Source organism: Kogia breviceps, chromosome 15, assembly GCF_026419965.1.
Source record: "Kogia breviceps isolate mKogBre1 chromosome 15, mKogBre1 haplotype 1, whole genome shotgun sequence".
Lineage (NCBI taxonomy): Eukaryota > Metazoa > Chordata > Mammalia > Artiodactyla > Physeteridae > Kogia > Kogia breviceps.
The window spans coordinates 21,523,655-21,667,833 of record NC_081324.1 but is presented as its reverse complement, the minus strand read 5'-3'; the positions used below and the strand labels follow the sequence as shown (position 1 = coordinate 21,667,833).

Here is a 144,179-nt window from a genome sequence, read left to right as displayed (position 1 = left end):
CCTTCTATGGGGAATTCAAAAGGAATTCATAACTTTTGGCTAGGTCTTTTCTCTCTTTTACACAGATATAATTAGACACTGAAATTTAAAGAATTTTTCTATTTAGTGGCTCTTATTTTTTTAAATCACCACTTCTATCAACACCACAACCATAATCAGCATCATCATTATCATCATCATCTTCTTCTTTATGATCACCATTTTCTGCTGTGTGAGTAATGCTGTTCTGTGTTCTTTGAAGGAAGTTGCAAAGATAATTGAAGCCCATGCTTGCCCAGAGAGTGTTTATAACAAACGGGGAAAGTGTATTATCATTCTGATAAAACTGTCAGTACATGCAAATGACACACATCCTAAAATAGGTCATCTATGACATTGACACACTAAAGGAGTGCTAGTGAAAGACAGGGCTACAGATTTATTAGACTCAACAGATTGTCTGTTCCATGAATGCAGAGGCCATGTCTGCTTTGTCTACCGCTGTATACCCACCACCAAATACAATGTCTAGCACTTGGCTGGGGCTCTGTAACTCTTCATTGAAATGAATGTTGGGGCACACTTAAATGGAGGGCTAGCTCCAGTCATTGAGGCTGATCTACTTGTTTCTAGACATTACTGTGCATTGAAATCACCTAGGAACTTTAAAAAATACTTATGTCTGGCTCCCACTCTCAGACTTTCAGATTTAATTGGTGTTGGGTGCAACCTTCTCAGCCTAATTTTTTAAAGTTCCTAGGTGATTTAAATGTTCAATAACTTTTGGAAATCACTGTTACTATAATTAAAAGTCTGACATTGCACACAAGGCAGTCCCAGCTTATGATCTTATTAAGCAATAAGTCAACTCTGCAAACATTTACTTAGCACCTGTTAGGTATGAGGCATTCTACATGGCTGTAGGGAATATGGAAGACATACAGCATGACTTTTGGAGTTTCCCATTGATCCCATTGAGACAAAAGAAACATGAAAAAAAAGATGCATGTGAAGTAATATAAGGTGATGATGTAAAACATATTGCAGAATATGGTAATTGGTATATGATTTACAAGTGAACCAACAAATAATTAAGAAGCTCATAGGAATAAGAGAGCTTTCCTTTTGAAGTTGTCAGGGAAGGCTCCACAGAGGAAGGGACTTTTCAGCTGGATCTTGAAATAAGTGTATGGGAATAAAACACTTTCTGGAATAGAGAACAACTCAATGTAAGGGCACCCAAAGTATCCAAGAAGTAGTAGTCTCCGGAGTGATAGTTTCAGAACACTGCTAGGTAGATGATTCAAGGGTCTCATTCTTTGTAAGTTGCTATGGTCATTGAAAGGCTTCCAGAGCAATGCCCGTGTTGTCAACCAATATGGTGGGTGTCTCATAGAATTAAAGTACTTAATTGAGACCTATCACTCAGATCCAGGCTGGAAAGTTTTAGCTGAGTATTAATAAGGCAGTGAAGAAAGGAAACCTTCAACAGAGTGAAAGAAATGGGCCATTTTTAGCAGCGGTAAAGGTGTGAACAAGGAGAGAATATCTAGGATGAGGTCAGGGGTCATGGAAACAGATTTTCTTGGTGGGAAAGAAATGGGGATAGGGAGGCTCCAACTGAGGTATCTTAATAACTTAGACTTTGTCTTGTACCCTGTGCCTTTCCAGATGGCTATTAGCTGTCAGGCAGAATTTAACCCAACGGTCAATAGGGCTTAATTATAGCCTTTGTTAATAACAAGCCCCTTATCACCAGGCTGTCTTTCAGCCCCTGACTCCCCACAAGCTCATCTCTGGACACACCCACAAGTTAGCATTCACTCCAGCCAGATCAAAACACTTGGAGTTTCCTGAACCAACAGACTATTTCCTGCTGTAGCTCCTCTGTACCCAATGATCTTTGCCTCAAGTGTCCTTTCTCCATGACTCCAGTTCCTATCAGACCTTCAAGACTCAGCCCAAGAAAGAATACCTCCCTGGTTTCAGGCCCTCTCTATGCTCCTGAAACACCCACTTACAACCTGTACTGTAATATTTGGTATATTTGTGTTTCCCTCCATTACCTGCTAAGATAGGTTCTATGTTCTCCTTAAGAGCAGAAGAGGCACACTCAGATTTCGTTAGGGTTTTGAGAATAACAGAAGACAAAGAAAATACTCCGTGGTTGTGGATGCAGTCCTACTGGAGGCCTCGAACGTTGTTTATCATTTAGGTTACAATAACTTTGGATGTTCGGTAGCAGCTCTTGTGAATTAATAATACTTTCCTAGACCATTGTTTTTTGTGACTCAGCAGCAGCCCCATCTTTGCTTCTCTTTCTCACCTGCCTCTTTTTCTTGTCTCTGCTAGAAACTCGAAGTCATGGCTTCTGCTTAGTCAAGGCTTCTGTTAGATTGTGACTTCTAATGTCTTGTGGCTTCTGATTACTATCTTCTCTTGACGTGTCTCCCCAATTTCATTTCTATTTTTTGCATACATACCTGTGTTTCTAACATTAAAATCCCCTTTTATTGAGTTTGCACATTACTCTCCAATACTGAATATCCTTGGCTCTTACCAGACAGTCTCAAAGATCTCTGTTTCCATCAGCTGTAGGCAGGGTGGTGGGTGAGGTCCTATGGTATTAACCACAATCATTTGTACATAAGAGATCCTTCATCAGGAGGCTGTGGGCATAACAAAGACCCTGAGACACATCAGAAGGGGATGTTTTGAGCTAAGTAAGAGTAGCGTGTCCCAGCTGATGAGAAATATGCCTGGTACATGATGTATGTTAAATAGCAGATGAATGAGTGAATTAATGCTGAAGAATAATAGGACTTGGGTGAAGGGGAGGAAGAGGAGAAGGCATTGCTAACTGGTGGGGAGAAGGGAGCAAACATAAGCCAAACTACTCGTCTAAGGCCATTATTCAGAAGGATTTCAAAGTTACTGATTTTACTAGCCCTGTGCTAGTAGGCATCTTTGAAATGATTTTGATTAGTTGATAGAGCATTTTGATAGCTTCTGGACAGAAGACTGTATAATTTTTGTCCTCTCTGATGCCATTAATTTAGAAAACTTTTCTCAATACCTATGTGGCTTACAATGTATATATGCTTTGTTTTAGATAGGCTCTATATCTGCGGATTATAGTGTTAGCAATAATAATGTTAATCTAACCATTTCACTGTCGTTACCCAGGTCTTCCAGTTCTTGGCTGAGCAGCCTGAACCCGTTGGTCGTTCAATACAGGGTGTTAATCTGAGGAGAGAAAAGGGCAGCTGATTCACAGCAATGGGGGCTGGGGGCTGGGGGCTGCAGATGTGAAAAGGCTGTATGACCCAGTCATTGCTAATGGGCGGCCTATTGGGGGTTGCTGCGGACTTTGTCTTTTAAAAGAGATTGCTATAATTGGACAATGGAGGCAAGTATCTAAAGCTTGAGGTTAAAAGTAACTTACCAGCCTCAAATTTCTAGACATTTCACATTAAAGCAATATCTGGGGGGTGTGACTGGATACAGCTAATTGATAAGCAAAGGTTGTTGCCTACATGATGATGGATTAACTGGGTTCTGATTGGAAACCTGAGCCACTGTTGTTTTTCTCAGGTATGTAAGCCACAATTCTTATCTATATCATCCAGGCACCTGGAACCTATGGGTGCGTGGTTAGGGGCTCCTTTCATTTCCCTGCAACCCTGGCCTCTTTGAGGTATCTTGTGGGAGGGTGATGTTGATGGAAGGTCTCCGCAGAAACATCACAGCCTGAATTCTCCCTGAGAGGGCTCTGAGGACTGCAAGGAGAGCAGAGGGGACCCTGGTGTTCTTCCATGAGCAAGTGCTCCCAGCATCTTCTAGAAAGAAACTATGTGTGGTGGGGAAAAAGCAGGGTATTAGGAATTGGGAGAGTCCTATTTATCCCTGTTTATCGGTGTGATCTTGAGAAAGTCACCTAATCAATCTGGGCTTTCCCTTGTCCATAAAAGAAGAGGTCAGGCTTAGATAGTCTGGCAGGGAGACTTCATCTTCAAAGGCTGATATCTAGACTTAAGTCAACATAACACTACATTCCTGGATGATACAGACAATATCCCTCTCTCCAGCCACACCTCCACCAAAATCCATTTTTCTACATTCACTTTTATGGGAATTTCACTTTATAGTAGAGTGAGAGTCGTGTTTCGATGGAAAAAGGGAAGAGAAAGGCGTAAGGACTTTGCCCCTCAGACCAGGTCCCTCAAATGGGCTTTGGACTCCTATGGAATGAAGCATTAAAGAAGGAAGCTGATACTATTTGTTGTAGGCTGAATTGTGTCCCCAGCCCCTGTCCCCCAATTCATATGTTAATGTTCTAATCCCTAGTATCTCAGAATGTAACTGTATGTGGAGATAAGGCCTTTAAAGGAATAATTAGGTTAAAATGAGGCCATTAGTGTGAGGCCCTAATCCAGTATGACTGGTGTGCTTATTAGAAGAGGAAGAGATAGCAGAAGTATATGAACATGGAGAAAAGACCTATGAGCACCAGCTGCAAGCCAAGTAGAGAAGCCTCAGAAGAAAACAAATCTGTCGACACCTTGATCTTGGACTTGTAGCCTCCAGAACTGCTAGAGAACAACAACAAAAAAAATGTCTGTTGTTTAAGCCCCCCAGTCTCTGGCATCTTGTTAAGGCAGCTGGAGCAAACTAATAAATTAGCTCTTGTTCAAGAGCTGCTATGCTCAGCAGATGCTCTTGGCTCAGCAAAGTAGGTACAGAGTGCGGCACAGAGTAGATAAAGGAGAAAGCCCTTATTCCTGATGTCCACAGCACTTGGAGCCTCAAAGTCTGGGATTTAGGGGCTTCCAGATGCAACAGTAATTATCTGGACAATGGATTCTTTTTATTAATGCCAGTGACCGTTGCTCGTCATCTAAAAGGAGCTTTGCAGGAAGCAGTCGAGATGGACAAGTGGAAGCTACAGATGGAGTGGGAAAATGGGACAAAAGACTAGTAATGAGGTCCACACCTTGGGGGGACGCTGGAAATATCTGGCAGCCCTTTATGTCGAGTGATGTTCTACTCTTAATAAGTTCTTAAAATAATGGACATTTTGGGTCACACAAATATTACAAAGAATCCATGTTGCATCATTTCTTTCATATACTTGAACCTGCAACCCACTTTTGGAAACACGTGCATAATCCCTTAGAATGTGTCACCTGTTCTTTGATTACTAAAGTTTCCCCAAGTTCAAATTAAAAAAAATTCCAAATGATTTGCAAGCTATCATGTCATATAGCATAATTGTTCTGCACTTAAACCAAATCTCATATGCTTTAATGATTAGATATTTTCACCCCCTTTAATTTATAAGCAAAATTGATTCTTTGGATCAATATTCCCGGGGGGAACAAGAATCTGGGCTGCTGGTGGAGTCTGAGTGGGCCTTTCTGTATGTTAACTGTGGCTTCTGATGGCTCCTGGAGTAGAGATGTCACTCTCATTTTCAGAGCCAAACTCTGGCTACATGTCAAAATCTATAGCAAAACACAGGAGTCATTTTTCTCCAGATTCCCCAAATTAAGAGATTAATCCTATCTGTCTCCCTCACTACCTTTTCAAAAAAGCTGTTTGTTGATAACATTTGAAGGCCATAGAGCCTGGTAAATGACCAAGGAAAGGTTTGAAGAGGCTTGTGAGAATGCCGTGCTTAGGACTGTCTCTACTCAGGACCAGTTCTCCCTATTCAGACCTTCATCAGAAAAGCAAACTGGGAAACTGAGGCAAATAAGCCAGAACAGTGGTCCTCAAAATGTGGTTTCCAGACAAGTTGCAGCCACAGCACCTGAGAACTTGTTAGAAACTTGAGTCTGTGGGATCCATTTCAGATCTACTGACTTGGAATCTTGGAGAAGGGCCAGGTGATCTGAGCTTTAATGAGCCACCTAGGTGATTATGATTTAGTTTGAGAACCACTGCTCTGGACAACTCAGCTGTGAAAATTATTTTCTTAATTCCTGAGGAAAAAGTTTCCATGGTTCTTTCTTTTTCTAAACCTGACACACACATAAAAGATTCAGATGACCACAGGACAGCTGCTGCTTATAGGATCTCTCCAAGAAATGGATTCTCACCCATGGATTTGTAACACATGTATATATCACTCCAGTTCTTCCATCTACCTCCTTGCCTTCTAATGTTCAAAACAAAACAAAACAAAAAACCCTCAGAATACACACCACATAATGTAAGTTCAGCAATTGTCTCTGTTTCCAGGTGTGTGTGTAATACTTATCTCTATTTTTATTTGAACAATGCTTAACAATAGGGTTGAACATACAACATAAAGACTTTTCATGGAAATGATAATAGTTCTATTAAAGTGCTTGAATTGCTAAGACGATGTCAAAGAGCTTACTGCTTATGTTTCCTTCCAGCAGTTTTATGGTTTCAAGTCTTACATTCAAGTCTTTAATCCATTTTGGGTTGATTTTTATGTATGGCATAAGATAGAGGTCTCATTCCACTTTTTTACATGTGGCTGCCCAGTTTTCCCAGTACCATTTATTGAAGAGACTATCCTTTCTCTATTGTATTGAATATGTTTATTGCTCCTTTGTCATAAATTTCTTGTCTACAGATGTGTGGGTTTATTTCTGGGCTCTCACTTATGGATATGTCTCCTCAGACAAGGGAAACAAAAGCAGAAATAAACAAATGGGACTACATCAAACTAAAAAGCTTCTGGACCTAAAAGAAAATAATCAAAACAAAACGACAACCTACTAAATGGGAGGAGATATTTGCAAATCATATATTCAATAAAGGGCTAATACCCAAAACATATAAAGAACTCATACAACTCAACTACGAAAAAAACCAACAACCTGATTGAAAAATGAGCAGAGGATCTGACATTTTTCCAAAGATGGCATGCAGATGGCCAACAGGCACATGAAAATATGTTTAACATCACTAATTATTAGGGGAATGCAAACCAAGCCCACAATTAGATCACCTCACACTTGTTAGAACTGCTATTATCAAAAAGGCAGGAAAGAACAAGTCTTGTCAAGGATGTGGAGAAAAGGAAATTCCTCATGCACTGTTGGTGGGAATGTGAATTGGTGCAGCCACTATGGAGAACAGGACAGAGATTAGAAATTGAGAATAGAATTATCAGATAATCCAGCTATTCTACTCTGGTATTTAGCCAAAGAAAACAAAAACATTAATTCAAAAAGATACATGCACCTCTATGTTCATTGCAGCATTATTTATAATAGCCAAGGTATGGAAACAACCTAAGTGCCCATCAGTGGATGAATGGATAAAGATGTGGTGCATACACACACACACACACACACACACACACACACACACACACTCACTCACTCACTCACTCACTCACTCACACACACACACAAGAATACTACTCAGCCATAAAAAAGATGGACTCTTGTCGTTTGCTGCAACATGCTTGGAGCTTGAGGGTGTTACACTAAGTGAAATAAGTCAGACAGAGAAAGACAAATACCATGTGATTTCACTCAAATGTAGAATTTAAAAAACAAACCAAAAATTCTCAAAATAAATGAATAAGCCAAACAAAGACAGAGATACAGAAAACAGCTTAGTGGTTAGCAGAGGGGAAGGAATTGGGGGAACAAAAATGAGTAAAGGGGGTCAACTGAATGGTGACAGATGGAAACTAAATTTTTGTTGGTAAGCACACTGTAGTTTATACAGAAGTAGAAATATAATGTTGTATACGTGAAACATGTAATATTATAAACCAATGTTACCTCAGTAATAAAGTGCTTGCATATGCCAGATAGTAGGCTAACCAGTTTATGAACTATGTTCTATTGGAGCCAAAAACAACCTATTTTATGATGAGGAAGATGAGGAAAAAAGTCACAAAGGAGTTAAATAACTTTTAAGATTTGTAGTCTTCACGTAGACCCTATCCAGTACCACTACTTGGAATAACGAGTTGATAATCGTTAATGGAGTTATCCAGGAACTGTTCAGCTTGGATGACATGTGTGTTAGCCTCACACCTCTACTATGTAACTCATAATGGAAACATGTCATCTTTGGCATGCAATAGTTACACTTTCCACCTACTTTGTTTCTCTGGGAGAGATACTGTATTGGCAACAAGAGATCCATAGTCTCTTTCCTGATATATTTGGTAAAGAGGGCACATAGATAACCAAGTTTGAAATTTTAGTCTCTTGCAGGAAAACTTACAGGCCTTGAATCTGTGACCTGTATTCATCATGTAAACCAGCTAACTCAATGTCAACTGGGTCTGTTTCTTTATGAAGGGATGACAGAGTAACTTTACATGTACTTAAAAAATTTTTTATTTTCTATTGGTGTATTGTTGATTTGCAATGTTATGTTAGTTTTAGGTGTACAGCGAAGGGATTCAGTGATACATATACATATCTCTATTCTTTTTCTGATTCTTTTCCCATATAGGAATTTTACATATTTTGACTTGAGCACTTCATTACTCATGTAGAAATAGTAGACAATTGTTGGATGTGTGAAAAGTATCGACTCTGAGTTAAAGAACTAATTGGCTTTGGGATTGGGGCCGGCCTGAGCATTTGAGCAAAAGTAAAGGTTAACTGGTAGGTGTGTAAACTTTGGTAGGGACATGACTTGCACATGTCAATGGGCAGAGCTCCTGGAGACCCTGTGATCCACTGTGTCTGGTGCAAGAATTCTCAATAAGATGACACAGTTCTCTCTTAAGAAGAAAATGCCTCCATCTATGAGGGCAACGTCTTTGCATTCCCTTGATTTCCACTTCTTTCCTTCATGCTGGTCCCACCCTGAAAGAACTCTCCCAAATCCTGGGTGGCAGGGACCTCATAGAATGATAGGGGACAGGGCTGAGTGTTGGAGGAAACCCTGGAGAAGGGAGTAGCTTCTAGGTCCATTTCTGCTCTGTTAAGTTCTGTCGCTAGGAAATATTACTTAAAACCTCCTTGGACCTTAGTTTCCTCAACTGTCAAATGAGAAGACTGGACCAGATACTGTCTAGGACTAGGTTATGTGTTACAAGGGATAGACCCCATTCTTGAAATTGTCACGATGGATCTTGATAGTGACAGAGTCTTCGATTTTCTTTTTCTTTTTTTTTTTAAACTCAAACTCGTTTTCTTGTTTAGAAATAAATTTATAAATAGACAAACAAATAAATAAAAGGATGCAATTGCTTGCTTTCTAACAAACTAGTTTTTGTGTGCTCTGGCAGGTGCTAGCAGAGATTTCATACCCCTTAAGAATAAACCAGATCTGAAAGCAAGGAAAATCGGTATACTTAATTTTGAGAGAGGGAGCAAGTGAGAACCTAACAAAAGACTAAAAAATCTTATGAAAGAGTCAAAGATGTGGGATATTCTTTTTTCTGTCTGAATTAATAATATTGAACATACGTTCAGCTAGATAAAAAGGACCTTCCCTTTGCCTGTACTTGGTTAAAATATAAGAAAAATGTTACATTCTCTGTAAGACTTTCAGATTCAGTGTAACAATCATTTGAAATTCCAATCAGGCTGCTTAGATTCTGTTACTAAAGAAGAAAAAAAGATTAAATCAGGAACTAAGATAAAGTGTCTAATAATTGCTTTGGGAAAAATATATTTGCTTCTATAGAGGACTGTGTCAGATACAGCTTAGCAAAATTTCGTAGTCGGGGCAGCCCTGGCCAGTTAATGGGATCAAATGCTTGGCTGACTGATTGATTATTTATGTAGAAATCATCATTATGATAAGAAAAAAGAAGTGGATTCAAGGGTTTCAAGTAAAAGGGCATCTGGAGGTGGCTAAGGGGGTAGATCGGGACAAGAGTGAGGCGAGGAGGGGGCCATACATCCCAGGTTAGAATAAACCGGGAAGACGAGTCGGTTTCTACAAGGAGGAGCTGGTTTGGGAGCCTGATGTTCCCCAACAGTGTTCAGGTTCTATGTTGCCTGTAATCTCAGGTGGATTACAAATCACTCTCTTCATCTGCAAAACAAAATAGCCATTTCACCCAGATACTGCAACTCAGCTTCAGACAAACCCCAAAATTCTTAAAAATGCCAGTGCTCTTATATGAACATTGAAAAAATCTTAGATAGAAGATTAAGCAGTTGCTGAGATGTGAGAAACACAAGTCAAGGAACGTTCCCTATATGTTCTTACATTTGTTTGTTTTTTAAACATCTTTATTGGAGTATAATTCCTTTACAATGGTGTGTTAGTTTCTGCTTAACAAAGTGAATCATGTGAATGATTCACAACAAAGTGAATAACAAAGTGAATCATGATTTGATTTTTCTAATGTCAAAGTGGATTTTTGTCTGATCTAAGGTAAATTTCCTCATTTACTAAGTAGAGCCATTCTCTCTGTTTTTGTGATTACTGTGTCACCTTACTGGGGAAAGGTAGCAGGACTAATAGTAGAAGTTTATTTTTTTTCACTTTGCCATTTAACCTTAGATTTCATGTTACTTTTATTCACATAAAATTAAACTTATAAATTTATTCATCATACTGTGTTTTTCAAATTGTTACATTTATTTTTAAACTTTGTTCCTTTGATTTTCTCCCTCCAGTCTGCACATCAATTTCATTATCTCCTTCCTTTTCTAGTAACTCACAACACAATCTGCTGTGTCCTCTCATGTTTTCCTTCTACTCATCTAAGGAGCCTATACTCACATATGTACATACTGGATTTTTCCTTGAGTCTTTGTTTGGAATTAAATGATATAAGGAATGTTTTTCTACAGCTTTTTGTACTCTATTTCATCAACATCTCTCATCTGGTGGCTTTAATTTTTTTAAATGACTACCTAATATTCACTAGTGTGACAGTGCGAAACATTGTTCAGCCTCGTTCAGCCTCTTCTCTAGTGGTAGGCAAAAAATTTATTTCCAGTTTCTGTCCATTCCTAACAATTCTGCAGAAGGTTTCCAGGAAGAATCGAAAGTGTTGGAGTAAAGACTTTATTACAATTTAACAGCTATTATTGGATTGTTTTCCAAAAGAGCCACATCATTTTAAGTCCTACTGCTAATTTAAGAACCCCCTTTCCCCATAACCCTACCAACATTAGGTACTATAGTCCCTTTTAGTATGTATCAGTTTGATGTCAATAAAATGGCCATCTATTATTTATTTTGCACTTACCTCAATTTTCATCAATATGAGAATCTTTTTACATATTTGTCCAATTTAGTTTTTTGTTCATAAATTTTCATTTATGTCATTTATCCATAATTTTCTTCCTCCTGAATTGCCTTTTTTGGTAACTTATAAGCGTTCTGGATATACTAGGGAAAATTTTCTTCTTACATCTGTTAATTCTACCTCCACATAGATGATATTGAGTTTATTTGTGGTATCGTTCTACGTGCACCCTTCTTTAACTTTTAATTTTCCAAAAATGTTTTAAATTCTTAGCTTCTGAATTTTTAGTCCAAAGTTTCTCTGAACCCCATATTGTACAATAGTAGACTTCCTGATTTAGTTCCTTCATGGTGTTTATTAAATACTTAGTTTTAAAATGTAAGCCTTAAATCCATATAAAATTTTTAATTTAAAATGGGGGCTCATTTTTGTTCTCTGGATAACCAGCTGTGCCAGCTTATTTATGAAATAGTTGATCCTTTTCTCACTAACTTTTGAAGAGCTTTCATACTGTTTTCCATAGTGGCTGCACCAGTTTACATTCCCATCAACAGGACACAATGGTCCTTTTTTTCTCTACATCTTTGCCAGCATTTGTTATTTCTTGTCATTTTGATAATAGCTATGCTAACAGGTGTGAGGCGATATCTCGTTGTAGTCTTGATTTGCATTTCCCTGATGATTAGTGAGGCAGAGCCTCTTTTCATATACCTGTTCGTCACCTGGTTGCCATCTTTGGAAAAATGTCAACTCAGATCTTCCACCCATTTCTTAATTGGATAGTTCCGTTTTGCTTGTTCGCTATTGAGTTGTTGGAATTTTTTTTATATTTGGGTTATTAACCCCTTATCTTATATGATTTTCAAATATTTTCTCCCACTCAGTAGGTTACTCTTTCATTTTGTTGATGGTTTCCTTTGCTGTGCAGAACATTTTAATTTGATATAGTCCCACTTGTCCGCTTGTTTGGTTTTGTTGCCTTTACTTTTGGTTGCAAATTCTCCCCGCTCCACCCCCTGCCAAAAAAATATCATCATTAAGACTCGTGTCAAGGAGCTTAACTCTTATGTTTTCTTCCAGGAGTCTTCTGGTTTCAGGCCTCTCATTCAAGTCTTTAATCCATTTTGAGTTAACTTTTGTGTATGGTGTAAGACAGCGGTCCAGTTTGATTATTTTGCCTGTGGCTGTCCAGTTTTCTTAGCAGTTTTTGAAGAAAATTTTTTTCCCTGTTGTATATTCTTGTCTCTTTTGTCATAAATTTATTGACCAGATATGTGTGAGTTTATTTCTGGGTGCTCGATTCTGTTCCATTGCTCTATTTTCTGTTTATATGTTTGTCCTACATCTCTTCATCTTACAGAACTCTCCTTAGTATGGTAAGGTTTTAATTTTTTTTTTTTTACTAGCATCTCATGAATTTCTCTCTATAAAATTATACAGATTTTCTTTTAATATTTATGTTATTTAATTTTCTCACTTTATTGAATTTACTGAAACTGCCAAGTCAATTTTAAATAGTAGTAGTGATCATGGATTTCTGCTCGTCTTGATTTTTATTTTTGTCTTTATTTTTATTTTTATGTATTTATTTTTATTTTTGTGGTACGCGGGCCTCTCACTGTTGCGGCCTCTCCCGATGCGGAGCACAGGCTCCGGATACGTAGGCACAGCGGCCATGGCTCACGGGACCAGCTGCTCCGCGGCATGTGGGATCTTCCCAGACCGGGGCACGAACCCGTGTCCCCTGCATTGGCAGGCGGACTCTCAACCACTGCGCCACCAGGGAAGCCCTGTCTTGATTTTTAATTGAAATATTTTTGTTACATATGCTTCTTGTGGTTTTTGATAAACAAACTTAAGAATATTACTCAGCCATAAAAAGAAACGAAATTTAGTTATTTGTAGTGAGGTGGATGGACCTAGAGTCTGTCATACAGAGTGAAGTAAGTTAGAAAGAGAAAAAAAAATACCATATGCTAACATATATATGGAATCTAAGGGGAAAAAAAAGGTCATGAAGAACCTAGGGATAAGATGAGAATAAAGACAGACCTACTAGAGAATGGACTTGAGGATATGGAGGGGGGAAGGGTAAAATGTGACAAAGTGAGAGAGTGGCATGGACATATATACACTACCAAACGTAAACTAGATAGCTAGGGGGAAGCAGCTGCATAGCACAGGGAGATCAGCTCTGTGCTTTGTGACCACCTAGTGGGGTGGGTGGGAGGGAGGGAGATGCAAGAGGGAAGAGATATGGGAACATATGTATATGTATAACTGATTCACTTTGTTATAAAGCAGAAACTAACACATCATTGTAAAGCAATTATACTCCAATAAAGATGTTTTTAAAAAGTCATTTATTTATAATCTTTTGTTCGGCAGATCTGATGAATTTTGTGAAATGCTTTTTCAGAACCCGAAGGTATAATAATTTCTCTATTTTTATGTTTTTGATTATGCTAATATGTTTTCTGGTATTAAAACATTATTGCTTCCCTGAAGTAAATTCAGCTTCTTCATAGTGTACTGCGTTTCATGTATTGTCAGACTCTGTTTCATAAATTTGTACTTAGAATTTTCACTATATTCATGAATGAAATTGGTCCATAGTTTTCTTTTTTATCCTATCTTTTTGACTTTTGGTAATAAAGTCATGCTGATTTCAAAACTGAATTAGAGACTCCCATTTTTTGCTTAGAACAGTTTTTTTTCTTAATTTTCTAAAGGTTAGACAGATATCTAATGACTTTCCTAATTCTTTCTATAATTATTGATATAATCTCACTTTTGATGGTTCTTAATAAATGTTAGTAGTTTATGTTTGACCAAGAAGCAATCCATTTTCTCCAGGACCCCCAAATTTGCTGCCCCACAGTTGCAAATAGAATTCCTCTCCTATCTCCGCTTTTAAATTTTTAAAAATATTTATTTATTTATTTGGCTGCGTCGGGTCTTAGTTGCAGCACTAGGGATCTTTGCTGCTGAGTGCGGGATCTTTTTAGTTGTGGCATGTGAACTCTTAGTTGCGGCATGCGTGATCTAGTTCCCTGACCAGGAATCAAACCCAGGCCCCCTGCATTGGGAGTCTTAGGGACTCCCCTGGTGGTCCAGTGGCTATCTCTGCTTTTAACTGCAGTCTCAGGTCCAGGCATTTTTATTTTTGCTCTTTTTACACAATCAGGATTACAAATGGCTTTTTATAATGTATTAATCCTTCAAAGATCTAGGTTTGGATATCTCTATTTTTTCTATTACTTTTTTATTTCACATTTCAGAAATTTCAGCTTTTACTTTATTCCCCTCTTTTTGGAATCAATTAATGTTCCCCTTTCTCCCCAAATTTCTTAAAATAAATTCTTAGTTCTAGTTTTGTTTTCCTTCATTAATTATGAAGTTTTTTTAAGGCTATCCATTTTCTCCTAAATAACTCTTTTCCTTGTGTACTGTAAGTTTTGGTATAATGTATTTTCTTTTTAATTAATTGCTTTATAGATAAATTATAATTTCCATTTTCATTTTAGCCAGAACTATGTGAGTAGTTTTAAAAACATTTTTTGAAGCAACTAACATATTTTTGTCACAATTTTTTTCTCTAATTTTATTGCCTTATCAGAGAATACGGCCTACAAATGTCTGCTGTAGTTTTAAGGTTTTCTTTGTGTTCAAATATTTAATTTTTTTATATATTATAAGAATATATAAAAAAGTATGTTCTCTGAAAGACTTAAGGTTCTTTTGTAGCACTTAATTCCACTGTATTTTCACTTTCATTTATATTTTTTAGCTTTGATCTAGCAGAATTGAGTAATCTGGAGAGAGTTTTGTTTTCCAGTAGAATTTTACAGTTATCCAATTATTCCTGCTTTTTTAATACTTTTTGGTTTACATATTTAACTAATACATTATTTGGTTTACACAGCTTAAGTTTAGGACCATTTGTGTCTTTTATAAAAAGGTTGTTTGTTTACTATTTAAATTGATGGTTTTTACCTTGTTCATTGTTTTTAATCTTTAGAAACAAGTTGTTTGCTATTAATTTTGCCTCCTTTGCTTTCATATTGTTTGCACTGGACTGGTATCCCTTTGTTCGTCTCTTCATATCACACTTCTTTATCAGTTTATTGTATAGCTCTTTCCTCCAAATAGCCTAGAGTCAGGATCTGCTTTTAATCCAGTCTGACAGTTTGTCTTTCAATAGGGCAATTGAGTATATTTTCGTTTAATGTTAGAACTTTTATGCTTGATTTTGCTTTTTATATCAAAGTTTTTCAACTTGGGCACTACTGATATTTGGGGCCAGATAATTCTTTGTTGTGAAGACTGTCCTATGCATTGTAGACTGTTTACCAATATCACATGGCTTCTGCCCACTAGATGGCTTTCACATCCCCCTCCAATTGTGACACACAAATAACTCCAGATGTTGCCAAATGTCCTGTGGTGGGGAAAAATCCCCACGCTTCCCCAACCCCAGTTAGCGTCTGCTGTATACATTTTCAAAACCACACTTGTCTTCTTCCAGGCCTAGAAGCTCCACGCATAGGTTATTTGTGAGGGCAACTTCATCTGGGTTACATGTACCTTGGGTGAGCAGCCATCCCCTTTGCCTAGACTGAGCACATTCCTCAGACATGGTACTTTCAGTGATAAAATCAGGAAAGTCTTGGGAAAACCAGACTGAGTTGGTCACCTTGGATGTACCCTCTTCAGTTCTGGTCTTATACAGTATAAACTTGACCAAAGAGAACAGCAGAGTAAGGTCCATTCAGCCACTAACCCAGTTCTCATTTTTCACTGTTTCCAGAATTGACGCATCCTGGTCTAAGTACCTTCTGAGCTCAGAGTTGTGAAATTGTATTAAAAATCCTTAGACATTTGTCTCTGAGAGTCATACTAACATGCTTCTACACAGATACAAGGCCTATCCTGTACCCTTTTAGATATAATCATATCTGTATATTATATTATTTATTCTTTACTGTAGTTTACTCTAAGTTTTCCTCATTTTGAAAGCCCTTCTGGATCATTTGTTGTTTCATTAATATTCCTCCCACCATCCCCCAAGAATTTTCCTCAGGATACTTGGGTAAAATACTTTCTGAGTTCTTGTTTATCCTTGAATAATTTAATTTTACTCTGATAGGTGAATGGTAACTCTGCTAGGTATAGAATTCTTGAGTTCTTGTTCTTTTCTCTCTTGAGTTCTTTTTTTTCACATGGTTTTCAGGCTTCTAGGATTGCCTATGAACAGAATGATGCCAGTTTGATTCCTTTAGAGGGCTTTTCTTCCCTCTTTTTCTGACTGTACCACGCAGCTTGCGGGATCTTAGTTCCCTGACCAGGGATTGAACCCGGGGCCACGGCGTGAAAGCGCTGAGTCCTAACCACTGGACTGCCAGGGAATTCCCTAAATTTGTGCTTATATGATTTTTCTCTTGTCCTTGGTTTATTTTTTAAAGGTAATAAGCACACATTACTCCTTTGTGTCTATCTCCTCACTGCTACTAACAGTTTGGATCTTGTGATGGTGGGGAGAGAGTGTCAGGGGAGGAAAAGAACTGCCTTTCACCTTTATTTATTTTTAAATTAATTAATTAATTTTTGGCTGCGTTGGGTCTTTGTTGCTGCGTGCAGGCTTTCGCTAGTTGTGGTGAGCGGGGGCTGCTCTTCGTTGCGGTGCATGGACTTCTCATCGCAATGCCCTCTTTTGTTGCGGAGCATAGGCTCTAGGCGCCCGGGCTTCAGTAGTTGCGACGCTCAGTCTCAGTAGTTGTGGCTCGCAGGCTCTAGAGTGCAGGCTCTGTAGTTGTGGCACACGGGCTTAGTTGTTCCACGGCATGTGGGATCTTCCCGGACCAGGGCTCAAACCCATGTTCCCTGCATTGGCAGGTGGATTCTTAACCACTGTGCCACCAGGGATGTCCCTCACCTTCTTTAACTTAAGGGCAAGTATCTATTTTTCAATAAATATTTTGTTTGGTTTTAAGGAATTCTCTATTTGTTCATGAAAAAAAAATCCATTTGGCATTTATCTGGGAGCTCTCATCCTCTGCTCTGCATTTCTACTGCCCTAGAGGCCCTCCCAGTGGAAACAGGCACGAGTGGGATGTAGAAGAAGAGGAGGGCGTCTTCCTGTCGCCCAGATTCTGATGGTTATGAAGAGCGTGAGGAACTCTACTTGTGGTCTAGAACCACTTGTGGGTCAGAATGCTATCTGGATCATGTTTTCAAGAGAACATGACAACTCAAAGAATTATTCAGGAAATGCACATTCTGGGTCTGGTGTCTGAGACTTGATGTATACACACGAAATGCAGGAAAGATCCCTCCTTTCTGAGCTGAGCTCTCTTGCTTTCTATCAAAGCAGTTTTTCGAAAAGCACATTTTATAACAATCCGTCTTCTGAAGAAACCAGAGGGGAGTGGTAAGTAGATGAAACATCCATGACCTCACAGCTGGAAATGGAAGGGAAACAAGTCAATTACAATGCTCTCAAAATATTAGGAGCCACCAAAAATACACAGAGGGATTTTACTCCATGCTCTGGGAGCCCATATTTTTGGATCAATGACTGTGAAAGTGAACTCATCCTGTAAAGTTCCATTCCAATGCTACCTTCACTGTGAAGTTCTTAGCAGGAAATGGATTCTTGCTGCTCCAAATCCTGAGAACACTTTAGGTCACTCATGACACTCATGCTGTCTTAGGTCTTGAGCTATTTTTGTTAACATCTTCCTTTTCCTTCTCGGGGGTAGTTGTTACATGCAGGGGTTGTCTGATCCATGGCTGTATTCTCCTTAGTCTTTAGCCCAGTGTCTGAAGCATAGTAGGTGTTTAATACTGGCAGAGAGGTGGATGGATGGATGACTAAAAGAAAGAAACTTGAATCTTCCTATTTGAATTTTTTCCCCCTGGGATAAATTTCCTTCATCTATCTGGTTAATGTTAGTTTTAGGTCTATATTCCATTCTATTGCTATATGCCTTCCAGCCATCCATGGTTTTCCTTCTAATTTAGTTTGGTGTATATTTAAACCCAGATCAGAAAGATCTTGCATTAAATAAGCCTGCAGGGTGTCAGTAAACATCAGGTAGCTATAAGGTATCTTTTAACCATTAATTTGCTTTCCAAAAGTTTTCCAATATTTCTTTCTCTTCACTTCCTCTTATCCTTCCTATCCTTGCATTGTCTTTACGACCCTTGGCCATCCCCTCTTACCTACCCCCATATACAAATATACCATATACCAAAACATTCTGTATTTTGTTTATGGACTAATACTGATATTGTGCTCCATTTCTGTGGTGAATTTCTTTAGGTTTTTTGTTGTTGTTAAGATTAAAGATACTCTTCCCCAAGTAAGGAAAACATCTTAATAGGATACGGATTTTTAACTTGGGCACAGAGCCTAGGAGAGAATTGGGATTTTATAAGATTTCATTATATCACAGGGCTTTGAATATGCGTCTCTGAGTTACTACAGAAAACATTGACTGGAGTATTCATCTTTAATCCCTTCTTATTTTCAAACTACTTCTAAAAATCCTTTACTTTGATCTACATTTAAAAACAAATAAAAAGTATTTTGCAAGTTCTAATGATTTCCAAGAATATTCCCTTAGCTACAGGTCTTAGTTACTCAGTTAACATTATGACTGAATCTACATATTGACAGGGTTTTCTCCATCAGTCTTCAGAAAAGATGACCAAATGCATAAGACTTGAGGGGATTATGAGTCTGTGTACAACAGGACTTCAGTTACTAGAAATTCTATATTCTCTGTTGGTTAGTAAAACTCTTCTTGGTTGAAAGAAAGAACAATCAGCTCAAACTAGGATGCAGAAAGGAACCTGCTAGATTTTCTGTACCTAACCACAGTGTTAGAAGGACAACTGTATAGGCATGCTTCAGTGCAACTGAATATAAGGCGGGTACCAACAGCTCTTCTTTCTTCTCTGCTTCTTCTGTATGTTGGCTTCATTGATGCAAATTACATTCTGCCACAGGGCTGGAATCCTGGCCACCAGCAGCTCTGAAGCCCTGTATCTCTCACCTTGCTTCTACAGAGAGCCTGAAAGTCAATCTCTATCCAAATTTGAAAAGCATTGAGCAATACTGTAAATTGACTCATCTTGGATGAGGAATAAGACCCAGAGCTATCAGTGGTCACCCCAGGACACTGTCAGTAAGTCTACGGTGATACCCAAATATTCAAGCCCCACATTTAACATAGGAGTGGGACTGTTCCCAGAAAATTGGAGCTGCTATTCTGTGTAGACTAAATATTTGTCTTTTTTGTGTGTGTGGTACGTGGGCCTCTCACTGTTGTGGCCTCTCCCGTTGCGAAGCACAGGCTCCGGACGCGCAGGCTCAGCGGCCATGGCTCACGGGCCCAGCTGCCCCGCAGCATGTGCGATCTTCCCGGACCGGGGCACGAACCCGTGTCCCCTGCATCGGCAGGCGGATTCTCAACCACTGCGCCACCAGGGGAGCCCCCCTCCCCTTTTTTAAATGAATGATAAGGGGCAGAATTTTGAGAAAAGAAACTTTATGAGGAAGCATTTGTAAGGGATGAAAATTACTTCCTGCTTCTTGGTGAGGAGGTCTCCTGAGGGTGAAAATTCTAGGAATGAGTAGCAAGTAATCTCATTTTTTTCCTGAAGTTTGATTCAACTATCTTTCTTCTTTTCAACTCTCAAATTATAATCCCAGGTATAAAGTGTGTTCTCAGTAAACCCTTGTAAACTTGACTTAGAGCACTTAGCGTCTGAGCTCCACTGTCCCACGCATCATTACCCAAGGGGGGGCTTCAGTATTCACCAGGCATGATTGTGGTTTCTCATGTCTGTCAAGTCATTCTGTGTATAAGATTTGTGACAGGAGGAAATGGGAGGTAAGGATGAAGGGGATGTCCAGCTCAGAGTCTCCAAGACCTTAAATGTCCTGACTGAAAAGAGCCCATGACTTGGTTAGGATGGGCCCGATCCTCCCTGTGTATTTAACCAGGTGTTTCTCTAAAGGTCTATAAAATTTGGTATTTCCCAGTTTTAAACTTGCATTTCAAGGTCCAAGAAAGCAAATCAGCGTTTGCCAATACTCAATGATACTCGAGTATTTTGTGATACTCCATGTGTTTTGTTTTGGAACGAGGCCAAGAATGTGTCCATGTAAGATGTCCCAGTTTGTCACAGTCCCTGGAAATCGTGTCAAGGGAACTGGCATTGGAGAAAAGTGGACTGTTCCATGGAAAGAAGCCACTCCTTCATTACATGTTAGACTATCATGCCCCCAAAGCTTGCAGATGTCTATTCACACAGAATATCTTTATTGCCCTGAATTGAATTAATCCTCGCGGGGAAACTGAGAATCCTATCCTACTGTTCTTTCTCGTAGCCTCTTGGCATCAGAAAGACCTTTATGTTCATCCAGTTCAGTGTTTCTCAAACTCTGATGTGCATCAGAATAATTTGAGGAGTTCGCTGAAAATGTAGATTCCTGGCGCCATCCCAGACATTCTCATGCAAGAGATTGGTAACGGAGGGCAGCAAGGAATCTGTATGTTTTTTGACAATCAGTTCAAATAATCTGAGACAGACAGCCTGCAACCGCGCTGTGACAAATCTAAGTCTGGCTCCACCTTCCTCCCAAAGGGTTGCCTTTTCTGTCAGTGGACAAGTATCCTCATCAGCTGAGTAACCACCTGGCAGGGGATTTATGGAGAGGATTCCAGCATAAGAAGTAAAGGTGAACCACAATGAACATTTTTGAGTCCTAAAACCTACGTTTTGATCTTTTTTTATAACATCAGTGATTGATCGTTACCCACAGTCTCTTGTAATATTTCTGGTGAGATGATGCCCACTACATTACACAATTGTCTTATTTTATTACTAGATGAATCTAGTTAATCATACCTGATTAAATGAAAGTCATCGCCACACTGACCCCCGTTCTACTCTCTATGCTAACAGAGCACATCTCCTGCTTTGTCTGCCATGCAGCTTTTCAGGTATTTAAAGACATTCATCACACCCCACTAAGGGTTTTCTATTCCAAGATGAACTCTGCTAATTGTTTTCATCGTTCTATGACATGGTTTCCAGGTTTTGATCCCCCAGGTTAATCTTCCAGACTTGTTCTAATCATTCAAACATGCATGTAACTCAACACAGTGATCTAGATAGAGCTTACCTACTGGGGAAAACTAGGGTCTGGGTTTTGAGGAATGGAATGGTGGAGGAGGGAATGCGGACAGATTTTGGCCATTGCTACCTCACACTGGGAGACCATACTTCTTTTTTTTTTTAACATCTTTATTGGAGTATAATTGCTTTACAATGGTGTGTTAGTTTCTGCTGTATAACAAAGTGAATCAGCTATACGTACACATATATCCCCATATGCCCCCTCTTGCGTCTCCCTCCCACCCTCCCTATCCCACCCCTCTAGGTGGTCACAAAGCACCGAGCTGATCTCTCTGTGCTGTGTGGCTGCTTCCCACTAGCTATCTATTTTACGTTTGGTAGTGTACATATGTCAATGCCACTCTCTCACTTCGTCCCAGCTTCCCCTTCCCCCACCCATGTCCTCAAGTCCATTCTCTACGTCTGCGTGTTTATTCCTGTTGGAAGGCCATACTTCTGACTCTTTAAAAAATGGCATTTGCCTTAAGGAAAAAAGTCAAAAAAAAATTCTTTTTGGCCCACGTAGAGTCCCTGATAAACAAAACTCAGATTGTTTTTCTTTCTAGGAACTTCTGTCAAGCAGGTTTTCCTCCATCTGACTTGAGTACTTGTTTTTTCTGAACTTACATGAAGTCGTGTAAATGAAAGAATGGATTTATTTTGGTCAGTAAGGCATTCTTTAGACCATTCATTCCACCCCCAATCCCCATTCCATCCCCAACAATTTTCTTGGTGTGACCTAGACATAGAATAACTGTGAGTCCATATAATATTTTGAAAATTTCTACCATGTAATACAGGGCTCCTTTAAAGTTTATCTTTTGCCCCCCACCTCCACTAATGGTAACTATGTGAGATGATGGATGTATTAACTTGATTGTGATAATTATTTCACAACATTAGATATATGTGTGTATATATATATATATATATATATAATCACATTGTACACCTCAAATTTATAGAATTTATTTGTCAATTTCACCTCATTAAAGCTGGAAAAAAATCCAAAATTCTGAGGGCTGAGAGCTAGCTTGCTTTGAATGTGGTTTCAGATAAGCAGCCACACAGACCAGCTGAATCATGCCGGCTACATAAAGGTCTTTCTTCCCATGACAGAGTAAATCTGTTCAGAAGTGGGACTGGGAGTACCAGTGATTCTACAGAGACAGACATCACACAAGACAATTAAATCCACACCAGCATGCAGAGGGCCCGACTTTTGACTGCTAAGGTACAATACATCTCATAGGGACCTCATCGAAGAAAAAAAAAAAAAAAAGAATTATTTTTATTTTCAGAAAGATAAAATGGAATTGATCTTCTGGTATATGGAAATTCTTTTTCTTAATTTTCTAAATTTTTTGAATCCTGACAAGCTAGGGAACACCTTAGGTCCTTCTTCCTCCAATCCCCAACTTTCCTAAGACTGATCATCACAGAGCTTTTTATATTTTTATTTTATGGCAGCTCAAACAAAACTTGTGTTTTCCTCCTCATCCCTAAGTCCCAAGGGCCTTGCTGTGTATACAGTGTGGGGTGCAAATGCCATTTGATCCATATGATTATTCCACACAGTTGCAGATAAGTTGCAGTTAAATATGAGAATACAATTAATGTAAAAATTTATATGCATTTTCCTGTTTACCCTACTTAATATACTTGTTTCAAATTATGTCATGATTATTTTAATGTCTATGTAACATATCTGGAGGTTATGCCATGTTCCCCTATTTATATCTTATTGCATATCATATATGTAGCTTATATATGTAACATAAAGCTTATATGTGTATATCTCTTTTTGTCTCTCTATCCTTTTCTCCCTCTCTCTCTCTCATGTATAAGTATGTATGCATAAAAATTTGGCTTGTGTCAGTTATACCGGCTTTAGTTTAGTGAGATCCTTGTTGTTAATTTCGGCTGTGCTTAGAGCGAGGTAATTCAGGTGTAAATTCAACATCTAAAAGTTGTGTAACAGATGGAGGCTCCTCTAAAATATGAGACAGAGTGACCGAATGTCTTTTCCTCAAACTTGACACCCAGGTCCCTGAATATCTTTATCTAAGAGACTCACTCTCAAACCCCTATTTAGAATGCCATGTACCTCAAATATATATTTTTCCATTCTAAGAATACAACCATTAGGGTGTCAAGAATTCATTTTCATTTTGGGGTTAATATTCATTTAAGTCTTTGGGCAGGGACGGGGCATTTTGACAATACGAATGCCTTTCTTAATTCCTCACAGCACCATTCTGAACTTTTTCTAATCAAAAAAGGAGAAAATAATTTCTCTTTCCCATTAAATATTCAGTGGGCAAATACTAATCTGAAAGAAAATTGAAATTCTCTCCGTGGCACACTCAACAAATGACAGCTTAGATTATATTAGAAATACTGTAATTCTTTTCAGATCAGTTAACTGAGTAAAAAATGGAAATCTAAAATGAAGCTAAAACATCGTTTTAAGTATTACAATGTGTGCCTCCATCCCTCGGCAGCATGGGATGGTGGAAGGGCTGAAGGCTTAGGAGGCAGAACAGACACAAGGGAAAATCTGGCCTCTGACACACACAGCTGAGTGGCCTTAGATGACATTCTTTGTGAGTCAGTGTTTTACACCTGAATCCATCAGGTCTCTGGACCCTCTACCAAGTGAAGGCTCTGATGAGACGTTTGCAAGTCCAGATCTAAATCTAATGGGCCCTGGACCAGCATGATTTCCAGGGGTGGTAAACCTCCCCCACTGACGGAGAACCTCTGGATAGGATGCTTACTGGTGATGCTTGTGGCTCAGCCCCTCTGTGGTCCTTAATGGACTCCATTGCTCTGGACCTCGCTGGGGGCTGGAATACTTTCTCCAAAAAAGGCTGAAAATGATTCTCTGAGCAGCTGTCTGTTCTCAAATAATTCTTTTGTTTGTTTATCTATCCCAGTAAGACATCCTTTAGGGTTCTTTAGTATTTGAAAGAGGTATTTATTCTGCTTTTTTTCTTACCTGTTGTTTGCTTGTAAGTGCCTGTGTTAGAGTGAAGTGCTACCAGAGCACTGCTAATTGTTTTGCTTCAGGCTCATCTTTCTCCTGCTGCCCCGGTGGCCACATGATTGAGTCCTCTTATCCACAGTGACCCCTCCTTCCCATCACCTGGTGCTGCGTACTGTGCTTGGGTTAATGGTGGCTTCTCCCTTTTGACTTGTACCTGAATGGACCTGAAGCAGAACTGCAGCTTCACAGCTTCCTAGCTTCCTATTGTAGGTGTGAGCTCAAGGGTCACTGGAATTAAAGTCAGTGAGGGAAGAATTCTTTCTTTTAGACCCTCCCATCCTTCTCTACAACCTCCCTGAGGGACTCTGTTCTCATCCTTAGAAGCTTATTGGTGGTCCAAGGATCACTTCCCTTTTTAGGGTCCCATTTAAGTCTCTCCTATCTAAAAAAGGATTCAGGCCCTTCTGTATCTTCCTTAAGGCCCCTAAGTGTGAAGTTAATCTAGGGCTTGGCAAACTGTGGCCTGGCAGCCTAAAGCTTTATTGGAATACAGCTGAATCCATTCCTTTGCCCAATATCTATGGCTGTTTTTGTTCTGCAAAGGCAGATTGCAGTCGTTGCAACAGAGACTGTATATGTCCCATGGAGCCAAAAATATTTACTCTCTGGCCCTTTAAGAAAAAGTTTCCTGATCTCTGAGCTAAAGTAAAGGAAAAACATCTGAGAAAAAAATGGCAGTGGTGGTAATGACTAGTGGAACTGTTCACCACAGATAGCCCATTGTCACTTTAGTGGGACTCTTGCTGTTTAAACCCAAAGGAGTGATTCAACCAAAGAACACAAATAATAAGTGGGGAGGGGTCGTGCTCTCCGTGGCCTCTTGTAATTGCCGGTAGGGAATTGGCCACTTCTCTATGACATACGTCAGGGTTCTCAAATTGTGGTCTCCAGATCATCAGCGTCTCCTGGAATCCTGTTGGAAATGCAGAATCTCAGGCCCCACCTCAGACCAATAAATCAAACTCTGGGGGTGAGGCCAATAATGTGTGTTTTAATAAGTCCTCTAGGTGATTCTGAAGGATGCTAACATTTGAGAACCACAGATGTATGTAAAAGGGTTTTGCAAACTTTAAGGAGTTAGATAAGTAAAACATTGCACATTCTGTTACATGTTGAACCAGACTTGATGATATAGAAAGAAGAATTCTTTCTACCGAGGTAGAATTCTTGTTCTTTTCTGGTATTGAAGTAGCTAAATAGTGATGTCCAACATGCTTTAGCAATGAACACATAGAACAAGGTTCCTGGGGTCTAGATTGCATCTGGAGAGAGAAATAAAAAGGTGAAATTTATCACTGAGGAAATGGTTCAAGCAAAGAAGATTCCTCTGCATAAACTGTCCTTCATGATCTTTCAGGCTTTCTACTTGAGATTAATAGTAATCTGCAAATGTTCTTTGAGCAGTGGGTTCAGCTGTAGATATGATGATGATTCGCATTTTATAAAGAAATCATAAGATGGAAATGAAGCTTAGACATTAATTTATCCAAGCAAACCCAGCCAGTCAAATGACAGAACCAGGATATGCCCCCAGACTCTCTGTTGACAGAGGTAGTGCTCTTCTATAACACATGCTTTTCCAGGATGGGACAAATGGAAGGTTCTTCAAGACCTTAGCAATGACACCTGTTAAAACTGCTTCTGCTGAGCTGTCCTGCATTTGTCTAGCCGAGTCTGGACTTCGTGGATCTCTGACTGAATATGAAATGATCAGAAAGCCAAGTGTCTAGCAATAAGGATGTGGGTCCTCCGGAGTACAATGCGTTCTAATAACCTCAGGCAGGGTGGGAAATGGGTGGGGGGTGCCCTACTAGATTCTCTGTGCTGCAGTGACCCCAAAGCATGTGGTAACCTGGGGAAAATTACTTCATTGCATCATAGCTTGAATGAACTCACGTGGACCACAGATGCTCCCGGAACAAAGCCATTCCACCCAGGGAGACTTCTGGGGAGGGTGAAGCTTGGCAAAACACTTTCTAAAAAGTCAGTATTCCTATTGTTTTTCTAAAATAAATTGCTGAAATTATCCCTTGATATAATGTTCTTGAGGATATACAAATAGTCTACAATGATAGCACATAGCAAGTATGAATTTCAGAATAAAAATCGAAGAAGCATCTCAATGAATTGTGAACTCCTAGAGGATTCTCCATATCCCAGTGCATGCCACAGTGCCTGGAACACAGAAGGTGCTCAGAATATGTTCAGAGAATGGTAAATCTGTCAAGAGACATTAATTATTATAGTGATGCTAGAAAGAGATTCCTAAGCACAGGAGTCTATTTTCAAGACTATTTTTAACACACAAAAGGTCCTATACTATTATGATGGATGTTAATAAATGGGTATGCTACAGATGTTGACAGCATCTTAGTCTCTTGCCTATAAACCATCACCTTGTAAACAAGTCTTTTTTTCCCCTCTACTGCTTCACTGTGGCCAGGTCACAATAACCTTAGAAATGCAGGTTGCTTTTGCCATTTGATGGGTATCTTCCTTTTGACAGTACTGTCTTCTGCCCATGCCCTCCAGCCCAGATGCCCTCATAGTGCAGCAGGAGGAAGACAGTGTCAGGGGTAGGGGGAGAGTTACATTGCACCAGCCTCTAGCCTAGACCTGGCCGCCCCCACTCTAGGACCAAAGCCAAGACATAAGAACACACTATATTAGGCTTTTCTTGAGGCTGTGCTGCTGCTGTGGGTGAGAATGTGAAGGAGAATGATGAAGAGGCTTAAAGGGGAAAGCAAGATGCAATCTCAAGCTCTGCCAGACACAGAGAACTTTGGAAAGAGTCCAAGTCAGCTTGGTGTAGACTGGGTCACCACTGCTGCTAAAATAATTTCGGTGAAAATCCAGGTCTATAGAAAAGATATAAGTAAAAGTGAATCCAAATAAGGTATTGATCTTACTTCCCACTCACCTCTCTTCTGGTGATAAATCACTCTCATCTCAAATTGTAGCCCCCCTATGATGAGGAGAACTTTATTTCTTGACCACGAAGACTAACATAGTGGTCTCATCCCTTGTATGAAAGGGGCGGACATTTCAGTGATCGAAATGGAGGAGCTGAGGGCAGGGCAGTGACGTCTTGCAGAGCCCCATGTGGTGGCAGTGGTGGGGGCCTCTGTGAGAACAGCTGCACTTCCATGAGCAGTGATGGTCCCACAGTAGACGTGAGGACATGGGGCAGGGCTAAGGGGCTGGGGCAGGTGCTTCGGCCCCAAGGGGAAGACACTGTTGGTTGCCTACTAAACACTATCTGACCTGTCTCCCTTGTCTCAAAGTCTTGTCTGGACCAGATAACAATGCACTCAGCAAACAGTGACCCCCCACCCTGGGCTATAGCTGATGCACTACCATTGATTTAAGCTAGTTGTGGTCACCTTGTTTTCCTCTTCCTGTGATTGATTTAGCTGCAGGCACATGACATTATTCTGGCCCTAGAGACCTAAGGAGAAATTCACTGGAGGCTCCTGGGAAAGATTTTCCTACCTAGTTTTATCTTTTTAAGGAAGGAGATTATCAATGCAGGAGAAGAGGTTTTCTCTCTCATAATCTGTTGTATGAGAAGGTGATACCTGGGTCTGAGACTGTCATTTTGTGACTGTATTAGTTTCCTATAGCTGCTGTAACAAATTACCACAAACTTGGAGGCTTAAAGCAACAGAAATTGATTCTCTCACAATTAAGAAGACCAGAAGTCCAAAATCAGTATCATTGGAATCAAGTCAAGCCCCTGGAGGCTCCAGGGGAGAATTCTTGCCTCTTCCAGGTTCTGGTGGCCATCAGTATTCCCAAGTTAATGGCTGTATCTCGCCAGGTTCCACGGTCATTATCTGAAAATCTTTCTCTGCTCGTCTTCACATCTTCTTCTCTTCTATGTGTTGTCAAACCTCCCTTTGCCTCCCTCTTATAAGGACACACGTGAGTATCCGTAGAGTCAACCTGGATAGTCCAGAATAATCTCCCCATGTCAAGATAGTTAACTGAGTCATATCTATAAAGACCATCTTGTACTATATAGAGTAATAGTCCCAGGTTTCAAGGATTAGGATGTGAATTTGTGGGGGGAGGGGACATTTTTCAGTTTGCTGCAGTGACTATGAGGATAGAGCCAAAAAAAAAAAAAAAAAAAATCACTTAAAAGCCTCTCTAGAAACCTAATGCTGCTGAGTTTTTGAGTTAAGCAGCCTTGGATATAGCTACCACTGGACTTCAGGGGTCACACAGTTGAGGAACCGTCCAACATCAAAGATGACCCCAAGGGTCTTGGGGATATCCAGGTTATCTGTACAGGCCTGGGCGTCATCCAGGGGCAGATGCACACCTCAGTGAGCTCAGCCTCCTCTGCCAGGCACCCCACCCTATCCCCCCATGCTGCCATCCTGGGCGTGTGTCACCTCTGCGGAGAATGTATTCTGGCTGGAGCAGTCAGTCCCACGCCAGACTTGGATGCGGCTACCCGGTTGCTGATCAGATCAAAGGGGGCCAGGTGGTAGCCACGCTCCTCCCAAGCCTCCGTGATGGCCCTTTTTTCCAGCGAGAGCCCGGGCTGGTCCACGAGCCTCACAGCTTGGATGTCACCTGGGCCGGGCAATGCCGTCCACAGCTCCAGAGCCTGTCAGGGTCCTCACCTGCTTAACAGCTGGCCAGACCCGCTTTACCAATACCATGCTCCTCTGAGGAGAGTTGGACACGAGAGTGGTCATACTGTCATGTTTTGATGAGGTCCCATGGCCTCAAGGTGTCACTTGGGCCACAATGCAATGTGAGCGGCCACAGGTAGGGGCTGCACGGTATGGGGTGCAGCACGGCCTGGGGCGGACATGGGCAAGGTCTGCACTGGACTCCAGCCCCTCGCAGCCTTCTTTTTATATACGATAATTTACTCTCGTTTTTAAAACCATGGTTTATGAGATATCTTGCTACTTGAACTTGAAAATACTTGGCTTGGGGAAAAAAAAAAAAACATTTGAGATAACTTCTTGGCAATTTCTTAAAATATCCAGGGGAGAGCAAGGGGAAGGAGGAAGTTACATGTTTGAGGCTGGTTGATTTTTTTAGCATATAAACTGTTAGGAGTTGAGCAGAGTTTCTCAAAGCTGGCACTGTTGCTATTTTTAACCAGATGATTCTTTGTTGTGAGGGGCTGTCCCGTGTGTTGTAAGACGTTTAGCAGCATCCCCGGCCAGTAGCATCTCTTTCCCCAGTTGGGACAACCAAAAATGTCTCCAGACCTTCCCAAATGTCTTGTGGAAGGAGCAGAGAGGGGCAGGATTCTTCCTGGTTGAGAACCACCAGACTAATATGATAATATTGGAGATTCTTAACTGAAATATGTATATATTTTGTAATAAGAGATGCCTGACATCAAAACATGGAGATAACATTTGGAGAATACAACTTCTTGTTGAGGGACTAAAGTTGACTTGCGTGGAAAACATGCCTGAGGTATGAATGAATGCCACAAGATTACTTGTGGTAATATGGAGTATAAGTAGTTGATTGTGTTTAGGTATACACAACTAAAAGTAATTACATTTGGTTGTATAGAACATATGCATTCAGTGTGTTTTCACTCGAGCTATTGTTATGCCTCATGCATCCCTGGAAGATGGGAAAACTATCCGAGGACTATTGTGGTTTTTGTTTTTTAACATCTTGATTGGAGTATAATTGCTTTACAATGGTGTGTTAGTTTCTGCTGTATAACAACGTGAATCAGTTATACATATACATATATCCCCATATCTCTTCCCTCTTGCATCTCCCTCCCTCCCACCCTCCATATCCCACCTCTCTAGGTGGTCACAAAACACCGAGCTGCTCTGCCTGTGATATGCAGCTGCTTCCCACTAGCTAGCTATTTTACATTTGGTAGTGTATATATGTCCATGTCACTCTCTCACTTTGTCCCAGCTTACCCTTACCCCTCCACATATCCTGAAGTCCATTCTCTAATAGGTCTGCATATTTATTCACGTCTTGCCCCTAGGTTCTTCATATCCATTTTGATTTATTTATTTAGATTCCATATATATGGGTTAGCATACGGTATTAGTTTTTCTCTTTCTGACTTACTTCACTTTGTATGACAGACTCTAGGTCCATCCACCTCACTACAAATAACTCAATTTGGTTTCTTTTTATGGCTGAGTAATATTCCATTGTATATATGTGCAACGTCTTCTTTATCCATTCATCGGTCGATGGACACTTAGGTTGCTTTCATGTCCTGGCTATTGTAAATAGAACTGCAATGAACATTGTTCTACACTCTTTTTGAATTATGGTTTTCTCAGGGTATACGCCCAGTGGTGGGATTGCTGGGTCATATGGTAGTTCTACTTTTAGTTTCTTAAGGAATCTGCATACTGTTCTCCATAGTGGCTATATCAATTTACATTGCCACCAACAGTACAAGAGGGGTCCCTTTTCTCCACACCCTCTCCAGCATTTACTGTTTGTAGATTTTTTGTTGATGGCCATTCTGACAGGTGTGAGATGATATCTCATTGTAGTTTTGATTTGCATTTCTCTAATGATTAATGATGTTGAGCATTCTTTCATGTGTTTGATGGCAATATGTATATCTTCTTTGGAGAAATGTCTATTTAGGTCTTCTGCCCATTTTTCGATTGGGTTGTTTGTCTTTTTGATATTGAGCTGCATGAGCTGCTTGTAAATTTTGGAGATTAATCCTTTGTTAGTTGCTTCATTTGGAAATATTTTCTCCCATTCTGAGGGTTGTCTTTTGGTCTTGTTTATGGTTTCCTTGCTGTGCAAAAGCTTTTAAGTTTCATTAGGTCCCATTTGTTTATTTTTGTTTTTACTTCCATTTCTCTAGGAGGTGGGTCAAAAAGGATATTACTGTGATTTATATCATAGAGTGTTATGCCTGTGTTTCCCTCTAAGAGTTTGATAGTTTCTGGCCTTACATTTAGGTCTTTAATCCATTTTGAGTTTATTTTTGTGTATGATGTTAAGGAGTGTTCTAATTTCATTCTTTAACATGTAGCTGTCCAGTTTTCCCAGCACCACTTATTGAAGAGGCTGTCTTTTCTCCATTGTATATTCTTGCCTCCTTTATCAAACATAAGGTGGTCATATGTGCGTGGGTTTATCTCCGGGCTTTCTATCCTGTTCCACTGATATATAGTTCTGTTTTTGTGCCAGTACCTTGTTGTCTTGATTACTGTAGCTTTGTAGTATAGCCTGAAGTCAGGGAGCCTGATTCCTCCAGCTCCGTTGTTCTTTCTCAGGATTGCTTTTGTTATTGGGGTCTTTTGTATTTCCATACAAATTGTGATTTTTTTGTTTTAGTTCTGTGAAAAATGCCATTGGTTGTTTGATAGGGATTGCATTGAATCTGTAGATTGCTTTGGCTAGTATAGTCATTTTCACAATGTTGATCCTTCTAATCCAAGAACATGGTATATCTCTCCATCTATTGTATCAAATTTAATTTCTTACATCAGTGTCCTATAATTTTCTGCATACAGATCTTTTGTCTCCGTAGGTAGGATTTTTCCTAGATATTTTATTCTTTTTGTTGCAGTGGTAAATGGGGGTGTTTTCTTAATTTCACTTTCAGATTTTTCATCATTAGTGTATAGGAATACAAGAGATTTCTGTGCATTAATTCTGTATCCTGCTACTTTACCAAACTCATTAATTAGCTCTAGTACTTTTCTGGTAGTATCTTTAGGATTCTCTATATATAGTATCATGTCACCTGCAAACTGAAACAGCTTTACTTCTTATTTTCCAATTTGGATTCTTTTATTTCTTTTTCTTCTCTGATTGCTGTGGCTAAAACTTCCAAAATTATGTTGAATAATAGTGGTGAGAGTGGGCAACCTTGTCTTGCTCCTGATCTTAGTGGAAATGGTTTCAGTTTTTCACCATTGAGGACAATGTTGGCTGTGGGTTTGTCATATATGGCCTTTATTATATTGAGGAAAGTTCCCTCTATGCCTACTTTCTGGAGGGTTTTTATCATAAATGGAGTTGAATTGAATTTTCTTTAAAGCTTTCTCTGCATCTATTGAGATGATCGTATGCTTTTTCTCCTTCAGTTTGTTGATATGGTGTGTCACATTGATTGATTTGCATATATTGAAGAATCCTTGCATTCCTAGGATAAACCTCACTTGATCATGGTGTATGATCCTTTTAATGTGCTGTTGGATTCTGTTTGCTAGTATTTTGTTGAGGAGTTTTGCATCTATGTTCATCACTGATATTGGCTTATAGTTTTCTTTCTTTGTCACATCCTTGTCTTGTTTTGGTATCAGGGTGATGGTGGCCTCATAGAATGAGTTTGGGAGTGTTCCTCCCTCTGCTATCTTTTGGAAGAGTTTGAGAAGGATAGGTGTTAGCTCTTCTCTAAATGTTTGATAGAATTCACCTGTGAAGCCATCTGGTCCTGGGCTTTTGTTTGTTGGAAATGTTTAATAACAGTTTCAATTTCAGTGCTTGTGATTGGTCTGTTCATATTTTCTATTTCTTCCTGCTTCAGTCTGGGAAGGTTGTGCATTTCTAAGAATTTGTCCATTTCTTCCAAGTTGTCCATTTTATTGGCATATAGTTGCTTGTAGTAATCTCTCCTGATCCTTTGTATTTCTGCAGTGTCAGTTGTTACTTCTCCTTTTTCTTTTCTAATTCTGTTGATTTGAGTCTTCTCCCTTTTTTTCTTGATGAGTCTGGCTAATGGTTTATCAATTTTGTTTATCTTCTCAAAGAACCAGCTTTTAGATTTATTGATCTTTACTATCGTTTCCTTCATTTCTTTTTCATTTATTTCTGATCTGATCTTTATGATTTCTTTCCTTCTGCCTACTTTGGGGTTTTTTTGTTCTTCTTTCTCTAATTGCTTTAGGTGTAAGCTTAGGTTGTTTATTTGAGATGTTTCTTATTTCTCAAGGTAGGATTGTATTGCTATAAACTCCCCTCTTACAACTGCTTTTGCTGCATCCCATAGGTTTTGGGTCATGGTGATTTCATTGTCATTTGTTTCTAGGTATTTTTTGATTTCCTCAGTGATCTCTTGGTTATTTAGTACTGTACTATTTAGCCTCCATGTGTTTGTATTTTTTACAGATTTTTTCCTGTAATTGATATCTAGTTTCAGCGTGGTGGTCAGAAAAGATACTTGATATGATTTCAATTTTCATAAATTTACCAAGGCTTGATTTGTGACCCAAGATGTGATATATCCTGGAGAATATTCCATGAGCACTTGAGAAGAAAGTGTATTCTGTTGTTTTTGGATGGAATGCCCTATAGATATCAATTAAGTCCATCTTGTTTAATGTATCATTTAAAGCTTGTGTTTCCTTATTTATTTTCATTTTGGATGATCTGTCCATTGGTGAAAGTGGGCTGTTAAAGTCTCCTACTATGATTGTGTAACTGTTGATTTCCCGTTTTATGGCTGTTAGTATTTGTTTTATGTATTGAGGTGCTCCTATGTTGCTGCACAAATATTTACAATTGTTATATCTTCTTCTTGGGTTGATCCCTGGATCATCATGTTGTGTCCTTCTTTGTATCTTATAATAGTCTTTGTTTTAAAGTCTATTTTGTCTGATATGAGAATTGCTACTCCAGCTTTCTTTTTTGTTTTTTTTTTTTAAAGAAGATGCTGGGGGTAGGAATTTATTAATTAATTTATGTATTTTTGCTGTGTTGGGTCTTCATTGCTGTGTGAGGGCTTTCTTTAGTTGTGGCAAGCAAGGGCCACTCTTCATCGCGGTGCATGTGCCTCTCACTATTGCATCCTCTTTTGTTGCGGAGCACAGGCTCCAGACGCGCAGGCTCAGTAGTTGTGGCTCACAGGCCTAGTTGTTCTGCAGCATGTGGGAGCCTCCCAGACCAGGGCTCGAACCCGTGTCCACTGCATTAGCAGGTAGATTGTCAACCACTACGCCACCAGGGAAGCCCAACTCCAGCTTTCTTTTGATTTCCATTTGCGTAGAATATCTTTTTCCATCCCCTCACTTTCAGTCTGTATGTGTCCCTAGGTCTGAAGTGGGTCTCTTGTAGACAGCATGTATATGGGTCTTGTTTTTGTATCCATTCAGCCAGTCTATTTCTTTTAGTTGGAGCATTTAATCCATTTACATTTAAGGTAATTATTGATATGTATGTTCTTATTACCTTTTTCTTAATTGTTTTGAGTTTGTTATTGTAGGTCTTTTCCTTCTCTTGTGTTTCCTGCCTAGAGAAGTTCCTTTTGCATTTGTTGTAAAGCTGGTTTTTTGGTGCTAAATTCTCTTAGGTTTTTCTTGTCTGTAAAGGTTTTAATTTCTCCGTCAAATCTGAATGAGATCCTTGTGGGGTAGAGTAATCTTGGTTGTAGGTTTTTCCCCTTCATCACTTTAAATATGTCCTGCCACTCCCTTCTGCCTAGCAGAGTTTCTGCTGAAAGATCAGCTGTTAACCTTATGGGGATTCCCTTGTATGTTATTTGTTGTTTTTCCTTCACTGCTTTTAATATGTTTTCTTTGTATTTAATTTTTGATAGGTTGGTTAACATGTGTCTTGGCATGTTTCTCCTTGGATTTATCCTGTATGGGACTCTCTATGCTTCCTGGACTTGATTAACTATTTCCTTTCCCATATTAGGGATGTTTTCAATTTTAATCTCTTCAACTATTTTCTCAGTCCCTTTCTTTTTCTCTTCTTCTTCTTGGACCCCTATAATTGAAATATTGGTGCGTTTAATGTTGTCCCAGAGGTCTCTGAGACTGTCCTTAATTCTTTTCATTCTTTTTTCTTTATTCTGCTCTGCAGTAGTTATTTCCACTATTTTATCTTCCAGGTCACGTATCCGTTCTTCTGCTTAAGTTATTTTTCTATTGATCCCTTCCAGAGAATTTTTACTTTCATTTATTGTGTTTTTCATCACTGTTTGTTTGCTCTTTAGTTCTTCTAGGTCTTGTTAAACGTTTCCTGTATTTTCTCCATTCTATGTACAAGATTTTGGATCATCTTTACTTTCATTATTCTGAATTCTTTTTCAGGTAGACTGCCTATTTCCTCTTCATTTGTTAGGCCTGGTGGGTTTTTCCCTTGCTCCTTCATCTGCTGTGTGTTTCTCTGTCTTCTCATTTTGCTTAACTTACTTTGTTTGGGATCTCCTTTTCGGGGGCTGCAGGTTCGTATTTCCCATTGTTTTTGGTGTCTGCCCCCAGTGACTAAGGCTAGTGCATTGTGTAAGCTTACTGGTGGAGGGGACTAATGCTTGGGTTCTGGTGGATGAGGCTGGATTTTGTCTTTCTGGTGGGCCAGTCCATGTCTGGTGGTGTGTTTTGGGGTGTCTGTGACCTTATTATGATTTTAGACAGCCACTCTGCTAATAGGTGGGTTTGTGTTCCTGTCTTGTTAGTTGTTTGGCATAGCTTGTCCAGCCCTGTAGTTTGCTGGTTGTTCAGTGGAGCTGGGTCTTGGCGTTGAGATGGAGATCTCTGGGATATTTTTGCCATTTGATATTATGTGGAGCTGGGAGCTCTCTTGTGGACCAATGTCCTGAACTTGGCTCTCCCACATCAAAGGCACAGCCCTGACACCTGGCTGGAGCACCAAGAGCCTGTCATCTACACAGCTCAGAATAAAAGGGAGAAAAAAAAGAAAGAAAGAAAGAAGAAGATAAAATCAAATAAAAAGTTATTAAAATAAAAAATAATTATTTAAAAAATTGTTTAAGTAATTAAAAAAATGAAAGAAAGAAGAGAGCAACCAAACCAAAAAACAAATCCACAAATGATAACAAGCACTAAAACTATACTAAAAAAATAAACAAAAACGGACAGACAGAACCCTAAGACAAATGGTAAAAGCAAAGCTATACAGACAAAATTACTCTCAGAGCATACACATACACGCTCACGAAAAGAGAAAAAAGAGAAAAAGTGCCCCCAAATTCCACCTCCTCAATTTGGGATGATTCCTTGTCTATTTTCCACAGATGCAGGGTACATCAAGTTGATTGTGCAGATTTAATCTGCTGCTCCTGAGGCTTCTGGGAGAGATTTCCCTTTCTCTACTTTGTTCGCACAGCTCCGGGGGTTCAGCTTTGGATCTGGACCCACCTCTGCGTGTAGTTCGCCCGAGGGCATCTGTTCTTTACTCAAACAGGACGGGGTTAAAGGAGCAGCTTATTCAGGGGCTCTGGCTCACTCAGGCCAGTGGGACGGAGGGGTCCAGATTCAGGGTGAGCCTGTGGAGGCAGAGGCCGGCGTGACGTTGCACCAGCCTGAGGCACGCCATGCATTCTCCAAGGGAGGTTGTCCCTGGATCATGGGACCCTGGCAGTGGTGGGCTGCACAGGCTCCTGGGAGGGGGGAGATGTGGAGAGTGACCTCTACTTGCACACAGGCTTCTTGGTGGCTGCCGCAGCAGCCTTAACATCTCATGCCAGTCTCTGGGGTCCACTCTGTTAGCTACGGCTCACACCCATCTCTGGAGCTCCTGTAAGCAGCACTTTTACCCCCCTCTCCTCACGCACCAGGAAATAAAGAGGCAAGAAAAAGTCTCTTGCCTCTTCAGCAGTTCCAGACTTTTTCCTGGACTCCCTCTCAGCTAGCTGTGGCGCACTAGCCCCCTGCAGGTTGTGTTCATGCAGCCAACCCCAGTCCTCTCCCTGGGATCCGACCTCTGAAGACTGAGCCTCAGCTCCCAGCCCCCGCCCACCCCGGCAGGTGAGCAGACAAGCCTCTGGGGCTGGTGAGTGCTGGTCAGCACCCATCCTCTGTGCGGGACTCTCTCTGCTTTGCCCTCTGCACCCCTGTGGCTGCACTCTCCTCCGTGGTTCCAAAGCTTCCCCCCTCTGCCACCTGCAGTCTCTGCCCGCGAAGGGTTTCCAAGTGTGTGGAAACCTTTCCTCCTTCAGAGCTCCCTCCCACTGGTGCAGGTCCTTTTCCTATTCTTTTGTCTCTGTTGTTTTTCTTTTTTCTTTTGCCCTATCCAGGTACTTTGGGAGTTTCTTGCCTTTGGGGAGGTTTGAGGTCTTCTGCCAGCATTCAGTAGGTGTTCTGTAGGAGTTGTTCCACATGTAGATGTATTTCTGATGTATCTGTGGAGAGGAAGGTGATCTCCACGTCTTGCTCTTCCACCATCTTGAAGCTCCTCTATTGTATTTTTATGACACTTGTTTTTTAGACTTTATTCCATAGCCTTGCCAACTCTTCTGGGCAGGATGATAAAGATTCTTCTGTCTGTGGAATAATCTCCATGTCAACTTTTTACACTTCCATACTTGTTTTGCTTAGGATAACACATGTGCAAACTGGATTATCTGCATATATCTACCAAACTCCATTTGTAAATGTCTGTCCAGTGTCCCCGTCTCTGAACTTTGCTTGTTTCCTTTGAGCTGTCCTTCTGTGTAACTGAATTCTGTGCATCCTTCAGGAGCTGGCTATGCCCATGCTCACCGCAGAATGTCTCCTGATAACTCCAGTCAGTACTGTACTCACACTGTTTACTGCTTGGCATTTGTACAACTTCTTCACGTTTAACTGGAGATTTGAGATGGATATAAATCTTAGATTTTTCTTTATTTCCTGTGTCCAAGCCTTGTTTTCTCTGCCAAAGCATCAGCTCCTTGATGGAAGGACTCCCTGTCTTTACCATAATAATCTATAATCCTCACTCCTAAGCAGCTCTGATTTAAAAAGTGTGCTGGGCACATGGAAGTTACTCCCCAGGCAAGGTACTTGTTGAATGAAGACTATCTTAGTAGGGTAGCAGCCTGGATTTTTATTTCACTCAGAAAAGACTGCTTCCTATGGTGACTGTGTAGCATGGCTCTCAGCCAGGAGTCCTGTTGGAAGTAAGCTGAGATGGAAGGGTTTTATTCCAACCTGGGATAGGCTCAGGTGAAAAATTTTGACACATAAATATTATATGGCATATCAAAAAATAAGTCTCATACCTTCAAAAGGCTGAGTTTGCTGAGTCTTAAGTGCTACCAAAGCAGTTAACTAGAATCATCTATGGCAGGATTATTCCCGAGGCAGCATCAATATGAGCAGCTCAGGATTTCGAGGTGTGGTTTCCTTCCCTCTCAAAAGGAGTTTCCTTCAAAAGTATACTCCAAAAATTTTTTTAAAGACAAGGTTTTTAATCTCATAAAAGGGCTTTGTTACATTGAGAAAGGGTATCCTTCTATAAACAAAAGTGTGGTTGTCCTTAAACTCAGGGGCATTGCTTTCCTGTGAACTCTCAGCAATAGTAAATGAAATTTCCATATTTCATCAACTCCGAGACACATTTAAGAAATATTTTTACATGTACGAATTAGGGTACATCTTGCAATCATAATAGGCCAGTGATATTGGGCTATAGTTGTCATTTTGCGGCATGCATGGACATCAAAACTTGCAGAATGAATGAATGTTAGAGACCTGGCAGAATATCCTAGAGATAACAGTTCATCAATTTAAAGATGAATTTTGATGAACTGAGTCATGGCACAGAGTAGAAAGGAACACATATAATGGAGGAGGCATGAAGTGACTGTTAAGAGTCAGATGCAGAATGTGAAGTAGTGATAGAATTGGCTTATTTTTCCTCTTGCTGGATGCCTAGAGTGATGTATGGAAACTGGCTAAGTTTAAGTGAGCTTAAAAGAGCTCCTTCTATAAAATTCTGCTTTTAGATGATACAAAAGCATTGGACCATGATTTTTATTGGCAGAATTATTTCTTAGTGATACATCCTGTAATGGTACATCTAACATGCAGTGCTTTCTTAGATTCAGTGAAATCAGCATCAAGGGGGTTTTAATGACATGAAAAAATGAGTCAAAATTCTCATACAGTAAAAAAGACACAATGCCTTAAGATTTGGGCATAGAATTTAAGAACTGGGAAGGAATCCCAATTTCTAATATCCTTAGTTACTATTTAGCAAATATGTTCATCCTCTGAATGACTCTTTCTTTTCTCCTTGTTTAAGATTCTTGTATTTTAATTACTTCTGATAATTGGGATTCCATTGCTATCATAAATAAGAAGGGAACTAGTAATTTTGGTGGGTCTTCTATGTTTAAAATATGTAACCTTAGTACTGAAGTCTCAGCTGTCCTGCTTGTTGTGATTATATAACAAAGCTTCCCAACCATGTACCATGAATCGGTTCAGGTAGAAGAAAATATTCATCCCTTTAGCCATAGAGTCTGGGGTGTCCAGAACACATTGGCAGGCTGCTTCTGGCCACGTAGAGCCTATATTTTCACTGCAGTGCTGTACAAACATTAACCTTTTTTAGGTACATCCTAACATGGAAAAGGTTAAGAAGCACTGCTCAGATGGACAGGTTGCTAGTGACTGCTCTGAAAGAATATGGAATAGACAAAATGAAGAATCCCTTGGTCACCAAGGCCCTGCCACTGATGGCACAGGTTATGTACAAAAGTTTCCCAGTAAGAGCCCATACCATTACTACATTGGTCCAGGAGTATTTGTTTCCACGTTTGCAATCCCAAGGAAGTCAGATAAGAATTTATACTCCTTTTGCCACCAGAGTGGAAGGAGGAGCTTTGGTACTAAGCGTGAAAGTATTGAAACCAGCATCAGTTCTACAAAGGGGGTCCTCAGAATGGGGTCTTTGGACCAGCAGAATCGACATCACTGGAAATTTGTTAGAAAGGCAGAATCTTGGGCCCCAGTTCAGACCTCTGAATCAGCCACTCTGGGATGAGATCCCTTCTTTTATCCTTTAAGAAGTTATCCAGATGGTTTTGATATTTGCTTAGGTTTGAGAACCACTGACCTATAGTTTCCAAAACATAAAAGATAACGGAAAAAATAGAACTCTTGGTCTCTTGCCTGCAATACCCTGGAATATGGGCCCTAGAATAGGAGTCATATTTCTCCTGTCTTTTTGTGTGACTTTGGGCTCATTACTTAGCTTTATTGGGCCTCAATTTTTTTCCAGTGTAAAATGAAAGCATGCGATTAGATCTTTTTGTTCCTTGTCATTTTTTTAATCGCCCTGTATTTTAAAATTTCATCAAGTGCTCTGTAGCACCTTCTACAGAACCATGGAGGTGGGGGCATGAGTGGGAGTTGGCAGGTTTTCAGGACCCTTTCATGATGCTGATGAAGGGAGGAACCATCTTCTTTCCACATGGTCTGGCAGGAGTTCACCCAAACAGGACTTTTCCTGCTTGATGAGTAAGAAATGACTGTGAAAACGATGTGGACCCAAGACTTCATTACCAGCTTCTGGTTTCTAATCCTGGCCCTGATATTAACTCTCACTGTGATACCAGGCAAGTCTTAACTATTTGGATCTCAGTTCTTCTACCTGTAATACAAGAAATCAACTAAGGAAAGAGAGCTTTATGTATCTAGAACAATGATCAGAGAGCAGATATCCAATAGATCCTCCATTTTCTTTCCTTCTCAATTCAGAAATTCCATTCTTTGGAATTCTTTAGGGTTAAAGATTGCTCTGCAGAGACATTGAGTCTTTATTGCCACATTATTATTCAGGTTCCTAACCTTCCCCCCCACGCCCAAGGAAACACTTGTTGACAGTAGTTAGTGTTCTTGCTGGCTTGTGTAGTTAGTAGGCATATCCAATGAAGTCTGCCTATCCACCTTCAATCTGCTATTTATTGTGAGCTGTAGGCAATTTTGACATGGATGTGTGGATATCAGTAATATGTCTTACTTTAATTAAAATTGTTTTACCCATGAGAGATTAGAAGCAATTTCTTTTTGGTATTTACATATTATTTATTTATGATATTTTTTATAGACTCTCACAATTTTTAACATCAGTGATGTACCAGACACTTTCCAATAGGTTATTCTATTTAATCCTTACAACAGTTGGTGAAATACGTGTTATTGCCTCCATTTAAGATGAAGAAGCTAAGACTCAGTTTGAGTAACTTTGCAAAGGTCACTCAGTATGTGACAAAACCAGAATGTCAACCCAAGTGTTTTCCTTTCCAGAGTCAACGCTCTTTGTACAGAAGCAAAGTTTTCCTAAAAACTCATGTTTGCTGGGTAAATGGCTTTAGTGTTTACATAAGGGTTTCTCTAGTTGAGGAAGGTGCTGAGAAGGTGTTAAAATTCAAGTTTAATCAATCAGCCAATTACTATTTATTGAATGCCTGCTGGGTGCAAGGATTGCACTTGGCGCTATGGGGAGTAAACAACAGCAAAGAAGATCAAACTGATCACAATGTAGTGGAAGAAGAGAGACACACACACATAAAGTGATGCTCGACCTGTGAGGCCCCAGAGAGAGTTCCAAAGGAGTGGGAGAGGGGAAGAGTGGCGGGAGACCAGGGCTATGCAGCTCCCTTGCAACTGGGCTGGTCAGGAAATGTTTTTTCTGACTTGGCATATGTATCAGGTTTTACTATGCTTCTGGCATTATCTTAATTTCTACAGCAGCCCTGTCCCCATTTTAGAGTTGGGTAAACCAAGTACCAGAGAGATGAATTGAGCCTCACCCATACGTACAACTGGCAAGAAGTAGGAATAGGAATCACACCTGGGTCTTTCAGAGTCCAAGTCTGATCCTTCTGTGACACCATTTATTAGAACTAACTCTAGAAAAGAATTGTTAACATTTATGCTTTCCCCAAAGTAGACTTGTAATCATCTAAATGCCAAGAAATGGGGGTTTAAAGGCCAGAAGATTTTATTTACTCATTCAGAGTTTCAAATAGTTGCATAAGGAATGAGCAATGTTCTGTTGAAGGGGAGAGGTCTTTGGTTTTTGTGGTTTTTTTAAAGCGGTTATGCCAGTGTTTGTTCAGGTATGTGCTAAGGATTCAAACATTCAAAAGAGCAGTTTAGAATCTTGTACAGCTCTTTAGAGAAAGGCCTACTCCCCAAATATTTATCCATGCACGAAATTGCCTTCTTGTTTGGGAGGGGAGGTTGCAGCCTTGGTTGGTGGAGGCCGCTGAGAGCCCTAGGCAGCCTTGGACAGTGAGGCTGGGCTGACAAGGGGTTAAACCTGATTGGGGGTGGGGAGGAGGCCTCCTAGGGATAAGGGTCACCGCAAAGCTCAGAGCAATACCTTCTACTTGGGGAGTCACCAGTGAGGCCAGGCCGAGGAGCAATTTTCAAACATTTCAGAAAGTTCAGGCAGTTGCTAAGAAGCCTGTCCCTGGGGTGATGCCAGGAGCCTGGGCAGTGGCATCCGTCTAATTACTTAACTGCACTTATAACTTTCATGGGCATCAGCCTGCAGGGCTTTGATGGGAGGCAGCAAAACCAGACAGTTAGCAAGTGAGACTTGCCCACTGCATGGAAAGCAAATGTCAGCACAGCCCTAAAGAGTGAAGCCACCCCAAAAGGAAGCACAAGCACAAACTGTTGGCTCAAGGAGAAAGTATTCAAGGGGAAATTCGAAGTGCTTGTTTTTATTTTGTTTTTCTGATAAAGAACATTTTTAAACATGAAGTCCTTTTGGAAAGAATGCAGGTTTTTTCTATATTTTTATTACAGTCATCTAAAACTTATATAAGCTTATAGAAGAAAAAAGCAAACAGGAATAAATAGAAATTGAATGGCTGAGTTTAAAAAAAAAACTTAGTATTTTGGATAAGAATGTCTAACATATTATCAAAGAGTCATCTAAGTATAAGGAGATCCTTACTGCTCATGGTACTTCTTGATAATGGAACAGAATTTACCTTCCATGGTAGGCATGGGAATGGTCCCAATTTGAAAAGTCAAAATGTATTAAGATGTCCTTTCAAGATCAAACAAACTAAAAACTTGAAACCCTGTAATACCTACCACAAAGATATATGTGTATTTAACACTCAATAAATATTTATAGCTAAATCAATCTTTTTTTCAGAAGGCTTTTGTCAGAATCCTAATCTTCTGGATTCTCATAGTATCTCTGTGTTTAGTGTGGTGTTAATTTTATTCTAATCCACAGGGAACTGTTATACACAACTATTCAGTTACTAGAAATACTCCATCACAGTGTCCCATGCCTGCAACATGATTGTTAAGTGGACATGATATAATATGCATAGTTAACAAATAAGAATACTGGAAAATGGGCCAGCTAAGAACCAGTTTTTCCTAATGAATCACTGATAATGCAGAGTTCTCTTGGCTGTTCTCATTGTAAAATATGCATGGGTCACTACTTCCTACTTTTTGATTCCACACTGGCTTATTAGCTTAGATATCATGAAAGTTTCCCAAACGATACCCTTAAGCTATTTTGGCATATATATATATATATATATATAGAGAGAGAGAGAGAGAGAGAGAGAGAGAGAGACAGAGAGAGACAGAGAGAGACAGAGAGAGACAGAGACAGAGACGGAGAGAGAGACAGAGAGAGAGACAGAGAGACAGAGGCTGGGAATTTAGATCTCCTCTGTTTCAGTCATCTTAAGGATGGAGATATTAAAACCCATAAGAGGGCAAGCAACTACAAATAATTCAAGTAATTAAATTTTAGATCCAGAAAAATACTAGTTATTATCAAAACCAGCCAAGCCTCTTCCTAGTGGATGTGGAATCTGAGGCCAGAGAAGGTTAACGAGTTGTTCAAGCTCACCCAGCCAGTGGCAGACTTGTGGTGACCACCCAGGACTCCTCAAGGTTATCAGATCAGTGCTGTACCCACCACGCAACATTTCACAGCAGTTTTTCTGACCATTGACTTGTGTTGCACATGCCTTGGTAGTCGTGCTGTTTTCCCTTGGAGACAAAGGGATGAACTGGATGGTTGATCAAGTCCCCTTCTGGCACAGGGGGCTGAGGCCAGCTGGAAAATTTCTGCAAAGCCTGTCATTTTCCTCACCAGTAAATGAGCAGTGCCCTCACTTGCAAGCAAGTACCACAAGGTTATAAAAGAAAGAGAACCAACAGTAAACTTCAGTCAACTTAGAGATATTTAGATGACTTCCAGGTTTTAATTAACTTGAGTGTTACGTTAGCATTCTTACAGCCACCAGGCAAAGGTGTGACTCTGACCTGTTAGTGGAGGTCCTCTTGGCCTTGTGCTGTGGCCCTCTGACTATGGACCTTTGGTCTCTTCTTATTGGATCGTTCTTCTACCTTCTCCCAGTTGGAGTAATTTCTATCTCCACTTGGATATGAACAGCACTTTCTTATCATATGTTCTCCTCTTTTCCTCAGTGCTTCTGTGTTTTCTTGAATCAAAAAATCAAGAGGGAAGAAACATCTGCCAACATTCAGTGAAATGATGAAGAAGGCTTTTAGCAGAGCCCTTTTCCTTTGTTCACAATTACTTCCATTTCCATATTCTACATTCACTACCTAATATATTCAGTATAGCTTGCGGCCTTTATGATAGGTGGTCTTCCATAGTCTCCACTTGCCCTTGTACGTTAGCACCAAGCCTTTCTTTAACCCAGTCTTTTTACCTGGACTCCAGACCATATCCGCCTGCCTACCAGAAACTTTCATCGAATGCACCTCACACTCAGAGCCTCCAACATGAATTTCTCAATCCCTCATTCCCTTTTATTCCTCTAGAATCTATGAAGTTACTCAAGCCATACGCATAAGCTTTCATCATCTCTCTTTCACTATCGTCTCTTAACTCTACTTCCCAAGTAATGCTGCAAAAATCCCTTCCTTTCTCTTCCTATTGTAACAACCTTTGTTTATCTTTTCTTTTCTGGAGTCATGTAACTGCCCTCCTTGCTTCTAGTGTTGCCCCCTGAAGGCCAGCATCCATCCTGTTTGAAGTGTCATCTTTCCTAAAACACAAATCTTTTTCTGCCATCCCCATGTTTATATGCCTTTGACGGCCATCATTGTTTTTTCGGAGTAAGTCAAAATTCCTCTCTCTGATGTGTCTCAGTTTGTTTTGTAGCTGATAGAATAGGTAAATTCTCAACATTGCTTCCATATTCAGGGTGTTATTAACAGACATTTGATCAGAGGGCTGAGCTGAGTCCAGGAACATAATGCCTCCACCCCAGTTTTTTCCTGTCCCTCCTGGTAGAGAAATGTGCTAGGCAGGGTTAGGGTTTTTAACCCTGCATACAGGGATAGGATGCCATGCAGATGACTTGAGTTGAGGCTCTTTTGTGTCTGCCTCTGTCGTAACTTGTGTGATGAAGTTAATTTTGAATAAATAGTTTTGTTTCTTGGTAGTCTAATTGACTTTCATTTTTATAGTTGGGCTCATCAGAGCATCAACCCTTTCATTTTAGGCAACGTCATATTGTCCATATATAATGTGCTTTTAATAATGAAAGCATTTGAATCTTACCTAAAATAAGCAGTTCTCCTATTAGGAAACTTTTTAGAATAGTACTAATACATAGTTTATATTATTGGCCTTCCAGAAATTTCTCCCAGGGCATACTGCCCTGGGAACCACATCAAAGGGATGTTTTCTATCTGTTGCCAGCTTCTCTGTCACTCTGTCCCTTTATTTTTTTAAAGTCAGGTTTATTGTGGTATAATTTATATGCAGTAAAATTCACCCTTTAGTTGCATAGTTCCATGTGTTTTGAAGGATGTGTACATTTGTTTAACTACTCACCATAATCAAGGTAGAGAACATTCCCATTACTCAGCTAAGTTCCCCCATGCCTCTTTGTAGTCCATCCCCTCCCCACACCTCGAGCCCCTAGCAACCCCTGATCTTTTTGTCTGCTCTTATACTGCCTTTTCTATAACATCACATAAATGGGATAATTCAGCGGGTAGTCTTTTGACTTCGGCTACTGTCATTTGGTTGTGATGCATTTTAGAGCTGCCCACGTCATGCATGTTACTTTATTCCTTTTTCTTGCTGAGTAGTATATTTCACTATTTGCATTTCACACTTCATGAGTACATGTGTGCATATGTCACAGTGTGCTGATCCATTCTCGAGCTGATGAACGCATGGTGTGGTGGCTAGACTCTGAGGTGGTCCCCACGGTCCCTGCCTCCTGCGTTCATGCCTTTGATTAATCTCCTCCCCTTAAGTGCAGGTGGGACCCGTGACTTCTTTTAAACCAATAGAATATGGCAAAGGTAGTGCAATGTCACTGTACTGATTACGTTACCTATATAAGATTGTCTTAGAAAACTCACTTTAGAAAGTCTCTTTGCTGGCTTGAGAAAGTAAGCAGTCATACTAAGGAAGTCCACATGACAAAGAGCTGAGGGTGGCCTCTAGGAGCTACAGACAGCCTCCAGCTAACAGGCAGCAAAAAGCTGGGGTGCAAGAGTGTAAGTGAGCTTGGAAGCAAATTTTTCCCCAGTCAAGCCTTGAAGTGAGATTGCAGCCTTGCAAGAACCTAAGCAGCTAAGCCATACATGGACTCCAGACCCGCAGAAACTGAGATAACAGATGTGCATTTTTAAAAGCCATTAAAGGGCTTCCCTGGTGGCGCAGTGGTTGAGAGTCCGCCTGCCGATGCAGGGGACGCGGGTTCGTGCCCTGGTCCGGGAGGATCCCACGTGCCGCGGAGCAGCTAGGCCCGTGAGCCATGGCCGCTGGGCCTGCGTGTCCGGAGCCTGTGCTCCGCAACGGGAGAGGCCACAACAGGGAGAGGCCCGCATACCGCAAAAAAAAAAAAAATAAAAAAAAATAAAAGCCATTAAATTTGTGTCAACTTGTCATATTTGTCAACTTGTATTAGCTTTCTAGCAATAGAAAACTAATATGGGCTGGTTGTTTCCAGTTTTTGGTGATTACAAATAAAGTGTGGGTATTGACCTATATTTTTATTTCTTCTGGATAAATATCTAAGAGTGGGATTGCTGAGTCATACGGTTAGTTTAACTTTTTAAGTAACTGACAAACTGTGTTCCAAAGTGGCTGTGCTATTTTACATTCCCACCAGCAGTGTATGAAATTCTAGTTGCTCCATATCCACATCAGCAGTTGGAATTATCTGATATTTAAACTTGTAGCCATTCTAATAGGTAAATAATGGTATGTCATTATGGTTTTAATTTGCATTTCTCTAATGAGCAGTGATACTGAGCATTTTTATGTGGTTATTTTTCTATCCATCATCTCTTCTTTGAAGTATCTATTCAAATTGTTTACCCATTTTAAAAAATAATAAGTTTTGTCATTGAGTTGTGAGAGTTCTTTATGTATATTGGATATAATTTTTTAACAGATATGTGTTTTACAAATATTGTCTCCCAGTCTGTAGGTTGACTTTTCATTTTCCTAACAGCGTCTCTCAAATATCAGTAATTTTTAGCTTTGATGAAATCAAAGTTAATATTTTTGTTTTATGGATAATGCTTTTGATGTTATATCTAGGAAGTCTTTGCCCAATCCAAGGGTACAAATACTTTCTCCTATATTTTAGTCTAGCAGTTTTATAGTTTTAGGTTTTACTTTTAGATCTCTGATCCATTTTGAGTTAACATTTGTACAAGGTACAATGCATGTGTTAAGTTTTCCTTTTTGTCTACAAATTTCAATTATTTCAGCAAAATTCATTGAAGAGACTATGCCTTTGCAAAAATCAGTTTCACACACACACACAGAGTTCTATTTCTAGACTCTCTATCCTGTTCCATGCATTTGGGTATTTGTCCTTTCACCAATATTATACTCTCTAGATTATGGTAGTTTGAAAAAAGTCTTCATAATCAGGCAGTTGATGTTTTTCAACTTTTCTTTTTTTTTTTGGAAATAGTTTTGGCTATCCTAGTTCTTCTTCATATAAATTTTAGAATCTGTCAATTTCTACAACTCTGCCTGCTAGAATTTTGATTGGTATTGCTTTTAATGTAGAGACCAATTTGAGAAGAATTCTCATGTTAACAGTAGTAGGTATTCTAATCTATGAACATGGTATTTAGATCTTCTTTGATTTCTCTCAACAGTGTTTTGGAGTTTTCAGAATACAAACATTACACATATTTCTGTTACATTTATCCCTAAGAATTGTGTATTTTTTGTGCTTTAGTAAATGGTATTGTATTCTTAAATTTTCAATTTCTAATTAGTTATTGCCAACAGATAGAAATACAATTGAATTTTATATACTGAAATCCTGCAACTTTGAAAATTCAGTTTTATAGTTTTTAGAAGATTTCTTGTGATTTTTCCATATTGATAATTGTGTTGTCTATTAATAGTGATGGGTTTATTTCTTTTCTAATATGTATGTTTTTAATTTCTTTTTCTTACCTCTTATTGCACTGACTGCAGCCTCCAATGTGATGCTGAATAGGAGTGGAAGGAAGACATCCTTGCTTTGTTTCCCATTTCAGGGGAAAAGCATTCAGGCTTTCACTATTAATATGATGTTAGCTGTAGTTTTTTTGTATATTACTTGTATAAAGTTGATTGTTTGCTTTTATCCCTAGTTAGAGATTTTTTTTTAAATCGTGAATGTTTATTGAATTTTGTCAGAACATTTGTCTCCATCTACTGAAATGATCACATGGTTTTCTTCTTTAGTGTGATAATATGATGAATTACATTTACTGATTTTTTTTAAAAAAGAATTTTGAATCAGTCTTACATTACAAGGATAAAACCCACTTAGTCATGATGCATTATTCTTGATGTTCCCAGCTTTAATTTAGTAATACTTGGTTGAGGTCAACTCCTCTTTAATTTTGTCTTCCACTGTGCAACCCATCCTCTGGTCTTTCTGCAGTGCATTTAGTTTCCTAACCTGGAGTTACTGCCTCACATCTTGTCAGACAAATTTGGGGGTATTTTCTTAGCCCACCAAATGCCCAACTCATTAAGAATTGTATCCTCATTTCTCCCAAGACAGTTAAGGCCTTGACAGCCATGTTTGTACTATATGACCCTGACTATAGCTGATTGGACCAACAGCAGGCACCTGACCTAAGTTGGACCAGTCATTTCCTCTTCCCAGGAACTTGGACCTGAGATTCAAAGATACCAGCTGGTTTGAGCTGATTGCTAGGAGTGAGAACATGTCAAGTCAGGAGCAAACTACCATTTTGGGATAGCCAAGTTCAGCCAATGCAAGAATAATAGAGAAAATACTTTGGTTTGGACAGAGACAGGAGACTATTGAAGTTCTTCTTTTCTTTGGGTTTCATGATTCAATCCTATATTCTTCCTTCCCCATTTATTTCCTTTCTTTCTCAAGCTACTTTTGAATCAGGTTCTCTACTTGGAAACAGAACTGCCTCGGCCAAGTTATACTTCAGTGACTTTGCATGCTCTGTTCCTACAGCTTAGAATGCCATACTCTAACTGGTTTGCTCCTGATTCTTCTAGAGATCTAAGCATCTTATGCTTGGGTTAAACTTATCCTGACTCTCCTCTCAGGTAGAGGCAGTGTTTCATTATGATACCTATCATTTACCCCTTCTATCACACTTATTAAACATTATTATAATACTTGAGCTAGATTCTGAGCTCTAAGATTTGGTCTTTAAAAGTATTTTGTATCTCCTGGGACTAGTGTTTGGCCCATACTTATATCCTGGTAAATGCTTGGAATTAATAAATTTATCCAACGAGTTAATTCTGTTTTTGTAACCACTTCAAGGGCCTTTTATCCCTCACCTTCAGAAGCAAGGGTTAGAGAGGTAACACTTCCAACTTTTCTTTGTCTCTGTCTTCCATAGCAGTAGTTCTCAAAAGTGGTTGTATATTAGAATCATCCAGTGGAGCTTTTAGAAAATCTTGATACTTAGGCTGCCCTCTACACCGATTAAAGCAAAATCTCTAGGGAAAAGACCCAGAACTAGATTTTTAAAACCGTAATCACTTGGCAGATGAGGCTTATATAATATAAGCAATGCAATACTGATGCTAGGATCACACTCCCATAAATGCTGAAGTAATTGACCTTGGGTGTGACTGGAAGGCAGGCGTTTTAAAAGCTCCCCAGATAATTCTAATATGGAACCAACTTTGCGACCCACAGTCGTAGCAGTGTCCTTATTCTCTGGTTCATAGAACAGTTCTTTAGGAACTGAAAATGCATGGCAGTAATGGAAAGTTACACCTTCCATGTTGCATGGGAAGCAGGTGGGGAAATCTGCAATTTAGATCACATGGCCTCATTTTGCAGGCCGGGGAACTTGGTACTAATTTCATTTGTCTGATGCAAGAATATCACTTACACACCTGCCCCAAGTTTTTCCCTCTCACAAACTGTATCATAACCCTGGTTATAGTTCACAAGGTTCCATAGCTTGGTAAATACAAAGTAGGCCACAGATGCTGAAGGGTGGTAACTTGGAAGCTGCTGATGGAAGCAGCCCATATCCTTCTTCATTGAACTGTTGTCCTTGGTGCTGACTTTGGTAAGGAAAGCAGTGCCTCTACATCTTGTTGATTTCTCTGTTTTGAGTTTAGGAATTAATGGTGTTTCTTTGCTTAACTTATAGAAATTAATGATGCTTACACTGGTGAGGGAAAATTAATGCTATTGCATTGTTATGAAACACAAAGTAAGGATAAGAAATATTTAGGTTAGTAATCAAGAACATATCTTCTGATGAGTTTGAGTTGCCCCCTTTTAGCTAGTTTTATGCATGGCTGCTTCCTAAGACTGCCTAGTGGGTTACAGATGATAGAAAGGAACCAAAAATTATGATCACTTTACTGAGGCATGGCAAAGCTGCACACAGGTGGAATGGAACAGTGAAACAAACCCACGGTGGGATTTCTTTGTTCTCAGCATTCATTCTGGGGCTCCCTTTGTAATTTGCCTCTTGAGCATCTTAGAATCAGCTCTTTTTGTACCTAAATTTTTTCTTGTTACTCAGCTACTATGGTTTTACTATTTGACGTCTCCCTAATTGTCATCCTTTTTGGACTCAAGCCTGATCTCTCTCAGGTACTTGATTTTGCAAAACCCAAAGGCTTCAGGCTTCATTCTTGTTGCTGCTGGGCAAACACTTACAAAGCAATATCATAACATAATCCCTTAATAACACAGTACTCTGTTTCAGGTAATTAGAATATACATTTTTTGCCTAGTCCTTTATTCCTTCTAACCAGCCCACCAAAATGATAGTCTTTATCATAGTGGAGTTCTGTTAGTCACATCTCAGTGGTTTAACCAGCCAAATGTTTACTTCATACTCATGGACCATGTTGATTGTTGGTTGACTAGGTTCTGTTCTCCTTTGTCTACTCCCAAACTCAAGGCATTAGAGCAGCCACTTTCAACAATATTGTCAGTATCTGTGGCAGAGGGGAAAATAATGTAGAAAGTTATAGACTAGCTCTGTCAACACTGGTCACATTTCACTGGCTAAAGCATGTTGTAAGATCATGCCTATTTCAAGGAGACAGAGAGAGACCTTCAAGGTGGCAGAGGAGTAAGACATGGAGATCACCTTCCTCTCCACAAATACATCAGAAATACATCTACATGTGGAACAACTCCTACAGAACACCGACTGAATGATGGCAGAAGACCTCAGACTTCCCCAAAGGCAAGAAACTCCCCATGTACCGGGTAGAGCAAAAGGTAAAACAGAGACAAAAGAATAGGGATGGGACCTGCACCAGTGGGAGGGAGCTGTGAAGGAGGAAAGGTTTCCATACACTTGGAAGCCCTTCGTGGGCAGAGACTGTGGGTGGTGGAGCGGGGAAGCTTCAGAGCCACGGAGGAGAGCGCAGCAACAGGGCTGCGGAGGGCAAAGCAGAGAGATTCCCGCACAGAGGATCAGTGCTGACCAGCACTCACCAGCCCGAGGCTTGTCTGCTCAACCTCTGGGGCGGGCGGGGGCTGGGAGCTGAGGCTTGGGCTTCGGAGGTCAGATCCCAGGGAGAGGACTGGGGTTGGCTGCGTGAACACAGCCTGAAGGGGGCTAGTGCACCACAGCCAGCTGGGAAGGAGTCCAGGGAAAAGTCTGGAACTGCCTAAGAGGTAAGGGACCATTGTTTTGGGATGCATGAGGAGAAGGGATTCGGAGCACCACCTAAACGAGCTCCAGAGATGGGCGCGAGCCGTGGCTATCAGCGCGGACACCAGAGATGGGCATAAAATGCTAAGGCTGCTACTGCAGCCACCAAGAAGCCTGTGTGCAAGCACAGGTCACTATCCACACCTCCCCTCCTGGGAGCCTGTGCAGCCCGCCACTGCCAGGGTCCCGTGATCCAGGAACAACTTCCCTGGGAGAACACACGGCACACCTCAGGCTGGTGCAACGTCATGTTGGCCTCTGCCGCCACAGGCTCGTCCTGCATTCTCTACCCCTCCCTCTCCCTGGCTTGAGTGAGCCAGAGCCCCCTAATCAGCTGCTACTTTAACTCCGTCCTGTCTGGGCAAAGAACAGATGCTCTCAGGCAATCTACACGCAGAGGCGGGGCCAAATACAAAACTGAACACCAGGAGCTGGGAGCTGTGTGAACAGAGAAGAGAAAGGGAAATTTCTCCCAGCAGCCTCAGGAGCAGTGGATTAAATCTACACAATCAACTTGATGTAGTCTGCATCTGTGGAATACCTGAATAGACATCGAATAATCCCAATATTGAGGCAGTGCACTTTGGGAGCAACTGTAGACTTGGGGTTTGCTTTCTGCATCTAATTTGTTTCTGCTTTTATGTTTATTTTAGTTTAGTACTTAGACCTTATTATCATTGGTAGATTTGTTTATTGATTTAGTTGCTCTCTTCTTTTTTTCTTAATATATATATATTTTTTCCTTTTTCTCTTGTGTGAGTGTGTATGCATATGCTTCTTTGTGTGATTTTGTCTGTATAGCTTTGCTTTTACCATTTGACCTAGGGTTCTGTCTGTCCCTTTTTGTTTTTTTTTAGTATAGTTTTTAGTGCTTGTTACCATTGGTGGATTTGTTTTTTGATTTGGTTGCTCTCCTCTTTCTTTTCTTTTTATTACTTTATAGTTTTTTAAATTTTTATATTTTTTTATCTTTTAATAACTTTTTATTTTAGTTTCTTCCTTCCTTCCTTCTTTCCTTCCTTCCTTCCTTCCTTCCTTCCTTCCTTCTTTCCTTCCTTCCTTTCTTTCTATCCCTATTCTTCCAAGCTGAGTGGTTGACAGGGTCTTGGTGCTCCAACCGGGTGTCAGGCCTAAGCCTCTGAGGTGCGAAAGCTGAGTTCAGGATATTGGTCCACCGGAGACCTCCCGGCCCCATGTAATACCAAACAGCGAAAAGTCTCTCAGAGATCTCCATGTCCACGCTAAGACCCAGCTCCACTCAATGACCAGCAAGCTACAATACTGGACACCCTATGCCAAACAACTAGCAAGACAGGAACACAACCCTACCCATTAGCAGAGAGGCTGCCTAAAATCATAATAAGGCCATAGAAACCCCAAAACACACCACCGGACGCAGTCCTGCCAACCAGAAAGACAAGATCCAGCCTCATCCACCAGAACACAGGCACCAGTCATCTGCACCAGGAAGCCTGCACAACCCACTGAACCCACCTTACCCACTGGACGCAGACACCAAAAACAACGGGAACTACAAACCTGCAGCTGCGGACAGATCCCAAATACAGTAAGTTAAGCAAAATGAGAAGACAGAGAAATACACAGCAGATGAAGGAGCAAAGTTAAAAACCCAACAGACTATACAAATGAAGAGGAAATAGGCCGCCTATCTGAAAAAGAATTCAGAGTAATGATAGGAAAGATGATCCAAAATCTGGGAAATAGAATGGCGAAAATGAAAGAAACGTTTAACAAGGAACTAGAAAAACTAAAGAGCAAACAAACAGTGATGAACAACATAATAAATGAAACTTAAAATGCTCTAGAAGGGGGCTTCCCTGGTGGCGCAGTGGTTGAGAATCTGCCTGCCGATGCAGGGGACACGGGTTCGTGCCCCAGTCCGGGAAGATCCCACATGCCGCGGAGCGGCTGGGCCCGTGAGCCATGGCCGCTGAGCCTGTGCGTCCAGAGCCTGTGCTCCGCAATGGGAGAGGCCACAACAGTGAGAGGCCCGCATACCACAAAATAAATAAATAAATAAATAAATAAAATGCTCTAGAAGGAATCAATAGCAGAATAACTGAGGCAGAAGAACGGATAAGTGACCTGGAAGATAAAACAGTGGAAATAACTACCACAGAGCAGAATAAAGAAAAAAGAATGAAAAGAATTGAGGACAGTCTCAGAGACTTCTGGGACAACATTAAATACACCAACATTCAAATTAAGGGTGTCCCAGAAGAAGAAGAGAAAATAAAAAGGGACTGAGAAAATATTTGAAGAGATTATAGTTGCAAACTTCCCTAATATGGGAAAGGAAATAGTCAATCAAGTCCAGTAAGCACAGAGAGTCCCATACAGGATAAATCCAAGGAGAAACACGCCAAGACATATATTAATCAAACTATCAAAAATTAAATACAAAGAAAAAATATTAAAAGCAGCAAGAGAAAAGAAACAAATAACATACAAGGTAATCCCCATAATGTTAATGGCTGATCTTTCAGCAGAAACTCTGTAAGCCAGAAGGGAGTGGCAGGACACATTTAAAGTGATGAAAGGGAAAAACATACAACCAAGATTACTCTACACAGCAAGAAGCTCATTCACATTCGACAGAGGTATTAAAACCGTTCCAGACAAGCAAAAGCCAAGAGAATTCAGTACCACCAAACCAGCTTTACAACAAATGCTAAAGGAACTTCTCTAGGCAAAAAACACAAGAAAAGGAAAAGACCTACAATAACAAATCCAAAACAATTAAGAACATGGTAATAGGAACATACACATCAATAACTACCTTAAATGTAAATGAATTAAATGCTCCCAGCAAAAGACTTAGACTGGCTGCATGGATACAAAAACAAGACCCATATATATGCTGTCTACAAGGGACCCATTTCAGACCTAGGGACACATACAGACTGAAAGTGAGGGGGTGGAAAAAGATATTCCATGCAAATTGAAATTAAAAAAAGCTGGAGTAGCATTTCTCATATCAGACAAAATAGACTTTAAAATAAAGACTATTTCAAGAGCCATAGAAGGACACTGCATAATGATCAAGGGATCAATCCAAAAAGATATAATAATTGTAAATATTTATGCACCCAACATAGGAACACTTCAATAAATAATACAAATACTAACAACCATAAAAGGGGAAATCGACAGTAACACAACCATAGTAGGGGACTTTAACACCCCATTTCACCAATGGACAGATCATCCAAAATGAAAATAAATAAGGAAACACAAGCTTTAAATGATACATTAAACAAGATGGACTTAATTGATATTTATAGGGCATTCCATCCAACAACAACAGAATACACTTTCTTCACAAGTGCTCATGTAACATTCTCCAAGATAGACTATATCTTGGGTCACAAATCAAGCCTTGGTAAATTTATGAAAATTAAAATTGTATCAAGTATCTTTTCTGACCACAGTGCTATGACACTAGATATCAATTATAGGAAAAAATCTATAAAAAATACAAACACATGGAGGTTTAACAATACACTACTAAATAACCAAGAGATCACTGAAGAAATCAAAGAGGAAATCAAAAAGTTCCTAGAAACAAATGACAATGAAAACACGATGACCCAAAACCTGTGGGTTGCAGCAAAAGCAGTTGTAAGAGGGAAGTTTACAGCAATACAATCCTACCTTAAGAAACAAGAAACATCTCAACTAAACAACCTAATCTTACACCTAAAGCAATCAGAGAAAGATGAACAAGAAAACCCAAAGTTAGCAGAGGAAAGAAATCATAAAGATCAGATCAGAAATAAATGAAAAATAAATGAAGGAAATGATAGCAAAGATAAATAAAACTAAAAGCTGGTTCTTTGAGAAGATAAACAAAATTGATAAACCGTTAGCCAGGCTCATCAAGAAAAAAAGGAAGAAGACTCAAATCAATAGAATTCAAAATGAAAAAGGGGGAGTACAACTGACACTGCAGAAATAAAAAGGATCATGAGAGATTACTACAAGCAACTATATGCCAATCAAATGGACAACCTGGAAGAAATGGACAGATTCTTAGAAAAGCACAGCCTTCTGAGACTGAACTAGGAGGAAATAGAAAATATAAACAGAGCAATCACAAGGACTGAAATTTGAAAGCACTGAAATTGAAACTGTTATTAAAAATCTTCCAACAAACAAAAGTCCAGGACCAGATGGCCTCACAGGTGAATTCTATCAAACATTTAGAGAAGAGCTAACACCTATCCTCCTCAAACTTCCAAAATACAGCAGAGTGAGAAACACTCCCAGACTCATTCTATGAGGCCACCATCACCCTGATACCAGTGCAAGACAAAGATGTCACAAAAAAGGAAAACTACAGGCCAATATCACTGATGTACATAGATGCAAAAATCCTCAACAAAATACCAGCAAACAGAATTCAATAGCACATTAAAGGGATCATACACCATGATCAAGTGGGGTTTATCCCAGGAATGCAAGGATTCTTCAATATATTCAAATCAATCAATGTGATACATCATACTAGCAAACTGATGGATAGAAAACTATATGATCATCTCAGTAGATGCAGAAAAATCTTTTCATAAAATTCAACACCCATTTATGATAAAAACCATCCAGAAAGTAGGCCTAGAGGGAACTTACCTCAACATAATAAAGGCCATATATGAAAAACCCACAGCGAGCATCATTCTCAATGGTGAAAAACTGAAACCATTTCCACTAAGATCTGGAACAAGACAAGGCTGCCCACCCTCACCACTATTATTCAGCATAGTTTTGGAAGTTTTAGCCACAGCAATCAGAAAAGAAAAAGAAATAAAGGAATGCAAATCAGAAAAGAAGAATTAAAACTGTCACTCTTTGCAGATGACATGATACTTTACAGAGAAAATCCTAAAGTTGCTACCAGAAAACTACTAGAGCTAATCAATGAATTTGGTAGAGTAGCAGGATACAAAATTAATGCACAAAATCTCTTGAATTCCTATACATTAATGATGAAAAATCTGAAAGTGAAATTAAGAAAACACTACCATTTACAACTGCAACAAAAAGAATATCTAGGAAAAAACCTACCTAAGAAGACAAAAGACCTATATGCAGAAAATTATAAGAAACTGATGAAAGAAATTAAAGATGATACAAATAGATGGAGAGATATACCATGTTCTTGGATTGGAAGTATCAACATTGTGAAAATGACTATACTACCCAAAGCAATCTACAGATTCAATGCAATCCCTATCAAACTACGACTGGCATTTTTCACAGAACTAGAACAAAAAATTTCACAATTTGTATGGAAACACAAAAGACCCCTAATATCCAAAGCCATCTTGAGAAAGAAAAACAGAGCTGGAGGAATCAGGCTCCTGAACTTCAGACTATATTACAAACCTAGAGTAATAAACACAGTACGGTACTGGCACAAAAACAGAACTATAGATCAAGGAACAGGATAGAAAGCCCAGAGATAAACCCACACATGTATGGTCACCTTATCTTTGATAAAGGAGGCAAGAATATACAATGGAGAAAAGACAGTCTCTTTAATAAGTGGTGCTGGGAAAACTGGACAGGTACATGTAAAAGAATGAAATTAGAACACTCCCTAATACTGTATGCAAAAATAAACTCAAAATGGATTAAAGACCTAAATATAAGGCCTGACACTATCAAACTTTTAGAGGAAAACATAGGCAGAACACTCTATGACATAAATCACAGCAAGATCCTTTATGACCCATTTCCTAGAGAAATGGAAATAAGAACAAAAATAAACAAACGGGACCTGATGAAACTTAAAAGTTGTGCACAGCAAAGGAAACCATGAACAAGATGAAAGAGAACCCTCAGAATGGGAGAAAACATTTGCAAATGAAGCAATTGACAAAGGATTAATCTCCAAAACATACAAGCAGCTTATGCACCTCAATATCAAAAAAACAAGCAACCCAATCCAAAAATGGGCAGAAGACCTAAATACACATTTCTCCAAACAAGGTATACAGATTGCTAGCAAATGCATGAAAGGATGCTTAACGTCACTAATCATTAGAGAAATGCAAATCAAAACTACAATGAGATATTACCTCTCGACAGTCAAAATGGCCATCATCAAAATATGTACAAACAGTAAATGCTGGAGAGGGTGTGGAGAAAAGGGACCCCTCTTGCACTGTTGGTGGCAATGTAAATTCATACAGCCACTATGGAGAACAGTATGAGATCCTTAAAATTCTAAAAATAGAACTACCATACGACCCAACATTCCCACTACGGGACATCTATATTGAGAAAACCATAATTCAGAAAGAGTCATGTACCACAATATTCATTGCAACTCTATTTACAATAGCCAGGATATGGAAGCTACCCAAATGTCCAACAACAGATGAATGGATAAAGAAGATGTGGCACATATATACAATGGAATATTACTGAGCCATAAAAAGAAACGAAATTGAGTTATTTGTAGTGAGGTGGGTGGACCTAGAGTCTGTCATATAGAGTGAAGTAAGTCAGAAAGAGAAAAGTAAATACCGTATGCTAACACATATATATGGAATCTAAAAAAAAAAAAAAAATTGGTTATGATGAACCTAGGGGCAGGTCAGGAGTAAAGACGCAGATATAGAGAATGGACTTCAGGACACAGGGAGGGGGGAAATGTAAGCTGGGACAAAGTGAGAGTGGCATGGAGATATATACACTACCAAATGTAAAATAGTTAGCCAGTGGGAAGCAGCCGCATGGCACAGGGAGATCAGCTCGGTGCTTTGTGACCACCTAGAGGGGTGGGATAGGGAGGGTGGCAGGGAAACACAAGAGGGAAGAGATATGAGGATATATGTATATGTGTAGCTGATTCATTTTGTTATACAGCAGAAACTAACACACCATTGTAAAACAATTATACTCCAATAAAGGTGTTTAAAAAAAAAAAAAAAAAGGTGGCAGAGATATGTAATCTTAGCTCTGCCCAGAAAGAAAAATGGGGACATTTGGAGAAACATGGGAAATCGTGTTTTGGGTATTAGGATAACAGTTTACCCAGAAAAAACACTAAGAATTACACATTAAAATAGCTAAAAAGACACATTTCTGAAAGCAGCACTCTAAAATGAGAGAGCATATCAGGCATTCCTAAAGACGAAGTGAGGGTTAACAAGGTGAGTGTGGCTTTGACCTTGGGAAAGAGGCCTAAATATTTAGGGCCCACATTAGAAGTTTGTCTATGTAATTAACACTTAAATTGAGAGCCAAAGAATAAAACTGCTGGATGCAATAAAAAGACAAGTTTGAAACCTACACTAATAGATGAAGTAATTGGGGCCCAGAAAGGGGAAGTGTTTTTTCCCCCTAGTATCCCAAAATGAGTAAGAGGCAGAACTAAACATAGAACCCAGTTCTGATTCTGGGTCCAGTGGTCTTTATGTCATATAGTAGTATTTGTCTTAATTTACTGATTCTAAGGAAAGTTTGAAAAAGTAGGTTCTCATGTTTTCCAACTGTAACAGCTATGGACTCAGACAGACTATGTAAACTTGAAAAAGATTTTCTTCCAAGTGTTCTTTCTTACTCTGCTCTTTGGCTGAGGACACCATCCAATTTCTAATAGGACTTAGAATTCCTTGCTTATGGCTTTTAAGTATTAATTTGCAGTGTAGATTTTTTCCCTGAATTTTGTTTAATGGATGAATTAGGTTTGATCAACACTCTAGTAATGTCTTATAAAAATATAAGTTTAGAGTACATAATCTGGCAGCTTGCGAGAAAATCATTTTCAGGGGAAATAAATTCACCCAGTCAGAAGATAGGATTAGTCAGGATTGACCTGCCAAGTTGAATCAGACAGTTCTATAGCATCAGATGTTCCCGGCATTGACTTTTTAATGAGAAACAGGTCTGTAAGATCTGTTTTACTCCTCTGTAAAATATTTTATGAATTTGAACAAAGCTTTCCATCATTTAGATACTGTCAGAGCGGAAGATGGGTTAGGCTGAGAGCAAGTAAAAATTAGCGTTCGATGGCTTGGCCAGGGGGAACATGTCTAATTTGTTAACGTGCTGACCCTCTTTCTTCCCTAAGCCAAAAGGCTCAAAGACCACACACTAGTAAATACCTTTTATAAAGAGAAGAAAAAGACCAAAGCAACCCAGCAGAAGCTCTTTGGAAAAAATCTCATAAAGTATGCAGTCCCTCCTGCTGGCAGGGGAGGGTTGGGAACAAAGCATCTGGGCCTCTTGGCTTTCATGTCACATCCACAGCTCCAGTCCTTAAATGCAGCTTCAGGGCTTGACAACTAGAGTTGACTAGTTAAGTGGGTCGTTAAGTTCCATCTTTAAATCACCCAGCTGTTCTCTTTTCTCAAGAATAAAACCAACCCAGCTGGTAGGTGGGAGTTTCCCACTGTGACCCAGGAAGCCAAGGTCTGGAGACAGGTGTGTAGGGGGAAAGTGGCCGGGGGAGAGGGAGCAGCGAGGGGGAGGCAGGGGCCTAAACCTTCTCCTGGTCTACCAGAGCGCTGTGCTGGGGCTGCCCGCGGACAGGGGTGGAGGTGCCCCAAGTCGTTTATTTGGAAGGAAGCTTCTTTCTTGCTGTGCTCTGCAGTCGGGTAGGAATGGAGGGACGGGGCATAAGAGGATCACTGAATGTTAGAGCTGGAAGAGGTCCCATGAACTGAGTCTAATCATTTTGGAAATGATGAAGCGGAGGTCCACAGGGGACCTGCTTGGCCCATGGACACAATTGGAGCCTAGTTATTCTAACTCCACTGAGATCTCTTCTTTGTCTAATAACTCGCAAGGTAGTATGGGACAGATGCATACGATCCAGACCCTGGCATTAAAGACCCTGCAAGATCACTGGGGAGACAGTATAATAATATAAGCAACTTATAATAAATAATGTTGCTAGGCACAGAAGTCTTTATTGCCGTACCACCGAATATGCTGAATGCACCTGAACAAGGTACTTAACCTCTCTGTTTTTTGGGTGCCACCTCTGTAAGAAGATATTAAATATTTACATACACACAAATATAGGTAGTAACTAATAGAATTACATATAAAAATTTAATATTTAGAGAACTTACGCTCATGGACCTGGGGATGGGGAGAGAAGATCTACAGTTTACTTTGGAACTTTCCCCAACAGGGCTGTTCACAGATCAGAGAGAACACTGAGGTTCTACTGTGGCATTTACCCTCTCCTGGCCCTCCCTCAAAACAGGGTCCTTCTCTGACCATCTGTCTTTGGGGTCTTACCTCTAACGTAGCCCTAATGTATTCCTTTGTGATAGACCCCCATACCGCCTTTACCCAAGACCTTGGTGAAGGAGTGTGTTTCTCTCACGCTTTGAAGCACACAAGGTGACAACATAACTAGTCTAACGGAGTGGTGGGTGTTCGAAGGTAAGGGTCAGAGATGAAGTGGCTACTCTTCCTTGTCCTCCCCTCTGCAAGGTGACAAGGGATTTGGTGGGTACCTTTGTGGTCTAAGCCAAAACAATGAGACATTATAGTAACCGAGGACTATGTCTTGAGAACTCTGCCAATCCTTTAAGGATTCCTGCACTGATTCAGTGAGTCCCCTTGTCTATATATAAACATTATACAGACAGGTGTAGAACGGAGCCGGGAAGCCTGGGTTTTATTCTTCCCTCTGCCACAGCTGTGTGAGCTTGGTGAGAACTTACATCTCTGATTCCCAGTTTCTTCATCTTTAAAAGGAGACAATTTTTCTCCTCTGTGCGACCTGTAAGGTTGTTAAGGGAGTGTAATGAAATAATGTATGTGAAGGCACTGACTATAAAGAACATCACACCTGGGAGAAAAGGAACCGTCCTGCACTCATGGTGGAAATGTAAATTAGTGCAGCCACTATGGAGAACAGTATGGAGGTTTCTAAGAAACTAAGAGAACTACCATATGACCACCAATTCCACTCCTGGGTGTATGTCTGAAAAAAAGAGAAAAACACTAATTTGAAAAGATACGTGGACCCCAGTGTTCATAGCAGCATTATTTACAATTGCCAAGATATGGAAGCAACCTACGTGTCCATCAACAGATGAATGGATAAAGAAGATGTGCCATTTGCAGCAACCTGGATGGATTTGGAAGGCATTATGACCAAACGTAAAATAGATAGCTAGTGGGAAGCTGCCGCATAGCACAGGGAGATCAGCTCGTGCTTTGTGACCACCTCGAGGGGTGGGATAGGGAGGGTGGGAGGGAGGGAGACGCAAGAGGGAAGAGATTTGGGAACATATGTGTATGTATAAGTGATTCACTTTGTTGTAAAGCAGAAACTAACGCACCATTGTAAAGCAATTACACTCCAATAAAGATGTAAAAATAAATAAATAAGCCAGAGAAAGGCAAATACTGTGATGTCACTTATATGTGGACTCTAAAAAAAAATACAATAAACTAGTTAATATTACAAAAAAGCAGACTCACAGATATAGAGAACAACCAGTGGGGAGAGGGAAGGGGGAAGGGCAATGTAGGATTAGGGGATTAAGAGCTACAAACTATTATGTATAAAATAAGCTACACACAGGATATGCTGTACAACGTGGGGAATATAGCCAATATTTTATAGTAATTACAGACTATAACCTTTAAATATTGTGAATCACAATACTGTACACCTGTAACATATAATGTACAGCAGCTATACTTCATTAAAAAAAGAAAAAGAATGACACATCTAAAGTATCTGGTACCATGAATGTTGGTGAAAGGGAATAATGCTCACCCAGGGGTTAAACTGTGGATGCTGAATGGGAACGTTCACAAAGTAAGCCTGACTGTAACTCGGTAGTGACTTTTCTCGGGTCCATTTTCAGGTGGGGCGTGCCGCTAGAGCCTGCAGTGTGGGTGGGGAAAGCAACCAGATGGGAAGATTGATTGATATTTAGATCTCCTTTTCATTTTCTCTCTACCCATTCTCTCCCCTCCCCTCCTCTACTCACTCATGCCGAGCCCTCTCATGTTTTTCCTCTCCTTCCCTCCCTATGTATTTTCTGTCAACATCGATCATCGCCCGTATCAAGTTGCCCAGCTGGGCTGCAAAGTAAACCTCAGACGGATGTACCTCTGTCTCCCTGCACACGTGCTAGGAGAGAGCTGTGCACCACGGGGCAGGGGGCAGACTGCGACTGACCTGCTGCCTGGTGCTCAGGAGTCCAATCTCCTCTCTGTGTCCCCCACACACTGCCCTCCTCTGATCGTAGCACATGAATTGGGGCCACGAGCCAGCTATGCATTTGGAGGAACAGCTGGCCCAAGCCTGCACTTGCCTGGATGCTACGACTGTGAAAGTATGTCTGACTTCCCCTTCCGATGGAGGGCTTGACCCACGCATGGTTTCTCTGGACAGCCCACCTTCGGACCGAAGCAATCAAAAACTGTGAAAGTCTAAAAAGGCTATTTTGAGGACTTGACCAGTAACCCCAGGCCTCCGGCCACAGAAGTGGTGGCAGAGAACCGCTGAAGTTGAAGTTCGAGGAATATACTCCCTGGCAGTTGAATACAGGACACAGAAACAATCCTTCACAGGGAAAGGCATGACGGCTAGTTATGGTGTTTTGGTGAAGAACAGCTGCAGGGACATCCGACGCTCTGCGGGACCCTTGCAGAGTAACTATTTTCAGGTGTGTTCTCAGGCAGAAAGAAGCAAAGGAGAAAGTCTTTGACTTCTGCTTCTGGCAGGCAAACTGTGGCTGCAGTCAGGCGGGCCTCAGTTCTGCGACCGTCTTCCCTCCTAAACTTGAACTTCCATTTCAGTACACTTCTGCCTGAGGATCACCTATTCAAACCAAAACAAACCTATAAACAAAACCCAAACAGACAAAAACCAAACAGCAGCCAAAACCTAACTTGGTATTTCAACCTAGCGTTTTCAGGTTATTGCTTCATTCGTCAAAGCATTTACGCTTTGTCCATCACATACTTTGAGTTTTAAGATGTGCTGGGTACAGCATAAATAAACCAATACCTCTTGTCCCTGGTCTCACAAAGAGTAGAGCATGGGGGCTGGGGGCGGGGGAAGCACATACGTAGTTCAGTGGACACTCAAGTGAGAATCCACATCTCAACACGTCAGGTGAAGTCACTCTGATTTGGGGCAGGAATCAGTTGTAGGAAGCACATTTGAAATATGCAGTGTATTACACTCAGATCTTAGGACTAATAGGTTGCCCCCTGCAAGGAGAATCTATGAACCTGCTTTAATAAATGGATAAACTACTTGTAACTAGTTCATCTCGTTACAGTGCATGTTACAGGAATGAAAGTCCCAGGGCCTTGACAAGCCACCCTTTCTGAGAATGGGTTTAGAACCTTTCAGTTGAAGGCATGGGGTTTGAGTAGCAGGGTGCTGCTTGCAGGGGAAGTGCTTTGTGAGATGGGGAGGAGTGTGGCATTGGCCCCAGCAATAGCAAAGCAGGAGGCAAACGTGTGCATCAGGGTTTGCACGTTAGGCAGGAAGCAGATGGCCCGGAGGAGTCCTGCCTGGTGATTCTCTGAGCTGGTTACAAACCTCTTTATAGCAAGTAAACCACTCAGCTTATGAGGACGGTTCCTGTGGCTGCGATGCACCCAGCCCCAGTACTGATCGGACAGAAGTGCCAGTGAATCCTCTCTCCCTCGGGAAAAGTTTGCTCAAGCCATCTGCCTCGTGGCTAGATCTGATCACATACATTTCCCTGAACTCTAAGGGCATCAGCTATCTGGAGGCAAATCAAGTTGTTACAGCTTTAGAACAGATAGAGGAGAGCTGAGATAAAGAACTTACCGAAGTCTTTGGGGCGGTGGTCATCACCCTCTCTCCACCAAGGGAGAAACTTTTTCTTTCTCTTGCTTGTGTTCTAGCCCTGGGAGCGGCATCCTTGTGTTCTGTGTGCCCACAGGGGGTCCATGGGGATAATCAGCTTCCAGGCCCTGCCCTGTACCAGACTGAAGGTGTGTGAGGCCCTGAGGCTGGCCGACTTCCTACAGCTTCTCAACTCCTGACGGCTGTGAGTGCCTGTACAGTGGCCCGTTGGTGGGTGAAAGGCTTCCTACCATGTTTCTCTCGGCCCAGCATTTTCTTTTTTAACATCTTTATTGGAGTATAACTGTTTTACAATAGTGTGTTAGTTTCTGCTTTACAACAAAGTGAATCAGTTATACATATACATATGTTTCCATATCTCTTCCCTCTTGCGTCTCCCTCCCTCCCACCCTCCCTATCCCACCCCTCTAGGTGGTCACAAAGCACAGAGGCGATCTCCCTGTGCTATGCGGCAGCTTCCCACTAGCTATCTAATTTACATTTGGTAGTGTGTATATGTCCCTGCCACTCTCTCACTTCGTCACAGCCCACCCTTCCCCCTCCCCATATCCTCAAGTCCATGCTCTAGTAGGTCTGTGTTTTATTCTCGTCCTACCCCTAGTCTCTTCATGATATTTTTTTTTCTTAGATTCCATATATATGTGTTAGCATACAGTATTTGTTTTTCTCCTTCTGACTTACTTCACTCTGTATGACAGACTCCAGGTCCATCCACCTCACTACAAATAACTCAGTTTCATTTCTTTTTATGGCTGAGTAATATTCCATTGTATATATGTTCGTCCCAGCATTTTACACACTGAAATCAGACTCAGGGGATGATCACTGCAGCTTTGCACATGAAAAACAGTTGCAGGACACGGAAGAGAGAAGAAACGCTTCTCTTTCACGTTGGAAAGCAGAGAGAAGCTGATTGTCTGAATGCGCATGGGCTTCACGTGTTGAACTCTGAGTGAAGCACTGTCCGTGCTGCCAGGCCCAGGGCAATCCCCCAGGTGGCTGATTCCTAGGGATGGAGACTTTTGCTGGCTGCAGACCTCCCATCCGGCCTCTGGAGCAATTTCAACAGCATCACTTATCAGTTATGCTTACTAGGATACGGCAAGAAGGGATTTCTGCTAGTCTGAGCCATGGCTGCTGCCAGGACCCACACCTAAGGCTGTGCCTCTCACTATGCACAGCTGCGCAGAGCTCCTGCTCCAAGAAGCAACAGCAGGAGCCCGGACAGCTGCTCAGTGTGATCTCAAGAGTAGGGAATGGAAGAGAAGATCAATTTAAAGATGTGTGTCTGCAGCCACCCTGCTGCAGACGCCGACAGCAGCCTGCCTAGCCTCACTCCAGAATTAGGGGACATGAGATGCTTTCATAGGTACTCATTTCAATTCAAGAAGCATTATTTAGGACAAGAGATGTCCTGAGAACTGTGCTGGGTGATGAACAGGCCATCCTCCCTGACAACAGGAACCAACAGTCCATCACTTCCTTGCTTCTACGTCAAAGAGGCCATATTCGGAGATTGATTTTTGTCCTAGAAAGATGTTCGTGACAGTATCCTTACTGGGAAGTCCAAGGTGGTCTTGGCATTAATACCAGCTCTTGTGTCTCTTGCCTATTCTTTTCCACCCAAGCGATTTCTGTGCTTATTATTATTTATTATTTTCTAGTTTTATTCTGCCTAACCAGTTTCTGTGATTGAAAAAGATATTTATCTATTATTTTACTGTCCAAACAGAAATTTGACCACAAGGTTTCCCTTGACTCTTAGTCTTTATATCCTGATTTGTGTTGGTTCATTTGTTTTCACTGCTGTTCTTAAAATTTTACTTAGGTCATTATTTCAAATAATAAAGGTAAAAAAATATTTCTGATAGACAGGAGCATAGAAGGACACATGTGCTATCAAATAGTAATGTTGACCATATTTGCTTCAGCTGTTTTTAAAAAGAGATGAAATGTTACAGAGTTGAGCCTCTGTGCCTCCACCTAAATTGTGAACTCCTGCTTGCCTTGAAGACTGACCTATAACTCATAAAATGGGGAATAGTACAAGGGTCCTTTGCCTCCTCGATAGGGAGTCAAGAACCTTCACCCAGCTAATCTAAGGGTTCTTGATTCTGCTCTCAAGGAATTTCCCTCTTGTTGTCCTTTGACAGCTGTGCTTCAAGAAGAACAAAGACGAGGACTCCAGTTCTTTAAGAAAAAAAAGAATACATTTCTAAAGACAGCTTCTTCGATAAGTGGTGCTGGGAAAACTGGACAGCTCCATGTAAAAGAATGAAATTAGAACACTCCCTAACACCATACACAAAATAAACTCCAAATGGATTAAAGACTTAAATGGAAGACCAGACACTATCAAACTCTTAGAGGAAAATACAGGAAAAACAGTCTTTGACATAAATCACAGCAAGATCTTTTTTGACCCACCTGCTAGAGTAACAGAAATAAAAACAAAAATAAACAAATGGGACTTAATGAAACTTAAAAGCTTTTGCACAGCAAAGGAAACCATAAACAAGACAAAAAGACAACCCTCAAAATGGGAGAAAATATTTGCAAATGAAGCAACTGACAAAGGATTAATCTCCAAAATTTATAAGCAACTCATGCAGCTCAATACCAAAAAAAGAAACAGTCCAGTTAAAAAATGGGCAGAAGACCTAAATAGACATCCCACCAAGGAAGACTTACAGATGGCCAAGAGGCACATGAAAAGATGCTCCACATGACTAATTATTAGAGAAATGCAAATCCAAACTACAAGGAGTTATCACCTCACAAAAGTCAGAATGGCTATTATCAAAAAATCTAGAAACAATAAATGCTGGAAAGGGTGTGGTAAAAAGGGAACCCTCCTGCACTGTTGGTGGGAATGTAAATTGATATAACCACTGTAGAAAACAACATGGAGGTTCCTTAAAAAACTAAAAATAGAACTACCATATGACCCAGCAATCCCACTACTGGGCATATACCCTGAGAAAACCGTAATTCAAAAAGAGTCATGTACCAGAATGTCCATTGCAGCTCTATTTACAATAGCCAGGGCATGGAAGCAACCTAAGTGTCCATCGACAGATGAATGGATAAAGAAGATGTGGCACATATATACAATGGAATATTACTCAGCCATAAAAAGAAACGAAGTTGAGTTATTTGTAGTGAGGTTGTTGGATCTAGAGTCTGTCATACAGAGTGAAGTCAGAAAGAGAAAAACAAATACTGTATGCTAATGCATATATATAGAATCCAAAAAACAAAAAAAAATGGTACTGATGAAACTAGTTGCAGGGCAGGAATAAAGATGTAGACATTGAGAATGTACTTGAGGACATGGAGTGGTAGGGGGAAGGGGAAGCTGGGGTGAAATGAGAGTAGCATCGACATATACACTACCGAATGTAAAATAGTTAGCTAGTGGGAAGCAGCCGCATAGCACAGGGAGATCAGTTTGGTGTTTTGTGATGATCTAGAGGGGTGGGATAGGGAGGGTGGGAGGGAGATGCAAGAGGGAGGGCATATGGGGACATATGTATGCATGTAGCTGATTCACTTTGTTGTACAACAGAAACTAACACAGTACTGTGAAGCAATTATACTCCAATACAGATCTATTAAAGAAAAAAAAAGAATACATTTCTATAATAATGTTTCACTCCAAATAAGGTGAATGCAGAAAGCAAACTAGTAGTTGAAATATTACTGCCTAGTTTCTTTGTGTGTTTTTCTTTTTAAATTATAATGATATTTTATTTTAAATAGTCACAACATCTGACACTTCAAAAAAAGATACCACTAATAAATAACAAAAGTGGAAATATCAAAGTTAAAACAGACAATGTTTAACTGAGAATCACTTCAACAGAGTAAGACTGTAAAGATATCAGACAAACCAATACTTGTTTGGAATAAGGTGTGCAACTTTCTTACTGTATAGGCTTACACACAAGGCCCTGGTTCCACGTGGTCAAGGTTACAGTCATAAAACCTAAAGTTTTAGCACAATTGTGCTTCAGACTAAATTTTCAACAGTTGTGCTTGTCTACACAGGGTGTTATGGACTGTCCCCTGCAAAAAATTACAACTTGAAAGACTTCTTTCAAGCATTACCGGTATCCAATATGTATACATTCTTAACATTTCTGAAAAGAGAGCAAAATTAATAGGTGCTGGTATTCACATCTGACATCTCAGGTTTTATGACTGACAAGTCTTAATGCTCCTAGACTTTGAGGTGTACAAGGTAGCAGTATTTTAAATTTAAATAGAATGTGGGGAAAATTAGGATCAAATGGGCATTCATTTCTTGACTGTAGCACCATTAGCCCTCAATTAACTCTTTATAGGGAATGGTTAAGCCATCAAAAACTAAACCAATAGTTTTTATATTAAAATGCTTCTCCATACTAGTAACACTTTGAAGTCACTAAAAACTAAGTATTTACCTTGAAATGAACTGACAAACAGAAAAAAAACAAATTATGAAAAATGCTAATCATCTAAATGGATCCACATCTACCCTTTGTGTCTGCTTCATACATTGTACCTACCCACACCACTCCAAAAAATGTTCAGGTTATTATGTCCCAAAGTAATTTATTCTTGAATTACTTTTTTTTTTTTTTTTTTTTTTCCGGTATGCGGGCCTCTCACTGTTGTGGCCTCTCCCGTTGCGGAGCACAGGCTCCGGACGCGCAGGCCTAGCGGCCATGGCTCACGGGCTTAGCTGCTCCGCAGCATGTGGGATCTTCCCGGACCAGGGCACGAACCCGTGTCCCCTGCATCGGCAGGCGGATTCTCAACCACTGCGCCACCAGGGAAGCCCTTGAATTACTTTTAAAGAGAAACTGCTCTGTAGTGTATAAGCTACTTAGGTCTATACATTCTAGAATGATGCACTTCCATTGTGCTAGCTCTCAAATTTGGAAATCTCCTCAGGCTCAGTCTCCTTTTAAAACCTTTCCAAATAAACAATTAGAATTTGTGATCCCTAGATTCAAAGACAGTACAGGTTATATGACACCTCCTTTTTTTGGATTAAATAAAAGCCACAGGATTCTGAGTGGCTAAAAACTAAATCTGAATTATTTGTGTCTGCATTGAGTAAACATATTTTTAAGTTCATTCTGCTGGACTTCATTAACTACTTCAGGTTCTGCAGGACTCCTCTGAACCCTTGCCATGGCAAAGCTTATCCCTTGAGTTAATCCAGCTTGGGTAATATTAGCAACCTGGACCATGGAACTTCGAATCTTTGCAAAGGGAGAGACTGCTCTGCTGCTACAGCTCTCTAAAGGAGAAGGAGTTACATGAAGCCCTCTCTCAAGTTCAAGTGTGCCAGATTCGGAGCCGGGGGTCTTTTGAGATACAACTGAATGCACTGGTTCAACTGACAAAAGCTGTGGGCCTGTTGCAGAAGAAGACACATCTAATTGAGATGGTAGAGAAGGTATCTGTTCCATTGATTCAAATTGCGTTTCTTCATTAGAAATTTGATTGGTCATTTGATTTCCTTCCTCACTAGCCTGAGAAACAGACCTGGTTTCTGATAGCTGGGTCATTTTGTTTTGTGCATCTTGAACAAATCTGTGGCAATAAATATCCACGGGCTTGGCAAAGCCAGTCAATGTTGTTTATGTTGTCAGCAGAAAGGACTTTTCTTCAGAGAAGACTCATAACCTTTTCCAAGCCCACTTTCATGAGCAGTAGTAACCTCTGAAGGAACATGAATGCTAATATCAGTGTTGCTAATAGACTGGGATCGACTGCCTAATCGAGGTATTGAAGCAATAATACCACAGCTAGGAAGCACGTAGTCTACTGGCCCTGCATTCTCTAAAGAGTTAGCTAGCTGCCTGTCTTCATCAGACTTGGAATTTGTAAGGAGTTCATCAGAGTGGTATGAGTCATTATCTGAAGACATTTCCCCATCTGACTGCCTGGGCTCTATTATCCATCATACTAGTGTTTTCTTCCATGGTTTCAAGACTACTATCTGATTCCCAAAGATTTACTTTAAGTTTGGTTTTAGAGAGTTAACTTTCATTTCAGGTTTTGTAAATTTCCCTAGCTTTTGTAGATTGCCAATATTTATATTGGCTTTGGTCTGTTTCACTTTTTGATTTAGAGATGAAAATTTGCTCATTAAATTTATTTTTCCCTGGGCCAAAGAGCCTTGGTTTTGAGATCTGATGCCAATGATGACTTCTTGAGGTTTACTGCTCTTCCTCTCAAGCTTTCTCTCTGTTATAGGTACATCTAATCCCATGGCTTGCTTGGTGATCTACACCATCTCTGCAGTGCACTGAAGGGTATCTTTTCCGTCCTCTACTGGATCGCGCACTACAGCTCTCAGGGTGTGGAAATAGCCACTTGCTTCTTTATATCTGTAGTGCAGTCGCATGCAGGAGAACTTTGCCTTACCAAAAAGAGTGGGTTCAGGACCTATTTCAGCTTTTTCCAGGTCTTCTGGACCTAGTCATTGATACTGGTTTACTTTGTCAATTTCATCGTCATAATAAGCTACATAGTAGGCAGAGGTAGAAAGCAGCAACAGCACATCCACATCTCTGTGAGTTGCATCAATAAAGGTGCACTCTTAAAACTGTTGCTTGGGGCTTCCCTGGTGGCGTAGTGGATGAGAGTCCGCCTGCCGATGCAGGAGACACGGGTTCGTGCCCCGGTCCGCGAAGATCCCACGTGCCGCAGAGCGGCTGGGCCCGTGAGCCATGGCCGCTGGGCCTGCTCGTCCGGAGCCTGTGCTCCGCAACGGGAAAGGCCACAACAGTGAGAGGCCCGCATAACACACACACACACACACACAAAAAAAAAAAAACTGTTGCTTGAGCCAAGCCTTAAAAATTACCTCATGACACGTATTTTAATATGAAATTAATTCTAAACCTACGAATTAGTGTTACTTTATCCTAGCTTCTATTTTGACACTAATATTTGCATGGGTCAAACATGATCGCAGTCAAAAGCATTTTGTCCAGAACGAAAAGCACTTGGAACGTAACAGGCGGTCGAGAAAAACGTCAGCCCTCCACCCTGCCCCGCATTTTTACCAAAGTATAAGCTGCAGTAAATAGTTAATTTCCCTCCCCGCCACCGTCCACCCCCACTTAAACAGAAAAAATCCCCCAAAACAAAAAATCCACACTTTTTTTTTTTTTTTTAAACACGGACAAGAAAAAAAATAAAACCGCTTTCAGGGCTTCCCGGCCAGGCCTGCAGCTTGGAAGCAAGGGCCGCGCTCCTCGTTTTTCTCTTCCCGCCAGTCAGGCATCCCCTCCTTCCACGCGATGAACACGAACACCGCCAGCACCGCATGCAGCCTCGCCACCGCGACAGTGGTCGCGTAAAAGCCACCGTCATCAGGGGACATTAACAGGAGGCTTTGGAAAAGCAGTAATTTACGGGACAAATACAACCTCACAGGAACTTTAACCATAAGTCCTGCAAAAGGGAGAAAAATCTTGAAAGTCTTCAACAGGATGCCTGCCTTCGGGCTGGGGCTCTCGGCAGCGTTGCCCGGGGCGTTCGCCGGCCACCGGGCAGTCTGAGGAGGCCGGTGGGAGCACGGCCTCGCGTCAGTCCGTCCTTGCGTCCGTCCGTGCGTCCGTCCGTGCGTCCGTCCGTCAGTCCACCAGGCAAAGCTCAGTCAGAGCCGCCTGCACCAGACCTGACGCCTGAAGCGACTGCGGAGACTGGGGGCCACTGCCTCTCTCTCTCTCTTTTTTTAATTGAAGTCTAGTGGATTTACAACGTTGTGTTTTTTTCAGGTGTACAACGTAGTGATTTAGTTACACACACACAAATATATATACACACACACATATATATATTCTTTTTCAGATTCTTTTCCATTGTAGTTATTAAAAGATATTTAATATAGTTCTCTGTGCTATATGTTTATTTCATTTATTTTATACATACATTTAGTTCATTTATTTTATTTGTGGTGGTGTGTATCTGTTAATCCCAAACTCCTAATTTATCCCTCCCCTATTTCCCTGTTGGTAACCACAGATTTGTTTTCTATGTCTGTGAGTCTGTTTCTGTTTTGTAAATAAGTTCACTTGTATCATTTTGTTCAGATTCCACATATAAGCAATATCATATGAAATTTGTCTTCTTCTGTCTGACTTACTTCACTTAATATGATAGTCTCTAGATCCATCCATGTTGCTGCAAATGGCATTATTTCATTCTTTTTATGGCTGAGTAATATTCCGTTGTATTAATGTACCACATGATTTTATCCATTTATCTGTCGATGGACATTTAGGTTGTTTCCATGTCTTGGCTATTGTAAATAGTGCTGCTATATACATTGGGGTGCATGTATCTTTTTGATTTAGAGTTTTCTCTGGATATATGCCCAGGGGTAGAATTGTTGGATCATATGGTAATTCTGTTTTTAGTTCTTTTAAGGAACCTCCATACTGTTCTCCATAGTGGCTAGTGCCTAGCCTCTTTTAATAAAAATTGGCTGATATTTTTGAGCCTTTAGTATGTGTTAGTCACTGTTCTGAGGGTTTAACATGCAATCTCACTTCATCTTCACAAGGGCTTTTTGAGGAAGGTATAGTCTTAAGCTCCATTTTACAGATGGAAAACTAGGGAGTACAGATGATATTTGCCCAGAGCCCCGCATCTAGGGAGTGATGGGGTGGGGTTCAATCTAGGCAGTCAGCCAACAGAAACTATACTATTAACTAGAGATTTCTGTGAGTCCCTGAATGTAGGTATATGGGTAGTTCTGTACACCATGAAGTGACTTGATGGGCTGAGTGAAGGCCACCTGCCCATAACTTTCTCCCTGTGCAAGTGTCATGATGGTTCAAATCTACCATATTGGTTTCCTAGGGCTCCCATAACAAATTACCACAATCTTGGCAGCTTAAAACATGTTTGTTCTTTCATAGTTCTGGAGGATAGAATTTGGAAATCAGATGTCATTCGGGGCATACTTCCTCTGAAGGCTCCAGGGGACTTTCTTGTCTTTTCTGCCTTCTGATGGCCCCTGGTGTGCTGTGACTTACAACAGCATCACTCAGTCCCTGCCTCCATCTTCACATGACCTTCTTCTCTGTCTCCTCTTCCTCTAAGGCACCCGTCATTGGATTTAGGGCCCACCCTAAATCTAGGATGGTTTTGTCTCAAAATCCTTAACTATTTACATCTGCAAAGACCTTATTTCCAAATAAGGTCATGGGACACTACACGCATCACTTAAGATATATTCTTTTAGATTTAGAATCACTCTGTCCAGAGTCCAATTTTAACAATCAAAAAGTAGCAAAGACTTTTTGTGAATGGATGTGTTTTGGGGTCATTTATTCTGGGACTACAGCAAACCAGGAGTCTTGAAAGAAGACAGGAAGTGAAGATGAGACACAAAAAAGGGCAGATGAGAGGGAAGGAATTGAACACAAATTTCAGTTTATTTGTAGTTTGGGTAAAGGTTTTGCTGAGAGTATATTCTCTTGAGTGGCCTTCATAGAAGGGGATAGAAGAGGCAGTCAACCACCCAGTGAAAACCTCCGTCTACCAGTTTTCTAACATGAGCTCTAACTTGCACTGGGGCCTGCATAATTTTTTGAAACTGTGTTCAGAAGTACAGATTGTAAATCTCACTTGCAGCAACAAAAACAATTTCTAATTGCATAGAAAGCAAACTGCCACCAGCAAGGCAAGTCCACTGCCTCCTCATTTTATGGAACATGTAAATTGTCTATTTTACTCTTAAACCTCCAAAACGTCAGTTTGCAGAATCCATCTGGCTCTCTCCAAGAATATTTTTTGGAACATTTTAGAAAAAGCACTGCTCAATGACTAAGAAGGGATAGTACTGAACATGAGACCAAAACCGTATCCCACTGAGATCTCAGTGACTGAAGGCCAGCCTTTTACGTCTCATTGCCTCGGTCTCTCCATGAGCCAAATTACCTCCCAGGGTTCCTGTGAGTATTACAGATACACATTTAGACAAAAGCAGGCAACCTCAATGCCAAGAACGTGTAGGGAGCTCTGTGTGTAGTTGCGTGACTAACTGCATATATGTGCCATGGTGGGAGGCGTGACCATCTTTCTAAACAGGCAGGGGTTTGTACCATGTCTAAGAAGCAGGTCTTGTGTGGTAAAATATCTCCAGTGCCCTCATCCTTGTACTGTACAAGAGGCTCCAGAGCTAGCACTGAAAAGTGTTAAACTGGGAAGTGTACTGTACTGAGTTTGCAAGTGTTAAGAGCGTCTGGATTTTAAACTGATGAAGATCATGCCGAGTTAAATGACTTGCCCAAGGTCGATGATTGCATTATGCCGTTTAGATTAAAATGGAAAGACTTGTATTATAATGTTCATTCATCCAGCATTCATTCCAGTATCCTACCTTCAAAATAAGTCCTAAATCCAATCACTTCCTACCATCTGTACCACTACTGGCCTTTTCCAAAACATCATTCTTCCTGCCTGAGTTTTTGCAATAGCCTTTTAGCAGTTCACACTCTTCCTATCCTTGTTCATCCCCCAGCCTCTAATCTGCATAGAAATCTGAGTTATCCCTTTAAACTGTTAGGTTATGTGCTTCTATGCTCAGAACGTTCAATGGCTTTTTGCCTTACCGAGAGCAAAAGCCAAAGTTTCTTAAATGCTCTGCAGTGCCTTGCCCAATCTGGTCTAGTCTCCTACCTTCCCCTGCTTTATTCACTTCAGTCCAGCCATACTCACTTCTTTTCTATTCTTTGAAAATGCCCCAAATGCCCTTATTTCAGGACCTATAGTGCTCTTTTTTTTTAAGGCAGCCTCAAGTCTTGCTCCATCTTCTCCTAAAAGTCTCGGGTCTTCCCTCACAGCTCTTTATAAAGTAGCACCTCTCATACCCTTAATCTTCACCTACACTTACCCTAAATCATTGCTACCTATAGCATTTATCACTTCAGGATATAATATATATTGATTTACTTTTCATTGCCTGTATCTCTCTTAAAAATGTGAGCTTCATGAGATAGAGTCTAGGACTGTTTTTCTACTTCTGTATCCCCAGTACCTAGAAAGGTGCCTACCATGTAGTGGAAATTTAATAACCCATTAGGTAATTGAATGACCCCCATTTCCTTGGACCTAATGGGAAATGACAGTACTGCCTTTGCTTTACTTTCCTTAGGGTTCTCTCTGTGTGTATGTGTGGGGTCATATAAAGTCCTAGAAATGAAAGAGCTTCATTAACTGTTAAAGTGCTGTACACAAATGTGAGATAAGTTATTATTTCTAGTCTATGGTCTCAGGTGATTCTAGAGCAGAACTTTGCCTTGAATTCAAGAGAGTGGGGTGGCATTCCCCTGGATAACTTTGGGATACACTGAATTATAAGCTAATTTAAAATATTAGAATCTGTGGATTTGTAAAAGAATATAAAAGTTAAAATAAGCCTAAATTTAAATTTGATATTTAAATTTGTTTCAGCCCATCCCTGACATCTAGCCTCTGCTTGAATGCTCCAAGTGGCTGGAGGTGATTCCGCTCTTCTTTAAGGCAATCCTTTCTGGTGATGGATATTGTAGTTGCTAGAACATTCTTATCTGTGGTAAGTTGGTATCTGCTTATCTGTGACATCCACACAGTAGTTCCCTTCCCCCCAGTCCCTGCTGCTGAATCCATGTGGAAATCTTCTATTTTGGCCCTCCAAGGTTTCTCTCTCAGCCATCTGTATCAGTTCAACTTAGGACATACCTCTTCCCCCACTAGAAATCTGAGGACTGCTGCTTTCTGAATACACTAGACCATTCTGACAAGAATGGCAATGATCATTAAAGCTACAGTTCAGGAAAAACGTGTGCCAGCTGCCTCCCCTCCCATTAGCTTGTCATTTCCTTGTGCTACTTTACTGCTTCCATGACAGGGACATACCAACTATCAGACATTTCCTCCAGGTCCCCATTTCGTCTCTCCTCAATTGCTCCCAGTTGTAACCACTTAATTTCTTGCTTACTTCTTTGCCCTGATGCTCTCCCAACCCTCCTCTCACTATCTGCAGGAGGAGAAATTGTTGTTCACCTCCTACCAAAGTGGCCTGATTCCCCCACTGATTTTCCTAGCTCTGACAGTAACTGGCTCTGTGACCTTGAGAAAGTCACATCTTCTTTCTGTAACTGGCTATTCTCTCAGGTCTTCCCCAGATCCGAAATGTTAAATTTAAAATTCTGAGTGAATCCTTGTTCTAAAAATTAGAATGAAAAAATGCTTAGACTCAAACCTGGTTAAGAATTTAACTGAATCAATACTTGAACATGCATCAGGGGCCATAAGTGTATGGTTCTAGACACTAATGTGGGTACAGAACAATCCTGACCTGCTTTCAAACCAATTAGTTTTCCTAGAGAAATAGATAAGATGTGTGAAACAAGAAACATTAATTTTGGAATTAAATTCTACTTGGATAAATCAAAAAGTAAAAAGTGATAGAAAACTGTTGGCTGTCTATCTTGGAAATTTGAATTTCGTATTGATTCATTATGGCAAGGCTTACTGGTGAAAGGCACAGAATTTAGAATCAGAGTGCCTGGTTCTAAAACTTAGTCCCCTTTTCACTAGATAAGTGGAAAAGGGCCACATTATTTGATTTCTCTATTGCTCAGTTTCTTTATTTGAAGATAGGTATGATAAGATTACTTTGTAGATTTATTGTGAGGATACATGCAGTAATGTATACAGTCCTGGGCAAAAGCCTGCACATAGTGTGTGTCCATTGAGTGGTGTCCATTGAGTGGTTGCTTTTTCTATTCTTGTTGGTGTCCTTAATCCCTTTATTTCTTAGAGTCTGTGTTGTTTTTCCTTTGATATCTGTTCTCCTCCTTTACTAGTGTTTCTAGTGTTTCATACAGTCCTTACGATCTCAGTGCTTGAAGTTCTAAGATACTTTCAGAGTATGAAAAAGCTCAGCACATAATTTGCAATTTTGGAAGACTTGTGGTAAAGTTGGTGGAGTCATAAGCTTGGGGATGGAGGTGTAAGTCCTAGGATATGATGGTAGCTTAGGGTGATTTAAATTATGTAAACAGAAAAAAATCAAGTCCCCATAAAAGATATGTTATTATTTCTTTTTTCTTTGAATTATTTTGTATTAAACAAGAACAGCAGGACCTTTTTTATATTTCAGGCAGAAGAATTGGGTTGGCTAAATATGGTCACGACTCTTTTGTGGAGGATCAGAGATTTTTCTCCTTTTATGATTGAAGACATACTACCAAAGAATATAAGGAAAATACCTTAATGCTAGATGCATGTTATTCAAGGTCCTGAGTATGGCATCATAGTAATTTTGTTGAAGAAAGGAAAGGGTAACCATAACATTCAAGTTTAGGCACATATAATGGTCTTCTAGTCAATGGTGTGTACACTAGAAACGAAATATTCTGTTTCTGGATGTTGGTCTTTCTTGTTTGAAGATTATACTGCTTTGACCCAGTTTCTAGCCTCTCTTTGTCTCTGGGTGAGGAGAAAAGTCTCATTGTTTAGTCAGTCTCCCTACATCCACAATTGCATTAGTTGGTTGTATTGACAATGGCGCAAAACCTCCCTACAATAAGAATTCTACACTTCCACTCGTGTTTGGAGGCAGGGATCTCTTCCATGTACCCCTTAGCCCCTACTGATAATGATAATTATCAGTACTGCTGGCAAGATGTAGTTTTCAGCACCAAGGAGAGCTCCTACAAAGTGAGTTATAATGAAACAAAGCATTATTCTTATCTTGAGCAGTGTAGGTCTATACTATTGGAATCTACTTCCTGGGTCTATGTTCTCACTTGTTTATTCACCAAAAATATTTCCTAAGTGCTTACTAAGTGCCAGGAATAATGCTAAACCCTAGGGATATGAGGGTTAACATCGCATGTGCTATCTTGTCCCATGATACTCTAGACCTCAAAGGACAAGCACTCTCAAACTAGTCTATAATCTTTTAGGGTCAGGTGGCAAACAGTCCCTTAAAAGTGGACTCATTTCAATACTTAACAGCTACTTACTTGAAGTCTCATAGAAAGGATTTTTATATCTTTTGGCTACTTATCAGTATAACCTTTAATTCTCTTTTATTGTCAAACAGCTATGATGATGAATAGGAAGAAAAGTGAAGTAATAAAAACCCAAGCAGAGGCTACTGTACAGTGTCACTTGCACCATATTCTATTGGCTTAAGCAGCTCTCACCTCTGCTCAGAAACAAGAGGAGGGGACAAAGGCTTTACATATTGATGATGTGATCTTGAGTGGAATGGTCACACTATAGACCAGCATGTGGCACAGGGTATACTGTGGCCATATTTTGAAGATATGTACTCTTCTAGTTCATTTTATCTTTCTGTAATTAGTCCTAATATATTTAATTTTACATATGGTAAAACTGAGTCTGAGGCTACTTAAGTATTTAACTTTCACATATGGAACTTCTCAGGGAAAAGGAAAAACAATCCAGTATCTATCACAGATTTTCTTATGATACACAGAGATTCTGTTTTGGTTACTAATGCTAATTATATTGGGATCCAAAGATTCAGTAAATATTTGTTAAGTGACAGAATGAACAAAGGATTGAATGAATATAGATTGAGGTTCCTGAGTCTTCCTGGGTGTTGTAGACATATATAAAATATGGTTTTGATATTTAATGACAACATTCTAAATTTTATGGTTTGATTATATATTGATGAAAATCATATGAGCAGTAAGGTCAGGACTAGTTGGTTACTAGAGCTGTCTTGTATCACCTTGGGAAAGGCAATTGTTAAATATTCAGGAATTTTGCCTTCTGGTGATTAAACAGTTGGTAATGGAAAGTATGTGCACCACAAAATTGACAAATACTATCTATAAATATAAGCTTATTTTTTGTTTTGTTTTGATTGGTACTAGTTTATCAGAACACCACTGGACCATGGTGGTTAAGATTCTTTGCCTCATTGGGGTGACATGATTCCCACGCTATAGAAGTATATACAGTATAGTATAAATATACATGGTAAAGTATAACTGTATATATAGAAAATTACAAGCATGGCCGTCATAAATTGGCATTTAAGGTGTTTGAAGACCTTATTCTTTAGATCAATGATGTGCTTGGTTTTAAACAAGTTAGTTACAATTGTGGTGAAGTTGGAAAAATATACACTAAAGCAATAGTTATGTCCTGAAAAATCTCAGGAAGGATTGAATGTCCCTAAGAGGGGAAGAGATGTCAACTGAAGATGATGTTGACATTTTGTGAATTCATCTAGAAATCTTGAAAGAAGATGAAGTGTCTCAGTATTCTATCTGTATTAGATCAAATACACATCTCTCAAGCTAGCTGTAGAGTCATCATTCTTGGGGACAGGCGAATACCAAGCAAAGATGAGTGATATTTTGTTCAGGGTCTCAGGATACATCAAAATATCTTCTAGATATGCAAGTATGTAGTAGTCTAAAAGGTCAAAGAATGCATTATTCATGAAATGCTGAAGTACCTCTATTGTATTATTGAAACTGAACATATTGTGATATATCTAAGGGGGGGTATACTGTATACAAATCCCTGTCATCCTCTAAGTTCCCTCCCTTTTCTGAAACACATTATACATTTTAAAGGAATCTATTTAGTTATAAATTATAGCTATTAAAATTTATTTAATAAGTTGTGTATTAGGCTATGTTGAATAGACTGAACGTCCAGAAGCTGTTAGAAAAGATGAAGTTCTACACTATTTTAACAAATAAATTTAGATCTCTATAAGGAGATCAAGTCCACATATAACATTTTTGCCTATGAAGTCTCAGCATGCCCTGGTCTGGACTCGTAGCAGGAAATACATATCTTTCTATAGGTTACACATTTGGAGTACAATGTCAGTAGTGTGTGGTGTGCAAAATGTGGGTTGTGGGTTTCCTAGCCTATGGCGTAGAACATAATCTTGAAGACATGATACTTCTTGGGAAGGATTAGTGCAGTTTTCATAATTGTTACCTTGTGTACCCCACTAGAGTAGTTTTAACCATTGTTAACATAAATAATTAACATTTTGTTTTTCTCTCTCTCTTCTCCTCCATTTCCTCCATCTCTCCCTCTTCCCCACCCACCTACTATTTATTCTTTTGCTGAATCATTAAAAAATATATTACAGGGCTTCCCTGGTGGCGCAGTGGTTGAGAGTCCCCCTGCCGATGCAGGGGACACGGGTTCGTGCCCCCGTCCGGGAAGATCCCACATGCCGCAGAGCGGCTAGGTCCATGAGCCATGGCCGCTGAGCCTGCGCGTCCAGAGCCTGTGCTCTGCAATGGGAGAGGCCACAACAGTGAGAGGTCCGTGTACGGCAAAAAAAATGTGTATATATATATATATATATATATATATATATATATATATATATATATATAACAGACAATATGATACTTTATCCCTAAATATGTCTGATACATGTCCTAAATATAGGGACATTACCCCAACTAGTTATATTACTGTTATCGTATCTTAAGGAAATTAACAATAATGTCTCAGCACCATCTAACATCCAGTCCATATTCAAATTCTCTGATTGTCCCCTCCCAAAAAAGTTACAGATTTTTTTTTAGAAAACAAAATCTAATCAAGGCTCATAGTGGTGCCCCTGTTGAATATTACATTTGAGAAAATAGGCTAAAAAAATTAAGGTCATGCAATCAATCATATGCTGTGAGTTGGATTTAAACTGACTGGCTCCAAGTCCCTTATTCACTTCATGCTGTTGGAGGAAACTCCCAGTGACTATGAGGGAGACAGAGACACAGAGAGAGACAAGCTGAGTATACCTCGAGGTCACATCTTATTGGGTTATACTCTTAGGTAAGCTTTCGGTGAGAGAAAATTAGGTGGCCGTGATCCTCTACTGGTTCAGACAGAATATAGGCTAGAGGTTTAGCCACGTTGAAAGAAGACAGGAAGAGAGTTTTGTTTTTGTTTCTGTTTTTTAAAAACAGCATGAGTGAGAATACCCAGTTAGCTGAAGTCTTTTGGAGACCTGAAGAAAATGCAAATGTTTGCTTTGGGCACTTCAGGACTTTTTCAGTTCTCTCTGCTCCTTCTTAGACCTTAAATGGCCAGTGTAAGTCATTGCTGTGTAATCCTGAAGAAGGAATGTCAGTGTTTTCTATCTGGGGGGGCCCCTGTTTGTGTCTGACTCACCAGTGAGGTCCCACTGGATAATTTGGAGCTTTCACCAGCTTTGTGATTATGAATTTTTCTAATATTACAGAGTCCTAGTTGTTGATGTTTCTTTCTCCATAATTTGAGAGCTCTTAGTAGTACTTTCCAAATTTCCAATAATTAAGATATTTTTCAGACTTCTCTCATCTCTTAGGATACTTCTATTGTGTTTCTTTTGTTTAAATAAGTGATATGTGATCTTCTCAGTGATGTAGACTTGGCCCATCATTTGTGCCAAAGCAGTTACTTGGTTATATACAACAAGTTAAGGTGGCTTAGGGGCTGAGATCCATTTTAGAGCAGCTTAAACTCCCTTGGTGAAGCCATACTTCTACCTACAGCTTTTCAAAGCATGTGAGTTAGTTTCTTGCGGAATTAAGCCTGCTACTAAGTCCCAAACTCATGTTGTCTCAGAATTCATCTCGCAGTATATAATCTCAAACTTTCTCTAAAAGATAATCTTCATTCCTGAAACTGTCCTTGAGGAGTTATGGTATTTCACAAATATTTTTACTTAAAGAATGTGAAGTTGTTAATAAGGACTACTTAAGAGACAATGCCTCCAGCATAGGTCTGTGCTATTTAACATTCTGATTTTTAAGCCCTAGCACGTCCCCTATGATTGGATGAAGACTCAGAAATCCCTTGTCCTGGAGAGAGATTTGGGGCAGACAGAACTTTGGGTACTGTTTCTCGTTTGTGAAGTGAGAATTTACCCTCTTCATTGTGATGGTGACACTGGTAGTCTGCTATACTTAATATCAGAGACACAAGCGAGAAAAATATTTATTAGTAGTTCTCTTGCAGAGATGAACAGTATTTCACTTAGGCCTGCTTAAACTAATATGTCAACCTCCGGAGATAATGCAGAAGTAAAATCATGTCACAATTACTAAATAACAGGTATCTAATTTCGCATCTTCTTATACTAGAAGCAGAAATATTAGGCTTTCTATTAGTTGGTATTATGGAGCTCCATGATAATGTTGGCCCCTCTAAGGGCATACATGTCCCTAACTATTTGACAGTTGCATTGGTTTGTGTTGAAAAGAGGTGTCAGTACTCAGATAACTGCAGTGACGAAGGAGTTAACAGAACCAGAAGCCAACAAAGTGAGATGCTGGCAGCAGATGGTGTTGTCAAATAGAAGTATAATTGCATTTTTAAAAATCCCTTCAAAATAGTCTCTCAAGCTTACTTAGATGACATTTAGCAGGCTCTGGAAATCACTTAAATGGGTACAGAAATAAAAGAATTACAGAGGAAAATGTCACCATCTGAATTTGTCTTGAGTCTTATTGAGTCAAGACATCTGAGGCTCTCGTTAATACTTCGGAGCTATTTACAGCCCATTCAGGTGGTAATGTGAGCCATGGGGAGTGGCTGTAAATACCGGTGAAGCTTTGCTCACTAGCCTGCCACTCACCTCCTGCTGTGCGGCCTGGTTTCTAACAGGCCACGGACCAGTACAGATCCGTGACCCAGGGGTTGGGGACCCCTGCGTTAGATCAGAAGTAGCAAAGATACTTACATTAGAGACTGAGCAAACTGAAGAACTTTTTGTTCTTTTGTGACGTTGGTTCCCAAACTCTGATCCCTGGACCAGCAGTGTCAATATCACATGAAAACTTTCAGAAATGCAAAGTTTTGAGCCACACTCCAGACCTACTGCAACAGAAACCCTATGAGTAGGGAACACCAGAAATTTTTAAACCAGGAATCTGTTTAAGCAAACTCTCTCGGTGATTCTGATGTGTGCTAAAGTTTGAAAATCACTGTTCCGGAGGGCAAAGTTGTCAACTTTTTTATCATCTGGTACATGGGTCAGAAAAACATGTCCAGATGTGTTAAATTTTGCCATCATAATACAAATAGACGTATTACAATTGTAGAGTGGGCCGGGAGTTACTTGTCTTTCTCTTTAGGGTGTATTTCTTGACATCAACCAGATCATTCCCCCAGAGAGTCTGCTGAAATGTCAGGCCACTGTATTTTTATTGAATCATCTCCTACCTGCTGGCATGTAGGTATTGTACCAAGTCACTTAGGAACTGTTAACTCCAGTTTACTTAGCATGTCTCAGCATGAACTTATCATTTTATTGGACAAAACTGATGTCCTGTAGGGATAGAAAGATGACCAGGACCCCCACAAACTAAAGTGTGGCCAGAACCAGATAGCTGACATAACCCTGAAAAATAGTGAAGCATGGTACACCTTCTGTCTTTTCCATGGGAAATCACCTATGGAACCTATGGTTACTTCTCAGGTCTGCCACCCATTACATTATCCAACCTATCTTGCCTTTAGAAGAAAAGTGATGGTACTTGGCCATTGCCACACAGGGATCCTAGCATTTCCTCTGTGTTTTCTTCGGGTTTTTTTTTTCCCTGTAATTGATTTCTAATCTCATAATGTTGTAGTTGGAAAAGATGCTTGATATGATTTTAATTTTCTTAAATCTACCGAGGCTTAATTTGTAACCCAAGATGTCATCTATCCCAGAGAATGTTCCATGTGCACTTGAGAAGAAAGTATATTCTGCTGCTTTCGGATGGAATGTCCTAAAAATGTCAATTAAGTCTATTTGGTCTACTGCCTCATTTAAAGCTTGTGTTTCCTTATTAATTTTCTGTCTGGATGATCTGCCTATTGGTGTAAGTGGGGTGTTAAAGTCCCCCATTATTATTGTGTTACTGTCAATTTCCCCTTTTATGGCTGTTAGCCTTTGCCTTATATATTGAGGTGCTCCTATGTTGGGTGCTAGCATTTCCTCTGAAATAAAGACACCAACATTAATTGTGATGACTTTTCCCAGCATGTCTGGAATATAGGAAGTAATTTCCAAGATTTTTGTGATCTCCACAATAATGTATTTTTCAATGCATTGTTGAAAAAAAAATGTCTTCTGAGTCCTCTTAGGGAATGTAAGAGACGAGTGGCTTACAAAGAATAAATTCACTCCAGCATTTCTATCTCTCTGATTCTGCATTCTTTTTGTATATTGTATGTTAAGGAATTTATGGCATCTCCACTTCATTTACCCTGGGCAGTACCGAATCCAGGTTTGGTCAACGAACTGAGCAAATAATTAGAGGCACTCCCGGTTGTTTATGCCAACACATTGAATCCAGTGTCTGATAACTGCACCAATATCGATGCATTCACCCTATTTCAAATCAACTTTCTACTCCTTTGTCTAGTGTCCTCAGAACCTATTCCTATACATGTTCTCCAGATTTAAAATTATTAATATTCTAGAAGTTTCTTTGACTAAACCTTTCCTCCAGGGTCTGATTTTTGTCATATCTCTGAGTCACCCTAGTTGTTTGGAGCTCTTACAGGGCATTTGAGTAGAGCCGGATGAGAATTGCATCACTTCTGTAAGACAGATGCTGCAACCTGACATTACAGGGTATTCAAGCAAGGAAGAAACCACTGAAACGGCAAAGGAAAAGGTCTCCTGCCAGGGGAGTCATGGTAGGTATGAAGTGTCAGGGTATTTTTCCATCTATATCTTCCCGTATTCCCCCATCCCAAATTCTCTATATTTGCTTCTTTCTTACTATTTCAACTTCCCTAAAGAGACCTGATGAATTCATCTAATATTTTTCACTAACCTGCAGGATCAAACACTGAGTGGTTTTTCAGCTGTCTTAACCCTGCAGCTATAAGAGATAAGAAATTATTTTAGTACATCCATAGAGAGTTCCTGATTTTTTTGGCCTATGCCTTAAGCCAAGAATTTAGTATTTTGCACTTGTCATGCTATTTCTTTAAGTTGTCCTATACTGTTAGGAGCATACCCCCCAATTCTACAATCCCAGAATTTCTGAAGTTCTTCATTTAAAAATTCATAGAGGCCAGAGCGTTCTTTCTAAGCCTTGCCTTCAATGGACACATCATTCCAAGTGACCACAGGAGGTAACTTTGATTTCTGCACTGCGTATCATGAGCTGCCTGATTCACAAATCATCATTTCCCTGAGGCTGTATTTTCCCTTTTCCCTGAGGCCTTACTTCCTGTATCGATCAGGTTTCTTAACCGCAAGCACCATAAATCAATATATGCTAACTTAAGCCCCCCCAAAATTAACTAAAACATACTAGGCAATCCATAGCATCTCTAGAAGATTCAGGGAACCAGGCCACAGTTATGAACAGTGTAAAAATTATTTTACTGCTCTTGACGTGCCACTTCCCCCATAGTATATAATATGAGTGACAGCTGTACTATGACAACCAGGTAACGGACAAGGACGCTAAATGTCTTTATAAAAGCTTTCAACATGGCTGCTTTGTGTCTTGGGAGGTTAATTAAGATTGTCCTTTTGGGTTCACAGAGGCTAAGTTTGCTGCATTTCATGGCACTGTGCTATTTATTCCTTCAACAAATATGCTTTGCTATTACTTATCTGTTTCTTCTTTAGACTATCTTAAGGAATTGAGGGAAAACACACCAGAGTACTCACTACTTGCTCTCAGACTCTGTATAATCCAAAGAGCAGAGAAAGAGGGACACAGGCTTTTATTGAGTATGCATTATGAACTTGGGGGGCGTTACACACATTCTCTTACTTTCTCCTCTCAGTAGCCCTCTTGGATCTCCATTTGATAGGAAATGGAGTCTCAAAGGGTATATAATTAACTTGTCCAAGGTCATACAGTTAGGAAAGGGTAAAATCCAAATCATACCAAACCTGGCTCAGGATTTGAGGGTTAGATCGCAAGAGTTTGAAGATCTAGTGTAGAGGAAATAATGTGGGATATGAGAATTTGGCCCCAAATCAAAAGATTCTGACCTTAGCTTCAGAGGAAACTAAAAGAGGAAACTAAACTTTCACTAAAAAGTGAAAGGAAACTTGTGGAAACTTCAAAGAGGATATTGGCAGAAAAGCTGAGTAGATTGTCTTTAAATTGTCAAGACTAGAGTGAGTCTGTGCCTGAAATACTGGCTGCCCCTCTTATCACTGAACTTCCTAAAAGATGAAGAGAATCCATTGCTCAGGAAAAAGGCCAAGTAGGCAGTCTGGATACATCCTCTTTTGAAATGAGCCAGCCACAGGATCATGTCCTCACTGGTATCCACGGGACCTTTCCAGCACAGAATGGCTCATAATAACTAACCACCTCCTTGACTATTTCCAGATCCAAATTACTAGTGGGTTGATTGATCTGGCTTATGTTGTTTGGTTCAAGGACTGAGCCTGCATGTGACTGAAAGCCCAGTAGCCCACTGGGATTTATCCTGAAAAATCCAGGGACTGGTAGAGGGGGGCAAGAACCACTTCTCATCAAAGAAACACAGGTGCTCTGGTCAGAAGTAGACAGTGGCACTAGATGGATTGGAGCAGTTTGTGGGGTAAGCGCTGTGGAGTGGTTGTGATGATGGTGGTGAGTGGTCACAATTGTACTGGTGGTCATGGCAGGTGCAGGGCTGGCATGTGAGAGGTCTTACCAGTGTGATAACTGTGATGCTCTTAGAAAATCCCTAGAGAAAATTTCCTTAGATTAGGCACCAGAGTGACTCAGCATTTACTTGGTAGAAATACCTCTTTTGGACTTCATAGCTACAGTCATGAGGCCACATTTCTTTCCAGTACAATTACGGGTGAAAAAATCCTGCTGGCTGTCCATAATAAATCAACTGAAGAGCTTTAAAATTCTTACATTTTGCCTGCCTATTTGTATCTTCCAAACAAACTTTTGTACCTTATAGGAAATAAAGTAAAACTCTTTATTGCCTTATATTCCTGAATTTTAGCTATACATGCCTATAAATATATATTACATACATACATGCATAGGTTTATATTCATATTTACGTGTGCATATTTAATCATAGGACTTCAACTTTATTTTTTTTAATTTATTGAAATATAGTTGATTTACAATGTTGTGTTAGTTTCAGGTGTAAAGTCATTTAGTCATACACATACATATACATATATAGGGTTTTTTTCAGATTATTTTCCCTTATAGGTTATTACAAAATATTGAGTATAGTTCCCTGTGCTATACAGTAGGTCCTTGTTGGCTATCTGTTTTATATACAGTAGTGTGTATATTTTAATCCCAAACTCCTAATTTATCCCTCCCCACCCCTTCTCCTTGGGTAACCATAAGTTTGTTTTCTAAGTAAGTCTGTGAGTCTTTTTCTATTTTGTAAATAAGTTAATTTGTATCATTTTTAGAAATTAATTTATTTTATTTTATTTATTTTTGGCTGTGTTATGTCTCTGCTGCTGTGCACGGGCTTTCTCTAGTTGTGGCAAGTGGGGGCTACTCTTTGTTGCGGAGCACAGGCTTCTCATTGCGGTGGCTTCTGTTGTTGCAAAGCATGGGCTCTAGGTGCACAGGATTTGGTAGTTGTGGCTTGTGGGCTCAGTAATTGTGGCTCATGGGCTCTAGAGAGCAGGCTCAGTAGTTGTGGTACACGGGCTTAGTTGCTCTGCAGCATGTGGGATCTTCCCAGACCAGAGCTCGAACCCGTGTCCCCTGCATTGGCAGGCAGATTCCTAACCACTGCGTTACCAGGGAAGCTCTGTATCATTTTTTTTTTTAGATTCCACATATGAGCAATACCATATGAAATTTGTCTTTTACTGTCTGACTTACTTCACTTAGTATGTTCATCCATGTTGCTGGAAATGGCATTATTTCACTCCTTTTTATAGCTGAGTAATATTCCATTGTAGATATGTACCACATCTTCTTTATCCCTTCATCTGTCGATGGACACTTAGGTTGCTTCCATGTCCTGGCTATTATAAATAGTGCTGCTATGAACATTGGGGTGCATGTATCTTTTCAAATTAGAGCTTTCTCCAGATATATGCCCAGGAGTAGGATTGCTGGATCATAGGGTAACTCTATTTTTAGTTTTTTAAGGAACCTCCATAGTTGTCGCACCAATTTACATTCCCACCAACAGTGTAGGAGGTTTCGTTTTTCTCCACACCCTCTCCAGCATTTATTATTTGTAGGCTTTCTGATGATGGCCATTCTGACTGGTGTGAGGTGATAACTCATTTTAGTAGGACTTCAACTACACCTAGATTCTGGATTCTTGGTCTAGGGTACTGTTGCATTTGCATTCTAATTTGCCTATGAAACATTGTATAGTATTTAGTGCAGTGTGTGTATCTTCTAAGAAGCATTATTTGTATTTTTTGCCTATGTGACAGGCATATGTAATTTTAAAGAGAGCATTCTTAGTCTCCCCTACTCTGGGGATCTAACGATTTAGTGTCATTGTCTGTTTTGAGATTGGAAGGGAATTGGGAAGCCTTGTGGTTTAGAGCTTGAATCTTGGCTTTGCCATTTAGTAGTTGTGAAATCTTGGGTAAGAAATGCAACCACGTGGCTCAGTCTCTTCATCAGTAAGATGGGATAAATAGTTCTTCCTCCTTCAGGTTGTTGAGAAGAATAAATGAGCATAGATGTTACCTAGCATGGTGTCTGGCATGTAGTGAATATTATAATACAATGTCTGAACTGGAAGGAATCTTAGAATTAACAATATAGACCAAATCTCCTCCTGCAGATGAAGAGTATGAGGTCCAAAGGGGTAAAATAACCTATCCAGAGTTTTCACCTAACTAGTGTTAGAGTTTGAACTACAGACAACTAGATTCCCATGCAATTCCAAGAAAAGTCAATGTCTTACTGTCAGGGAGCAGATGAATCATGCAGTGGGGTAAAATGGAAGATACTTCTTTTTCCATTTCCAGAAGAAAATTCGGTTACATTAGCAAGGCTTCCCAAATCAGAAACCCCCTTTTGGATATTGGAATATATATTTATTCCTTGATATCTGAGCTCTTTTTCTAGAATTTCCAGTTAGCAAGCAACTTAGGAATTTTAGAAAGCCTGAGTTGGCTTTTTTAAAAGACACATTTATTGAGATATAATTTGCATACCATAAAATTTACTTCTTTTAAGTGTATGATTCAAAGATTTTTAGTAAATATATTAAGTTGTGCTACTATCAACGTAATCCAGTTTTAGGACATTTTCATTAACCCATTAAGATCCCTTGTACCTGTTTGTGGTTTACATTTTTCACCCCCAGCCCCAGACAACCATTAATATACTTTCTGTCTCTATAGATTTGCTTTTCTGAGCATTTCATATAAATGGATTTATGTAATACATGGCCTTTTTTTGTCTGGTTTCTTTCATTTAGCATAATGTTTTTGAGGTCATCCATGTTATAATGTGTACCGTGTTTTGCTTCTCTTTATTGCTAAAACTGTGTCGACTTTAAATACAGGTTCTCTTGATAAAATAAGTAAGTCGGGTGGGGGGCAAGAAATCATTTCAGCCTCTCCAAATTTGTCACCGGATAAGCCCAATTCTACAGTTACCCAAGGAGTAGCTTCCCACAGGGAATTCACCAAGGCTGAGTCCTCTGGCCCTCTTCCCAGGCTGTGGGGAGGAAATGTTTACATCCTTGTCTCTGATGATTATGCCACTAAATGGTTGGAAAATTGCCCAAGTAGGAGGTGGCAGCTCAGATTCCAGCAGGTTAATAACAGCCTTGAAGTACACATTAGTGAGCGGACAGTGATGCACCTGCCATTGAACTTGGGAGTTTGGAGAAGGGCATGAATCCTCACAGGGAGGCCATAAAATGGGTTGTGTAAGTGTCACAGCTGGGAGTGATCCTGGCAGGGGGCAGGTGTATTTCCTGGCCTTTCTGGTTATGAGACCAAAATAGGATTGGGTTGGGGTTCAGCACACAGGTTCAGAAGTCAGACGGAATGGGTTGACTTGTGTTAGTTTGGGCAGATGGTGAAGCCTCTTAGAGCCTTTGTTTTCCTCATTTGTAATGGAATATATGGTCCATAGCTTATAGAGCTGTGAGAATTAAATGAGATGGTGCAGGCAAAATGCTGAGTAGGATTTTAGCGCCTAGAAATTATTCAGTAGACATTGGCTCTTAATTTTTATCTCTTTGACACTAAAAAGTCAAATCTATTCCAGTGTTTGGTTGGCTCCCTTTCTAAATGTCATGAAACTAAAATTAATTATCTGGAATTAAGAAAGTCATAAACTTCTAAAATAATAAAAAGATTCAAGGGATTAACAGGAACAGTGGTACCTTAGAATTAATCAATTAGTTGGCTTCTTTATTCCCCTCCATTTCCTTGCTTTCATTCAACTTCCCTCCTTTCTTCCCTCCTCCTTTCCTGATAATATAACTGAAATCATAAGTATAATTCCAACCGCTAATATTCATGGTATCCATTTTAGATTATAAAGCATTTTTTAAAATAACTTCACCACATTTGGTGCTCACAGAAGTTCTGGAGAGAGCCATCCTTATCACCCCTGTTTTAGCATTGGGGATAATGTGATCTGTCCAAAATCACACTGCTTATAAATGGTGGATCCCACCAGCATTATTAGATACTAGGAATTAGATATTGTATTCATTTCCTAGGGCTACTGTAACAACTTACTACAAACTAGATGGCTTAAAACAACAAATTTATTCTCTCATATTTCTTGGAGGCTGGAGGTCTACAATCAAGGCATTGACAGGGTTGATTCCTCCTAGAGGCTCTGAGGGAGAATCTGTTTGATGTCTTTCTCCCAGCTTCTGGCAGTTGCTGGCCATCCTTGGTGGTCCTGTGCTGCAGCTCTGTCATTCCAGTCTCTGCTTCTGTCTTTATGAGGCATTCTTCCCTGTGTGTGTGTGTCTTCTGTGTTACTGCGTCTGAGTCATTCTCTTCTTCCTCTTAATAAAAACACCAGTCTTTAGATTTAGGGTCCACCTAATCCAGATGCCTCATCTTAACTAATTATTTCTGCACAGCCTTTATTTCCAAGGAAGGATACATTCTGAGATTCCATGTGGAAGGAATTTTTTGTCGGGGGTAGGGGAGAGACACTATTCAATTCCCTACAGACCTGGAAACGCAATTCTTAGTCTAACATGAGAGATGGGCATTTAAATAATTATCATTGATGTAAAGCTTCATCAGTAGGTTAGAGACTGAGAACAGCAAGGAGGAGATTCTGGGTTGAGGTCACGCCAGAGCAATGGGTTTGTTGAGTAGCTGCCTCCTTCAGGCCCCACAGAGAAATTGACAGGGAAGGTGCAAACACCAGATGTGTTTCAAGAAATAAAGGACCTTACATGTTTCCCAGAGGAGTAGAAAATAGTGGAGTCTTTTGGAAGCTCTCAGTAACTTGGCTTATAAACCATTGAGAGATGACCTTCTTTGATTTTTGTTCATTTACTCGAGCTGGGTGGAGTCTGGAAGAAAGGAGATGAAGTGAGCTCAGCTGGTCTACCCAGCAGAGAGGAGAAGAGAGGGGAGGGAGTAATGGACAGGGTGGGAAGGGGAGGACACACTACCCACTGAAACACCAGGGTTTGTACTTGGCCTCCTTGAAGGAGAACAAAATTTGACCTTCCAAAACTTCAAACGGGGAAGGTGGAGATGTCTGAAGGAGTGAAGGGCATATGATAAAGTCCCAAACAGGCATCTGATATAGAGGTAAAACTACAATAAAATGTCATCTAAAGAAGAGTGTTTGAAACTGATAAGCCAAGAATAATAACTGTTGCATTTTACAGGACTGGTTGGCAGGAAAACCTTAAAGAGTGAAAGGGGCTGAGTTCATGGAGGGGGAACCGGGGAGTCAGATTCCTGCTCCAGTGTTGGATGGGAAACTCTGGGAATAAAATGGACACAGACAGCTTTATGGAGTGATGTCACGCTGGGTTAATGCTTTAGGCCTGTGAGAAGAGCACAAAGTGTTCGTGGATCCCATGGAATCTGAGAGATCGGAGACTGCATCTGCCATGGTCATTGCTGTGTTCCCAGTGCAAGAGATTTGGCACGTGCTCAGTGAACATTTTAAGCACAGGAGTTGAAGGGGCAATTCAGAGGTTCCAGCATAGTCTGGGGGCAGGGCAGAAAAGAGCAGAGTGCGTGAGTGTCAGCTAGGCCTCTACCACAGGCAGATTTTTTTTTTTTTTTTTTTTTTTCGTTACGCAGGCCTCTCACTGTTGTGACCTCTCCCATTGCGGAGCACAGGCTCCGGACGCGCAGGCTCAGCGGCCATGGCTCACGGGCCTAGCCGCTCCGCGGCATGTGGGATCTTCCCGGAGCGGGGCACGAACCCGTGTCACCTGCATCGGCAGGCGGACTCGCAACCACTGCGCCACCAGGGAAGCCCCCACAGGCAGATTTAAAGATGCTACTCACCTGGGTCTAAATTCCTAATCAGCATCCTCAGATCTGCTAGGTGTGCTCTGAACAGAGGCTAGCCTGGCTCATCCTTGCTGACCATGACAAAATTCTAGAACTGCTCTATTTGACATGTTCTTAGCAAATAACTCTCTCTGCACTTGGCACTCTCAGATGCCAAAAAAGAGGAGAGCCTCTTTTTTCTCTGTCTACATGTTGCCTTTGAATTAGACTCAACATTTCGTTCCCAGCTGGAACTTTGTCTCCCTCTACTTTGTTCCAGTCATGGATACCTGGAGTCTTGAACCCATTTACCGTGAGTACCACACTGGGAACTGTCTTTACCTGGCTACGCCTGGACTCAGGAGTGGGACCTGGGCACATAAGGCCTGGAGAATAAAGAGATGCACATGCAGTCTCATATAATAGAGGACTAGACAAAGGAGCCTGTTCTGAAAGGAAGAGGGGAGAGGAAGCTATTGAGTTGTGGGGAAATTCGTCTGTATGTTCGAGCACAGCATTGATAGCAGGGTTTTTATCCACCGTTTTCTTCATATTGAAATAATGAGGTGTCAACAGTCCCCACAATGTAACCCCTGAAAGTACCACAAGACTTGAGTTTTATGAAAAATAGGAGGGGTACACTGCAGTTCATTCATTCATTCAGTAATCAATTCTTCAATGTCTACCATGTGCCATGTGCTAGGCTTCACACAGGGAAATAGAGAAGAGGACACAGAATTTGTACTTCTTCTCCCCCACAGATTCAATAGACAGTAGGGGCTCCTGAACTGTGTACACTTAACTAAAATACAGGACAGAAAAATGGAAGGAGGGGCAGAAAGATGATTCCAAAACTGAGGCTGAATCCAGCTGCCATGTGGCTTCCCTAGCCAGCTGAGCCAAGGGGTGGCTGGACAGGGAAGCCGGTTCTGTTGTCTAGAATTCTAGATCAAAGGCTGCATTCTGCCTGGCCTGGGAGTGCGGCTCACAGTGGAATTGCCTGCCTGTACCTCCAGACACCTGCTCTCCAAACTTGCCCAGGTGATTGACAGAAGCACACAGTTGACTGTTCTGTAATTAGCCCTGCCCATGGCTCCCCAGGTCACCCTCCTGGCAAGCAGCTTCATCAACAGTTGCTCAGCAGGATAACCCCCCCGCTCTATGCTCTTTCAGTAGGGGAGGTCTTATTTATAAACTGACATGTCCCTGAAGAGATTTCTTCCATCCAAAAGCAAGGAGGGGTATGAGGGCCTTTTGCAGATTTTCCACCACTGAAACCACAGAATGAGAGTGGAGAGAGACATTAACCTACATAGTTTGTCTCCTGGGGCCCAGCTGGGGTATTTTCTTCTGTATGTTTGTCCATTCTCTGCTTGCTGAGCCCCAAGACGTCAAGCCCCAGAGCTCTTTCTCTCTCCAGTGTTTCTTCCTGCCCATTTACTTTTTCTTTTGGCCCTTTGGCATTGAATTCATTTCTACATCACACGTGGAATAACGATTTGCTCCCCACTTAAGAAGATGAATTAAGGGGCTTCCCTGGTGGCGCAGTGGTTGAGAATCTGCCTGCTGATGCAGGAGACACAGGTTCGTGCCCCGGTCCGGGAAGATCCCACATGCCCAGGAGCGGCTGGGGCCGTAAGCCATGGCTGCTGAGCCTGTGCGTCCGGAGCCTGTGCTCCGCAATGGGAGAGGCCACAACAGTGAGAGGCCCGCATACCACTAAAAAAAACAAGAAGATGAACTAAGACCCAGTGCTTGGTCCCAGATTGTTCCCATTATTTGCCGTGAGGCAGAGATGCCTTTTTCTTTCCAAAACCCCACAACACTCACAGGTAGGTTTTTATTACAGTATTTGCATATGTGTCCTTTTTTTTATCTTTTAATAAACGATAAACATGATGTAATAAAAATAACATTTGAGTCAGAAATCTCAAGTCCAGCCATAAGACTTAGTATTTGTTAGCTGTGTTGACCTCTGTGATTCTCATTTCCCTTACGTAAAGATGACAGGGCTGCTCTGAGGATTCAACTAAAACAGCACAATGCAGCATCAAAATATATGCTCAGGAAATGTCTGTTCCCCATTCCTTCCTCTTCGTCCTCCCTAGAGAGAGAAATGACATTTGTCCATGTTCTTTCCCTTTCAATACCTTCATCTAAGCCTTCCACATGAAAGGCACAGAGTAAAAAAGTCCTTGTTGTCTAAAACAAGTAAGTTGAATGAATGAATGAATGAATGAATGAAGTATGTCTCCCCTTTCCAGAAGCAGGGCAACAGGAGGAGCATAGTCAGACTAGGAACAAGGGCAGAAAGCAGAGCCAAAGAGGGCTTTCCATTGTGCAGTCTTTTTTAAAATTGAAATACGGTTGATTTACAATGCTGTACACTTGAAACTAACACAGCAAAATGATTCATGTATATATATTATATACTTTTTCAGATTCTTTGCCATCATAGGTTATGACAAGACATCATATATAGTTCCCTGTGCTCTACAGCAGGACCTTGTTGTTTATCTATTTTATATATAGTAGTGTGTATCTGTTAATCCCAAACTCCTTATTTATCCCTTCCCCCTGCTTTCCCCTTTGGTAACCATATGTTTGTTTTTTATGTCTATGAGTCAGTTTCTGTTTTGTAACTAAGTTAATTGTTATCATTGTTTTAGATTCCACATATAAGTAATATCATATGATATTTGTCTTTGACTTATTTCACTTAGTATGATGATCTCTAGGTCTATCCATGTTGCTGCAAATGGCATTATTTCATTTCATTTTTAATGACTGAGTAATATTCCAGTGTGTGTGTGTGTGTGTGTGTGTGTGTGTGTGTGTGTGTGTGTGTGTGTGTGTGTGTGTATACATACCACATCGTCTTTGTCCATTCATCTGTCAGTGGATGTTTATGTTGCTTCCATGTCTTGGCTGTTATAAATAGTGCTACTATGAACATTGGGGTGCATGTATCTTTGTGAGTTAGTTTTCATCTTTATCAGATATATGCCCAGGAGTGGGATTGCTGGATCATATGGTAGCTCTATTTTTAGTTTCTTAAAGAACCTGCATACTGTCCTCTATAGTGGCTGCACCAGTTTACATTCCACTGTGGAGTCTTGAAGGACACCACTGCAGGTGAGCGCATGAACCCAGGAGAGAGCTAGGTCTGAAATGGTGAGTGAGTGCTGTCCATCTGGTTACACGAGGGCCACTTCCAGGCCCTTCTGAGACAAGGTCTACTAAACAGTGAAATAGGCCTTTTGTCTGACTTTGGATCCTCATCTAAGGGTCCAGCTCCTTCTGGCTACTGAGTGGGTGCCCAGCCTTTCCTACTGGTGAGCCTCAGTGTTCTGGGCTCACACCACACCCTTCTTCCAGTACATCCTTAAACTCAGGCAAAAGGGGCACCTGCCCAGGGCCCTGTACTTAAGAGAGCTCCACAAATAACCACAAAATACAAAATTTTAAAAATACTTCGTTACTGCTATCATTCAAGATCTAGAAACACCCATAATTCTAAACAACTATTCGTTGACTATCACTGTTCAAGCCCAGTGGAAAATTTTCTCCTCATCTCTTGCACAGTATCTTCCAAACAAAAGGTGACTACGAAGGAATAGTTGAAGGTTTATTGGTTGTGATGTGGCTGGTGTCATAGATTCTGTTTTGGCATGCAGGAAGGATCTTGAGCAGAGGTGGTAAGTAAAAGACATTAGTTTGTCAAATCTTTCAGCATGAATGCAATAAATTCTTGAATAATGAACCATCATTTTCCAGGAGTGCCAAGTGTCCATTTTCTTACTTCTCTTCATGTTCTAATCTGTAGTTTTAGAAATAGTCAAGGATTAACACAATATTCTTTTTTTTTTTTTTTTTTTTTGTGGTACACGGGCCTCTCACTGTTGTGGCCTCTCCCGTTGTGGAGCACAGGCTCCGGATGCGCAGGCGCAGTGGCCATGGCTCATGGGCCCAGCCACTCCGCGGCACGTGGGATCCTCCCGAACCGGGGCACGAACCCGTGTCCCCTGCATCGGCAGGCGGACTCTCAACCACTGCGCCACCAGAGAAGCCCAACACAATATTCTTGACAGTTAAACATGATGGAAAAAGGAACACTTTACAGTTTTGGATAATTTCTATTTTAAAGTTGTTTTAAGGTAATTTAGATATAATGTGCATGAAGCGTAATACTGATTTTTACATTACTCTATGGGCTTAGATATTGCTTTAATTCATAGTGAAAATCCTGGTATATATCATAGTGAATTGTGTATTGAAATTAAACTATAATATTTTTGCCATATGATTTGTTCTTATGATGTATACAAAATTTAAACACGGTATGTACAATTCATTATTCATTTCTGAATCTAAATATTGCTTTGAAATTGACGATTCCATTTACCAAGTACAAGAGCAGAGTTAGTATGTGCAGGACCCTGATAGTGAGCGCCTCCTTAAATTTTGCCCCCTACGTGCCTCACCCTAATCCTTGCTCTGCTGTAAAGGGCTAGCTAGTAAATATTGCCTGTTTTGCGGGCCATACAATCCCGTCAAAACTATTCAAGTCTGCCCATGTAGCATGAAAGCACTCATACATAACATATAAATGGACATGGCCGTGTTCCAACAAAATTTTATTTACAAAAGCATGCAACTGACCTGACTTGGCCCATGGGTTATAGTTTGCTGATTTTTGGTTTAAACAACAAAACATTTCTTTTTCATGCCACTTACCCATTTTGGGTCACTGGTTTCTTCCCCACATTGCTTTCTGAACCAGGTGGATGGAGCTGTGACCATCTTGAATATTGGTTATTGCTGTGCGAGGGGAAAGGAAAGGGCTTAGCAATTGAGTGCTCAGAGCCAGAAGGGGCACATACCTTATTTCAGCTCACAATTCATTGGCTAGACTTAGTTCTGGACCCTCATCCTACCACAAAGCGGTGGTGAGAGCTATGACAAAGTTTCAAAGTGGGTATTGTGTGAGGACAGACAAGGGAGAGAGAAAATCTAATTAGTGAGTATAGGGAAGGATTCACAGAAGTTACATTTGTTCTGGGCTTCCAAGCATAGGTATGTTTCACAAATCCACTTTGAAATTAATACAGACAATAGAATTTATTTGTTGTATGTGTTTCACATAGAGTTAATATGGTGTATACTCTGATGTATGTGTATACATATGTATATGTATTTCTATGTTTTTATTTACAAACTATACATGTATTTATATCTTATATCTTTATGTTATTTGTAGACAGTCTATAGTTGGGGCCAGCAATTTTATTCATTCTGCAAAAAATCTGTCTTTTAACTATATTTCAGCATTTACTGATATGGATGATAGATCATCTTGCAGTTTGTTTTCTGTTTGTTCCATCTGATTTTGCTGTTCCTTTTTCTCTTTTTCTGCCTGCTTATGGATTAACTGATTATTTTTTATAATTCTCTTATCTTTGATACTATCCCATTACTTAAACCTGTTGGAAAACTTTTAGTGATTTTCTTGGAGTATACTGCATATGTTTTTTTTTAATTTATTTTTTTATAGAGCAGGTTCTTATTAGTTATCCATTTTATACATATTAGTGTATACATGTCAATCCCAATCTCCCAATTCATCCCACCACCACCACCACCCCACCACTTTCCCCCCTTGGTGTCCATACATTTGTTCTCTACATCTGTGTCTCTATTTCTGCCCTGCAAACTGGTTCATCTGTACCATTTGTCTAGGTTCCACATATATGCATTAATATATGATATTCGTTTTTCTCTTTCTGACTTACTTCACTCTGTATGACAGTCTCTAGATCCATCCACGTCTCTACAAATGACCCAATTTCGTTCCTTTTAATGGCTGAGTAATATTCCATTGTGTATATGTACCACATCTTCTTTACCCATTCGTCTGTTGATGGGCATTTAGGTTGCTTCCATGACCTGGCTATTGTAAATAGTGCTGCAATGAACACTGGGGTGCATATGTCTTTTTGAATTATGGTTTTCTCTGGGTATATGTCCAGTAGTGGGATTGCTGGGTCATATGGTAATTCTATTTTTAGTTTTCTAAGGAACTATACCACATATGTTTTTATTATTTACAGCCTATCTTCAAATAATATTGCAAGTTATTTTACTTCCAATTGCTCACTTTCTTAATTTTTGCTTTTTTTGTCATACATTTCATTTTTATATACTCCATATACCCAAAATACATTGCTATTATTTTTGCCATAGTTAATTATCTTTAGAATGATTAAAAATGAGAAAAATGGGTCTTTTATATTTACCTGCTTTTGAGATATTTACAATAATTTTATTATTTTTTAACAGATCCCTGTCTCTGTAATGCAGATCTCCAGGTAATAAATTCTCTAGAACAAATTTTCTGTCTAAAATGAGTTTATTCATTTTTTAAAGACATTTTCACTGAGTTTGGAATTCTTTCTGCACCATAAAGAAGTTATGCCATTGTCTTGTAAAGTGTATAATTTTTGACAAGTCTGCTATAATTTTTATATTTCTTTCATGCTTGAAATTCTGGCTGCCTCCAAAAATGTTACCTTTGATTTTTAGTACTTGGAATAGGAAGCATTTTAAGCTTTTTTCTGTTTGATATTTATCTCATTTGTGGTTCTCTGAGATTCTAGAAAATGTTTAGCTATGATTCCTTCAAGTATTTCTTCATTTTCTTTCTCTTCTCTTGGAATTACATTTGTGTTTGGTATTGCCCCTCAGCACTTAGATACTGTGTTCTGGTTTTTTCCCCTACTCTGTTTCCTCTTTTTTAGTTTGTAGTTTCTATTCACCTATCTTCAAGTTCACTGATTCTCTCCTTGGTTTTGTTGAGTCCACTGATGAGCCTGTGGCCATCTTCTTAATATTTATTACCATGTTTTTTTATGCCTGGCATTCTCATTTTACTCTTTATTATAGTTTCTGTTTCTGTTTAAGTTTCCCATTTCCTCATGCATGATATCCACTTTTTCCCCTAACATATTAATTATATTTAACTCTGGTAATAATTGTTTTTTAATTCCATGTTTAATAGTTCAACATATGATCATCTGTGATTCTGATTCTTTTTATTTTATTTCCTTTTGATAGTGGGCTGTTTGCACTTGCTTTTTGATGTCTTGTTATTTTTGAGCAAATGTTAGATATTGTGTATAAGAGTAGAGATGGAGGTAAGAATATATATGCCCTCTATTGGGCATATCTCTTTTTCTACTACGCTACTATTGTAGGATATTGACTAAATTTAGTCAGTAGTTGAGCTGGATTTGGATTTTGTTGTTATTCTTACCCTCCATGCACATTGACTTCAAGTTTCTTAATACTTTTTACTTAGGATAGAGTTTGGTTTGCTGGAGGTTTTTCCTCAGCGTTACTCATGATCATCAAATTTGGCCTCCCCTATACTCTTTTTCCTCAAAAAAATCTCTCTTTCTATGTTCCTGACCTTCCTCTGCCAATAGAGTGCTGTTGGTTGTTACTTTGTACTTAATAGCCTGGTAGTTAGGGCAAGGAATCTTCTTGGTAATCTTGGTCCAGCCTCAGACTCAATCAGGCCCAGTGTGTGAGTCTTAGGAGTATGTTCGTCTCAGTGATCCTGCCTCTCCTCAAGAAGTAGGCCACCAATGATCTGAACCCAGGATGGTTTCTCACTTGTCTCCAATACATTCTCCTATTCTTTACAGGCAGCTGCAAGGAATCTTCAACTGTGTCCTGGGACCATAGTGTTTGGTACCTTTCCCCAGCAGCTTAAAGCTTTTTTTTCTGAAGGAAAAAGTATACAAGCAGGGCTTTTCTGACTTTCACCTCCCTGAGGCTCACAATGAGGCTAAGATTTTCCTACATTGCCTTCAGTCTTTTGCATGAACCTTCATAGAGGCCTGGGAAGAAAAGCCTGAGACTGACAGTTCATGTTGTGTTTGTGGCTCCCTGCAACCAGGGTTTCTATACCCTCATGCTATTCCACATTCAGCATCTAGCAATTCATTAAAAATTTTAGCCAAATTCTTTGTGTCCACTTGTATGGTGGCCCCATCTTCCTCTTAGGCTCTGCCACAGATAAACCAGTGCTTGCCTTTATAATATTTTGGCTAACTACCTGTGCTACAATCCAAACTCCCTGACGTACTCAAAAAATTTTTGTAATTTTACAGATTAAATGGCTTTTTCTGTTTGTTATGGTGGGAATAATGTTCTTCCTGACTTTCTATATCCTAGTCAGAAATCTGTTTTGGAATGACATCTACTTTCTGTGATGATTGTGTTCTGCTTTACACACTTTGGACAATATTGGTTGAGAATGAGAATCTCATAGAATCATTTTCTATGGCTTGACTACAGTATCCAGTTTATAACAAACTGAGTTATGATTATGCTGTGAATTTATATGAAATTACTTTGTCAAATTATTTCTAAGCACATTTGATTGAGTATTCTTATGTGGTTAAAATCAAAACCTCTTCCTTAGGTATCTAATGACTTAGGTCATGATCCTGTCTCTGTCATTTTCTAGCTTAGTGATCTTTGAGCAAGTCACTGGACCTCTTTGTCTCTCAACTTCTCCTCTGTAAAATGAGGATGCTGAGCTAGTGATTTCTGTGGTCCACAATCTACTCTAAGGTCAATGATGCTATATTAATCTCCCTTTATCCACATAATTGTTGTACAGGTATTCTGATTTAACAAAGAAACAATTCAAGAAGAAGCCAATGTTATATACTTTGGCGCTGAATTCTAAGTATAGCAAAGTACTGAACTGTGGAACTTGAATTTGTTCTTAAAAGAGAGTGATGGTAGACCAAAACAAGGAATAGGTGGTATATTTTCAGCATGTAGAATTCTAATGCAAAATTGCATTGTCTCTGTCTCTTGCAGAGGGCCTAATTTAGCCACGCTTTAATAGGCTGGATAAGTCACATGCTATTGAGTATATAACTCAATGTATGTGTATGAGAAAGGGGAGAGGAAGAAAGAGGGAGAAGCAGACAGAGACACACACACACACAGGTATGGGCTATTGAGCTGTGGATTTGGTACATCTGAGCATCTAGAGTTGGAATAAGATCTGAGGTCTCTCACCTTTAACATCAGCATCTGTTACTGGGTCATGTTCCCTATGTAGGAGTTGCTACTCCCATCAGAGTTGCTTTAAAGAGTGAGTGCCCTTTGGCTCAAGAACTTTTTAAGTGTTAGAGTACATGTTCTCTAAAGCTATCTTTACTGGAGGGCAGGAAATTCAGCACAAAATTTGGAATCACATTTCACAGAATATAGACCTTAGAAGTATAACCACCTCTTTTTTTTAATCCAATGGTTCTGAATAAGAGAGGGCATCTCACTAGCTACATAGAAAGTACAAGAAAGGATTCTTGACCAGTGTTAATCCCATTTCAGAACTCCTGTAATACTTATACATTACTCAAGTGGTTTAATTGATAAATTAGTATAAATTGACTTAAGGTATAAATAAATTTTTCATATTTCTACCTCTTAAATGCTCAGCAAATGAATGTTAGGAACATAAACACTCAGCAAATATGTTTTAAAGCTTAATTTTGGGGCTTCCCTGGTGGCGCAGTGGTTGAGAATCCGCCTGCCGACGCAGGGGACACGGGTTCGTGCCCCAGTCCGGGAAGATCCCACATGCCGCAGAGTAGCTGGGCCCGTGAGCCATGGCCGCTGAGCCTGCGCGTCCGGAGCCTGCGCTCCGCAATGGGAGAGGCCACAACGGTGAGAGGCCCGCGTACCACAAAAAAAAAAAAAAAAAAAAGCTTAATTTTGTTGAGATTTTTAACCTTCTTGACAATTAGAGCAGTATCTTCTTTATTTTAAAATAAATGTCTGTTGACCAACGATTGTTCCAAGCATTTTTCTAGACACTGGAGAACTAAATGAAACAGACAAATTCCCTGTCTGCAAGGAGCTGAAGACATTTGATAAATAAACAAAAACATTCAGATGGTGAGAGATTCTATAAAAAAAAAAAAAAGAAACAGGATGAGGGAGTCTAGACAGTTACTGGAGAGGGATGTGCCTTATTTTTATACAAGGAAGTCTTCTCTGAATAAGTAACATTTGAACAGAGAGCTGATGAAAATAAAGGAGCGAGCCATGAAGATCTCTGCAAGATAGTTTCCATGGTAATATTGTACAGTTGCACATATAATATGATAAAATATTGCATTGGATTGAATTCATGAATATTAATAGGCTAGAAAAGGTTGAGGTTATTGTGCTATTTCTGTTTGCTCTTGATTAGGAATTTGAGATAATTTGTGAAGAAACCTGCTTTCCCTGTTTCCAGGATTCAGAGACAATAGACATTGAGAATTTGTTTCTTAGGATGCTGATCTTACTAATACGACTCCCAGTGAGCAAGCCTTTTCTTTCAGAAGGTTGAGATTATCTGAGAGGTGAAAATATAGCTCCTGATACACTGAATTCAAATGGAAAAAGTAGTAGAATGAAAGAAAAGGGCACAGTCCCAGATAGTGTATGAGATGGGTAGTATCAAGTGGAAAGCAGAGTAAGCAGAAGACTTGCTTTAAAGATCCCGAACAAGAAAACAAATTCAAACAGAGACAGTGGGCTCAAAGGTGTGACAGCTAATTTACCAGGAAAACACGGATTCAGGGACATGGGAGTTACATTTTAAAGCAGTTGAAGAGAACCCATCAGTGGGAAGGGGGTAATAAAATCAAAGGTATAGACAGACCTAGATCTCCTTGGCCCATCGAATGTCAAGTGCTGATGCCAGTCCGCTGAGTGAGGAGGGATTTTTCCTAGTTTAATTGCACATACAGTAATACAAGCTCTTTTAGTTATGAATGTTTTATTTATGTTCATACTACATTAATTGTCATTTCATTAAGAAAATAGAGAGTAATCAGTAGGAGCACTGACTTTGGAGTCAGATTTCTTGGTTTTTGAAGCCTGGCTCTGCCCCATCTAGTTATGTGACCTCAGCTCAAGTTTCCCTATCTCTCTATGTCTCACTTTCCCCATCTGTAAAATAGGATCATAATAGCACACATCTCCTTGGGTTATCATGAGGATTAAATTAATTAAAATATCCAATGTGTTTAGATAATATTGGTGTTGTTTATATTTATCCCTTTGTTTACATTTCAATTTAGGAAGCTAAGCATAATATTGTTGAGCACGATACCTGGGTGTGCAAGGACCTTGCTATCCTTGTTCACTACTTTGACATCTAGGCTGAGAATGACAATTTGCTTGAATCTACCTGTATGTAATGACTGGATGCAAAAGGGGCTGAGGTATAACCATTTTTTTGAAACTTAAAGGGGGATGACAACAATTGCACAATTTCACCATTAATCACTAAAATATGTCAGCAGTCTCAGGCTACCTGAAGATTAGAATGATAAAGGTGTTACTTAAAATAACAGAAGCTCTATCAGGAGAGGTACTGTGTCTATCCTGATTGCTATTGTAGCTCAGCATCAAGTTCAGTGTAGAAGCTCAGCAAAGATTTGTTAAAAGAATAAATACATTTGTATTTTCACCAGTGTACCCAAACTTAGAAACCCAAGGGTCACCATTAACAGTTAGGCCTGGCCCAACTGATGTCAGAATGACCTTCAGATCCAGATTTCAAAATATAAGACAGAACCAGTCACATTTAGAACAAGAAAATCTCTAATGCTGGAGTGCTGTCACCTGGCTTTCATCATTAACCTCATTCAACACGCTTGGATTATTATAATCAAATGGTCATTTTTTAAATAAGTAAATTGCCCCTCAAATATAAGAATTGATCCACTGATTGGTTATTTAAACTAATGTGGTTGGGGTGGTGAAGGGCCTCTTCTAAACTAGGTCTCAGACAGCTGGAATTTTAACACTGGGGACATGGGAACAGACTTCCAGAGCAGCCATTTGAAAGGGTGAAGGTGCGGACACTCCTTTGGATGTGCAATTTCTAGAATGTTTGTTAGGAGGTCATTCATGCTATCGTTATGCCTTACACTGCATCTGTGAAAGAATTTTAGTCTAAAATAGAACCAGAGGATATGAAATAGAAAATTTCATGCATGTGCCCTCAGGAGAACAAAACTCGAGGACCGAGAGACTGACTTACAGAAAATTGATAATATTGGAATCTTCTTAGACAATAGGGAGGGGTTGCCTCATTTCAACCTTGGGAAATTTCGCTTATGGTTTCCAGAAACATGCACAAGGAATAACCCAGGTTGGGTTGGTCCCGCAAAATAAGCTGAATTCAACTTTGTATATAGCAGACTGCTTTTGTCTGCTCAGGGAATTTTCAAAGCTGGTCTCTATTTTTTTTTTTTGTGGTACTTGGGCCTCTCCCGTTGCGGAGCATGGGCTCCGGACACGCAGGCTCAGCAGCCATGGCTCACGGGCCCAACCGCTCTGCGGCATGTGGGATCTTCCCGCACCGGGGCACGAACCCGTGTCCCCTGCATCGGCAGGCGGACTCTCAACCACTGTGCCACCAGGGAAGCCCTCTATTTGTTTTGATGTTAACAGACTAACTAAACTCTCTACTCTCTACCTGCCCTGCCCATAAATACAGCCTACTCCAAACCCTCAACGGACCTGCCTATAGCTTGCTACAGTTGGCATGTCCTGAATTGCAATTCCTTTGCTATTCCCAGATAAACTCATCTTTCTGACCATTTTGAGCTTACCTCATTTTACCTTCTCATTGAGTTGATACATCTCTGAGAAGAACAAATGAAAAAATGTGTGAATTTAGAGTGAATGAGTGAATCTCAGCAAAGCTCTGAAAATCTCTGGAATTCTTGAGAAAGTATGTGTGAATATTGGTAAATTGAACTTGTTTTCAGTGGGTACATTATCCAGCTGGAATTATCTTTTAAAATCCATCCTATGCATTATGTGAGAGAGAAAAATTTTACTTCCAGTTGAGTTTCCTGTTTCATGATTTAAATGATTTGTGAATGAAAGCTCTATGTTCAGACATATTGGCCCTCGGCAGGTTGGTGGTCTGATCCATTCTCAGGAATTAGATGATGAATTCAATTTTCAGGCCAAAAAGAAATTACCATTTCGCATCAACTAATATGACAATTTAAAAATGGAATTGACCTCAAAATGTTTAGTATAGTGTTCAGTATGGACAAAGATACAATAGTTATTCTGTAAAGCAATGGTCCTTAAACTTTGAGTGCAGCAGACTCACCAGGACGTCTGACTCAGTAGGTAGGGTTAGGGCTGGAGAATTTGCATTTCTAACAAGTTCCAAGGTGCTGCTCCTTTGGAGATCACACTGTGAGCAGCACTGCTCTTTATAACAAGAAAAAAAAGAAAAAAAGAAAAAGCTATATTTTAGTTGAGCTTAACATGTCAAACAGATATAAATTATAACAACATTTTTCAGGCAGGAGAGATTTGAACTGGGGTTACATTTAGATATAGACTGAGGGGTATGGAATATGTAATATTCACACCCCAAATTGTGAATATCAGGTAGCAAAATTAACAATTATACCCCCAAACTCTTGCTTAATAACCAGAAATTCCTGTTGATTGAACATAAAGATAGAGTACATTTCAAATGAGGCCTTCTGGACATTTCAAGTTATTGGTAAAGAAGAGTTCACTTTTAATAAAATAAATGAGCAATGAAATCATGCTTAAATCATGATAATTTGCCTGTGCACTGAGAGAATTTAAAAGACTTGTAGGCTAGTCCTTGTGTCTAGAAATCCACAAACTAATGAAAGGAACATGTTCCAAACACATAGAACAAACAGCAACAGTAAGAAGCACTGCATTATTGGGTCCATAATGGGTGGTACTGAGAGTCTGCTTTATAGAATTATGCAGAGGGAGGCAGATACTGGGGACTCAAGTGGCCAGGCTTCACAGAGGAACTGACATGGGCTTTCACCCAGTACTATTCACCAGTGAATACTTGGTTTTACTTGCTTGGTTTTACTTGAATAAAATAGCCAAGTAAAACCAAGTATTGAGAAGACTCTGCCGATGCAGTTTCTTCTGCCTCACATTTCTTGTGAGGAATGTTCCCAAAGTAATGAAGCAAGTTAATTTAAATGCCACCTGCTGCCACAATTTCTGAGCAGACTAGCACCGCACAAGATTTTGGTGTAACTAAGTGGTGTTTGTTCCTGCCTGCAAAAGCTGTGTTTGTACACTGGGGCAGAGTCCAAAAGGACTGTAAGAAATTAATTAGACCACTTTGCCAAGGTCTTGTCATCTGGGCCCAGGACCAGGGGACAGGATAAACCCAATGAATACAAATCTGTACCCATATGTAAAAGATGATGTTTATGATTATGATTAATATAATGATCCATTTTCACTTTATCAAAGCTTTGATGAATAAATTATTAGCTACAAATAGAACGAACACAGGTCAGGAATTTTGTGATGGAAAGCGAGAGATGGGAAATGTTTATCCAGGTATCAGTGGTTCTCTAGCCATAGCCCAGTGTCTCAATAACCACTTGTGATGTTTAAAAACAATAGAGATACCAGGCTCTCATCCCTGAGTCTGATTCAGAGTATATGGAATGTGTCCTGGAAAACTGTATCTTTTAACCAGTTCACCTAGTGATTTGGTTTCACAGCCATGTTTGGAAAATATTGGTCAAAATACGCACACAAGATGCATATGCAACACTATGCCATGCACTGAAAGTACTGAAAAGACTTGTAGGCTAGTTTTTGTCTAGAAGCCCACAATCTGGTGAAATGAACATGATCCAGACATATGGGGTGATCAGCAACACTCTTAAGCAATATGTTACTGGGGCTATATTGGGTGCTACTGAGTCTTTTTCAGGGCAGGGAGAGAGGAACAGACCATTAAGCTGTAGGTGATCAATTCATTTCCTAGATATCACAGTCAAAGTTGATTGGGGGTCTTTAACTTTTGCTGCAGCATGGCATAGCAGAAGAGTTACCGGGCTTAGTCTTCTTGGTGGGAATTTTTAATACTCAGAGTGCCTAGGGGAGTGTCTGACACAGAGAGGGAGCTCAGTACATATGTAAACAATCATTTGCAAAGCCAGCCTAGTCAGTCATCCAGCATTGCCAGGAGACCCGATGACGTCAGCTCATACAAGTGATGTGCACAGTTCAAATGCTTTATCAAAACACAGACGGGGTTGTCACTGATATTGTCATCATTTATATTTTACTTTTTAGCTAATTCATTCTCTCCGGCCACCACAAATGGCATACTCAATTGGCGTCATTATGCTATAAGCTGGTATACAGAGGGACTAATACACTGTTACCAGTTTAACATAAAATTCTATATCCTGTGTGACCAGACAGCGAGAAGTTCCCCACTGAAATATAATGAATCAGATACCTCTTACCAGCACCTTAGCTGCTGCTGTGGACCCAGAGCCAAAGAGGTGAGAACACATCATCATGAGGTCACTCTGTCCTCTCTGCTCACACCTCTTTACTGCGTCTACCTCACCAGATACTTGTAATGAAGTTACAGCTGTAATCTGTACCTTCCTTCATGCAATCTGTGGCTCAGTGTTGGAGGCATACATACTCTGAGCGTGCGGGTGGGAGGCACCCTGAGGGCACAGCACATCTATTACCCTGGAGAATGCGGAACAGGGAAATAAATGATAACAGCAAAATGTTAATGCCGCAAATGGTCTGCAAATGGTGATGTAGCTGATGTAGCACTTGGAGCATTCCAGCTCATCTTGTGATGAGGCCGGGCCTATTGTTAGCTTGATATATAAATGTACCTTAGAGAAGTCTTGCAGGGATGTTTGTCTCTCAGTGATAGAGAGAACTCATTAGTATATGGAGACTTCTCCGGTGACAATTACCTGAGGATGCATGTGGGCCACCTTTGTGCAGACATTGCAGTGTAACTGTGCTTAAGTGGGTATTTTGACAAACAAGGGGAACCTATTATTTTTATCCATGTACAACAGCAAATTAATTGGACAATTAGTAGTAAATAAATGTCATCTAACTCTGGTTGATGTTACATTTTTTAAACTATTCATTTGACACTTTGGGGGGGATTTTATTTATTTTTTATACAGCAGGTTCTTATTAGTTATCTATTTTATACATATTAGAGTATATATGTCAATCCCAATCTCCCAATTCATCCCATCCATTTGGCACTTTTTTTTGCCCATCGAAAAATTATAAATTTTCTCCCTGATTTAAAAACAATCTGCTCAATGTATATTAACTTTTGCAGGTTTATTGAAATAATCTTTCTAAAATATTGCTTCTACAATGTCATCTACCCATTATAAAAATTCTCAGGATTTTCTATTGCCTCCCAAATAGAATCCAGATATGCCTTTCTGGATTCCAAAATCTTCTCCAGACTGATGCCAATTCATCTTCCTAGAATTTTGTTGCCAGTATCTCTGAGGACACACACATCATTCTAATCAGACTGCTTCATTATCATCCCCAGAAACCTCCACTTGCATTCTGGTCTCTGTATCTTTAGCTCCTATTGCTCTCCACCATTTAGAATATCCACCTCCTTCTAATCCGGTTATCGTATATAAATCTCATGTAGCTTTTAAGATGCCACTAAGCACATATCCTCTGATCTGCAGGAGGTAGTGTACACTTGTTTAGGGCATGAGGCCGAGTAGCCAGGGAACAAAAGGCCCCAACTGGTGTGGGGGTTTTTAGCATTCTCATGGTGCTTGGGAGATAAAAAGTAGAGTTCAGAACCCATCATAAATGGAAACTCTAGGAAACCATCAAGATTCTCATATGTGTATGTGCTTGAAGTAGGGACAATCCAGAAGTAGGCTGAGCTTTGCAGGGTGCAGATTGGCCTTGAGTTAACTCAATACAGATTCAACTGAGGTAATACTTCCAGAAGAGAGAATGAGTCCTATTTGAAGGAAAACAAACTTATTCAGAGCTTCTATAAATTTTCATACATAAACAGGATTCAATCAATAATTACGAGGCATAAAAAAATGACTGCAAGAGAAGACATAGACAGTAGAATCAGACCGACAGGTGACCTAGCTGTTGGAGTTATCAGACACAGTCTTTAAAATTACTATAAGTAATGTATTCAATAAAATAGATGGAAAGATCTTGATTTTACCCAACTTTATAAAAAAAGAACCAAAACTGAAATGCTAGAAGAAAAAAGCTTAATAATGGACATTAGGATTCCAATAGCTTGGTTTAACAGCAGGTTGGGTACAATTAAGAGATTAGTAAATAGGAAGATAGGTCAGTAAAATATGCTCCGAGAGAAAAAAAAGGATGCGGAATATAGACAAAAAAGTAAAAGACATAGGGATCTGTTGAAAATATACAGAGAATTAGGTTTTCAGAAGGAAAAGAGAAAGACAATGGGAAAAAGTAACATTTGAGGAAGTACTATTTGAGAAAATCCACACCTAAGGAAAAATACCAAGCCACATATTCCAGAATCTCTGTGAACACCAAGCAAGGTAAACTTTAAAAGGACACATAGATACGTAGTTATCTAGTTGCTAATAATCAAAATAAAATATAAAATCCTAAAAACAGCCAGAAGGGGAAAAAGTACCTAAATTTTAAATGAACAGTAACAAGTTTGACAGCTAAATTCTCAATAGAAATGAAGACTATATAATGACACATTTAAAGTAATTTTTGTTTTTGGCGATACTGCACGGCTTACAGGATCTTAGTTCCCCAACCAGGCATTGAACCCAGGTCATGGCTGTGAAAGCACCAAGTCCTAACCACTGGACTGTCAGAGAACTCCCTAAAATAATTTTTAAAGTGTTGAAGGAAAATGACCAATAATAATAATTATTCTTAAGGATTATAGTGTATGTAGAATTAAAATACAGGACAATAAAAACACAAGGCTAGAATGTGGTTAATGTGGTCAAATTGTTTTTAAGGATTTTGCATTGTCTGTTTAGTGACAACTCAGACAATGTGGGCTATGTACCATTATTATAACTTCTTAGTAGAATTTCCTACAAGATAGCAGGCTCTAATAAGTCAAGGAGATATGTTGTCATCTTCAGTGTAGCCACCAAAAGAATAGTTAAGAAATGTTTGACTAAGAAGAAAATAGAGGAAAAATTATAATGATGAAAGTACAAGTATTTTCAAGAAAACAAAAAAGGAAAACCTAACAAAGAACAGATGAGACAAATTTTTTAAAATAGATATATACATTTAAACCCAAATATATCAGTAATTTCATTAAATGTAAATAGACTATTTAAGAAAAAACAATCAGGCTAGAATAAAAATAAAAGCAAAAAAAAAAAAAAAACCCTCTAAGCTGCTTAAAAGAGACACATGTTGAATAAAATAACCCAAAAGTAATAGTTAAAAGATGATAAAAAAGATATACCATATAAACATCAACTGAATGAAAGCTGAGTATAGCTATGTTTATATGGAGAAAAGTAAATTTTGAGCATTGTTAGATATAAAGAGTGACATTTCATAATAAAATGCTTAATCCAACAGGAAAACATAACAATCCTGAATTTGTGTGCTTCTAATAACTCAAAAATATAAAGCAAAAAAATGAAATTGAACCACACTGTCAATTGTCAAGGTATAATAAAAACATTTTAAACCATAAGAATTCAGAACATTTATCTCTTATAGACTAAACAAACGAGGAACTTATGCAAGCAAACAGTTGGCCTCGGATTTAGAAAAAAAGCATCCAACGATAACAGCAGTGAACAGGCATAGAGATGAACCACCCAGATTAGAGTAGAAGGACAACGGCCTCAGTTGAATCTGTATTGAGTTAACTCAAGGCCCATCTGCACCCTGCAAAGCTCAACCTACTTCTGGATTGTCCCTACTTCAAGTACATACTCGTATGACAATCTCAATGGTTTCCTAGAGTTTCCATTCATGATGGGTTCTGAACTCTACTTTTTATCTCCCAAGCACCATGAGAATGCTAAAAACCCCCACACCAGTTGGGGCCTTTTGTTTCCTGGCTACTCGGCCTCATGCCCTGAACAAGGGTACCCTACCTCCTGCAGATCAGAGGATGCTTAGTGGCATCTTAAAAGCTACATGAGATTTATATACGATAACTGGATTAGAAGGAGGTGGATATTCTAAATGGTGGAGAGCAATAGGAGCTAAAGATACAGAGACCAGAATGCAAGTGGAGGTTTCTGGGGATGATAATGAAGCAGTCTAATTAGACTGACAAGTGGGGACACTGATAGAAATACCTTGATACAATATCTGTCAGGGAGCTAAAAACATTATTATTTCAAAGACATTGGAGAAAGATAAAAAGACAACAAGGAACTTGCTGTTACAAACGAAAACATCAAATAAGAAAGGAAATGTAATATATTCATGGTCATATTATTTCACTCTGCAGTAAATAGAAATGACATAGTTATGCTAACAAAAACCCTTTTATGATGTCAACTGAAAATGACATATCTCCATTATGAGGATGGAGCAAGATGAGGTATATTGCATAAGAGATGTAAATTAGACATCTATTTTAATAAGACAAAGAGAATATTTGCAATTTAGTAAACAATAAATAGTATGACATGAGTATTATTTGGCATTACAGAGGTAACTGTGAGAAGGAAAAAAACGTAAACAAAGCATAGTGTTTGCCTCTGGGGAGCAGGATTGGGTGAGCATGGGTTAATTCAGGAGACAGTCATTTTTCATGTATTTGTTATTATGCTTAATTATTACTTTGAGATAAAAATTAAATTAAAATATGTTAAGTGGAAAAAGTAACATGCTATTAGAGGAAATCCAAGGAAAAAATGATAATATAAAAATTACCCTAATTCTACCTCCCAGATTGTCCAGTTTTTGGTATATTCCCTCAAGTCATTTATAAAACACACACACAACTAGTTTAAACAAAATTGAAATGATACTGCATTGCAATTTTTATGCCCCCAATTTTATTATGGACATTTCCCTTTTCTATCTTATAAATCAAAAGCATACAGTTTAACATCGTCCCAGTTTTCTAGCATCTAACTGTTGAGATTTTATTTAACCATTAGCCATTGGTTGAATATCTAAGGTGTTTCTAAATTCAGGAGGATTATAAATAATGTTGCAATAAATATCCTTTTACATAAACATTACATATTCCTTTCCCATAATCAGAGGTTCTATAAATAATGTAGCAATATGTGTCCTTTCCTCATAAAAAATACTGATTATTTCCTTATGATAAATACTTAAAAATATAACTCCTTACTCAAGTAAATAAATCATTTTAAACTTCTTGATACATATCCTTGCAAAATTGCTTTCTATGAAGGTTGAATGAATAATGATACTTTTAGAGGTCAAAGTTGAGTGGCACAGAGAATATGTGATAGAAAGGAAGGAGTAGGTCAGTGTGGGCTGGAGTGGGCAGGAAAGGTCCTGTGCATGAGCTTTGACCCCACCTCTTTGGGGAAGATATACTGTACCACTTACCAGTGACACAAAGGAGAACCAAGAAATGAGGAAGAAGTACATTTCCCTGCCATTCCTGCTTCACGTGTCTTATGAAGAATGCTTCCTAAGAACTGAAGCAGGTTAATTAAGATGCTAAGAAGGCTGGCACAATCTGTGTGCCAGTCACCATCACTCAAGACATTGGTGTGACAACGGGCCTGCCTGCAAGGGGCTGCGTCTTCGCAACTGGCACGGAGTCCATCAGGACAGAAGGGGAAAGACAGGGATCGGTTCAGTTTGATGTAGCTTTGTCACCTGGTGCAGCCCAAAGGCTGTATGAGTATGATTATTATTAATGTAACTCTTCATTGCTTTATCATAGCTTTGATTTTTAGAAGTCTATTAACCGCAAATAGGATACAAATCGGAAAATTTATGATGGAGCATAAAAGATGGATCCTAAACAATGGTCTATACCCTAGTGGCTTCAGAATTACCTGGGGAGTTTTTTAAACTCTTGCTCCCCAGGCCCATTCAAAGAGATTCTGATACTCTTGGTGTGGAGCAGGGCCTGGAAGTGTGTGGCTTTAACAAGCTCTCCAGGGCATTCATTTAGATGCACAACCAGGTTTGAAGTGACAGATATTGATCAGGGAGAGAGTATACCAGAGTGCCTGTTTTACTTTACTTTTACTGATGCTGGAATATATTGGGTTGGCCCCAAAGTCTGTTCAGGTTTTTCTGTAAGATGTTTTATACATATATATAAAAACTGGTTAATTCAGAATCCCAAGTGACTCTATGTCAAAGAACAAGATTAAATTTTACAGTTGAGACAGAATCCAGCCCTTATTTATTAAGGGTCTGCTTCCTGCAGCTCCATTCATCCGTATGGTCTATGCTTTCACCCCCCCCCCTCAGCTCTGTCCCACCAAGTTCCTTTGCCAATTTTGATCATATCATATGTGAGATTGGAGGGGACTTCACTAAGGTCTTATGCCCATAAGTCTGGCTTCCCTGTAGTGAGCAGCTGTCTGTCCATCCAGTCGTAGCCTGCTGTGTGGGACAGACTCTATGATTGGTTTTATCTCTTTATTTCTGCTTAGTACTTTGGTTCCCTTGCTGGATTTGGAGACCTGCCTTGCACACCAGCCCAGACCAGCCCAGTTGACTGGGGTCTTGTCAACATGCCTAACACTTGACATTCTCTGTAATTTGGCAGCTGGATGCTATCTCCCTCAGTGCCAGCCACTGGCAGAGGTCTTGTTCCAAATTAAATGGACCACCCAAAACTCAGAGGCTGCCACCCACCTGACTTTGTGCATCAGCTTTGCCTGGTGACTCCTGGTGTCCAGCAGATGGGATCCTCATTAACATCAGGAAGCTTGGAACTAACACCACTCTTTGAACCATGATGTAAATTGGCCTTTATTCCTGGGGACAAGGCAACTCTAAAGCCAGCCAGTGCTCTTCCCTGTCCCCACACCTGTTCTACACATCTCAAGGCTTACGTGCCTTGCTACCCACAATATGAAACTAATACATTAAGTTTCTGGTTTGTCTAAACTAGCTTTACAGACAGAAAATTTAACCTCAGCATGATTTAATATTTCTGCAGGGTCTATATTATTTTCAGAAAAGCATATAAACTTATCAAGTAAAGAGTTGGGCATTTATAATTCAGTGCAATATATCTGGAAGGCAGCGGGTGACAAACCCATATTATACTGAACTTCCTTCTTAAAGTTCATGCTAAAAATGCAGCGAAGATTGATGAAACTCGAAAAGATAAGTCGAAGGAGAATATACATACCTGCTTTTGGTACGAGGGTAAAAATGAAGAAGAGATGCTCAATGTTTGATTTTGTTTTTTATTTCAGGCTTCTAAGGGGAAAAAACTCTTAGAGAACTTTTCTTGTGGAGTCATTTTTGTGAAAAATAATGGTACATGGAAACTTGTTGAAAAGAGTGGAGGGAAAAGAGAGGAAATAATTTGCTACTGTAAAGGTCACTGTTGATCAGAGAAAGCATTCCTGCAGGTTTAACCCAGAACCGTCCATTAGCACGGGCTCTCAGGAGTCACAGCACCTAGTTAACCCAATATTATGCTGAATTGAGAGCTACATTATTTTCCACACCTGAATTTCTAATTTGAAACAAAAAGATTCACTTGATGCAAAAAAAATTAAAAATTAAGAGTATCTAATCTCTCCTTAATGAATCATTTTTGTGTTTCCTTAAGGTGAGTCAACAATTGACTACAGAATTTGCCAAGTTTATCTTCAAGCCAGGCTCTTCCTATTTAGGTTTTTAATTAGGTCCACTCCTCCCACAACTCATCCACTCTCCCCACCTTCTCCTGCCCCCATCTCATATCCCAGTGTCCACAAGCTTTACCTCCTTTATCCCCATTTACTTATTCATTTGATTAATACTTACCAAACGTTCTTGTCTACTTTCTCTCACCATCTAAGAACCGGGCACTACCCTCTCTTGGGTGATGCCTCTCCTGCCTGGGGCCCTGCTGCAAAGAGCTACCTAAATCTCAAACAAAAGCCACAAACTCAAGAGAGGGATATCATTGAGATAAAGGAATTAAACTCTAATGCTTCCGTTGGAAGTGTTAAACAGCGAATCAGGCTTCGGTAGTCAGAAAAGCTCTACTGATCCCATCAATTCACTTCATGTAGCAGGTAGCTAGCTCCTCTTTCCGTGAAGGTCTACAGAGATGTGGACTAGGCTCTCTGGTAAATGGAATACCAGCCAATCAGCTCTCACTGTCCTGCATAACTGTAGTAAACTGTGCTAGACCTGGACCCAGGCTACCACTCTGACATGATACAGTCAGTCCAAAGTGTTGGAGTAATAGATTTAGGCAGTGAATGTTGTACAAGTCAGTTGGATAGTATCTTGATTATGGAGTAACTGCTGACTGATGTGGATGTCTGATGGTGAAATACTTGACCCATCAGGCTGAGTTCTACAACATTAGGTTTTCTAACCACAGTATTTGTTTCCACCTCTGCATAACAACTCAGAGAAAGGAGTTCTTAATTATTTTAAAAATTCTGAGACATAAACTGTATAAAAAGAGGTATAAAGAAAAGTTGGGCAATGAGGTTTGAATAGGCTTTCATCAATGTTGGGAGAAAGTATCTGGAGTCCAAACTCTAATGCTTAGGCTTTTTAAAATGATTAAAAGAATAATTTGCTAAAAAATAACAATAGATAATATCTATGCATATTTTGATATTTTTTTCCCTTTACGGCATATGTTTTGCTGTTACTCATACTGTTTAATCTCTTTTCAAATGTTAATCTGTCAAATGGGAGGAAAGTAAACTTCTCAATTAGGCAGCATCCAAAGTTAATACTTTGCAAAATTTGCTGATTCTGAATAAGATGAGATAGTGATTTGAGGAAAACACAGATAATATTGGTGAGGAAAAATATCTTCAGAGAAAAATTACATTCGGCTAAAATGCAAGCTTTGAAGATTCAGAAGGAAAAAGAATAGCTGTGAAGAAAAAAGGTCAAACATCCATAATACCTTTTTTAAAATTTGTATACACTTATTTGAAAAATTCACTCTTTTTGGTATTGAGTTCTAGGAATTTTGATAAATACATAGGGTTGTGTAACTGCCTCAAAGTCAAGATACAACAACACCCCTCATCCACCCCAAATTCCTTCCTAGCTTCTCTTTTGTAGTTAAAAAAAAAAAGTTCCACAGTCTGACCCTTGGTAACTGCTTCTCTGTTTTCCACCACTATCAATTATGTATTGATAGTATCATAATACATAAAACAACCAGTAAAACTTAGTCTTACACTTAAATAAAATATTTTAAAAATTGAATTTTACTTTAGACAAGTACATTTTTGCAGAGACATGTTGTAGAGTGAGAAATTAAGAGAACTTTCAAGCATAAAACACCTGATAGTCTAAGGAAGAAGTTGAATAAGAAAAATGTAAATCTGTGGAAAAAAAGAAAATCATTTGAGTGTTAAAGCTTGTTCATGTCAACTTACAATGTAAAACTTCAGATGCCCACTTAAAGATGGGACTGAGTGCATAGCAATTCAAAATTATTTTTGAGGAAAAGTGAACAAAATTTTGAAAACCAGTCAACCAAAATATTGGTCCTTCTATGGAGAATTATTTTCTCATAACAGTCATTTCTGTCCACTACCCTTTGCTCCCCCAATCTCACCTCCAAACTAAGACAAATCCTTCTGTTTTCCTCCTATATCCCCCAGTTCTCCTTCTCATTACTTTAAATCACTTGTAATTGTATATTTAATAATTAATGTCTCTCTTCCACAGGTGTTCAAATATATTTCTTTACTGATCCAACCTCTGTATTCTATTTAGGACCACCTCTGAGGTCCTTGGGAGCAAGGACCACATCTTTATATTCCCAGGGCTTGGTACTGTTTCTAGCATATAATAATTTCCAAAAAGTGTTCCATTAAATGATGAATGACGTCATGGGAGGAGAATGTTATGAATCAGTTAAGAAGTTGAGGAGATCCTTTTGGGCATCATGTAGAGTTAGCTAGTTGTCCACCAAAATCTCATGCTTACCCTTCCATAATCTGGAATTTTTATGAGGAGGCAGTGAGCCCTCCTGGACTACATTTCCCAGTTCCATTGCCGAAGGGATGTGGACAGGAGGATGCTCTCATTTCTGGGCCTGCTTTTGGTTTTAATGAAGACATTGTGCCTTCTCTAGTCTCTTTCCCCTTCCACTGACTGGATGCAGAGAGGTCTCCGAGGCCCCAGGGGACTGTATATTCCCAGGACAGAAACAGCATGGGTCTCTGAATTACTACCTGGAGGAAAGCTGCTTACTGACCTGTCACTCCCACATACAACACACACTGACATATGCATCAAATAAACTTTGGATGTGTTAAGCCATTGAAAATTAGGGGCTGGTTGTTGTAGCAGCCATCCTGACCACAAAAGCCCAGTGTTTTTACTGCATAAGGGAAGACTAGATCCATGTCTGTTTAAAAAAACAAAAACAAAAAAAACCCCAGCAACAACAATAAAAACAATAAAGGAGGATTGGTGTTGCCAAGTCCCCAGTCACCGTCACCTCTTTCCATTGCCACTTTCTCTTCTTTTGAATTTGAACTCTGCAGTTATGGTTCTGCAGCATGGGGGAGGGGGTTAGGGGTTTTCTTTTCTGTTTCTTTTTCTTTTTCTCTGCTTTGTGTTAGGATACTCTGATCTGACTTTTGACATGAACACAAAGTGCTAGATGGTCTTGTTGACTTCTGGCAAATGGGATGGGGGAAATACAGCAAGTCTGGTTAAATTCCCTTACAACAATGGCTTGATTTTTTTTTTATTTTGAAAGAATCTTCTTTTCCAATGTATGCTTTTTTCCTTTTTGCCCAGTTTCCTTATCACTTGCTGTAGATGGCTTATTTTGCATTCATGTAGACTACGCTGCAAGTCTGTTTCATCTAGTAAACTGGAAATTATTGCTTTATAAAAAATTAACTTTATTAAATTTTTAAGATTTAGTCACTTAGAAACTTGACACTTCAACCAGCAGGTTCTATCAAAAGAGTAGATTAAAGTTCAACCAAAACCAAAACCAAAAACAAGAATACAACAAAACAACCAGGCTAGTCTAAAAAGTGGGACACCAAACCATAGTGTTTCTGAGTGAAAATAAGAGAAGAAACACAGAGATAGCCTTTAAATCTGTTAAAAAGAAGTAGACAGTAAAAGTCAGAGAGAACTTTGTGGTAAAAAAGTAGGGAGCAAGGGGCACAAGACAATATTGTTGAAAGCCTGAATGAGCATTTCTTATGTATTGATTAAATAATCTGAAGGTCACATCTTGGGCAATGAAAACGTGCTTCCAGGCTTTGGGGAGCACGGCTAAAAGCAACTTTGAAAGTCTCCTTCCTTCCTTCCTTCCTTCCTTCCTTCCTTCCTTCCTTCCTCCCTCCCTCCCTCCCTCCCTCCCTCCCTCCCTCCCTCCCTCCCTCCCTCCCTCCCTTCCTTCAATTTGGAATTGAGTAAAGGAAAAAGTGCAATTGGGACATTTAAAAGCTGAGAGCATCTTTCTGGCTCAAAAGAATGACCCATTCCACATACTTTGAAAAACTAGCCAGGGGAATGGAATGATTTCCATACTGTGCCATATTTCATCCTGTTGGTTAAGAAACAGTCATCTACAATGGGCAGAGTGCTGTGGGGAGTGACACAGATTATCCTTAGTAAGCTCGTAGTACGTGTGTGTTGAGAGGGGTGTGGGGTAGAGGGGAAGACAGGCCAGAGTGCAGAGAGCTAAGGGATGCAGCCGTCTAGGACTGCTCCATGACTGTGAAAAACTCAGTCTCAGGAGGAATGTTTGCTGTGGGAAAAGAGGTTCAAGACAAAATGGCTTCAAGGCAATTCACAAATGCTCCCTTGGGAAGCTGGTATCTTGGCCATGTGGGGTTGCAAGAGGCAGTGAAATGGATTTTCCTGCAGAAGTATGGCTGATTCTGAGGATATGGGCAATAGAAAGAGTTCCTGCAGATCTGGGTTTGCTAACCACAGATGAAGCTGACAGCTTCACTCCATGCCCATGGAAAACTCGAGTTAAGGACTGAATGTCACTGCTGAGCTCTGGGACACAGCTTATCTTGTTTTCATGAACCATGTCCCGGTAAACAGTTTGAAGACACAACCTTGGGTCAGTAGTAACATGCTTCATTTGATAAGTGGCTTTACTCATTGCTTTCTAATATCTGGAAACATATACATGCACATTGCACATACATATTGCACCCTGTTCCACCCCCCAAACAAAACAAAAAATGCCATTGCATAGTTGGATAAAGGGCAAGTGGGAGGGAGAGGAATTTGACTTCAGCACAAGGAGCTAGTCAGGATGATTGTTTATGTGCCCTTGTTACGCTGAAGGGTCAACCAAAACCTAAATTTGAACTAAATCATTATATTGTTCAATTCCCACCATTGGTTTGCTTCATTTTATTTTATTTTTTTAACATCTTTATTGGAGTATAATTGCTTTACAATGGTGTGTTAGTTTCTGCTTTACAACAAAGTGAATCACTTATACATATACATATGTTCCCATATCTCTTCCCTCTTGCGTCTCCCTCCCTCCCACCCCCCCATCCCACCCCTCTAGGTGGTCACAAAGCACAGAGGTGAACTCCCTGTGCTATGCGGCAGCTTCCCACTAGCTATCTAATTTACATTTGGTAGTGTGTATATGTCCATGCCACTCTCTCACTTCGTCACAGCGTTTGCTTCATTTTAAGAGCATCTTTCTTTTTAATTACCTAACCCATGTCATGTGTAGTAATTGTGCCTAAAATTCAAGGCATGTTAATCAAATGCCTTGAGAGAAAAATCAGGCCCATAGGGAACTCAAAGAAAAGAGGAACACTAATTTTGAATGGGAGAGATCAGCTGAGACATTATGGAAAAGATGATAATTGATCTTGCTTTGAAAAATAAATAGGAACAAAAACTTTTCACGATACATATCATAGATACAGAAACGTGCACAAACCTTAAGCATACAGGTGGATGAGTTATTTTGAAGTAAAAGTCAAACATTTCAAGCATCCAGCAGCCATCTATGCCTCCTCTCAATCACTATTCCTCCTTCCTCCCCAGAAGTAACCACTGTCCTGACATTTAACACCACAGACCAGTTTTACATAAACAGAACCACACACTATGTACTCTTTCATGTTAGGGTCTTTTGCTTGACATTTTGTTTCTCAGTGTGGTGGGTGTTGTTGCATGTTGTGCCTTTTCATTAATTTTCCTTGCTCTATGGTATTTCATTGGATGATATATATATATATACCACAATTTATCCACTCTACTCTTAATGAAAACTGATTGTTTCTGCCAGCATTTGGTGCTTACAAATAATGATGCCATGAATATTTTTTACATACTTTTTGGTTTACAAGCATGTACATTTTTTTGAGTACATATCTGAGCATGAAGTTGTTGGGTCGTAGGGTATGCATAGGATTAACTTTACCTGGTGATGTCAAACTGTTCTCCAAAGTGGTGGTTGAATAGGATTTAACAAAAGAAACTGGGTAAGAGAGGTGGAGACAGAAAAGAATTCGTGGTGAAGGGACAGAGATAGGAAAGTGTGTCCTAGGAGTGGCTAGAGTTTTGAGTGTATGAAGGATGCACTAAGTAGATACGTGTAGGTAGGGACAAGAATATGGAAAACCTTTATGCCTTTCTTGGAAATTGGAACTGTATAGACGATGGGAAATCATCAAAGAAGCTAGAGGGGATCAAGATGATCAGCTCTGGGTTTTAAGAAGAGGAGTCAATAGGGAGTGTCTGCAAGGTAAGGTAGAGGATGAGATTCTGAATCAGGGTATTGAGAACAGAAATCAAGAGCCATGTAGGCGACAGAATAGCTAAGGTTCCTATAGGAAAGTGCTGTCTCTTTTGCAACTTATGGCCCTTTTTCTGCTGAGTTCTGGAACTCTGAAATTGCTTGGTTTCATTCTACCTTTCCCTTTCTTCTCTCCTTAACAACCGTGGCTATTGACTTCTTTTAGAATTCCTTAATAATTTTCTTCTTGGTAAGATTTTTATTCTAATAATAAGAGCTTCTTTGTGGTTTTTTGTTTTTTGGGTTTTTTTTAATAGATCTTTATTCGAGTATAATTGCTTCACAGTACTGTGTTAGTTTCTGTTGCACAACAAAGCGAATCAGCCATATGTGGTTTTAAGTGGAGACCGGGTGGAAAAAAACAGCTCAGAATGGACAATTTTATATTCGTAATGAGTGTTAGATAAAAGCAACGCGTCACCCAGGAGGTTTTAAGTTTAAACAGTGCTCTGTAAAAAATGTCGTCTGTCAAAAAGATGCCAAAATACTTTACGATTTCTAGTCTACACACCCAAATATTGGGAAAAGCCCTGTCAATATCGAGTGCTCTCTTTATAGTTTTAATAGGAAAGCCTTCACAGTCTGTGAAAAATTTGTATGAAACCATTGATCAACAGACAACCAGTTTAATCTGATTGTTTTATGATGGTATTAGCACATGGTTAAGGGGACCAGATGGGTCAACAAAGAAGTAGATAATTATGTGGCAAAGAATGAATTCTGTCAATCAGGTTTTTCTTGCAGCACAGAAAATACATTAACAATCCCTCCACCCCCAGTGTCAAAGGCTTGACATTACTCCTGTTTTTCAACATGAATCTGCCATCATTTAATAGCTTTGGGGTTTGGGCTCAATTAGCTTCAATCTTTGTGGTATGAGCCTGAAACCTCAGCTGAGGCAATCACAATAAATATTTGGTAGACTCCAGAAGAATAATTGTATTCCCCAGCCACAAGCAATTAAGCACTAGATGTATTCCTTGTAAACCTTTGCAAATGCAATGGAAAAACATGTTTTGAAAAACAAATAATTAAATGGCTTTTTTCCTTCAGTGGCATTTAGGTAAAGGAAATGAAAGCTTGTTGTTTTACCTAGGAGGGAAAGATATATTCTGCTATAAAAATTATAATGGTTTGTATATAACCTACTGATAATCTTTTAGAAATCATGGAGAATGGGGTAGATGCCAGGAAACAGATGGGCAAAGTTCCCAAAATTCAGAAAGAGAAAAAGAATGGTTGTACAAACTGCCTGGGGAAAAGCTTAGTTTCAATTTCCTCTTATCTTCTGAATGCATTAATAAGAATATTAGATTTAGAAGTATTGTCCAATCTTCTCCCAACATAATAATCTCTTCTACACCATCCAAAAAAATACCCATTATCCACATAGAAAAAAATGACAACAAATATATTTTAAGTTGTGTGAAGTCATCAGGGCCTTATAAAATGGGAAGGCTTGGGCATTTATCTAATGAAAGAGAAGTTTTGTCACACTGTTGAAATTTTTATATATGGATTAAAAATAGAAGAGGAACAGAACATTTAAAGAAATCCTTTCATACCCTTTTAATCTTTACAATAGTCCTGTGTAATGGATACTTTATAGCATAAAGTGAAAAACCTGAGACTTCAAGAGATTATGTAATTCATCCAAGGTCACTGAAATAGCAAGTGGTGAAAAATGGATCATTTTGATTTCATTTTTTTCTCCTAGAGCTCTATACTGATGTTTTCCCCACCACACTGTACTCAGCCCTGTGCCTAATGCAATAAAGGTACAAATATGACATGTCTTCTACATGAATAATTCCTATAATAGAGAGCTCATTATGTACGATTTTACAACTTTGCATTCATTTTTCTTTTGCTTTTCTGTGTACTCTTTCCAGTCTCCTTTCGTGGCCCTTTGTCTTCAAGCTGTTCCACAGGTGTCTTCCTTCCTTAGTGCCCTTTCAAGCAACATACACTTCCTGGAATATCTTGGTACACGTGTGGCTTCACCTAACACCTGTATACATTTAAACCTTAGGGCCCAGATTGCTCTCCTTAGACTCATGTATCAAATGATACAGAATCACTTGGGCATCATACTGGATCATGAAATGCAATCATTCAGCCTGTATCCTTCCTACAAACAACTTCCCCAACTCCAAATGTGTTACTCTTTTTGTATTGCCCTCTGCATCTCTGCCCACCCATGCCCTCAAGTCAGAAATACCGTGGTTATTTGTCACTCCTGCCTGCCTTTGCTCCCCACATCCCCTTAATCATTCAATCCTGTCTCTTGTTGCTGAAGATGTTCACATATCTTCCCTTCTCTCCACTTCCCCTTCCCCTTAATTCAAACCAACCACACAGTTTGCAATAATTACTGCTCAGCCTCAGAAATGATCTCTAATTCTGGAAGGGCATCCTCCCTCTGTTGGTCAGAATGGTTTATATAAAATATTTATCTTACCATGTCACTTCCCTGCCTCAACATTCTCAGCCTTTCTGTGTCTTCGGAACAAAAGAAAACGTCTCAGCATGGCATAAAAGAACACTCATTCTTCTGATTGAGCCACTTCTTTCCCCTCCCCTCTGTACTAGCCATTGGGTGTAGATCAGGGAGAGGATGTCCTACTGGCTGAGTATCAGAGGTTCCTCGCAATGAATGTGTAGCTGAACCCACTGGAAAATCAAATAAACAAAATTAGACCTCTGAGTCTTATCCTAGACTGACAGAATTAAAGCACCCGGTCTCTGAGTCTGTGATTTTAACAAGTGTCCTGGGTGTTTCTGGTACAAATTTGCATGGGGGAGCCACAGCTGCAATGGATAAGGAAGTAGGAGCATGTGTCCCTCTGTCCATGACCTTAGGCTGTGTCAGGGAAGTTAACATGAACATACTTGCGACAACTAGGACACAAGATAAGGCAGACACTAAGAGACCTGAGGTTATAAAGAGTAGATAGAAATTTTGCTGTCGGAAATCAAAGGTGTTTAGAGAGTACCAGGAGCCACTCTTTGTCACGGAAGTCTTTCTGAAAATTAGGTCTTGGCTCAGCTTCTTTCTGCTGCATTCTCTGCTCCGACTTGAGTAGGAGAATATGTCTTCAATAGGATTGTCCTTTTACTATGGTACTTACAGCTTACAAAATTGTACTCAGCTCCTCAAGCAACAGACCTATTCAGATATTCAAAAATAATTTGTTAACAGATAAGTGAGACTTGGTGGCCACAAGGAACCGCTGGCAGGAGGATATCAGGGTGATATGTGTGGGGGAGGTGTCTGTTTCTTGCAATGCTGGCTTTCAGAGGTGGCATGAGGATGAGTAAGCCTTCCAGCCTCATCAGTTCTCCTGTGGTCCTCCGCACACACTACGTTGTTCTCAGCTCCGCATTCTCGGTCAAGCATGTGTGTATTCCCCTATGCATGGCCCTAAATCTTACCTATCATTCAAGCTGTACCTTGAAAACCTCTGTCTGTGCCAGATTAGACGAATCTCTTGAGGATCTGAACAAGTGATCACTGGCATTCATCGTCCTCGTCATCATTCTCTCTTCCTCTTAACATTCACTAAGCACTTACTTTGTAACGAGCATTGGGCTAATAAACAAAATATCTAATTTAATTCTCATTCATTCCACGAATTCAATAGTGTTTTTATCTTCTTTTTACAGATGAAGGCTTAAAGAAATATGCTAAGTTATCCACAATTACACAGCCAGTAACTGGCACAGTAAGGGTTGGAATCCAAGTCTTGATGATTATTCCAGGACAGAATATTGCTACCTTTAGCTCCTTTGCAGTTATTTCATATATGTCAGCTTGTTCTCCCTCCCCCAGATCACTGTAAGGTCCCTGGAGAAAATCCTTGAATAGGAGTCAGCATGATGATGACTTTTCCTCGATTTGCTCTCTATATTTTTGTCTACCTCCGTATCCCAGGAGGCCGGCTTCTGTGAACTGCATCATGCAGATCTCCCTTGACCCTGGCTTTCCTTCTGGTTGGGTCTGGCCATTGGGAATTAGGAAAATGGAGATAAAAAAATGGAGGAGAGAGAGGCCAGGGTATTTATTCCATGCTTCATCTCTGCTTTGGGCCACCTTTGTCATCACTGAATCTTTCAACTACTGAAATTTTGAGCTGGTGTCCCTCCTCCATGGTTTCATTTCTCAGTGGTAACTAGTACTTTATTTTTTCCCCTTGCTCCCTTGGCCCTCCAAGCAGTAGCAGCAGGAAACTACCTGTTAGAGCTAGCATACTTGAGTCTACACTCAGCTCTGCCACCAACAAGCCCAGCTTTTTCTTACAGTTCCAAGTATATAAATCCAATTCCATAACTAGATCATTTTTGCCTGGATATCCCTCAGAAGTCTTAAACATTTCCAAACTTGAAGGTATATGTTTCCACAAATTGTTTTTCACCCTATGTGTTCTATGCTGGTGACTGAGTCACTCCAGCTAGAAACCTGAAAGTCATTTTAATGTCCTCTTTCTCCTTCTATTTCGCTGCAGCCACTGTCACAACGTTCCTTAGCCTTGATCCTTAAAATTGCTCAAATCCACCTCCTCCTCTCTCTTCCCTTGATGCCACTGCTTCTGTTTAGACTCTCATTGTCTATCATTTGGACAATTAAATTTCAACAGCTTCTTAATTGGTTTCTTGAAGGCTGATCTTACACATCAACACTGCTGCCAGAGTGAACTTTCTTTTTAATTTAAAAAGTAAGGAGACGCTTGTTGGGAAAATTTAAATAATATGATACTTAATAAAGTTCAGTCCTCCCTCATCACTGCAAAACCACTTCCTGGTGATAACTACTGAGTCCATTTTGAATATCCTCATTTTTCCATGCAAATAAACCATATACCAAAACACACATAGAGGTTTGTTTATATCAATCATATAATAGTATGCATGCAGTTTAACAATTTAGAATACCATAAGTAAGTTATCTTTTAAAAACTAAAATCGAATACTATCTCCTCTCCCCCTTAAAACTCTTCTATGGGTTCATTATCATTTTTAATATTAAGTCCAGGTGCTTTTATATGGTAGCCCAAGACCCTCTGTGATGAACCCCTTGTCCCATTCTCCACCCTCATCTCTTTCTATTCTCCTTTTAATCCTGTGGTCCAGCCAGATTGAAGTGCTAACTGCTCCCTAAAACACCTGAGTGTTTCATGCCCTCATTCCTTTGTATGTATGTCAACATTTATACAAATTTCAGAACGTGTCTTTCTTTGCCTAGTAGATTTTAAGTCCCTCAAGGAAAGAGCCATGGCATGGAGGCCAGTTAAAAATATAAGCTGGCCGTTGAAATATACAGAAAGTATAAAAACTCTCTGAATACCAAATTAATTTTTATTGGCATCATATATTTCTTATGTTTCCCAGTTTTGAGCCATAAACTAGTTAGTGGCAGTAAGCTAAACAATCTTTAAATTTGGAACAGTGTGTCTCTGAATGTCATGCTCATAACAGATTTTAGATAGTAATTTTCTATAACCTAGGTGCCAAAAAGTAAAACAAATGAGGATATTTAGTAATACTTCATGTATTACTTAAAATTCTGTGGTATGAAATAGTTTTTAGGCTTAGAAATCTTGATATTGAGCTCTGTTTTGTCTTGAAAATAATGTAGCTGGTCTGTTAAGTCTGAATCTTGCCACTTATATTGGAAGTGCTGGAAAACTAGTTTGGTTAAACTCTGTAGCACTCGCACCTTACTAATTGTGAGAATACCTGTTGGGGTGCTATGATGATATTTTAAATTATTTTTATAAATTTAAATTTCTAATTTTACAAGGGGCTATGTCTGATTTCATTTTTAGAGTAAAAAACATGAGAGTCATTAATATTTGAACACAGGCTAATAGCAGGCCTAATTGATACCTACAGTTGAGTTCTCTAAGTGAAGACTGACCAGTAGATACTTTTAGAAACCCTCTAGGAATCTCTGGTTGAGAAAAGGAGTAGAATAAATATCACTTCCAAATACTAAAGATCATTAGGGAGAATTCAAAGTGCATACAGTCCGTTTTCTAGAATGTTTTATAGCAATAATACTCTAAAAGCCTTCTTACCAAGTGAGACTTTCTTTAGTAAGATGCATTAATCAGATCTTGGTATACCCAAGATACGTTTCTCTTGTTTGTCTTGTTTGGCAAATGGACAGAGTTGATAAGACTACTGCTATTGCACTGTCCAGTCTTGAGAGCGTCAGAGACTTTCTCCAGGGCTCACAATGGCTATCAAATTGGAGCTGAAAATAACCCTGAAGAATTAGCTTCTGAGCTGTGGTGAAAATTGTATACTGTCTGCTCAGACTCTTGCAGATTTTTTTCCCTTTTATTTTGCACCGTCCTAAGTCCATATTGTGCTAAGGGATATAGGGGTAACAAAATGGTGGATAAATTATGCTGACCAGGTAGCACTGAATCTTAAAGGGTGAGTGGACTCTCACCTCACAGAGAAAGGTGTAGGAGAATCCTTCTAGACAGCAGAAACAGCACAACTGAAGGCAGAGTGGTAGAGAATCTGCTGGTGTGATCACCACCTTACCTGTTAAGAGCAAGGAACATGGCAACAAAGATGAGGAGACTTGGATGTTGTCCTATTGTGCCATTAACTAATTAGGTAATCCCAGTTCCCTGGGGCTTGGTATATGGGTGAACTGTGTATGTGTATGTATATGCATATGTATATGCATTAGAGTTTGGAATTAAGGAGTTAAAACATTCTACCTCTAAGGCTCTTCTAGCTGTCACTTCTAGAAGTAATAAGAACTTCTTAGTTCATATTACATGAACTAAGATATGTTGAGGATCTCATAGAATTGTTGGTGACCATGATAATGGCTCATATAAATCATTAACAGTTAACAATTCTGCCTGAAGAGAGGAGGGGTCCCAGGGGCCCTATGGGAAAAAGTGCCTAGTGGGCCATAACACCTCCAATTTCAAAAGAACATACAGTACTCAGTGTTTTCTGCTCAACAGGGCTGGTAACTTTTTTTGGTGTCCATGTGCTGGTTGCTTCCCCCTGGAGACCCTATGTGCTTTTTCTGTATGATATGATTCCATATGGACTCTGAAGTTAGGGAGGATGAGGTGAAGAAAGGGAAATTTGGAAGTCCTAGATTATTTTATCTAGGCCTGGCCTTGATTGCTTTGTATATTATCAATACAGAACACCCTTCGCCAAAAGAAGATAAATCAAAGAAGGCTCTGGGATAGTGCTCTCAAATTCTATCCATGACCCTCTCCTGTTCAAAACTTTTATCAGTGTCTTATAAACCTCTGTAGAAGGTATGTTTGTTATACTTCAGGTTACTCAGATCCCTTACTCAGTAATTCCAGATGAGTAAGTGATGGCTTGATAGTAGTTAATTAAAAGGTTATAAGGGAAAGGGATGATTAAAAAGATAAATTGCAACATACCTGTGGTCTTCAAATATTTGTGGAGTTGCCATAGAGGGGTCAACTTGTTCTGGTTTACTGCAGAAGGCAGAAACAAGACAAATATGAGAAAGTTTTAAGTGATATATAGATTCAATATGACAAAAAATAGTTCATCAATTTGAGCTATTCATAGGTGGATAAAGATATCTTTGAAATGATAAAATTAGGAATACTTGAAATAGCCATATTGAAGCCAGATGCCCAACAGTCAGGAATGCTATATGACAATTTTCTTAGCTACATAAAACTTTAGTGTATAAAATCTTTCCAGTGTTGAAATTCTATCACTTTTTTTAACATCAATAAGGGTGAGACAATCAATACATGTGTTTTGAGTTAGGATATATTTCATAATTTACCCAGAAGGGGACTTGGTTTGTAATAACTGATCTACAAATTCATGTATCCCTTTGTGATGATGGTATGGATGCTGTCAGCTACTGTAAGAAAAAATTACATCCATTATAATTTGGTTAGATTAAGTTGGGTAAGATCAAGAAACTAGAGCAGTGGTTCCCAAGTTTGGTCCCAAGATAGTGCTGGCTGATGCATTAGCATTATCTGAGGATTTAAATAAAAATACTGAAAAATACTGATTCATAGGACTTACCTCTTGAAAATTTAATTTATAGATTGGTGTAGGGGTCTGGGAATATGTATTTAAGTTCCCTAGGTTATTCAGTGGGCATACGATTGGGACTTGAGTTCTATAGAATTAAGTTGTTTCTCTGCTTCTAGGGGTATTTCATTCTTTCAGGTTTGTTTTCTTCTTCATTTCATAGAAAATCTCCAGGCCCGTCTCAACTGAGCAAAGCAAAAGGTGGTTTCTCCATGCAGTCGTACACATGTGTATAGAGGGAAACATACGCTCACTGGAGTTACAAGCAATGGTGGCAGAAGCAACCATACCAGCTCCAGAATTTGAGTTGAGAAAAAAGTCACAAAGCAGGAGAATCAGAACCTGCTGTGACCCCCCAGACTCCTCTTCTCGTCACCATTTCCTCAGCATGTTGGGATAGGCAAAGGAACTCCCTTGGTTGCAGACATAGGGATATTGGAAGCCATCTGTCTAGTCTAGTATCTTCTTCCAGCAAAAGTTTCTAGGAATCAATTCAAAATGACCACAGTTGGGCAGATGAGCCTAAGTTGCACTAGTGGTCCCTTAATGTTGGGGCTCTTGTGGCATCTGGCTATGACTGAGTTCCGAGCTGCCCAAGGCAGCATTGCAAGGATGAGCTTCTGAAGGGGGCCCTGGCAAGATTCCCTCTCAGAAGAGGTGATCATCAGACCCCCAGGTCCATGCAGAGAGTCCTTAGCAGAGTGAATACCGGCTCTTCATGGAGTCCTCTTCTCGAGCTTCCTTCCTCATCCTGCCCTCTCGGCAAACATTGGCCAGGTTCACCGTGCATGCCGTCTTTCCATCACAGTGTCTTTTCTCCGGATGGCTTTTTTTTTTTTTTTAACAGGTTGAGGTAACTACATAGCCATTTTTGTCTGGGGATAAGTGTCCTGGACTATTTTCAGTTCAGTCCATTTCTCTCTCTTCCTATAATTGTCACACTCTTTAATGAGGCTTGAAACACTCAATTACCTGACCTCTGTCTCAAAGACTTTGATTTTCGATGCCTGACAAGACAGTGTGAACCCCCTAAGAATGAAAGGTAGAATTCTGCTGACCCCTCCTCACCCCCAAGTAATATTTTGTCTCCTAGCTCTATCGCTGCTATTACATTTTCTTCAGCTGATAACCCTCTCCTTGAATCCTGATTGTAGCCCACAGTCAATTCCAAAGTTTTAGTTAACTGATCTGTTTGTGAGGGTGAATCAAAGCCCTTCGGTAGTTCTGGCAACCTGAACTTCTATGATCTCTTTCTGTGTGTGTATGTGTGTGTGTGCGTGTGTGTGTGAGTGTGTGTGTGTGTGTGTATTTTCCATTTTACATAATTCTAGTGCCTAGAACAAAGCTTTACACATAGAAAGGGCTTAGCTAATAAGCCTTTTACCTTAGAATGGATGAATAAACAAGCTATCTGGGATACTGTCAAGAGACAGACTAGAATTCAAAGAAATTTGGGGGCACAAGTATACATGCACTGTCCATTTTTATGGTGTAACCCTGTTAGCCCGGAGATCTATTCATTGATCACTTTTAAATATGTTGGACATTAACTATAGGGTCATCATATTCATATGTGATCTTTTCAGGTCTTTTATTAAGAACAATTTACTCTTGTATTTAATTCATATAATCTTAGATATCTTTTTTCTTTTTCATTTTGCAATACAGTAGCATATTTTAAATGACCAAGAGGGAGTAGAGAGGCTTACCCTACCTACCAAGAAGCCTCTTCAAGGTATCACTATTTTATAGCATATATGAAACTTATATTTATGAAACTACAAGCCAGGGAATTAAAGGATGCATTTAAAACAATTTTTGTCAAAATCATCACAACTTTTAAAAGTGCTGGTGTTTCACTTATGTGAAAAAATAAGTCATCCTCATATATATCAGATAAATGAAGTATTGCTATAATAAGTAACATTTATTCCCCGCTACTGTGCCATGTATTGTGGGTGGATACATAGAAAATAAAATTAAGGTCTTGGCTTTTGACGAGATCGTAAAATATAGTAAAGCCTTGATTAACCATGCTCCAACTTCTAAAAATCATAATTAACTGTTTTTTCTCTTTTACTTCCTTTCAAGAGAAAGAGATGGGTCACATGAAAATTAATTGGTACCATGCATTTAGATTTAAAAAGAAGGGAAAAGGAAAAGCAACAGTCCCTCTTGATTTCTTGAGATTGCCATGGACTCGGCTCTCAACCTGTCCAGTTTCCTGTCATTTCTCTTTCTCCATCTCCGGTGTGAGGCAATAAAACATGACGTTCAAAGGAATGATAAACCTAAGGATCTCTGGCTTCCTAGACCACCAAGAAAGGATTCAGTGCCCGTCACTAGCCTGTCCGTTGAGATGGAAGTGTGGGCTTAATTATTACTTGAAAGATTTTCGGTGTCAAGCATTGAACTTGTTAACTCTGAGTTGAGTGGAAAATTCAGTTTATCAGAAACCCTGCTTCCTAAATACCGACACAGGCCCCCAATTCCCTAAGTGTTTTAGTCCAGTGTGATTTGCTGCACGCAATCGTAGGATTTGCATACGCAATGCTACGATCAATTCCCAACACACTAGGGGGAATTTTAGCCCTACTACTCTCAATCCCAATCCTAATATTCATCCCAATACTCCGCACATCTAAGCAACGAAGCATAATATTCCGACACTTCAGCCAACTTCTATTCTGAGTATTAGTCGCAGACCTATTAACCCCAACGTGAATCGGAGGCCAACTCGCATCCATCCTATATTTTCTTCTAATCCTAGTATAGGGATGCAGGGTATGCAGATATTAGATATCCGTGTGGCCAGCAGTGCCCACACCTTCATCGAGCGGAGAGAGACACAGGGAGACGGCAGCAGTGTGTGGGTTAGGGTGTGTGGATACCACTTGGTAAAGCTTTGAATACGTTTCACCTCTGCAAATGAGAAAAATCGTATTTCAACCTCTGTCGTCTGTAGCAAAAGAAATATTTTAACTTGGAAAAAAGGAATCCCAAGGAGCAACTTGTTTAGTCCACTTGCTGTGGCCCGAGCAGGATGTACATTTTCCTCACTCAACGCCAGTACAGATGCATCCTTGCTTCCCCGCAGCTCTCTGAATCTTACCCTTCCTTCAAGGTCAAGGTCAAGTTCTGAGTTCCCCCTATCTTTAGCCTCCCTAACCTGTACACAATGCTGTATGTATTAGCACTATCTTCATCATCTTTGATTCACGTCTGGAGCAGAGGCTGTGGCTTTTCTTTCTCAGGACAGCTTTAAAAATGGCATAGAGCCAACTGTCCATAAAATGGTTTAAATGGGACCCTACCCAGAGGCAGCTGACATTGCACGCTCCCCCTCCCCAGCCTCCTCTGGCCTAATGAGCCCTTGATTATTGTTTGGCATTATTAAATGTCAACAATAGGATGGCTCCCCTCTGGGAGCTCAATGAGAATGGCGAGAAATATAAGATTAGAATTGAGGAACCGCACAAAATAGCTTTTATTTATTGGCAAAGGGAAGAAAAAGCTACTAAACACCATCCGATGTTCCTCTTTATCATTGCTTGTCGACCTCTCCTTTTTCCTCCTTGAGGGCAGCAGTTCTGCCTCTGCACAATGTAACATGATACTGCGACACATTTTATTTCAATAATGATATTAATAATGGAGTTAGAAAAACACTTATTTGCCAATCATTTAAACGGAAATTGAAGCTGGGTGGTTTCCTGCCCACACTCCTTTGTCACGACTTCCTCTGACTTTGAGGCTGGAGATGGCGAATCCAGCCCTCCGGGTGCTTCTCTGGGGAGGTACTTGTGTTTACTGAGTGCTTCCTATGTGCCAGGCCTGGAGGCAAGTTATCACACTCTCCGCCTCACCCGGTTCTCATCATCACCCGTGGAGTAGGTATCCTTGATCACGTTTCATAGATGAGAGAACAGAATGACAGTAGTGAAGTGACTGACCCAAAGTCCCAGGGCTAGTGGTGAGGGGTGGAGCTGGAATTCAAGCCCAGGGCAACTGCTGGGCTCCAAGGCCTTCTGTTTGGCACAGACCGTGGGATGTGATGGGAAGAGAGGATGGAGCCCAAGGGCATTAAGGGCAGGGACTGTCTGTCAGCATCTTTGTACTGTTTGGGGATTCCTTCCTCTACTCTCAGAAGACTGAGAGGCCCTGGACATTTTTCATAAAGATGGAGAGTCAATCCAGGTTACTGGCTCTTCTCTCTACATGGAGATCTGAGGTTTTAGAGAAGGACCAATACTGCCTCAGGGTTCCAGCGACGTGTCCTCCCACTCACACGCTACCACTGGCTGTCCAGAGGTCCTGCTTCTTCACATGTGAAATGGGGCCACCAGCCTGTGTCCTTCTCACCCCACGGGGTTACAGTGAGTCACACACATGGAGTAAAATGGAACACGTGGGTTCCGTTGGGATGACTTTTGAGACAACTTCCAGCCCTGTGATTCTATATTAGAGATGCATTTCAAAAATACTTTGAAAAGCATAAATCTCTTTATAAATGTAAGGGATTATTAAGAGCAGGGAGGTGTGATACCAGCAAAGCATGTAGAGGCGTCAGATATAACTCCGCGATTTTCTGCTTCATCTGCCTCTTGCAAAAGATTTGGGAAATACAGGAGAGGTTTTCTCCTTTCCATTTCTACGGAGCATGTTGTTTTTCTCTTATAGGAGCCTACAACTGGTAGGGGAAGATTTGAGTAGCTCTTGGACATGAAACAGGGTACAATCTGGATCCACCATCCCTCAGTGAGATAAATCCTGTGTCCTATTTTCATGCTCTCCATTTGCACTGTCCTGGCACATCACATCCAACAATTTCATTTATTAAACAAACATTTAAGAGTGCCTCACAGAATCATGCGATAACAAAAAGTTGCCTTAACTCATTTCTAGCTTTTTCTAGAAGTAACTGGCCACATTTTCTAGACATCAAAGTTATTTGGACATTTGCTTTTTAACAAGTTGGTGTTACTGTGTTGTGCTATGGTAAATACAGTAATTCCAAGAGGTTACATTTGTGTGAAATAACCTGGTGTATATTTCTTTGCACCCAAACAGTGGCCATAAAATATCCAGTGTGATTCATAAGATGAGAATTCATCTTTCTCTTTTTCTTACTTTTTTCATGTATTTACAGTGAACAATTAGAATAAGTAGGAAGCAGAAACCAATGTTATCACTTCTGTAATGTGCAGTGGATCCAGTGCTGTTCCAAGGCCATGAAATAGGGACATTCAAACAGCCATTTCTCATCTCAAATAAATAGAGTTAAGGAATGCCTGACACCCTGTTTTTTTCTTCCTAACTTGTACTTTTGGTGGCCCATCCTCAGGGAGGAAAGAAGCCCCATGTTCAAGTTACAATGCTGTTACTTGGAAGTGGGCAAAGCAAAGATGGTCTTACTATTTCAACACCTCCCTTGGATATCGTCCCCTTTCATCCTTGGATCCAGAAGGCCTGTCCCAAGTTTAGTGGTGGTAGAGCCAGCCCCATGGGGTCATGGGGGCCTATCATACAGATCTCAGTAATTGACAAATGCTACAAATCAGGTTCCTCTCATTTCCCCTAAAGAGCTGGAAGTTAAACATTTACCAGCATACCACCATACAAGTCATGTCCAGCTGAGCTTTACAGAACTGAGACTTCCCATGTGTGTGGAACCTGCCCCTGGAAGGCCACTCCTTGTATGTTCCCTCCAGACGTGGCCTTTCTAGGTGATGCTTCAATGATTATTTCTCTTATTATTTTGTAAAAGAAACACAGGTTTTGGGATTCATACAGAGCTGTATTCAAATTGCTGCTTACTAGCTATAGAATTAGAAGTTATTTACTCTTTGATGTTCTTAACAGTAAAATAGGGTAATAATTTTACAATACCTTTCATATAGGCGGGTTGAGAGGACTGGATACCTAAAACCCAGGCCAGCTAACACTACGAAGTGTTAATTCTCTTCCCCAGTCCTCCAGGGGAGGTGGGAGGCAACATTAGATTTTCTTTGAATCTTCACTTATCCTTTTTTTTTTTTAATTGAAGTCTAGTTGATTTACAATGTTGTGTTAGTTTCTGCTGTACAGCAAAGTGAATCAGTTATACATATACATATATCCACTCTTTTTAAGATTCTTTTCCCATATAGGCCATTACAGAGTATTGAGTAGAGTTCCCTGTGCTATACAGAAGCTCCTTATTACTTATCTATTTTATATATAGTAGTGTGTATATGTTAATCCCAGTCTCCCAATTTATCCCTCTTCCCCCTTACACCCTGGTAACCATAAGTTTGTTTTCTACATCTGTAACTCTGTTTCTGTTTTATAGATAAGTTCATATGTTCACATTGTAAAATGAAATAATTTGACTATTTCTATGTTTTATAATGAAAAAAGAATAAGTGTTGAAGATAATTATTGTTATAGTTGTTCTATTATTAGTTGTTAACCTCTTATTGTGCCTAGTTTATAAATTAAACTTTATCAAATGTATGTATGTATAGAAAAAAAACATAGTGTATTTAGGGTTTGGTACTATCCCTGGTTTCAGACATCCATGGAGGGTCTTAGAACATATCCCCTACAGATAAGGAGGGACTATTGTATAGTACAAATGATGCCCAAGATCTTTACTATTCTGTTACGTGCTACTCAGTACTGTTTCTTCAATCTCTAAAAGTCAAAGATAAAGAAAACACTGAGTCACCATTTTCTGCATTTATGCATGACTGTGTTCCATCCCAGTGAATTTTATTCATCACCTCATGATTTGTCAATAGCTCCCAAGACAGCACAGTCTCATGGGAGATCTTGATGACCTATCATTTGTACTCTTTTTTTTCTAGCTATAGTCAAATAGAAATACTTGCCAACATGGCCATTTGGAAAATAATTCATGTCACTATAGTACTTTTCTAACAAATGTTGATTTACCACTGTATTTAATCAGGTAGAGTTAAGGCCTCATTATGCCATAAAGCATCTGTAGTAAGGAGTTACCTTTCACTATTCAAAACAATGTATTCCAAGTTATGGGAACAATTTGTGTTATGATACTCAACTATAATCCCCCAGGGATATCTGGGCAGTTGCTAATGGGTTAACTACCTTTTCAGAATCCTCTAGAGAGAAAAGTCTTCTATGATATATGACTTAAAATATCCCTTATATATGCCCTTATGGTCTACAGGTTTAAATACTAAAATTTAGAGATGATGTTTTCTAAAGTAAGTTTACAGGGGAAAAATATCAAATTTTAGTGCTGCTTCTCATTGAGCAAAGAATCAAAGATGAAAAAACAATTTTTCCTGTTGAAATTTCTGAATTTTCTCCTACGTTGGGTGTGTGTGTGTGTGTGTGTGTGTGTGTGTGTGTGTGTGTGTGTGTGTGTTTGTGTGTGCGTGCGTGAGTGTGTGTGTGTTTCACTCAACTTTTTTTTTTTTCTTTTTTTTTTTGGTACGCAGGCCTCTCAATGTTGTGGCCTCTCCTGTTGCGGCCTCTCCTGTTGCGGAGTACAGGTTCTGGACGCACAGGCTCAGCGGCCATGGCTCACGGGCCTAGCCGCTCCGTGGCATGTGGGATCTTTCCGGACCAGGGCACAAACCCATGTCCCCTGCATCGGCAGGCAGACTGTCAACCACTGTGCCACCAGGGAAGCCCTCACTCAACTTTTTTAAGATGGTGAGTAGTTAGTCAGTTGAGGGGTGACTAGAATTGTCCTGTTTCTGTGTGAATAGATGAATACTTTCTCTGGTCACTAAATATGGCCTTTCCAGCTTTAGTCCTAGAAATATAATCTCCTAAAGATATAAGCTGGAGAATGTGGAATCTAGCAGTTAAATCTGTGAAATCCTCCAGGCCAGGACGCCTATACTGCTCTTTCTGCAAGCCAAGGTGTCTGACTCCAAAGGTTTCTGCTCACACTTAATACAAAAAACAGCTAGGCTGTCTTCAGACTACACAAGAGCATCTCACTCCTCAAATATCTCCTAATCAAAATTCTGCAAGCATTGAAATATATACCTTTTGAAAATGTCAAAAGAACAAGTGGTGGTGATTATAAGGGAATTTTCTTCTGTTCTGGATTATTATCTCAAGCTAGCCATGTTTTCATTAGCCATGAAATTACTCTTTCAATTCAATTACTGATAGATGTAGCGATTGTCTAAGGATATGGCAGAAAGAAGACGAACCTATCCCCAGTAGAGGTGGCTAAGGAGAAAATCACCCTGACTTTTGACAGTTTTTTGATGCCCAAATGTGGACAGTCACAATTAATGGAAATTCCATTAATTAAGTTCCACAATTAATGGAAGGATCCACAGTTGTAAAGCAAATATGTGGAGACTGGATGCCTAATTCCTATGGTACCTTAATTAAGTGCATGGGGATAGCACACCAAAGGTTAGGGGCAGAGAAGAAGAGCTGAGAGAGTTCATCCCTGAGACAAAATGGGACTTCTCTGAATGCATGTCAGTAGTTAGTCAAAACAGAGCAGAAGAAATGAGCAGGATCTCCACCTCCATCCTGAGGTGCATGGGGGTTTTATGACTATGAGAAAGTGGCACCCCCAAAAGATGGGACAAGGCAGGAGAACTCAGAGAGATCTCCCCCACCCCAAGTTGCATGGAGCCTTGCCATATGAATAACAATAGCCTAATTAGGACTGGGATAAGGCAGAAGAATTAAGAGAGTCTTCACTGAAAGATAAGGGTAGGGCAGGGCAGCAGCGTGGAAAGATTTCATGATGCATAGAAAACCAGGTGCAGGGATAGAGAATGAGACTCCCACTGACCCCCAAAGAGGTGGTCTTGGAGTTATAAATCTGAGTTCAGAACTATAACTCCTGTAGTTCAGAAGGCCAGTGACTGGCTCTAAAGCATAGAAAGATCTCTGAGGTCTTGGTAGTGTTCAGATCCTAAGCTCTGCTAAGGGAAATTTCTGCTCCCACCATAAAATATTTGAAGGCAGTGGTAGATTAAATCTTTCTAAAGGCACATCAAAGCCCAAACCCAGCTGAATTATACGTTAGATAGATTCAATCTCACCAAAATTATGGTCTGAGAGAGAAAGTTGTGTGACCTTAACTAGAGATAAACATTATTTATTCATTCTCTACTGTTTTTTTTTTTTTTTTACACACAATGTCTGTTTTACAAAAAATAAAAATAAACAATCAGGAAACCAGGAGGAAAATATGACTTATAATCTAGGAGCAGAACCATGAAAGAGTAAATTATTTACTATCTGGCCATTTATAGTAAAAGTCTGCCAGCAGTGGTCTAGGAAAAATATATGTTTGGGGTGAAATATTAAGAATGTCAGCAGGGCTTCCCTGGTGGTGCAGTGGTTGAGAGTCGGCCTGCCGATGCAGGGGACATGGGTTCGTGCCCCAGTATGGTAAGATCCACATGCCGCAGAGTGGCTAGGCCTGTGAGCCATGGCCACTGAGGCTGTGCCTCTGGATCCTGTGCTCTGCAATGGGAGAGGCCACAACAGTGAGAGGCCCACGTACTGCAAACCCCCCCGCCCCGCAAAAACAACCCAGAATGTCAGCAGACTTCTCATTAAAATAATGGAGGCTAAAAGTGAATGGAACAATGTTTTTAAAATGCTGAAGAAAGAAAGAAGGAAGGGAAGGAGGGAAGAAGGAAGGAAGGAAGGAAGAAAGCAAAGAGGGAAACTGTCAACTTAATTCTGAAACTTTCAATTCTGTATTGTCATTCATTGCCATTTATCAAATTTTTTGCTGTGGAGTGCATAGAAGCCAACCCTACAGAACTTGATAATAGAGCCCAAGAAGGTAAAGTTAAATAATGTCAAGTATACGGAGCATAGCTGAGTTAAAAAACAAATAAAATCAAAAAACCCCCCAAAACAACTACTAACAAAGAAGTTGGGGGGATGTGCTTTACAGTAACCTATGTGAAAATGAGACAGGGTTTAAAGGGCAGGACACCAAATTTTGACTTGCAGTGTTATGTAGTGAAAACAACAGGAGACTGGTGTCAGGAGACTAACATAGAATCAAGTCATACTTCTATATCTGCTGTGTTTTTGTGATAATTTCTCTTAGCTGTGCTTTCCTTCTCTGTAAAGTTAACAATTACCCTTCCTATCTTACATAGTTGATTTGCAAATCAAAGGAGTGAAAGTGAATGTTGTAATGGAAAGACACTTTGAGTGCTCCCAAAATACTGGTTGAAATATTACTGGTAAAGAAAAAAAAAAAGACAAAACAAAACCACAAAATTTCTACCAGCAGTAAAAATAAGTGAAGGAAAGATGTCAGTATTACAGTGTCATGAAAATCTCCCTTTGTCTCTCCCCTTCAGTCTACAACTAGTAAAACATCTATAACTCAACAAAGGTTTCTCCATCCAATACACCAGGATCCTGGAGAGATCCACACATCTGTACATCTGAAAATGGGTGGACTGGAACATAGAAGGAGCAGGACGAGGAAACAGTGAAGGTGGAGACCTGGATCCCAGCCCCATCTCACAGAGAATACAGTAGTAGCAGGGAAGCATCACACTTAATTCTGACCTCTGGCTGCAGCAGTGGCCACACAGAGAAGTCTAACCTCCCCAACCATGGTGGCAGTGCCCACGAACCCAATAATACTGGAAGTGGCAGAGGTGCCTGAGACCCAGGCTCCACCTCCCACCCCCTACACACTGAGGCAATGGTGCCTGCAACCCAGGTAACCCCAGAAGTTAGGCACATCCCCCTAACTTCTTTGTTAGTAGTTGTTTTGGGGAGATTTTTTATTTTGTTTTATTTTTTTAACTCAGCTATGCTCTGTATACTTGAGATTATTTAACTTTACCTTCTTAGGCTCTATTATCAAGATCTGTAGGGTTGGCTTCTATGCACTCCACAGCAACTCTTCAAGCACCATGAAAAAACCATGGTAACATGGTATCACAAAAAGAAAATGACAGTTCTCCAGAAACCAAACTTAAAGTCATGGAATTTTGTGAATCTAATTGATAGAGAATTCAAAATAGCTGTTATGAAAAAACTCAACGAGCTACAAGAAAACTCAGAAAGGCAGTTCAGTGATCTCAGGAATAAAATTAATGAACAGAGGGAATAATTTACCAAAGAGATTAAAACACTAGAAAAGAATCAAATTCTGGAGCTGAAGAACTCAATAAATGAAGAATGCAATAGAAAGCATTTGGAAATAGAGCAGACTATATGGAACAGAGAATTAGTGAGCTTGAAGATAGAAATCTAGTAATGATTCAGGTAGAAGAGGAGAGATCTAAGATTTTCTTTTTAAATGAAGAAATTTTGTGAGAACTATATGACACTATCAGGAGAGAGAACTTAATGGTAATGGGTATCCCAGAAGGAGAAGAGAGGGAGAACAGAACAGAGTGTTTTTTTAAAGAAATAATAATTGTACTTAATGTATTATATAGACTGTATAGGCATATGAAGATTGTATGCTGTCAGATAAAGGACTGTATTATCTATGAGATGTTTTATACAAACTTCAGGGTAACAACAAAACAAAAATCTAGAGCAGAGGCATGAAACATAAAGAAGAGGAAACTGAGAAAAAGTCATAGAAAACCACTAAACTAAAATGGTAGACAGAAACACAAGATAAAAGAAACAATGGAGATATGAAAACAACCAGAAAACAAAAGATAAAATGACAGTACTAAGTCCTCTTCTATTAATAATCACCTTAACATAAATGGATTGAATTCACCACTCCAAAGACACAGAGTGGCTGGATGGACTGAAAAATAAGACCCAACTGTATGCTGCCACCAAGAGATTAATCTCAGCTCTAAAGACAAACATAGACCCAAAGAGAAGGGATGGAAGATGATACTCCAAGCAAATGGCAGTCAAAAGAAAGTAGGGGGCTTCCCTGGTGGCGCAGTGGTCGAGAGTCCGCCTGCCGATGCAGGGGACACGGGTTCGTGCCCCGGTCTGGGAAGATCCCACATGCCATGGAGCGGCTAGGCCCATGAGCCATGGCCGCTGAGCCTGCATGTCCAGAGCCTGTGCTTCGCAATGGGAGAGGCCACAACAGTGAGAGGCCCACGTACCGCAAAAAAATTAAAAAATGAAAAGAAAGTAGGGGTAGCCATACACATATCAGACAAAAATAGACTTCAAGCTAAAAAGGTAGCAAGAGACAAAGATGGACATTATATAATATAAAGGAGACAATTCATCAAGAAAACATAACTTATTAATATATATGCACCAAGATATAGAAAGAAATCATTAGCAGACCTAAAAAGAGAAATTGACAGTAACGCAATACCAGTATGGGACTTTAACACCCCACTTACATCAATGGACAGATCATCCAGACAGATATTCAACAAGAAAACTTCTGCCTTAAATAAAACAGGTGGACCTAATAGATTTATATAGAACGTTCCATCCAAATGCAGCAGAATACACATTCTTCTCAAGTGTACAAGGAACATTCTCAAGGATAGACCATATGTTGGAACACAAAATAAATTTCAATAAATTTAAGAAGATTGAAATCATATCTAGCATCTTTTCTGACCAGAGATATGAAACTAGAAATGAACTACAAGAAAAAGGTGGAAAAATCACAAACGTGTGGAGACTAAAGAGCATGTCACAGAACAACTATTGAGTCAACAAAGAAATCTAAGGAGAAATCTAAAATGCCTGAAGACAAATGAATTCTACCAAACATTCAAAGAAGATTTAATACCCATCTTTCTCAATTTCTTCCAAAACATTGATGAGGGAATTCTTTCTAACACATTTTTATGAGGCCAACATTACACTGATACCACAACCAGCCGAAGACAACACACACAAAAAAGATTATAAACCAATATTTCTGACAAACATGGATACAAAAATTTTCAACAAAATATTAGCAAATCTAGTATATTAAAAAGATCATACAACATGGCCAAGTGGGATTTATTCCAGGGGTGCAGGGATAGTTCAACATCTACAAATCAATCAATGTGATACACTGCATTAACAAAGTGAAGGATAAAAAAATCATATGATCATCTCAGTAAATGCAGGAAAAGCATTTGACAAGACTTAACACCCATTTATCATGAAAACTCTCAATGAAATGGGTATAGAAAGAACGTACCTCAACTTAGAAGAGGCCATTTATGACAAACTCACAGCTAACATCATTCCCAATGGTGAAAAACTGAAAGCTAACCCTCTAAGATCAGGAATAAGACAAGGGTGGCCACTTTCACCACTCGTATTCAACATAGTATTGGAAGTCCTACCTAGAGCAATTAGGCAAGAAAAAGAAATATAAAGCATCTAAATTAGAAATGAAGAAGGAAAACTTTTGTTATTTGCAGGTGAAATTATTTTATATATTGAAAACCCTGAAGATTCCACCAAAAATCTGTAAGAAATAGTAAATGAATATAGTGAAGTTGCAGGTTATAAAATCAATAGACAAAGATTTGTTGTGTTTCTATACACAAACAGTGAACTAACAGAAAAAGAAATTAAGCAGAAAATCTCATTTACAATTAAGACAAAAAGATAAAATACCTAGAAATAAATTTAACCAAGGAGGTGAAAGACCTATAAACTGAAGACTATAAGACATTGTTGAAAAAAATTGGATAAGACACACAGAAATGAAAAGATATTCCATTCTCATGGGTTGGAAGAATTAATATTGTGAACAATGTCCATATTACCTAAAGCAATCTACAATTCACCACAA

General features: G+C 39.8%; 1 pseudogene; it reads right to left on the bottom strand.

Annotated features, from left to right (window-relative positions):
• Positions 1-70,183: 70,183 nt before the first annotated feature.
• Positions 70,184-131,197, bottom strand: LOC131742789 (phosphatidylinositide phosphatase SAC2-like; annotated as a pseudogene).
• Between the last annotated feature and the right edge of the window lie 12,982 nt (positions 131,198-144,179).